This window comes from Mytilus edulis, chromosome 9 (genome assembly GCF_963676685.1).
Source record: "Mytilus edulis chromosome 9, xbMytEdul2.2, whole genome shotgun sequence".
NCBI classification, from domain to species: domain Eukaryota; kingdom Metazoa; phylum Mollusca; class Bivalvia; order Mytilida; family Mytilidae; genus Mytilus; species Mytilus edulis.
This window is the reverse complement of record NC_092352.1, coordinates 85,763,615-85,889,695: the sequence shown is the minus strand read 5'-3', so window position 1 is coordinate 85,889,695 and position 126,081 is coordinate 85,763,615. Positions and strand designations below refer to the sequence as shown.

Here is a 126,081-nt window from a genome sequence, read left to right as displayed (position 1 = left end):
TTAAACGCCACTTTCAGCACTACTGTGCTATATCGAGGGGTCAATTTTTATTTGTGGAGGAAATTGGACTGCCGGAGTGAACGACCAAACTTCGCCATGAAACCTGACAATCCTAATCGATTACGATTGAAGTCGAGCGGACAAATCACGTACTCACAAGCTAGTGATATAGTAGTGCTGCTTAGACCCCTTGGCCACCGAGTCACTGAATTATTAAGAGAGATGGAAGATACCTCAATGATTTTTAAAGTTATATATAAGTCGAAAACAAATAGACAACGCATGCCAAAGCCAAAAAAACGACATATGATTACTAGAAATTACCATGTTTATATGAGATGGATACAAAAGTGCAAGAAGGTATTTTTTCTATGTCAATGTTGGTATCATGTCGAAGTTGTATCATTTGACCTAAAACTAATTATGTGCCCATGTGTATCCCAAAAAATGCTCTTTACCTATTATAATCTTTACAAAATCTGTATTTGTAGCAACAACAATCTGACAATACTCAATTCTACCTTCTGTTTAAAGGGCCTTTCGGCATCCTTGAATTTAGTGGTAATGATAAACACCTTTTACAAAATTGGAGGCAGAAATATGATTGGCCGATATGAATAAAGACAAGAGTAGTATACCGCCGTTCAAAAGTCATAAATCAATTTAACTGAAACAATTCCGGGTCACAAACCAAAACTTAGGGAAACATCAACTTTTTAAAAGATAGAAACAAAACGGAACAACAGAAACAATGAACTGCAACAAAAACAAACGCCAATATACAGAGAAACGGACAATGTGATAAAAACTGTCATATTCCTGACTTGGTACAGGACATAATCTGGCTACATTAGTGCATGGTACCAACATTGACATAAAAAAATACCTTCTTGCACCTATGTATCCAGATTATAAAAGTTACCAGGACGTTATCAGAATAGTAGATGAAACCAAGTGTTTTCACATCCTTGTGAGCAACGCATGGAGACACAGGATCTGTATTTTGATTATATATTGGGCCCAGAGATGGGTCCGATTACTTTCAATGTAATAGATTAAATTACAGTTAATTTGTTAATTGTACGATTAAATAAAATTTATGATTACATCATTTCTCAAAGTAGCTGATTAAATTAATATTTACATTGGCAAAAATGCAAGTAATTATGATTACATATGAATACAATGAATTTCAAAATCAATTTGAATGGTGTTAATAAATATAGATTATAAATGTAGCATGTTTTAAGAAAGGATTTTATTCGATAATTAAAAATATTCTACATAAGAAAATGCCTGTACTAAGTCAGGAACATGACAGTTGTTATTCATTCATTGATGTGTTTAGGCTTTAGACTCTCAATTTGGAATTTCCAATTGAAAACAGTATTTTGTAATTTCAAAATTCACCAATTTAATATACCATAACGATTCATAACATATTTAAATGTCCATATTATCACTGGTTATGGTCATTTACACTTTCCATTATATAGTTATTAATCTTTGAAATATTTTGACTTCGATTGAATATTAGGTTACACGCCATTATCCCGACGGCCCATTAGTCTGACAGCCCATTGGTACGACAGCCCATTAGTCCGACAACGCAATAGTCCGACAACGCATTGCCCCGACAGCCCAATACTCCGACAACCCGTAAGTCCGGCACTTATCAAGTTATGTACCAGGGTATCAGAGTAAAATAAAATGTGTCTGTCTGTATTGTTACGATTAGATATGTAATAAAATATTTTAAGAAATAACCCCGTATATATAACATAAGGCTAAGGTAGTTCAAATACTTTCTATATACTCAATTCGAAATCTGTATATAGAATATAACAGAAAAGAATATTTCATTTTCAAAATTCAAGAATCTTTAAAGAGCATATAAATCAAGAACAACCATTGATGGTACGAGCTACTGATGATACCCCCGCCCAAACATTTTGGTAGACAAGAAGTTTTGGAGTTGGGAATCTGAAAATGCATCACACAGTATAACTGACTTTTATAAACCTTGAAACCAATTTTCAGAAATCATTGTATTGTCGTTCCTGAGAAAAATGTGACGACAATTTTCAATTTGGCTGTCATGTAATGAGTAATGAATTTGAAAACGCATCGCATGATATAGCCGACTTTAATAAACCTTTCAGAAATCCTTGGAATGTAGTTCATGAAAAAAATGCAACGAAATTATTTTTGGGACGGACGGACGAACTGACGGTTGGACGGTTGGACGGACGGACAGACAGAGGTAAAACAGTATACCTCCACTTTTTCGAAGTGGCATTCTAATGATTGGGTCAACATTAAGGCATTACAATACTAATATAATATAATTATCTTTATAGCACTATAAGCCTCAGTCACAATCGGAGCCAAGACAAAATAGATAAAAAAACAACTAACACATTGATATCAAATAACAGTCAGTATATCAAGACATGTACTACATAATTCAAAAGAACTAACAATGTAATCATCATTTCCTTCCATGATAGTAAAGTTTTATTGTGTTAACATCGAAAATTTATCATATTTATTCATTCATTCATTCATTCATTTATAACTTTTTAAAGTTCTTACATGTGCTAGAAATATGGTGAAAGAGTTCCTCCCTCAAATTATTATGAAGTGAGCATTGGATTGAAAAATGACGCTCATCCACAACTTTATCAGCTGTACAATACAATTTTTTTAGTATCTAGCATTTTCAATTCTTAATGTAATGGTAGAGCACCGATTCTGAATTAACATATGAACTACCTTTCTTAAAATCAATAATATCTAAATATTTCTTTCTTCTTGAAAACAATCTTTAAATGTTTAAATGAAAAACAAGTGTCAAGTTTCCAACAAAACACATAATGTACTAAGTTTTTAAAATTAGACTATTTGTCAAAGACACAAGAGGGACAAGAATGTCACACATTATCTTAGTTTTTTTTACTAGTTTGCTATTGGCTTTTATACTGCACTCATTCGATTTGAGCAGTCAAAATGCGTTGACTGTATAGTTCAATGACATATACATTCACTAACCCGATATCACTTTTCCTTATAAATATTTAGATAGAAGTTGCCGAAATATTCATGTCTGTCATATTTGTTTTTCGTAATAAGTTTTGTTGTTAATCATCATTCCTGCCTCTCCACCAATCATAATAAAAGAGACATATTTTTCTAGATTTAAAAAAATCTCAGGGTATAAAATAGGTATCCCTACAAATATATTGAGTTTCATCTCTCAGACTATGTCTTGACGATAGCTATTGGAAGTGCTGTGCACTATCTCCGTACTTCGTGGATTCACATTCCCGAACATGTTACCATATTCATAATTGGAATTGCTCATCTTTTCTGAGCACATATTTTGTCCTGTTTGTCTTCTTATTTTTACGGATTTGGGTATGTATTTGTCTCTTTGTTTTTCTCATTTTGACTGACGTTACAATAGTCAATTATTTCTGCGACAAAATTAATTTAAATAAAACTCAGATGCGTGATACAAGGAGAGAAAGTGTTGCGACCAAAGAGGGGGGATAGTGTTATCCAACTCCGATATATTTATGTATGTAGTTAATAGTGGGAGAAACCTCACTCCCCTGATACGCGAAAAGGGGAAACCAAAGATCTAGTTAAAGAAGGTAGACCAAGACACACATGCAAAAAATAGCGAACTAGAAGAGCACAGACGGACAGTGGACACACAAACAACGAAATATAAAGACAAATAAAGTACCTAGACATGTAAACGAAAGTGGGACGAGGATAAGGACTGTGCATGCAGTTGCTATAAGCATGTGTATCAATTCCAATATACTGAGACAAATATCCCGGATGGATAGAATAATTGTAATCAAGACGGACAACCACACATATCATAGAGAACGGAGTTGGTCTTTTTAGAGAAAATTTACCCATACACATAAGAAAAACGCATTGTCGAAATAATGGGCTGTAGGAGTAATGGATTGTCGGAATAATGGGCTGTCGGAGTAATGGGCTGTCGGAATAGTAGGCTGTCAGAGTAAAGGGCTGTCGGAATAATGGCTGTCGGACTAATGGGATGTCACCGAATATTAAAAGGTTTGTAAAGAGGCTTGGTTATTGTTTTGATGACATCTTACAGATTTGACATGTATTTCATCTATCAGTCAAAAACATTTGCATTTTACGTGTAATTATATATACCAAAATTCGTTTATTTTTTAAACAACATATTTGTCACAATTTTTGTATGTGCTTATTTGATTTTATCTTGTATTATATTGCCCTTAGTACACGGATATGGACCTTTATGCACGAACAACACGTTCCCCTTGTAGCTCAAACAAAAATGCGAATATCTGCAACTCCCAATTCTTGTCATCTTCATTTCACTTCGATCAATTAATCACATGAATAGGCATCGTCATTCGAACAATAACTACGTGAACATGAAATATGAGTTTCTTTATATAAATAAACTGTCAATCAAACAACTGAACCACGTGACCTATATGTGATAATTTCTGTGTCATTTTGGTCTCTCGTGGAGAGTTGTCTCATTGGCAATCATACCACATCTTCATTTTTTATAAATCAATCAATTGATGATTGTTAAATTAATCAATAATAACATTAACGGTACCAATTTTCCTGTACCAGATGCGCATTTGTCTCTTCAGTGATGCTCGTGCCCAAAATATTTGAAATCCAAAGCTTATATAAAAGATGAAGAGCTATAATCCAAAAGGTCCAAAAAGTATAGCCAAATCCGTGAAAGGAATCAGAGATTTGCATGAGGGAGATACATTCCTCAATTTATAATAATTTCTAACATTTTGTAACAGCAAATTTTAATAACACAAAAAAATCGGTATTTTCATGCCAGTACCGAAGTACTGGCTACTTGGCTGGTGATACCCTCGGGGACTAAAACTACCTACAAACCAATATATATGTATATGTCGTGTACAAGTTGCAATTTTGTACAGGTTATAACATGTACAAAAATATTGTACATGTTATAATTTGTACAATGCATTATTACAAGTTATAACATGTACAAAATGACCCCGTACATGTTACAACACGTACAAAATATAGCTTAAAAATGGTTTTAATCTGTACAAAATTTTAACCAGCTAATAAGGATGTTATGAAAGGACTTTCATTCACAAGGTATTTATAATTAATGTTAGTAAAAAATAAACTCACAAAAATACTTAACTGCGAGGAAAATTCAAAACGGAAAGTCCCTATTTAAATGGAAAAATCAACATCCTCAAACACATCAAACGAATGGATAACAACGGTCATATGCGACTTGGTACAGGCATTTTTCTTACATATAAAAATGGTGGATTGAACCTGCGGTATACTACTGTTGCCTTTATTTAAAGCTAGCTAAAGCTCTCACTTGTATGATCATTTTTTGAAATATCTAAACTGTAGACTGTAGACTTTTAATTATCTTTTGTAACTATATTTATCTAACATGTCTATCAAATGATTATATTTAACTACAATCTTGTGTATTTATTAAGAAAAAATACCTTTTTTTTTAATAAAAAAGATAAAACTCGTTATAAGGGATTTTGCATAATTTCTAGCATTAGAAAAGTTCCTTACAGTTTTAGTAACTTTTCCGAATTCCTGAAATTTTAGCAATTTAAAAGCTATTCTGAGGTAGAAATGTCAGTATACGTTCCAGGGCACAGTTCAATTGTCAAAATCAATTCTAGTATATTTTTTTTAGAACGTGAACAGACAGAAAATTTGTTCTTGGGTAGAACCGAGAATATGTTGCTGTTCTGTAAAATTAACGTTGAATAATTTAAATGATTTTTTAAACATTTTGAATAAATCAGAGGGAAATAAATAAATTACCTTACAATTAATGATTGTCTCTACTGTTTGATTTCTTCATCGTCTGTAATTGGTCATTATCTGCGAAATCATTTCGTTTAACTTTAATATAATGAGTAAGTGTGGTAAAATTCAATACCAAATGATTTATTATTTCAGTTTTGCAAATTATATAATGATTTTTTTTGTACTTTACCGGCAAATTAACGATGTAAACCAATATGCGACAAAGGTTTCTGTATCCTCGTGTCACACCTGATCAATCTCTTAATACTAGATTATTTTGAAATTGTTGTAATATATAAAATGTATAATGTATGATTATCTTTTTCAGTCTTGAACATACCAGTGGCGTAGCTGGATCATTTTTACGTGTACGCCCGAATCTTGGCGAGGGATATGAGGGTGCCAACCGCTCAATGTCAAAGCACCTGTTGGTAGTGTGTTCGAAAGGGACGAAGTCCCCGAAAGCTATCGAGATGAGATCATACCATAATGATTCCTGTCAGTAAAAAATCATTGATAACAACATACTTTTGAATCTAAATGGTTTATTTTTTTGTTTGTTAAATTTCGTAATATGTTAACTTATTCATCGTGTTAAACTGGAAGGCCGATGCTAACCTAATGGTCATTGGTTTTAGAGAAAACTTCCAAACCAATATTACTTTTAAATAAGTTTAAAGGGTGCCATGAGTGAACATACAATCAACAAAAGCACCTTTTAATGAACAAAAGGTTCAATATAAAAAAAATTCTGGAACACCTAGGATTTCTTCCCACAAAAAAGAGAATCAATTTATCATTCCTTTAAAGGAATTTAAAAAAAATATATAAAATTTTCTTTTGATATTTTTTTTCTTGATCTGGAATATTTCACGACAATCTATGAAGGTTTATAAATTGAGCATGTAAAACAATTAAGTTGCGTAAAGAAGAGTCCGGCTATCTGTCTATCAGAAAAGAAACGAAAAATGAACGTAAACAAATGCTTTTAAAATTTTAGCTTTAGACAATAGTCATAGAAAAGGCTTCTTCGGCATTTTCATAAATTTCGATGACAGTTCGACAAGTAGTTAGTGTAATTGAGAAATAACAAAATGTAAGCCCAAACTGCGACCACTTATTAATTTATTAGAAATTAAAGATGTAATTGCATTATATATTGCTCTGAATACTCTTTTGATCATAAAGATCATGTACGCCCGGGCGTTTTGACGTAAACGTAGCTACGCGCATGCCTATCAGTACAGTATAAATATTTTACTAAAGAGTTATCCCCCCTTAAATGGCTTTGTTGAAAATTTTTTTCTCTCAAACATAAATGTTTGTTATTTATTTAAATATTTTTGATAATGCAATAAATCAGCAAGTCTTCTTCAAATGAGTAATCAGAATAACCAATAAAATTGCACATCTGTCTACAAATTTGCAGATTTGGGCAAAAAAACTAGACTGATTGTGTGCTGAAATAGTACAATCCAAGATGGTGGTATACCATGACTCTATAGCTAGCTATAAAATAGGTTTAAACTACCATTTTATACACGAGAATATGCCTGTACCATATAAGCAATATGGCACTTGATATACGATCGTTTGATGTGTGTGAACTTTAAATTTGCAATTTGCTTAGGGACTTTCTATTTGGAGTTTTCCTCGGAGTTCGGTAAATGTAATTTTACCTTTTTGATAGTACAGAACAGCATGTTATATCATGCTTGGCTAAGTACAGAACAGCATGTTATATCATGCTTGGCTAAGTACAGAACAGCATGTTATATCATGCTTGGCTAAGTGCTGAACAGCATGTTATATCATGCTTGGCTAAGTGCTGAACAGCATGTTATATCATGCTTGGCTAAGTACAGAACAGCATGTTATATCATGCTTGGCTAAGTGCTGAACAGCATGTTATATCATGCTTGGCTAAGTGCTGAACAGCATGTTATATCATGCTTGGCTAAGTGCTGAACAGCATGTTATATCATGCTTGGCTAAGTGCTGAACAGCATGTTATATCATGCTTGGCTAAGTACAGAACAGCATGTTATATCATGCTTGGCTAAGTGCTAAACAGCATGTTATATCATGCTTGGCTAAGTGCTGAACAGCATGTTATATCATGCTTTGCTAACGTAACAAAGGTTTGCGACTTGGATTCAGACTTATTACGTTTGTACTTCATTTTCAATCGGTACATTATAGTACATTTCGGTACATTGTATGCATGCGCGTAGCTACGTTTACGTCAAAACTCCCGGGCGTAGACTTAAATTTTGAAAATAAAACAAATGACCGACATAGAATAAGAAAAACTGGTCAAAAGAACATCAGCCTTGTGCTTCTTTTTTAAATGGATTGTAATTTTGAATAAAAAGACACTAAATTTACTGAAATAGATCATTTAATATATTTTTTCGAATCATTTTGTAAAAGTCTGAATCCACTATGAATTCTACGTACTTTTCTTTTTTCTGATAGGGAATTTTTAATTTTTACTTGAAGCAAGAAAACAAGTTCGGTGACACCATTTTTTTTCTATATTTTCTTAAAACATATTATTAAACACATCTTTTTACAATTCATTTCAAAATTCTATCACATAGATTTCTTTTTCTGCTTAAAAATGTGTTTTTTTTCATGATCATTCTAAGCAAATTTAGGCAATTTACTAAGACTCATAGCATGAAAAATAGCACGGTAACCAATCCTAATGAACGTTCCTGTAGTTTTGTTTTTTCATCTGTTAAAACAGTTCAATTTCTGCGTAAATATAAAAAAAGAAGATGGTTTATAACAGCCAATGAGACAACTCTCCACAAGAAACCGAATGACACAGAAATTAACAAACGAACGACAACCACGGAATTACAGGCTCATGAAGTTTTCCTGACGTTTTCGTCTTACCAAAATTTATAAAGTTCTATACATATAATTATCAAATGGATTACTTATTTCAACATTGCGAGTTTTATAAAGATATTTTTTGGTTCTTTATCGGCCATTGGCATTTTTTTCTACGTAAATCAATATGTGATAGACGAGTTTGTACTACGTGTCACACCTTAACAATATCTTAACATTAGATCATTTTAAAATTGATGTAATATGATATGTGATAATCGTCTTGGGTCTTAAACACACATTAACATGGTAAAGAAGCTTAAAACATTCTTTTAAAAGTGTGAAATCCATGAAAAGGGAAGCCTCGATGATAAACGTATATTTTGTATTACACAAGCACGACAGTCCTATTTAACTAACGCAGATGATTTTGGAAACTCTCGTGTCAATTTTCTTGCTAGAAATAAACTCATCATAGATACTAGGATGAGATTTTGTATTTACACCAGACGCGGGTTTCGTCTACTAAAGACCCATTAGTGACGCTCGAATCCAAAAAGGTTTAAAAGGCCAAGTAAAGTACGTAACAAACTGTCTTTCACTTAATTTTTTGTTTTTCTGCATGAAATTGAAATATCACAGGTGTTATTTTGTATATTGAGAAAGTGATCCTGAAAGAATAACTAACGGTGGTCGTGAAAGATCTGGTATCGAATATTGCATGCAATTAAGTGTTATTCTACTTCAAAATCTGCGAAAAATCTGCTGTATTTTCAAAAGATAGCAAAAAACAGAAAAAATATCTCTGTAATAATCTTTGGACTTCCTTAATTATACTACAAGTAAGGAACCAAAAAAAGGCGACACACAATCCTTTGAGAATCATTACGAAAACAATACGTTTTGTATTAACAATGATCGCATTCCTTTTAAAACCTAATCTTAAAGATAGTGAATTAAAATTAAATTATATAAGTTATTACAAGTTCATATTAGTTCTGAAAAAGTATAATTTGCTGATTTTTAATATTAATTGGTCATAAAAGATCAATCAGCGCACTATTGTAATTCGTTGAAGCGTGTAATAGTTACTAAGAATGTAAATTAATAATTTAATTGTTTGTGATATTATATGTCATTCAGTTCTCAGACATGGTATATACTGTAATATTCCCGATTTTTTAAAGTTTATAATCCCAGCGCCGAAGGCGAAGGGGATATTGCTCTAAGCTAGGAATGTTACAGTATATACATTGTGTACCCTGTCTGAGAACTGAATTACACAAATATTACAGTCTTAATGTTTTTTCCAGAGCATGTATTTGTTAAACATTCACAATACAGCATGTAAATTAGTTACATGTTTATATTTTCTTAATATTTTGAGTAACCCATTTAAAAGCACATTTTTTTTTGCATTAAGAATTTTTTTCAAAAAAGTTTTATATTTCTTGTTTTGTGTTTGTATGATCCAGTGGCTTCGCTTTTTTTACAACACATATATTGAAAAATCCAACCTTATGTAAATGTTCCGAATATCTGAAGGATTTTATAATTTTCCGTAAAAATAGTTTTATCGTTTAATATGTAGTTATTTGTAATAACACTTCATAACATTACATTTTAGTAATTAAAATGTAAATTACGTGACTTTGTATTAAAAAAGTATTCTTGACGGATGCTCGTCATTATTTTCCCTCTCTGAGCCTTTGACATTCCTTAGTGTTTAGCATAGCTTTTGACCACGTCACATAGTGAAAAGTAAAACCACAATAAAAATGAACTCTGGGGAAAATTCAAAATGGAAAGTCCATAATCAAATGGCAAAATCAAAAGCTCAAACAAATCAAACGAATGGATAACAACTTTCATATTCCTGACTTAGTACAGGCATTTTTTATGTAAATAATGGTGGATTGAACCTGGTTTTATAGCTAGCTAATTTAGTAAACCTCTCACTTGACAGTTGCATCAAGTAACAGGTGATATGATGACGATTTAGAAGTTTCAATTGGGCATAAAAACGTCATATTTTCGACTTCATGGACACAATATTTTTAGTGAGATTATGGTAATTAGAATTACCCTTTACCATACAACTATTCCCCTTCATTGTCATTTCATTGTTTTAAAATACAATACGCAATCCTTGGATGATTGAAATGGTTTACCTATGATTGAATTTACAAATGTCTAACAAACAACACATTTATTCTAAAAACAGTTGTTGGCATGACACGGGTTATGTTCTTCTCATATATGTTATGATGGTATGATACTAAACCCCTAACGGGAACGATTGTGCCTGATGTTCATATGATGAAATCATAATCTTTCAGTCAGTTTAATTGAAGTCTGGAGCTGGCATGTCAGTTAACTGTTAGTAGTCTGTTGTTATTTATGTATTATTGTCATTTTGTTTATTTTCTTTGGTTACATCTTCTGACATCAGACTCGGACTTCTGTTGAACTGAATTTTAATGTACGTATTGTTATACGTTTACTTTTCTACATTGGTTAGAGGTATAGGGGGAGGGTTGAGATCTCACAAACATGTTTAACCCCGCCGCATTTTTGCGCCTGTCCCAAGTCAGGAGCCTCTGGCCTTTGTTAGTCTTGTATTATTTTAATTTTAGTTTCTTGTGTACAATTTGGAAATTAGTATGGCGTTCATTATCACTGGACTAGTATATATTTGTTTATGGGCCAGCTGAAGGACGCCTCCGGCTGCGGGAATTTCTCGCTACATTGAAGACCTGTTGGTGACCCTCTGCTGTTGTTTTTTATTTGGTCGGGTTGTTGTCTCTTTGACACATTCCCCATTTCCATTCTCAATTTTATAACCTCTACAGGCTAATTACGGGAGGCTAAGATCTTTACGTCAAAGTCTCTCTTTTTTTTGTTCAAATGTCCTTCATGGAATATTTATAAACTTTAATGCCACGAGCATCACTGAAGAGACATGTATTGTCGAAATGCGCATCTGGTGCAGAAAAAATGGTACCGTTAATGTTATTATTATAAGAGTCTATTAGTCCAATTTGATGAATTATTCTGCTTAACAAAAACGTATAACTTAAACTTAACACTGAACATCATTTTAAAAGTATAAAACTGCAATTAATTTAATAGAAATGGTGATGCATTTAAGTGGTCCACTGATATTGGTCCCCTACCGACGACGTCTGCCTATCCCTCGATCCGTCGGTCCAGAAAATCAGTTTTCCACATTTTTGCTTGAAGATATTGACTTGATTTTTTTTATGTGTATTGTTTTATCGTGACAAGTTACAGATCAAGTTGTTTCGGTCTGATGATTTTATGCAGAGTTAAGGTCCTTTGACTTAGAATACTCACTTAAATAATCAGTTTTCAACACTGTTTTTTTGTCATGCTTGAAGTGATTGTTTTGTACCAATACAATAAAATTTAGCCGGTAGTGGACTAGCTATGTATTTCCATACAATACTCACAGAACTTTTGTTTACTCACATTTATCTACTGAAAGAAATTCTATTTCTTCCAAAGAATGCAACAAATGCAACTGTCTACAGTAGTGCTGTCTCAATGAATTGTACACGTCATATTCAAGACTATTATGCTACGTACTAATTGAGATTTGAAGTTCGGTATTTGTGTGATGACACTTTAATACAGTAACGGTTGCATATGGACATATGGTATTGTAGAAATATTGTCATGTTTGTAAATGATTGAAAGCAATTCACGAATAACATTTTAATACCAATCTTTTGTTTGACGGATTCCAGTTTAATTTTAGAAAACATTACACCAGATTTAAATAAATAGAAATGTATGTATAATAAGGTATGTAAAACCAAATAAGCATAAGTATGACAGGGAAGAGTAGTATACAGCTGTTCGAAATTCATGAATCGATCGAGAAAAAAACAAATCCGGGTTACAAATTCAAACTGGAGGGAAACACGTCAAATATAAGAGAACTACGACACAATAGAAACACAACACTTAAATGTAATACACACATAACGAACTATAATATAACAATATAAAAAAGAAGATGTGGTATGATTTCCAACGAGACAACTGTCCACAAGAGACCAAAATGACACAGACATTAACAACTATAGGTCACCGTGCGGTTTTCAACAACGAAAAAAGCCCAAACCGCATAGTGAGCTATAACAGGCCCCGATAAGACAATGTAAAACAATTTAAACGAGAAAACTAACGGCCTTATTTATATAAAAAATGAACGAAAAACAAATCTGTAACACATAAACAAACGACAACCACTGAATTACAGGCTCCTGACTTGGGACAGGCACATACATAAATGTGGCGGGGTTAAACATGTTAGCGGGATCCCAACCCTCCCCCTAACATGGGACAGTGGTATAACAGTACAACATAAGAACGAACTATAAAAATAAGTTGAAATAGGCTTAACTCATCAGATGGACAAAAATACAAGTAGACGTGGCCGGGTACTTTTACATCCCGACAACAAAAAGACAGTAGGAACAGATCTGAGAGTACTCGCAGTTATCTGACAGCTAGTTCAAAGCCACTAACAACTAATAAAAAAATCAGCAGTATATTGAGAAAATTCTTGATTATTTAACGAAAAAATATCATCAAGATAACGGTAATTGTTGTTGAATTTATCAATTAAATGCGATTTCGACAGGTCTTTATTGAGTTTAGTCATAAACTGTGATTAGTAACAGTACAAAAACAAGTCTGCTTTTAAAGGGGCACAATTAGTACCCATGGGGATACCTACAACCTGTCGATAAACTTTTTTCCTGACTTGGTACAGGACATTCTAAGAAAAGAAATGGTGGGTGTAACCTGGTTTGGTGGCTAGCCAAATCTCCCGCTTTTATGGCAATATTAAATGTAACATTAAAATGACAACATTGCATGACAGGACTACAATACAAACAAATGGGAGAACATATAGGACAGAGAAACACACAAATAATAGCTAACAAAAGGTACCAGGTTTATATTTTAATATTTTACAAGACGCGCTCCTCGTCTACAAAAGACTAACCAGTGACGCTCAGATCAAAAAAGTTCGAAAGCCAAAACAAGTACAAAAGTTTTGCTCAACATGGTCAAGGTTTTCTGCCTGGGATAAGAACATCCTTAGTATCTAAAATAATTCATACTTTTGTAAACAGTTAGTTAATAAAAGTGACAATGTATATAAGAGAGATACATGATAACATCAACTGGAAGTGGTGACTAACTACAGAATAAAAACAAATACATAAAACAACCTAAACCAGCACATAAAAAGTCACAGCCGAGTTAGCCGAAGAGATCGACGCACAAAGTGACGTCACATTTGAATTTCTAAAAAATAAAAGGGATAGAATTAGGATAGAATTCAAAAAGTAAAATCACAAAAATACTGAACCTAGAGGAAAATTAATTTGGAAAGTCCATAATCACATGGCAATTTCAAATAACAAAACGCATAAAAAACGAATGGACAAGAACTGTCATATACCTGACTTGGTACAGGCATTTTCAAATGTAGAAAATTGTGGATTATAGTGCTAACCCTTTCACTTTGATGACAGTCTCATCAAATTTCGTTATATTTACATTGATGCGCTAACTATTAAACAGACACAATAAATAAATAGTTAAAATATGGGTACATCAGTCATCATCGTATAACAATTTTAAAATGGACAATTTAACAGAACACAAAAACTTCTATCTACAAACACATTCATTGATTTGTGTGTCTGACGTCAGAAAATTTTATACGTCACATAAATTTGTCGTTCAATGTGCATGCAAACAATTTTCAAACAAAATTTTAAAATTTACATAGGCAATGTTAGCATATAGGGTTAAAAAACAAAAGTTTTTAAGAATAAATATCAGAAATAGACCGAGATTGAAAATAGTCCAAAAGTTATGTATAGAATTTATAAAAATCCACAAATAGTTAATTCCACTATCAGTCATCATCGTATAACAATTTTAAAGGAACTATTTAACAGAAAACTGTAGCAGGAACAATTCTGCTGAAGATTCGGGGATGCGGACCACAGCTTGGTCTGGTTTGTGAATTTAATTGTACGGAAACGACTGATGCCAAATGTAATGCGCTAAAGTATATCTGAGTAAATAAAAACCAAAAACAGTGAAAACAATATATAATTTAATCAACAAAGTACAACTTTTATTATGTAGAGCCAAATGTATGAAGAAATGGAGCATTCAATTATTTCATATTACCCGGGCTGTGGAGGTATGTAGCTAACGCACTAACCTTAACGGTAGTTGGAAAGTTTAGCTTTCCTTGGTTGGACTGACAATCAGTCCTCAGAATATTCGACACAATAATCAAATACCAGTTATATAAAATATATTTATATATAAATTTCTCACAGAAGGTAACCAAAGATTTTGCAACGATGCAAATATCAAACTTTACAATACAAATAAATATCTTTAACCAATGAATTCAAATAGCAAAAGCTATGCGATTTAACAAATATGTACTGAATAAGCTTCATGTAAATCCTTAAATAAAGAAATATGAAATTTATAGTTTTAAAAAAGGGAAATAATAATAACATAATAATCCCAACTGCCACAAAACAAAAACAGCTATCTACAAACACATTCATTGATTTGAGTGTCTGACGTCAGAAAATTTTATACGTCACATAAATATTTCGTTCAATGTGCATGCAAATAATTTTAAGATTTACATAGGCAATGTTAGCATATAGGGTTAAAAAATCAAAAGTATGTAAGATATGGTGTGTAATACTGCTATAGCATTTATTATTTACAATGAAAATTACAATGCTTATAAATATAAAATTGTAACAAAGCATATTTTCAAGGGCTTTAAATTAAAGCAACAGTTACGGTAGTTTATCGATGTTTAAATATCCTAAATCGATCAAGAAGAGGCAAATTAAGGTAAAACACAAAAAGGGGGAATCCGATATACTAAGAATATAACTGATCAAGACCGTGTCAGTGAACAGGGTAAACACCTCCTGCTATGCATGCATCGCCCACCATGCACGTATGTATACACTGTCAAAATGTCATAACCGGAAAATTACAAAACGACTATATACTGGTATCTAGTTTCTAAAACTCACAAAATCTGAATTCCTCAATTTACATCTAAAATTTCTCGTGAACATCCAAGGTCTAAAAGCGCAGGAAAAGGAATGAAGAAATGGGACATTTAAAACAAACAAGTCGAAAAACATTAAAAAGAAAACTTGCGCCTGAGCAGCACGAATCCTTACCAAAAACCGAGGGTGATTATCCGGCATCAGATTATTAGGACCGGTCCACATGTGGAACCCATCGTGTTGCTCGTGTAGTAAGTCAGCAAAATATATAAATGTCACAATCGAAATAAAAGAGGACATAGCTGTATTTTCGACTATTGGAACAATAAGTTGTCATGTTACCAAATTGTCAACCAGCTGATGGTGTCCACAAAATTCTATGTTATTTAATTGGTTATCAAAGGTACCAGGATTATAATTTAGTACGCCAGACGCGCGTTTCGTCTACATAAGACTCATCAGTGACGCTCATATCAAAATATTTATAAAGCCAAACAAGTACAAAGTTGAAGAGCATTGAGGATCAAAAATTCCAAAAAGTTGTGCCAAATACGGCTAAAGTGATCTGTAACTGGGATTAGCACTCTTCTATAAAGACAGTCACTACCATCGTTCCATTTGTTATGAGGCCTGAATTTACAAAATTTTTGTATTGAAGAACACCATGAAATCGAAATGTAGAGGTCTTGAAATATTTGAAGTCAAATTATCATGGTAGTTTTACTGAGTCAGGAATATGACAATTGTTGACAATCGTTTGATGGGTTTGAGCTTTTGATTTTGCTATTTGATTATTAAAGGACTTTGCGTTTTGAATTTTCCTCTGAACGCAGTATTTTGGTGATTTTAATTTTTCCCACTTCCCACACACCTGAGACTACTATTATAGATTATAGTAGTCTCAGCACATCCCTTGCAATTCTATGTCTCATTGTTCTATTTATCTAACCTACTGATTATTCACTCACCCAATTCATCAATTGCAACTATTCATAATAGCTCTACTGCAAGGCCAGATTATCTCATACACCGACATTCTGCCTCTCTCACTCTCCCATTAACACTGTCTCTCACTCATTCACGAACACATTCGGCAAAACACTTGCACAGGCATTTTTTTTATTTGCAACCACCCACATATTCAATTGTCAATCTTTCATTATTCCACTTTCCCAGTTAATCTCTTGCCCAACTTTCTAACAATTAAAATGGCTATAAAAATACAAAAGTTCTACTCCCTCAGGACAGTCCATCGGATAGGACACAACATTCTAACATTTTCTAAGAACGGTTGGTATCCATCCATTCCGTTTTACTGTACTTGAACTGAATGAATTTATGAATGCCCATGCTACATCGATCTTTAAAGACCGATTACATGTGTGCCAATCAGCTGTCCTATACTTCCAGGATAAATACGTGGTTGTCCCCGCATATAAAACCGTAAAGAGTTAAAGTAAATAAAATGACAATTCACATGGAAATCAATATATTCCCGTGACACTCGACTAGTTGGAAATTCTGATTAATCATAGATCTTTCTATAGAAATTTCAATCAAAGACTAATAATTAACTGGATCTTCTTTTACTGTATTGAATACGTTAAGAATATACGGTGAGGTTTTGGAATTTGTGTCAAATGTTCGGACTCCTTGGGTTTTTTTCTTTACAATACAATGGAAAATATTTTGCCCCATAACACTCACTTATTTTTTCATATAAGACTAAATAGCTGATGAAAGGTCATTTAGCAAAATTTTAAAAGATTCTTGATTTTCTTTCTTTTGTTTGAGACCCAAATAATACCAATGCAAATATAAGGTAAAAGTCTGAGTCAGCCTTTTCCCGACATATTCTAAATCTCAAATCAGTGGCGGATCCAGAACTTTTCATAAGGGGGGCCCGCTGACTGACCTAAGAGGGGGGGGCTCCAGTCATGCTTCAGTGATTCCCTATATAATCAACCAAATTTTTCCCACAAGGGGGGGGGGGGGGGGGGCGGGGGGGCATGATCCGCCTATGCAAATATCTCGAAAAGGAGGTCCATGACCTATCCAGGTTCCAGATAATGTATGATATTCAACAAACTTATCATATAATTTGTCTTGTCTTGATAATATCAAATAATTTAATTTTGGATGTAACGCGTCTTCTGATTGGCTGACGTTATTTTTTTATCAGCCCATAGACATAATTTAGTCATGTAACCGTGAAGTCATCAACGTTTTTTCATGGTTTTCGAAATAACATAAAATAAAATGTAGAGCACACTGTTAAATAACCCGCTACGCGCGTTATTCACCAAATTTTTTATGTTATTTCTTCATAGACAGAAAAAGTATTACAGTCATTCCTTAAATAATTTCAGTACTGAAATATCCATCTTTACTAGTCACTCATTACATAGTACATAAAGTAACTGTCGATGTTTTCAGGGGCGGATGCAGGAATTTTCGAAAGGGGGGGGGTGCTAACCCAGGGCACCCAGGGCAAAGGGGGGTGCAAAACATATGTCCCGATACAAATGCATTGATCGGCAAAAATAAAGGGGGGTGCGCACCCCCGGAACCCCCCCCCCCCCCCCCACCCCTGGATCCGCCACTGGTTTTGAAGTGATCCATGGTTACTTACGAGTGCTCCTTTTAGGAGGAACGTATATGGAACAATAACAATGACCGTTGATACACGGGTGTCTTTCCCCGTTAGTGTGTTGTCCGTTAAAAAATAAAAATAAGACGAATTACGATGGACGATAAAAACCAACAATATGATAACCTTTTGATTGGAATTCTTCAAAATGAAGGCAATATTTCTGGATTTCTTGACGCGGTATTTGGTTTTTTGTTTAGAAGGTTTGCATAAATATTTTTTTTTATCTTTTTGGCAACATCATATAACACAGGCACTTGTTTCCTTGCTTCTATCCATAGGAAGGTCGATTATGGATAGTGGACCTTCCTATGGGTAGAAACAAGTGCCTGTGCATCATAGCCTGCATAAGTATAGCAATCACTTTTCAGTTCATTTGCAGATCTGATCAGGAGCTCTTGTGGTTTGTTTTTGACAATTTGCAGTCCATACATGTAGTTCTTAAATAACTAGTTAAAATACTCAAATTGTCAAAAAAAAAATATAATAAATTTTGGGCAAAGAGCTACAGAAGGAAGAAACACTTAAAAAAAATGCATATGATTCAATATGATTTTGTGGTTATTCAACATTAAATTGATTAATAATATTTTTTTTCAATCTGTTCAAAATAAATACTAATCTACAATGTACATGATCTAATCATAAAAAGTTTGATTTAAAAAAAAAAAAGTATTGTTCCTGTCAAAATTTGCAATTTTTAGTTTTTGTTTAGTTATAGAATACTTAAATGACTTATAAGAAGGCATACATATATAAACATGGTGACATCCCATTAGTCCGACAGCCATTATTACGACAGCCCTTTACTCCGACAGCCCACTATTCCGACAGCCCATTACTCCGACAGCCTATTATTCCGACAACCCATTACCCTGAAAGCCCATTATTTCGACAATGCATTTTTCTTATGTGTATGGGTAAATTTTCTCTAAAAAGACCAACTCCGTTCTCTATGATATGTGTGGTTGTCCGTCTTGATTACAATTATTCTTTTCATGCGGGATATTTGTCTCAGTATATTGGAGTTGATACACATGCTTATAGCAACTGCTCAGTCCTTACCCTCGTCCCACTTTCGTTTTACATGTCTAGGTACTTTATTTATATTTATATTTCGTTGTTTGTGTGTCACAACCGTCTGTGCTGTTCTAGTTCGCTATTTTTTGCATGTTCGTCTTGGTCTACCTTCTTTAACTAGATCTTCGGTTTCTGCTTTTCATGTATCAGGGGAGTGAGGTTTCCCCCACTATTAACAGTCAGGGGACTTACTGAAATAAGTGATTTTTAAATCACTTGTTTGAGTAGCAAATTCGAAGTTTTGTCACAAATTGTGATTTTGTAGTTTTACCAAAATTTTAAACACATAGGTTTAAAAAATATCTTTTCATTAGTAAAATTGAAAAAAAATATGTATTTTTTCCTTCTTTTAAGTATCAAGGTTTATGCCTTTGATGCTTTCATTTAGCTGCAAATTCTATTTTAGTTGAAAAAATACTATAATAATGGCTTTACATAATGAACTGATACTTTCTTAACAGATTTTTCCCAGGAGTGGGAGTATTTTTCCTGTAAAGTTCAAGGTTTTATCTTTCAGATTATGTAATAAAATTCTACTGTTCCCAATAAAAATTTCACTGTTCAGGGGTGTTGAAATTAGTGGGGGTTGTATAAAACAATGATACTTAAAAAAGTGATTTTTGGGAAGGAAATTGAGGTATGATACTTAAACAAGTGATTTTTATGTCATTATGTAGATTCAGTACAAGGTCATCACCTGAAATGACCTGGTCATCCTAGACAACACAGATGTTGGTTCTGATAAGTTTAGAAACATAATTAGTCCCTGGATCATTAGTATTCTATATTTAAAGCTACAGTAAAATTAAATCACTTCTTCTAGTGATTATTTTGTACTACTTAATTAGGTGATTATTAAAGAAAGACAACTCTTACTTTCAACCTTTATGGAAATAATGTTACTTGAATCAGTGATTTAGAAAATCACTCATTTAAGTAAGTCCCCTGACTGATTAACTACATAAATGAATATATCGGAGTTGGATAACACTATCCGCCCTCTTTGGTTGCAACACTTTCTCTCCTTGTATAACGCATCTGAGTTTTATTTAAATTAATTTTGTAGCAGAAATAACGGACTAATGTAGCGTCAGTCAGTCTGTCAGTCAAAATGGGAAAAACAAAGAGACAAATACATAACCAGATCTGTAAAAATAAGAATACAAACAGGACAAAATATGTGCTCAGAAAAGATGAGCAATTCCAATTAAATGTATGAATACGGTAACATGTTCGGGAATGTGAATCCACGATATACGGAGATACAATGTAGTGCACAGCACTTCCAATAGCGATTGATCAGACATAGTCTGGGAGATGAAACTCAATATATTTGTAGGGATACCGATTTTATACCCTGAGCTTATTTTGAAATCTAGAAAAATATGTCTCTTTTATTATGGTTGGTGGAGATGCAGGAATGATGATTTACAACAAAACTTATTACGAAAAACAAATATGACGGACATGAATATTTCGGCAACTTCTATCTAAATATTTATAAGGAAAAGTGATATCGGGTCAGTGAAATTCAATGTACATGTATATGTCATAGAAATATACAGTCAACGCATTTTGACTGCTCAAATCGAATGAGTACAGTATAAAAGCCAAAAACAAACTAGTAAAAAATCTAAGATAATGTGTGACATTCTTGTACCTCTTGTCTTTGACAAATTGTCTAATTTTAAAAACTTAGTACATTATGTGTTTTGTTGGAAACTTGACACTTGTTTTTCTTTTGAAGATTGTTTTCAAGAAGAAAGAAATGTTTAGATATTATTGATTTTAAGAAAGGTAGTTCATATCTTAATTCAGAATCGGTGCTCTTCCATTACATTAAGAATTGAAAATGCTAGATACTAAAAAAATTGTATTGTACAGCTGATAAAGTTGAGGATGAGCGTCATTTTTCAATCCAATGCTCACTTCATAATAATTTGAGGGAGGAACTCTTTCACCATATTTCTAGCACATGTAAGAACTTTAAAAAGTAGATATAAGTATGATGAATTTTCGATGTTAACACAAGAAAAGTTTACTATTATGGGGGAAATGATGATTACATTGTTAATTCTTTTAAATTATATAGTGTCTTGATACTGACTGTTATTTGATATCAGTGTGTTAGTTGTTTTTTATCTATTTTGTCTTGGCTCCGATTGTGACTGAGGCTTATAGTGCTATAAAGATAATTATATCATATTAGTATTGTAATGTCTTAATGTTGACCCAATCATTAGACTGCCGCTTCGAAAAAGTGGAGGTGCACTGTTTTACCTCTGTCTGTCCGTCCATCCAACCGTCAGTTCGTCCGTCTGTCCCATAAATATTTTCGTTGCATGTTTTTCATGAACTACATGTACATTACAAGGATTTCTGAAAGGTTTATTGAAATCGGCTATATCCTGTGATGCGTTTTCAAATTCATTACTCATTACATGACAGCCAAGTTGAAAATTGTCGTCACATTTTTGTCAGGAACGACAATACAATGATTTTTGAAATTTGGTTTCAAAGTTTATAAAAGTCAGTTATCATGGTTATACTGTGTGATGCATTTTCAGATTCACAACTCAAAAACTTCCTGTCTACCGAAATGTTTGGGCGGGGGTATCATCAGTAGCTTGTACCATCAATGGTTGTTCTTGATTTATATGCTCTTTAAAGATTCTTGAATGTGAAAATGAAATATTCTTTTCTGTTATATTCTATATACAGATTTTGAATTGAGTATCTAGAAAGTATTCGAACTACCTTAGCCTTATGTTATACATATGGGGTTATTTCTTAAAATATGTTATTACATATTTAAACGTAATAATACAGAAAGACAAATTTTGTTTTTCCCTGATACCCTGGTACTTAACTAGATAAGTGCCGGACTTATAGGTTGTCAGAGTATTGGGCTGTCAGAGCAATGCGTTGTGGGACTATTAGGTTGTCGGACTAATGGGTTGTTGGACCAATGGGCTGTCGGGACTAATGGGCCTTCGGAATAATGGCGTGTAACCAAACATGGTACACAACACAGTCAACAATAAAAAAAAGAAAGGAAGAAACAGAATCGTCTAAATATTTCTTTCAAATGATCAATTAAAAAGAAAGGCTAATAGCATTTATAAGGCTACTTGATCAAATTACAATCAAATGGAAAATTGAAGAAAAAACACTTTGACATGAAAACTTGTGACCCTATACATGTTTATTGTCTGTAATGTATTGTGATTACTGTAAATTCAGAAATTATTGGGTGCATTTAATAAATTTAGACTAAAATGCAATTTTTATCTTTGTGATATTGAGAAAAATCCTGTTTGATTCATTTGAACTTTTTTAAAATGGGAGTTTAAATTATTGTGATAAAAACCCTTACATTTTTCACAATAACAAAAACATCGCAATAATTTGTGAATCTACAGTATTGTCTCATTATTGTCCAACACTTGTTTCTATTACAGAACTGACTACTTCAGAATAATGAAATCTAAGACAGACAAGTTAGGATTTCTACCGGGAACAGCTTCAAATTTAATGGTTTCTGTAGGTACACTGTATTATTGTCAAAATTCATAAATGTTTAAGAGCAAGTCTGAAGAAGATGGTAAAACTTGGGGCCCTAGGAAGAATAATGTATTCATGGTACAAATGTCTTATATTTATTATAACTATATTGGTAAAATTAGATATTGTATGTACAACATGTACCATCTAAACATGATTTATGTACATGTATCTCAATAAAACTTTTTATTCTAGTTTAACACATTTTCTCTCTGTTATCTAGTAACACAGATTTAGAAGTACATCACTATTGGTTAACATTTGCCAAAAATATGAACCCTTTAATTAACTTACATATGCTGAGAAATAAGAGAAATCTAAGAGTACAATCATCAAGTTTTTTGTCACTCCAAAAAATTATTATCGTGGACAATTTTTCATCAAAGACACAAACATTCCATCATGTGGATAACATTAAATCAAATTAAATTAATATTTTTCATCATTTTATATATCATATAAATAAAACCAAGAGGGAGTTTAAACTAATTTGAATTTTTCCCTGGTCAAGTGAGGCTGTTAGAATAAAGTGTTCCCTAAGTATGCAACATGGGATAATTACATGTATACACAATTGTATATTTCTGACAGAAAGTGTTTGACACCTTTAAATATTTTTTTTTAAAAGATGAGAGATGTATATCATCATACCCATGTATACAGATATTTTTTTAAAATTTTAAACAATAAGTAATATGTAATGTTATTTTTAGATACCACAGACTTTCATATCAATCATGTCATTTACATTTTCTTTAGTTTAAATTTTTACTGATCTTGGCATCAAATAATAAATACATTCATGACATTGGTGCCCTTGAAAGTAGGCTCACAAAATGTATAGACATGAATAATGATAGGCTTATACTTATACTCCTACAAAGTGTTGTCTTTTTATAAATTTTATTAAATAATTGTTAATCTTTATAATAGGCATTTAAGAAGTATGAAAAGATTGCCACTGGGGATGAACAGAAGAAAGATAAAGGACACAAGACCGAGAGGGATAAAGAAAAAGCTTCAACAGTTACTCAACAAACTAAAGGTATATATATTATAATTATTTTACTTCATCATGTTCAATAGATATCAATTAAATTTTGATAAAAAGAGGAGGTCAATCATGTCAATGTTGAGCTCATGAAATTGCAAAAAGTATAGAATTCTTCATTTCTTAAAATGATAAACTGATAAATGAATAGGGGGTATGATCTGGACAATCCAGTTCAGAAAATTTAGTTTTAATGCCATGATGACATCATAAACATGTTGAAATTAATTGATTTATTGTCTCTTTAGTTTACATATGGTAAAATTAGTTATGCATTATGAGCCATGTATTTATTCACAAAAATACTTGACACATATACAAATGTATACTTGGTATGAGACATCTCAGACCTTTATTGAAAAAATGAAATAACCTGCTACATGTATATGTTATTATTAATAGTCCTTTTCACTTTAAATTTTGTTCTCTTATGTTTGTATAACACAGATGTTTCAGATACTACCTCTAAACACATGGAAGTTTCTAATGAGAAAAAAACCAGTAACCGTCCCAATCAAGACACAGAAAAACCTCTGAATACATCATCGAAGCAATCCAACACAGAGGTCAAAGTTCAGTCTAAACTACAACAAGATATGAAAGATGATTCTGTTCCTCAAAAATCAAATAGTGAAAACATTGAACAAGATGCCAATCCTGAACTTGCAAGGTTTGTAGATGTGTATTTCTAGCAATCTTTCATTTCGCCAAAAGGATGATGTTGTATATGGTAGGTGTTTTACATCTTGTTCAATTTAAGAATTTCAAAAAAATAAAGAAGGATGGGCAATAGCTTTAAATTAAGGACAATTCTTATCAGACAACTTTTAGGATGCACTCACTCATGAGGTGCTCCTTAAAACATTCTCTCACTAAAACTAAATGTGCTTATTGTTTTTGTCGAGCCTGGGACTTTTGTTGCAGAAAGCTCAACATAGGGATAGTGATCCAGCAGGGGCGGATACGGCATTGGCGTTATCTAACTACAGTAAAACCTGTATAAACCGGCCGGCTACGGGACTATGAAAAAGGGCCGGTTTGGACGGTGATAGGATAACTATATTTGGTATGTGCTTACCTTGCAAGGTCCTCATGCCCATCAGACAGTTTTCACTTGACCTCAACCTCATTTCATGGATCAGTGAACAAGGTTAAGTTTTGGTGGTCAAGTCCATATCTCAGATACTATAAGCAATAGGTCTTGTATATTCAGTGTATGGAAAGACTGTAAGGTGTACATGTCTATTTGGCTGGTGTCATCTGACCCTGACCTCATTTTCATGGTTCAATGGTCAAAGTTTAAGTTTTTGAGTTTTTTGTTTTTTTTCTCTAATACTTTATACAATAGGTCAACTATATTTGGTGTATGGAAATATTTTATGATCTATATGTCAGTCGCGCAGGTTTTATTTGACCTTGACCTCATTTTCACGGTTCATTGCTCAGTTTTAAGTTTTTGTGTTTTGGTCTGTTTTTCTTAAACTATAAGCTCTGTTGTATGGAAGAATTGTCAGCTGTACATGTCTGCCTGGCATGGTTCATCTGACCTTTACCTGATTTTCATAGTTCATTGGTCAATGTTTAGTTTTCTTGGTTAATGTAAAGTTTATGTGACAGTTGTAATAAAGCTTTATGTTGAGGACTATCTACATAATATCAATGATTAGTAAAGAAGGCGAGACATTTCAGCGTGTGCACTCTTGTTATCTTAAAGTTGTAAAAATAATTATATATAAAAAAATGTAGAAATTAAAATATTGTAAATTTTATAAATAAATAAAAGAAAAAATTGAAATTAACCCAAAAGGACCTCATACAGGCATGCACTTTAAAGCAATCCTCAAAAAGTTGATGGTATTCTGTAAATAAAGATGAGAAGAAGTAACTATTAACAACTACATTTGTACACAAAATATTACACGGATAAGGCTTGCATTAAAAGCAACGGAGTCTGCTAACCTTCTACTTCTTAGAATAGCTCTGAGTTTCAAGACAAGTGCTGACAGTAGAAATTATTTACATGATTAACAATGATTAAATAACATTTGTCCATGTACTAGCAAAACAACTTTCTGAAAAATGCAGTGGCAGATCCAGAACTTTTTATCTTCACACTTTGTTTCTGGGGCAGTACAACCTATAATTAACAGTGTGTCATCCTAACACAGAGGCGATGATTACTAGTATATCACATGAATGGCTGAAAACCAAAAATCTCAAATGTTATTTTTCAATGCTAAATGTCACATCAGCAATTACAATTTGTTACAGGGTTATTAGCACCTATATGTGTCTAGTGTATATAAACTTTTTATTCCTGTCCTCATACTGCTATTGTTGTCTGAGCAATTGTTATGCCTCCACTGTATTAAGTTTAAGCCTTGTTCCTCTGTAAGTATGTACGTCCCTTACTTGAACGCGCATTAGTAGATCCCAAAATTGGTTTCTGTTATGATCTTACTTTAGTTTGCCTGAACCAAATTGTATGAAACTTATACACAATGATATTACCACAAAACACAGGTCTAGTTTGAATTTTGTTTGCGTCACTTTAACCATTCTATAGTAAGGCTCCTGTACAATTTTTTAGCAAAGTTGCTGGAATTTTTAGTTTCTGTTCTTTAACTTTAGTTTGTCTTAAAGAAATGTTATGAAACTTATACTCAATGCTCATGACCCCAAAACACTAATCAAAATTGAATTTTGGTGGCGTCATTTATACCGTTCTAGGGTTGTACCCTTCACAAATGTAAAAATTTCTGATTTCTTTTCATTTCCTTCATCTTACTTTAGTTTGCTCAACCAAATGTTATGAAACTTATACACAATACTTTTAAGCATAAAACTAAGATCAAATTTGGTGGAGTTATTTATTATACTGCTCTAGGGTTATACCCCATTACAAATGGAAGAAATGCTAATTTTTTTGTTTCTGTTTAACTTAAGTTTGTATCAACTCACTGTGTAGGAATGTATACACAATGCTTTTTACTCCAAAACTCAGATCAAGTACAAATTTTGGTAGATTCACTTTTACAGTTGTGACCTTTTATAACGTTAAATGCTAGCAGGGGCATTATTTGTGTCCCATAAAGACATTCCCTATTTATATTGATCAAAGCCTTGAATATAAATTCACTTTCATAACAGTTTCACTAATTTAACTTAACTGTCTTATTTGAAAAAAAAAAAGATTTGGTGTTTTTTGCAAATGAACTAATGCTATCCAAAAGAGTTCAAAGGAGGAATATATATGAACAACTATAGGCCACCATGCATATGGCCGTCAACAATGGGAAAACTCATACCATATACAATGTAGTAAGCTATAAAAAGGCCCTGATATGATACATATGAAACAAATTCAAACAAGAAAACTAATGTGTTAATCAGTAACAAAACAATTTACTAAAAACAAATTTGAAAGACCTAAATCAATAAAAAAATACTAAAATCACATGGCATAGGCACAAAAAGAAATTAACAGTGCTTTCTGTGTATTTAATTTTTTTAAGATCTACAGTTTAAGGTAGCAATAGAAAATAACAAAATATTATATTACAAACATATGAAAAAAGTGATTTTTGAAAATTGCTGAAGAGACAATGGTTTAGTTAAAGACATCAAAACTGTAATATTTGAAATAATGCATGTCCATTACCTATTTGAAATAATACACATCTTCAGTTGCAAACTTCCCTGAGGTGCTATCCAGCACTTTGATTAATAGCACCAATTGCAAATTTCTTTTTGGTTATGATAGATATATAGGAAGATGTGGTGTGAGTGCCAATGAGACAACTCTCTATCCAAATAACAATTTATAAAAGTAAACCATCATAGGTCAATGTATGGCCTTCAACACTGAGCCTTGGCTCACACCGAACAAAAAGCTTTAAAGGGCCCCAAAATTACTAGTGTAAAATCATTCAAACGGGAAAACCAACGGTCCAATAAAAAGCTATAAAGATCCCCAAAATTACTAGTGTAAAATCATTCAAACGGGAAAACCAACGGTCCAATAAAAAGCTATAAAGGGCCCCAAAATTACTAGTGTAAAATCATTCAAACGGGAAAACCAACGGTCTAATCTATAAAAAACGATGATGCTCACTCATTTTCATTTAAATTCCTACAGAATGAATTAAAGTGGTTCAGCTTCCTTGAATGTTGAAATTGTTTTTAAAAATACAAATATTAAAAAAAAAAGAAAAAAAAGATGAAAGCATTTGGACCTTTGACATTGTAATATAATACATCTATATCTACCTTTATGTACATTGTAAATATGCATTTGTTTCTTTTATGAATTCTTTTTTCTCCAGACAACAAGCCATATACCAAGCCAGTTCTGAAAGTTATAATGGTGCAATCCGTGATAATTATTCCTGGTCTCAGAGCATTACAGATCTTGATATATGCCTAAAGGTATGCACATCAACACATAAAAATAAAGGTCAGAAAAAAAATCAAATCTGATATACATAAATTAAAGGAATTTGTCTTTTGGACCAAAAATTGTAATTACTTAACTCCCATATTCAGCATTTTTACGAGGTTGAAGGGTTGAACAAAATTCCTTACAGTGAATGATGGCCATTCCAAGTTTTACTTGTATACACTGAATATAAAATTGAGAATGGAAATGGGGAATGTGTCAAAGAGACAACAACCCGACCAAATAAAAAACAACAGCAGAGGGTCACCAACAGGTCTTCAATGTAGCGAGAAATTCCCGCACCCGGAGTCGTCCTTCAGCTGGCCCCTAAACAAATATATACTAGTCCAGTGATAATGAACGCCATACTAATTTCCAAATTGTACACAAGAAACTAAAATTGAATGCAATAGATCATCAAATGGATTTTATCATGTATTCACCCTTTCTTCAAAGCAGATATTTATTAGGAATTTATACATTTTTCTTTGATCTCACTGCCTAATTTTTGTGACATCATAGACAGGACCCGATGCTCTAAGATATTAGGCAGTAGTGTCATATATCAGTGTAGCATCTCATATCCCCCATCATGACCCATGTCAATTGATCAATGCAATCATTCATACTACATAGTAACTACCAAAGCCTTATATACTAGTTTTATTTTATCCTGTATTCTCAGCAAGAAAATCATTGTGAGACAAATAGCCAATAAAAAACAATGGTATTTTATTTTTGATACTGACTTGAATATCAGATCACATTCTGAGCTTGCTTGGTATTCTTGCTGATAAAGTTATTATTAAAAACAATAATGCCATTATTCTATATATATCTCAGTATTTACAATTTAAATTAAAGGAAAAATTATTATTGTGAATAAACCTCACCTGAATTTTTTCTTTACAGATTCCAAATTATATTAAAAAGGGTAAAGACATCAAAGTTTGTATTGAAAAGAAACATATCAAAGTATCCCATAAAGATGAATCAGGACAGATGGTTGAGTTAATGAATGGAGAATTATGCTGGGAAGTTAATAAAGAGGAATCAATATGGAATCTTGTTCCAGCAGAACATATTTTGGTTTGTATAATTAAATAATATTTTGGTCTACAAATGATGGGAACTTTTTAGTATAAGAAACAAATTCCTGAAGATCACACATTTTCATTCTCAATTTGTATGCTTGATGTTCTCATTCTCAATATGTATGATTGATGTTCTCATGGAGACAGACTATGAAACACATCAGGATGGTATCATCACACTTATAAAATTGAGAATGGAAATGGGGAATGTGCCAAAGAGACAACAACCCGACCATAGAAAAAACAACAGCAGAAGGTCACCAACAGGTCTTAGAGTCACTCTCAATATTTTGAACACAAAGAAAGGAGAGATAACTATATTTTGTCACTTTTTGTATATCTTTGATTTTATTCTGTTTGTACCCTGTGGCAAAAGTAACATAGAGTTAACTGAAATTATATGACTTTTTTGTTTAAAAAGAGGTGTAATTTGTAATTCAGCTATGTTTACATAGTGCATCCTGTATATTTTGTAGATAAATTTGGATAAAAAGCAAGAAAGATGGTGGGAGGCTATTTTAACAACAGAACCAAAAATTAATGTACAGAAGATTGATGCTAGCAGACCTATGACAGATTTAGATGACGAAGCTCAAACTAAGATAGAGGAAATGATGTTTAATGAGAGACAGAAGAAACTAGGTTTACCACAATCACATGAAAAGGTATTGTGTTCTTACATGTAGACTCTGTGTATAAATCATGATATGTAAATTGTTTGATATAAGATATACAATGAGAGACTTATAGTGTCTAAAGTATAGTTTTTGTATAGCCTGCAATGAATGTGAGACATAATGATGTTGTTTTTTTGTCACTCAAATTTCTCTTTTTAAAATTATGAGTACTGTCAATTCAGAAATTATTGCATGCATTTATTATTGCGATTTTGTCATTTTCGACTTAAATGGGATTTTAATTTTTACGATTTTAAGAAAAATCCTGTTCAATTCATATAAAATATTTTAAAATGCGAGTTTAAATTATTGCGTTTACAGCTCTGTGGCATTTTTGGCAATAATAAAAACCTCGCAATAATTTCTGAATTTACAGTACTCAAACATTTATATTATGTACAATAAGTCCTTGAAATGTCTACATGTACATTAGACAGTGTTCACCTGACCCTGACCTCATTTCATAGATCCGTAATCTAGTAAAAGCATTGTGGTTAAATTAATATCAGATACTTTAATTAATGAATCAAATATATCTGTAGACTGCAATCAAGTGTCTGGCAGGGTCCATCTGACAATGGCCTCATTTGCAGGGATAATTTTATGGTTCATTGGTCAATATATAGATATTTTGTGGTTTGTCTGGCTGGGTTGATCTGACCTTGATTTCATTTACATGGACCATTAATTGATAGTGTTAGGATACTTGTTTAGACATTTTCAATTTCTATTCAATTCAGTTCAGGAAATCAGATTGCCTTTCAGTGTGTACAATCTTAAATCATAATGGGATGGAGTAATTGTCATATACTCCTGATATCAGTTAAAAGAAGATTTTTTTTTACCAGTTTATTTTTTTTTTGCCTATTATCTTAAAAATATAATAAATAGGCAGAAACAATATGCAGGAAAGAGATAAACAATGCCAATATCTAAATAAGAATTGTGATATTACATCATTTATTGACTATTTATGGTAGATATTGTCCTATATAATCTGAAGAGATAATAAACATTAGCAATATGAACACACTACTTGTACTGTTAGATAAACATGTATTCAGATACAAGTTATAAAGAAAATGTTACAGCTCTTTAAGTGCATAGAAAATATCCAAGGTATAGTCTATTAGCAGTTATTTTAACCATGAGCATATTTCATATTAACATTGTATAGATATTGTATCTATATTCTTGTAAATTTTTGTAATAACTTTAAGAGATACATTATTAAATGGATATCTATCATGTCCTTCCTTCAGTGTGGGTAATAATACAAAAATGGGAAATTACCAAAAATATTACAAGGTACTAAAAACTCACAACAAACACCTAATAATGACTTTGGGAAATAATAAAACAAACAAGCATAGACAAAAGACAATCAACAATACAAGGTCCAGAAGACCAAAATGCAAATAAAAAAACGAAAAATCCTGAATGTTATTACTATATTCCTATTTTCAGCTTATTTACCAATTTAAAAAAAGAAAAATACATAAATATTTTATCATGGCTCAATATGCAGCTGCATACAATTTTTATTGTTTCCTTTTCAGAAAGTCCATGATGTTTTAGCACAAGCTTGGAATGCTGAGGGTTCTCCCTTTAAAGGACAGCCGTTTGATCCGTCAAAGTTAAATGTAGGTCAAGGAGGAATGATAACAATAAATGATAGTGAGGCTAATAAAAATAGTTCCTGAGGAATAATAGCAATAATTTGCAGTGAGGCTAATAAAAATAGTTCTTAAAACAATGTTGACAGATGAGTTTGTTGACTTATTAGTGAAATTTAAGTAAGACCAAATATTCCTCTGAACATTCACATAAGCTTCAACTAGTTATCGTATTTGAACTATTATCCAGAAATATTCTGTGAAAAACAGTGTAAACCTTGTCTACTCAATGGAACGAGGAGACCAGGACCCACAATCATCATTAGTTACTAGAAACAATCACCTTGCATTTAATGCAATGAGGGAAATAGTGGTGTTATTTTATTTCATTTTATTAATTGTGTTTTGATGGATCTGATTAAAGATAGTTAAACTCAGAGTTTTATGTTATTTTATTATGCCCCACCTACGATAGTAGAGGGGCATTATGTTTTCTGGTCTGTGCCTCTGTTCGTTCGTCCGTTCGTTCGTCCCACTTCACGTTAAAGTTTTTGGTCAAGGTAGTTTTTGATGAAGTTGAAGCCCAATCCACTTGAAACTTAGTACACATGTTCCCCATGATATGATCTTTCTAATTTGAATGCCAAATTATAGTTTTGACCCCAATTTCATGGTCAACTGAACATAGAAAATGAAAGTGCGAGTGGGGCATCCATGTACTATGGACACATTCTTGTTCTATTTATTTGGCTTCTTTCTTGTCAACATGAAGAAATATGCAACACTGTGGCATTTAGGATGTACACTACAGGGAGATAACTCTGTAAAAATCAGCAGAACGTTTTAATCACATTCTATTGCTATTTTCGTATGTCTATTTGTAATCAATGTATGTAACATACCCTTTATTTGCCTAATTATTGGTTTAATAAAGTATTGGTTTTCATACTTTTGATGTCCTGATTTTTAAAATTTTGCTGTTTTTCGGACAAATCAATATCTTGTCTTGCTTTAGAATACAAAATTCTTTCTGAAGAGTTTAAAAAGGTTTAAAAACTTCACTTTGATCCGCAAGTTACCATGGTAACTGTTTCTATATAAACAGGATGCAAACATTCATCCACAATTCTGCCTCTGTTAAAGGTCCCTTTTCGACCAAAACGGGTCAGGTTATATATAATTATGAAACATCACCAGACGCTTTAGAGAAGTAAAATTGAGAATGGAAATGGGGAATATGTCAAAGAGACAACAACCTGACCAAAGAGCAGACAACAGCCAAAGCCTACCAATTGAAAGGGTCTTTAATGCAGTGAGAAACTCCAGCACAGGGAGGCGTACTTTAGCTGTCACCTACACAAAAATGTATACTAGTTCAGTGATAATCGACGTCATACTAAACTCTGAAATATACACAAGAAACTGAAATTAAAAATCATACAAGACAAACAAAGGCAAGAGGCTCCTATAAACTTGTGACAGGCGCAAAAATGTTAAACATGTTTTCTGAGATCTCAACCCTCCCCCTTTACCTCTAACCAATGTAGAAAAAACAAACACACAACAATAAACACAGTAAAACTCAGTTCAAAAGAAGTCTGAGTTCCATATAAGAAAAGGTAACAAAATGAACTAAACAAAATGACAATGGTACATAAATTAACAAAGGACTACTAGCTGTCAATTAAAGTGATTGAAAGATTATGTCTTCATCATAGGAATATCAAGTACAATCCCTCCTGTTAGGGGTTTAGTATTATACCATCATAAAATATATGAGAAGAACATAACCCGTATCATTTCAACACCATGTTTTAGAATAAATGTGTTTAGATGCAAAGACTCTATAAGTGAATCAATATTAAAGCCAAAAAATGCAATCTTTTATGACCTGACAACAGTATCGTAACTATATCCCTTCTTAAAACAAGTCTGTTTAAAGGTTTTGTTAGCTTTGAGGTGAATGCCGACATTTGTGTGTTTTGTGAAAAATATTACCATAAAAAATGGATATGAAATACCAGAACGTATAAGATGTCTGCATGTTGAATTTTACGTCGCCATAACGAGTTGGTTGACCGTTATGGAATAACCGTTTCACAAATGATATCGGATACGTTCCTTATGTTGTAACTACAATACCCTTTCCCTTTTCACGAATGTGACCTACCAAATTAGACTAATTTACGGATTTGTAATACCATAAGCAACACGATGGGTGCCACATTTGGAGCAGGATATGTTTACCCTTCCGGAGCACCTGAGATCACCCCAAGTTTTTGGTGGGGTTCGTGTTGCTTAGTCTTTAGTTTTCTTTGTTGTGTCTTCTGTACTATTACTTGTATGTTTGTCTTTTTATTTTTTAGCCATGGTCGGCGTTGTCAGTTTATTTTCTATATGAGTTTGACTCTCCCTCTGGTATCTTTTGTCCCTCTTTTGAATTATGTTTTCGTATGATGTCCTTGTACCGATGATAAAATTTAGTAAATGTTTTGACTAGTTTGTGATATTGAAAACCCTGGTGTAATATTTTTTTCAGTAATACACGAATTTCTCTCGCTAAAATCTTAAACGATGTTACACACACGAGCGAATCTTACTAAGTTGAGATATAAGATAGTGACAAGGGAACGTCACAATCTAAAAATAGATAATTAAGGATAGAAAATGAAAAATCATCTCTTTTATCATAAATTTTGTTATTGAGTTTCCCGTTAATAGTATTGATATCAAGATTTAGGAAAGGGATGTGTCATTATTGGTATTATTATTATTGATATTAATTAGCTTTATTTAAAGTTAGTTCAACAGGATAAATTTCTTTAATAAACATACCGAAGTCCTCATTATTGATAGCCAATATATCATCCAAATATCTAAAAGTATTTTTATTTTTTTTATCATATTCTTAGCATTGATATGATAGCTTTTGCATATGTGTAATGAACGGAAGTACACAAGCCATAATTTCCCACCCGGGCTGATAACCCATATCAGGGGCATCTCGTGCACAAAACCCATAATAGTGCCTCTCGTGCAAGTTAATTCCGGTATTTCCGGTATCAGTTGCTTACTTTATGTGAACTTTTGTGGGAATAGTTTAGTACTTGCTAACAAATGCCATTGACAATTATGAATCATTTTATAGTACAACAAATATGGAGTAATAACGATCGTAAAACTCTTCCAAATTTTCATCGTTTCAAAATGACTCTATAGGAAAAATAGTAACATAACTAAATATGGAGGTAGTGATGTTATTGTTGGGCAATTATAAATAATTTGTTGGATTCATAATTTAACTTTTTTATAAAGTTTTTGACTGCTTTAGTTATTTTATTTGTTTTTTTGCCATACATAAAACAGTTGTCGGAAGTATATGATAAAGAGATTAATACATTGCCTTTTCCATATCGGCCCGGGTATCATTCCTCGACCCATATCAGCACCTCGGCTACGTCTCGGGCTGATATTGCGGTCTCGCGATGATACCCGGGCCGATATGGAAAAGGCCATGTAATAATCTATGTATCATATGCTGATTCGATGGGTCTTTGCTGATTTTAGTCATAAATTGTAACTCATAACAATACAGAAACAGGCGAGTCCCCATTGTAATTCTGATAACTTGACGATATGCGGAATCTCCAAAACGAACAAAAAAATGTTATCTAAAAAAAATTCAATGGCAGTTACAGTATCAAAGCATTGTGAAAGCAAACTTTTAGAAATTTTGGTCATCAATGCTCTTCAACTTCGAACTTTATTTTGCCTTTTTAATTTTTTTTTTGGATTAGATCGTACTTGATGAGTCTTTTGAAGACGTAACGCACGTCTGGCGTAAATACAAAATTTAATCCTGGTATCCATGATGATTGTATATCCAAATGACATAGTTCTTTTGTTTGTTGTTACTAAAAGAGTTTGAACATATGTATTCGCATTCTGACTTTTGAAAAGCACATTTAATTAGGTGTTTGATTTTTTTCTTAATAAGAATATGAGGCAAAGTGGTATATAGGGTACAAAACTGTTTTTTTTGTACACCTGCGATTGATTGATTGTTTTTGCTTTACGCCGCATTAGCACAAAAAGGCTAAATCGCGGCGATTTACACCTGAGATGAACAATTTATTATTAGGATTTTGATTGTACCAAGTGTACAAGTAAGTAGAATAGACAATTAAGTAGTGTGACAATTCTATGAAGACTTCTAGATTTAGTACATGGGACGGCTTTCAAAAGAAAAAAATTGAAGAACACAGAAACGGGCACAAAAAAGAAAAAAAGGAAAAGAAGAAAACCTGAAATCATGGTAGGTTTTTTTTTTTTTTTAGTATACTTCTGTTTGAAGTGGCAGGAGCATATAGTGCTACCTATCTTTTGTGACTTCACCATTCCCAAACAAAACAATTGTCTTGACTTTGTTTTGCATTATCAAACATAAATGAACGTATAAAGAGTCATGCTTATATACAAGCTGAAGACAGATACTATTTTTGTGTGTTGCAGTACAAATTATCAGAGTTTACCTTTAATTTAAAATCCACATTTTAACCAGAGCAGTACATGTGAGCTTAAGGGTCCTCATATTTCCATGAGAAGAGAAACCCCCATTGAAAATACAAACTTAGTTTTATTGATAGAGTCATGCCCAAAAAAGTAATGTGTATTTTGGCCCCCAAAACGGTAAATGCGTCAGAAATGGGTCAGTTGATGATAAATCGCAAAATGTTTCAAGTATACCCATTTGCTGCGATTTAATAACACTGTTTAAAGCCTCTAAGCCTTAGAGAAAAACAGAGAAGTAATTTTGTTTTCAAGGATAAAAAACCCTTCCAAGTCAAACTGTCTACTTTGACAGGAAATGAAAAGTCTAGAAAAGAGATCGCAATCACTTTTCATGTTCTTCAGCTTTGGCTTTTGACATAGACATTTCCAGTTTCATTTTACGGCTACAATAGGAAATTGTTTTTTTTATCTGGTTATAAAAAGCAGATTTTCCTTCGTGTTGCATTTACTTTTAAAGATCTTCGAATTGTTCGGACCTAACATCTTGGAGTTGATATACATATCTCACCTGCCTCCGAGTCAATAATTTCTTTAAAACAATCATTTTTGTACAAATCTTACGACTGTTCTAGAAAGAAGTAAAATCAGAAGATGGATTTTAAATTTCGGTCATCACTTTAGAAAGCCTTTGACTCTTTTCAGAAAAATCCTTTTGTGTTTTCGTAGAGTCTTCATGATGTCGCCCATATGTTTTAGAATTACTAAAACCACTATTTCGTTCAAATTCATCTACCAGTCTACTGACATCCATCCATCCATCCATCCATCGTCTCAAGGGGATCTTCGGTGGCACCAACATCGCCCTTCACAATTGCATTATTCTGTGTTTGTGCCTGATCAATTGTGATATTAGAAAAACATACTTGCTGGTCTTACTTGCAGTGAAATTACCATTGGAACATTGTTGGTGATGCTCGTTAAGGGAAGTCATATCTCGGAGATGGATCCTTTACCGTCGAACATAATTTTCATGATCTAGCCAAAAAAAAATACGGTATCATGCTTGATATGGACTGTTTGTGATGTACGATATCTGACTCATAAAATCGGGGTACGCCGAAAGAACAAAATTTCTTAATTCATAATTGAACAATAGATATTTAACTGTGGTCGAGATGACTCTCTTTCCTTGCACCAGTCTATCAAATAATCGAACTACACAGAGTCATGAGATATATTTTCTTCGTTTAGACATTAATGGTTCAAGCAAAACTCACGCAGTTATCTGATTCGCATGTCTAGACCTAGGTTCATTTGAATATATATGAAAATAATATGACGTTCTATGTGTTTCAATGTCGGCTTCAGTGAGGGCACAAGTCCATCCACTTTCAGGCAATATCTCTCCGTGAATTTTAAAACAAGCCACTTTAATGTACTTTCCACCAAACAACGATAAACTTGTCTTCTCCGTACAAATCTGGCCATTCATACTGAACTTACTTACCCAATACAAAAAGTGGTTGATCTGCAGCTATAATTGATGTTTGGCCGGGATTTTGAAAGTTTAACCACTTTTTTCACCTATCCATCGTATAGTTGATCAATTCAACTGAATGGGCGTGTTTTCAAACAGTGGCATCATAAAGTTACAGTTATTTGAATAGAAGAGTATATTTTTTAGAGGAATGAAATGACGACCAAGACATGTTTACGAAATTCAAATCCTCCCCTGTTACATAAACTATGATTTACATCAGTGTGCCCTGGTAGTGGGTGCAAATCGCTTTGTATCTCTATGAATAGTTTGCGCATGTGTAAAATTGATAAACGCATTTGTTTCATAACCTTAAATAATTTTATCAAGCCAATTCATAATTTCATTCAAAATCCAAAAGCACCAAGTAAATAGTAAATAGTTCAAATGTTTATGTGTGAGTTTTGTCACATTTTCGCGCATACGCAAAGCATGAAGAGTCAAATATTTATTTCTATTAAATACGTCAAATCCAAAGAATGTCGTCACCAAACCATTTAATATTTTTTCACTAAAAGAAGGTCAAGGAACAAGTTTTTGTAGAAAAAATAGTATTATTGAACTTGAAAAATCAGCTAATTTTTGAAAAAGGCCGTGGCCATCTTGAAAAAAATGCTTTTTTTTCATGGCCAGCAGGTTTTTTAAAAAAAAGTATATAATAATGATGCTTCGTGCTAATTTTCATGCTTTTATCATCATTTGCACAATTCCCTCGATTTTGCTTGCTAATATCTTCCACTACAATTCATTAACAAAAATAAGAACGGAAAATAGTTCTGATATTATTTATTTACGACACACTCTCAATATCATCGCTTTGGTTTTGAAGATGTTATGATTCAAGTCATGACATATGATGTATAAGAAGAAATTGAGGTTTGTAATATGATATTCGGTACTGTTTGCTCATTGTACCAGGTCGTATTTCAAATTTGTAACCATGTAACGTTGAATTGTTTCAAAATGTTAACTAGTTAAGTCTCTTCATTCTCATAAATAGACAGACATGCAATGTTGAATAGTAATTGTCAAGTTTTGACGTGTACCCTCGATCATAGTTTGACCTTTGTTGTCAATACAAATTATTCATAAAAGATGCATCATTATTTGGCAGGTCGCTGCAATTATATAAGTCAGTTATCTATTTATATTTATTTTGTTCATATATATAAAAGAAAGATAAACGTAAGTTTCTTTTTGAGACAATCCCTTTCATGAAAAAAATAGCAAGATGAGCTGGAATAGATCAATGTTAAAGTTTTTTGAAACGAGTTTCTTGGATGTATAATGGTATGGAAATTAAGGAACCTAGGCCTGTAATATACTAAACTAAGTCTTCTATGCACGTCTTTTCACAATTATTACGAATCCGTAACATATAATCGTTTTTTATTCAGTGTAAACTTTTGGGTTTAATTGCCGAGATTTACAGAATGTGACATCAATAGACAATCAATACTGACTCGTGAAGCACGTACACAATACGTAAGATGATAGACATGCAATAGCGATGTTGTCTCTTAAAGATATTTTGCATGCGTATTTATTTGTTTACTAACACTTGTCTTGACAGTTAACTGTTTTGGTGTATTAAATTGTTTCTTTTCACAAACATTAAACACTAATTACATTCAAGTGCACGTGTGTTGACATTCTTTTAACATGTTTAATTAGGGTTTTTCCTATAGATGCATTTGATCTATCAAGAGGTACCGTGGTTAAAATCACTACACACGGAACAACTATCGACGATTAAGGGTATAGGTAGACTATAAAAACAGCACATGTTAAAAGATTTTAATAAAACGAAGGAATTTTTACAAGAACGTTCTTGAACGTTGTTGAAATACTCAACTTTTTAAAAATGAATATGTGTAAAAATTGGTGCAATATTCTTTATCAGAAACGCTCAATACCAAAAGTTTGTTATTTCAAATTATAAGAAAGATGACAGTATATAACAAACGCAAAAAAGGAACATCTGAACCTTCTGCGGACAGCCTTGTTTAAATAAGTTGCAACCCTTGATCTAGGTCAATAACATAAAGAATGAATAGTATTCGCAACTTATAAAAATAATTCTGTCGAAGCCTTTTATAAAAACTACTGCGGACGGAAGGCACTGGCAAATACCATTTTATTAGCTGAATTATCAGCTCAACGGTTGTAAATCAATGTCAACCAATCCAGTTAACTGTATGAACAGTTTTTGTTTGGTCTGCAATTACTTTCAAGAAGGCTTAACAATAGAAACCTAAGTAGCATTTTTAGCGGAATTCGTACGGACTATTTTTCTGTTTTGTGAAAGTTGTTAAATGATTAAAACAACTCTTTACATTTATATAAGCTGGTATGATTTCATACGTATAAATATTTACGCACAAACACATGTGACCTCCTACACTGGGAGAGTTTATTTCCGATACAAATATCTACACAAACGCTAGTTACAATAATATACATACATCTAATTTCATGATGAGACGATTCATCTTACTTTATGTTTGTTTGTTTATGGGAAGAAACTGCTTAACATTTGCATTATCTGGTAAGGATGTTTTCATTACTATCTTCAGGAACATGATTGAAACGCAGAATAATTTTTGAAAGTATGATGTTTATTTAATTGCTTCGAAATATTTTAGAATATTGCTATTCCGGAAAATCTGTGTTCACTTCGCGTTTTTTATGGATTAGTGTTAAGAATTTTAAATGCAAAAAAAAAAAAAATTCATTTGCTATTGTTTATTACCCATCTTATGGTGTTTGTATATCTCAACTTGTACGATTCGCTCGTGTATGTAACAGGTTATTAGATTTTAGCGAAAATAAATCTATGTATTACTGAAAATTTCACATTCATCTCAAAAGACCTATAAACAGAAGCTGGAAGAGTATTAGATAAGGACTAAAATAAACTAAAAATATTGATAGGTCATGGTCAAAGATATTTGATTTATAAAATATGGCGGGAAAAGGCTGACTCGGACTTTTACCTTATATGTGCATTGCTATTATGTGGGTCTCAAATCAAAAGAAAGACAATCAAGAATCTGCTTAAATTTTGTCAAATGACTTTTTATGACTTATTAAGTCTTACAATGTATGTTAAAAGATAAATAGGTGTTATGGGGCAAACTGTTTTACCTTGTATCGTATTGGAAAACACTGGGAAGTCCGAACATTTGACAATTATTTTAAAACCCCACCTTATAAAGAAGGGATAAAGTTACGATATTGTTGTCAGGTAATCAAAGACTGCATATCTTGGCTTTAGTGTTTATTCACTTATGGGTCTTGCATTGGAAATAAATAGTCTTCAAAGGTAACATGATTATAATTCAGTACGTCAGACGCGCGTTTCGTCTACATGAGACTCATCAGTGACGCTCATATCAAAATATTTATAAAGCTAAACAATTACAAAGTTGAAGAGCTTTGAGGATCTGAATTCCAAAAAGTTGTGCCAAAAATGGATAAGAAACATTTGTTCTAACAACAGTTGTTGGCCTGATACGGGTTATTTTCCTCTCATATATTTTTTGATGGTATGATACTAAACCTCTAACGGTATTGATTGTGCTTGATATTCATATGGTGAAGACATTATCTGTAAATCAGTTTGATTGAGGTCTGAAGCTGGCATGTCAGTAACTGCTAGTATTCCTTTGTTAAATTATGTTCATTGTCATTTTGTTTAGTTTCTTTTGTTACTTCTTCTGATATCAGACTCGGACTTCTTTTAAACATAATTACTGTGCGTATTGCTGTGTATTTTTTTTTTCTACATTACTAGAAATGTATTTGACAACAAACCAATTTTTAACCCCGACGCATTTTTGCGCCTGTCCAATGTCGGGAGTCCTTGGCCTTTGTTTGTCTTATATGTTTTTAATTTTAGTTTCTTTTATATATTTCGGAGTTGAGTATGACGTCCATCCATTATCACTGAACTGGTGCACATTTTTGTTTGGAGCCTGTTGAAGAACGCCTCTGGGTTCAGGATTTTCCAGCTGTATTGAAGACCTATTGGTGGTTTTTTCCGCTCTTTGGTCGGGTTGTTGTCTCTTTGACACGTTCCCTATTTCCATTCTCAATTTTAGTGTTTCGTTAACTGTTATTTGTCTATTTGTTGTGCCTTCCTTTCACCTGAGTGATGGCATTTTGGCTGCATAATACTTATATTAAAACGAAATTCATACAGGACAGAAGAGTAAATAAAGGCAACAGTAGTATACCGATGTTCAAAATTCATAAATCGATAGAGAAAAAACAAATCTGGGTTACAAACTAAAACTGAGGGAAACTTATCAAATATAAGAGAACTACGACACAACAGAGACACAACACCGAAATGTAACACACGCAGATACGAACTATAATGTAACAATGGCCATTTTCCTGACTTGGTACAGGGCATTTTATGAAAAAATTGTGTGTTGAACCTGGCTTTGTGGCATGCCAAACCTCCCGCTTTAATGACAGTGTTAATTATAAAATTAAAATGACAACATTACACGACAGGGTTACAATAAGCAGGCAATGATACTACCTAGTTCTCTCTATTTTCACTTTCAGATATACTTATGATGTTATGTACCTCTATAAACCACTTTTTATTGTGCGATTTCATCTCATGCATTGTAGTGAACTCAATTAAAGCTTCTACTGAAACAAGAAGATGTATTTCACATTTTTAGCTTTTTCCTAATTTTTCCGATATAAATATACCATCTCATTAACAGTGATATTCTCCATAAACAGAAACCACTGAAGTTGGGTTATGGTGAAGTGTGAGTGAGATCGGAACTGCAAGGTTTCGTTTTACGGAACACCCGCAAATAGTTTGACCGATATGATTTGTCTTTGTTTAAAAATACAGGTGACATATTTTTGCAGTTTGTAGATACCAGAGTAGTCGTCTGATTTGTGTTTTAAAGTGCAAAATGTATTTACTATCAACTTTCTGGTATCTTTTATCCGGAATAACCAATCACCTCATATTTAGTTGTACTGAAAGCTAAGGTAATATTATCATACTTATAAATCATATAAGGAATTTTCGTCCATAGCAAAGTTTATCTTACGAGAGTTTTATCTTACATGAACCAAAAGATATAAAAATTCTTTAAATGAATTTAGATATTGATACAAAATCAGTCACTTCTACGGCAGAAATATGTTCAAGATATTCGACAATCCAAAGTAATACAAATACAATAAGTACCAACATGGCATCAACGACAAACATATCAGGTACTATGTATACAACCAAAAGAAGAGACCGATTTAATGAGCAGCAACTCCTCTGAAACCGTACAAATTCGGGAATATTTTGGATATGAAGTAAAAGTAAAGTGTTTTGTACGTCCTACAATTGAAACAATCTTTTTTTCACAGTAAAGTAATATATTTGAGAAAATATCCAAACTCGGAGACCGTAATCGATCTATGTCTTATAAGTTTTCGCGTATACTCTGTCGACGTACTGTCTGTAAAGGTAAACCTTATATATGAATAATTTCAGACAATGGTGTAGATTAAAAATAACACCATTACATGCCCTTTTGTTGTCTACATAATTAATATCACCAATAATTAACAAGTTCCTGGTCGAATACGATACCGATTCCAATAGTGTTACAAAATTACATGATCCCTGTTGCATTACCTGTACATTCGGCCTCTGTCCGACCAAACGATGTAGTCAGGATTTGCTATAAACAAGGGTAATAAACACACTTGAAATTCTTCATTATACTGGTAATAACTGTGCACCTAAACACAATCAGCAAAACTTTACCAAATGACAATACGAATTCTAAAAATTCAGGCTAAAAATAAGGCGTAGCTACTTTTAATTCAGTCTAGTGAAAAAAAATTAAATGATTGGATTAAACATTTTCACATAAATTGGGTAAATCCCACACTAAGGATTACTACTTTGTAAACATAAAAAAATAAGGAATTATTATTCAACATACATGTAATTTGGATGATAAGCATATAGAAGAGGGACGAAATATAGTTGTAGAGCTAAACAAAGCATATAGTTGTGGAGCTCCACAAAGCATATAATTGTAGAGCTCCAAAAAGAATATAATTGAAGAGCTCCACAAAGCATATAATTGTAGAGCTCAACAAAGCATATAGTTGTAGAGCTCCACGCAGGATGTTTATATACTCTTATTTAAACAGTTTTAATTTTTGAATACTAGAAATTACATTAATGTTGCTGTCTCTAAAATGCTGAGTAAAATAGAAGCAAATCATAACATGTTATTTAAAAAAGACGAATGATATCCGCCATGTTTTTCTTTATTCATTGGAGGAATTTGCATCATAATTCAAAATTCACATGTGGCAGACATTGTTTTCACTTATGTCAGTCCTTAAAGGGGGTAGACCTTGGTTCAGGGAGATAACTCTTTAAATCAGTTATGCGTTTGTAAAAGTCAAGTATCATCAATGTTTTTTTAAGCATTTACCTGAAACAGATTGGAAATAATCTATGTAACCTAGAAGCTTAGAATATATTTATGAAAATGGTTGACACAAACGTACTGATGATTTAAAGAGTTATTTACCTTAACCTAGGTCTACCTCCTTAACGTCTCTGATAAATTCGATCATGTCTAAAACTTATCACACTGAGTACTAAGTAATAACACAATAATGTAGTTTATAACATTGATATAAGGAATGTGTCAAAAAGATCACAACCCAACCAAATAGTAGAAAACAGCTCCAGTCCACCAATGGGTCTCCAACACAGCAAATCATACCTCTAAACAATGTAAAATAAGTAAACACACAGTTGTATACGCAGTTAAACTTCGTTTAAAAGTAGTTCGAGACCGATGTCAAAACAGGTAACAGAAGAAACTAAGTAAAATGAATATGACACATACATTAACAACAAAAATGTCGAAATTAAAACTGAGAATGGAAATATGTGTCAATGAGAAAACAACCCGACAAAAGAGAAAAATACAGCCAATCGGACTATAATTACCAGATACTGACATGCCAGCCCCTACCCTCGATTAAACTGAAAGATTATATCACACTAAATGCCTTTGTAGAATATAGTTAAAATATTGTAGATGCCATTACAAAATCTACCAGCACTATGCCAGATGAAAATGAAAATAAAGTAAACAAATGTATGTATATTATTTACTAATAAATATAAGCCTCAATACGAATAAACCACCACATCAGTAAATATTGCACGATATTATGCATTCTGTGAATAATTCAAAAGATCAGTCTCAGATTTTTAAAGAAATATCATCAATATTTTATAACCAAGCAAACATGAAACCATCCACCGCCAAATTGAAATTGCACCTACACTTATTTCAAGTCGAAAAAATACCCATGATGGAAAATTGAACAGCAATGATGAATATACACATGAAATACGAACACACAAATTCTTCATATTTAACAAAAATATGCTCTTTATTCAAACCTTTAATAAAATCGAGTATTCTATTGTAATTGAATATCATAAATAATTTATGACTAATTTCAGATCTTTGTCAAGGAGAAACACTGAATATAACCTGTCCGAACAACTTTGTTATATCGTTTGATGATGCAAACTTTGGTCGTGGACATTTAGACAGTGAACGATGTCCACAGTTCTGGGGCATAGAAATTACTCATTGTGACCACCATAAACATACTCTCAAAGTCTTAAATGATGAATGTCATGAACAACAAAAATGCTTTCTTCCAGTGGACAAAGCTATATTTGGAAATTCATGTCTCGGTGTTACAAAGTACCTTAATGTATCATATCACTGTAAAAGAAAAGTTTATCATGGTAAGACAAGATTTAAAAATATTTGTTTTCACATCAATTTTGCCATTATGTGAATGAGTAGTAATAACCTATAAGTACCTATATGTGAAATATCACTGTAAAGGAAATGTTAATCATGGTATGTAATGATTTATTTCAAAACATTTTTGATTTCGAAGTGAAAATTAGTGCTCTTCGGTGTTATTGTCTTTGTTGCTGATACAATTTTTTTGTAAATATTGTATTGTTTTTACAGCATCGTTGGTTTGAATATAATTACGTTACTGATCGTGACATACTAGTAATCATAATATTTCTCGATGGTGCTAATTTTTCATGCAAATACTATGCCCGATCATAAGATATCATATTTGGTCTAAATCAAACAGGTTCTGTTATCAAAATTTATTATAATTAATTTCATTATTTCCCGGTTGAATATAAAGTATATTTCCTTGTCTTCAATTGTTTTTAGCGATTTTAAATGAAGGAAGTCCTTGTGCAAAGCACATACTTACTCTTAACGTCCTTAATGTTAAATGTCATGAACGACACCATTGTATTCGTCCCATGGACAAATACACATTAGGAAATACATCACAAAGTACCATTTGATTGGGGACTTTCCTTTTTGAATTTTGCTTGGAGTTCAGTATTTTTGTGATTTTACTTTTTTTTTTTTTTTTATACTATCGAAAGCTATTCGTAACGCAAAAATGTTGTTAAATATTGATTGTTTAATTTATGTGCATTTTATCATATTCTGTCCAGACTACAAACTACAGCTTAGGCTAAACAACTCATTTGAAAATGAAGTTTATTGCAGGTGGCATTTTCAGCCCAGTCATAGCTTTTAGGCTTATTCAAATGTCAAAATGTCATCATTTAAGAGAGGAAGTAATCTTTTCTGGATTTTAGCAATTTAACTTCTGGTCCGTTTTTGGTTTTCATTCTTTATGCTTTCGAGGCATAGACTACATAAAAATTACAAAACAAAGTTCATAACCTGTAACATTTTGAAATTTAGCCAAAACTAGTAGTTTTTTTAAAGGTGTTTTACGTTTCCCCTTGCAATCCGCTTTGACTCTATACCTATTAATAACTGGCAAAGCACAATCTGAAAGGTAAACGCTCTGCTAGCAAATAACAAAGAGAAAGGTAAACGCTATACTAACAATAACATTCTGAAGGGAGTTCGGAAATGCAGCGAATCTCTTTTTGTTCTTGTAGGTTTAGAGAATTCCGATAATAGTGCAAACATTGAGCAAACTACATACGATGGAAAAGAAATTGACATAAGGGATGACAGAAAAAGCAAATTGGACAGAAAAGACAAAATCAACGACAGAAAAAAACGTAATATAAAGAAATTAAGTGTATATGAATAAATAAATATAGCCTTTTTCATATTTTACTGATTTTTAACTTATGTTTGAATGACTACAGAATTTCTTTTTTTTTACGAAAATCTACAAGATCTTTTTTTGATAAATCCACCGAACTTGATGACTTCATATTCAGGGTTAATCCCCAATATTTTTGAATTATTCGTCAGATATAGATTTACATTATCTAGATTTTTAGTTATAGCATCAATTCTTTCTCGATTGTAATTAGCTACAGGTTCGAAAATAATATAGTTGCACGGAACATATAACTGAAAGATGTTTGTTGCTCTAGATCTGTTTGACAATAACAACAGCTGTTATTCATTTTCCGAAACGATCATGTTGGTACGAACAGCTCTTAAAAGATTAAAAAAAAAAAAAGCTATTTTGAGTCTTTAAATAATGTCCAGTCTTGTCTTCTGGTGTACATTCAGTAATGATTAAACAATTGATTAAGATTTGTTCAGATGTTCAGATTGTTAAAAGTAAAAACACAAAAATACTGAACTCCGAGGAAAATTCAAAAAGGAAAATCAAAAATCAAAAGGCAAAATCAAAAGTCCAAACACATCAAACGAATGGATAACAACTGTCATATTCCTGACCTGGCACAGGCATTTTCTAATGTAGAAAATGGTGGATTGAACCTGGTTTTATAGCTAGCTAAACCTCTCACTTGTATGACAGTCGCATCAAATTCCATTACATTGTCAACGATGCATGAACAAAACAAACATACTCAAAGAGTAAAAATGTCAAAAATAGGGGTACAACAGTCAATATTGTGTAATCATCTTAATATCACTACATAAACAACAAATGTAACAAAGTAGCACAAAAAGGCATACATCAAATTTAACATTCTCATTTTGCTTTTAACATTAAGTAGATGTTATTAACATGTACACATAATATTTGTTTTACACCTATTTTGCCATTATGTGAATGGGTTGTAATAACGTCTGTTTTGCTTTGTTAAAATATCTTATATGGTGACAATTATACCAGTTATTTCATCTTTACAATGTTTTTACAATAAAACTAAAATTTTCATATCAATAATGTGGTCATTTCTATAAATTTCCTGTTTACAAAACTATGAATTTTTCGAAAAATTAAGGGTTTTCTTATCCCAGGCATAGATTACCTTAGCCGTATTTGGCACAACGTTTTGGAATTTTGGATCCTCAATGCTCTTCAACTTTGTATTTGTTTGGTTTATAACTATTTTGATATGAGCGTCACTGATGAGTCTTATGTAGACGAAACGCTCGTCTGGCGTACTAAATTATAATCCTGGTACCTTTGATATATCTGCTCTGAAACCTCTGACGCATAAATTGGTAATTTGATGGAAATATTGCAATATAAAGTTTTTGGTGATCATCTTAAATATCATAATAGATAAAGATAACTGTAGACAGCAAAATTGTTCAGGAAAGTTAGATCTTCAAATAAGGCAACATGACAAAAATTGTCAATTGACCCAATAAAGAGTAATCGCACTTTAAAGACAATTTTCACAATTTTTCGTTAATGTTTTTAAGATTTTTACAAAAATTGTCTCCTCTGAAACTACTGGGCCAAATTGAACTAAACTAGGTCTTAATCACCTTTAAAATATATCTTGTTTAAAAAATGTATACGATAACCCCGTTCATCAACAAATATGGCCACCATGACTAATAATAGAGCATGGGAGTAAAATGCTGTTTTTGGCTCGTAGCTCTTAAACCAATTCATTTACAGAAGACAGTTTTGTTCAATAAACTGAATGTGACTTTTTTCTTTTGTAATACTAGTTATTTCAAGCATTTCTGTTAAGTTTTGTCAAAATCATTTCAAAAGTTTGAGAAAAATCTAGTATAATGAAAGACGACATTTACAGCGATTCGAGCAAATTTCTTCGACAAATCCAAACCAAGCACAATCAAGATAGAATAGAGTGTGGACCAATAGTAATGATCAAATATCTATCTTATCTGCCTACAAACAGTTGAATATGATACACAAGATGATTTTTGGAAGATAAATACCATTAATGGACCTCTGTGTTTTCTTTATAAGGTCTCTTTTGGTCAATTTATACCTCTCATTTCCTCAAAATTTCAAATTTTCAGGCCAAAAAATAAAAATAATGGGGTACCTTTCACTCAGTTATGGAAGAAATGTTATGAGAAATGAGTAATTGAAGCATTTTAGCAGAATGAACAATCCATATTAAAGTTTACTGTCTCCAAGGAGGTTTCAATAAGTCCTTAAGTAAAAATTAAATTTACGCCGCGTTCCAAAGAGGGACATAAAAGGCTTCTATTTTAGTAAATAATTTTTCGTTATGGCAATAAAAATAATTTCATCTACTTATAACTATATATTTATTTAAGTATTTCCTAGGAAAATGTTCTATCATAGCAGAATATAAGAAATAAGGAGAAAAAGCCCCCCCCCCCTTTTAGTATGGCTTGTTCTGTCAACTAAATATTCATGGTAGAGTCCTATTTCAAGACAATTTTATTATAAAATGTGTTTTGGAGACTTAATTCACTCAGAATATTTCATTTTTTGAATTATTTCACTTAAATAGCAAGAAATTTTAACACATGAGATTACTCACAAGGTCAAAGGTGCATGTACAGCTTCCCATATAATATAGGTGTAATACCACCATTGATTTTTCCCTATTTAGTCTTTGTTAAATTTGCACTTTTCAAAAAAATGTGCAGAATTTATCTTTGTTTCAAATAAAGAAATACTTGGCATGAGTAAAGTTTTATCCTGTCCAGTTCTATAGAAAAAAAATCACATAACATTTCTTTGCATATAAGAAAAAAAACCAATTGGAAGTTAACCAATCAAATTTCTTCCCTTATTTCATCTGTGTACAAGGTTTAGTCACCATGTAACCTCAAGATTACCAAATTTTCTATAGAAATCCCAAATAAAAAATAATGGTGTTTTGAAATACCCAAGACATATGTTTATGACACAGAAATGGTGTTACTGCAATAAAATGTAGCAACTGTCAAATTCAAGGGAATATTTTTTTCGACCTACTTTCGTATACAACCGGATGTGACGTACCATGATTTGGTGGTATTACACCTACAGCAAATCTGACGACAGGTAAACATATCTATCAGTTAAGATCTATTTTCCCCGAATATTTCAGACGCATCAGACAACCTGTTGCTGGGTTGCTGTCCCAGTATTGGTAACTTTAAGGAAATTTTGCAGGTTTGGGTTATTATCTTGAATATAAAAAAAAGAGATAAACTGTAAACCGCAAAAATGTTCAGCAATGTAAGATCTACAAATAAGTCAAACATGATCAAAATAGTTTTTGCCCTTCATAGTAAATTTTCAACATTTTTTTGTAAATTATTGTATTCTTTTACAAAAATCTTCTCCTCTAAAACTACGTATACTGAGACAAATTTAACCAAACTTGTCCGCAATCATCATCAAGGTGTTTATTTTAATAAAATAAAGTGTCAGGTGACCCAGCCAACTAACTAGTATGACTGGCTTGGCAAAAACTAGAATATAGTGGTAGAAAGCAAGTTTTTCTATTATTTTTTTAACTGTTATAAATAGAGAAAAGCAGATCTAGAAAGGATCAAATATGTTCATAATAATGAGCTCTACCAATTGCCCATATATTTCGAAACTGTTAGACAAATTCTTATAGGAGATATGGGCCATAGGTTTACAAATATTTTTGTTTAATTTTTGCCTCGATTATAATGAAAACTTTGATGTTTTGAGACAAGCATGTTTTCTGTTATACCTCATATGATTTAACTCATAATGGATATAAATAAACACTCTAAATTACAAAAAATCGTCAGAAAAGAACGATAAGAGAAACAAACTAAACAGACTAAAAGTCAGTAATGCAAGATCAACAAAATAGAGTTTTTTGTCATGAAGTCTATTCTCGTCTACAATGTTGGAGAGTGTGCTTAATATGTGATATGCCCAAAGACTAAGGTGAGTAACACAGGCTCTTTGGAACCTCTAATTATTTTTACAGACTACTTAGCTATGTCTATATTTATTGTATCTGTCTCTATAATTATTTTTTCTCAGATTCAATAACAACGTCCATTTTAACTACACATTACGATAAGCAGCCAACAACCAATCCATCCATTTTGACTACTGAAGACTTTCATCATTATTCAACAAAGGAATATGTTAAAAAGGAAACAAAAGAAATAAAAGGTAGTGGCATGTTTCGTACAATCAATAGCTAGTTTTCTATCAAATTAATGAGAGAAAAAACACGGGGTATTTAAAACAAGAATAGTCCGGAGACAGCATCGTGGTCAAAAAACAAACAATAGTACAAGTCTATGGGATACCATGCACCAATTGTAGTATTTTCTTTTTATGTCTATTGATTATTGAAATCTTGGTAAAATTTAAATTAAAACAAACAAAAAAAAAACTTTTAAGGAAAATTCAAAAATTAATTAATTGAAAAGTCAAACAATCAGACGAATTGGATATTGCTGTAATGGTATTGTTCAGCAGTGTAAGATCTACAAATAAGTCAAACATGATCAAAATAGTTATTGCCTTTCATTGTAATTTTTTTTGTAAATTATTGTAATCTTTTACAAAAATGTTCTCCTCTGAAACTACGTATACTGATACAAACTTAATAAAACTTGTCCGCAATCACCATTATTGTGTTTATGTGGCCAAATAACAAACAATAGTACATGTTTATAGGATACCATACACCAGTTGTAATGTTATCTTTAATTGTCTATTGAATATTGAAATCGTGGTCAAAATTGAAATAACAAACAAAAAATTCCAAGGACAATTCAAAACTTTAAAAACATTATTTAATTGAAAAGTCAAACAATCAGACGAATGGGACATAACTCTAATCTTCCAAATTTTGCATGAAATTTTTAAGTTTTTCTTACATTGACAGATGTACTTATATTCCAGTTGATCTGACAACTTCAAGATAAAAATACTTTAACGACCCAACCCTACTATGTAGTTATTTCACATTTCCCATTTCGTTGTTCATCGAACCATTAAATGGTGTTTATAATGATAAATGTGCTGAAAAGTCCACATCAAGATGAACATGTGTTTCATACTAGAACTGGCTTTTTTATTTTGTAGTTAGTATGAACATGATTATTGTCGTATCTGTGCTGGTTTCCATATCCATAGCTGCTTCAGTTGCTATCACAGTTCTTTGTTACCAAAGACACCGATCGAAGCATTCGCGAACCCGCCCAGTTCGCCCAGATCAAATTATAACAGAAAGGGTTGATTCGTCGGACTATACCGAGATAAACTACAATGAAATGACTGATATGTATTTACCCGAGACAAATGAGAACTACTATGAAAATAATACAACTCCTCGTGTGCCACAAGCCATTACTAATATAATTGAAAAGACAGGAGACACATTAACTGAATACGAATCATTATCAAACAGTCGAACCTCAGTTGAACATGTCTATGAATTAGAATCTACTCAAAATAATCAATATCAGTTATAAACAACCCAACGTAATTTTAGTGAACATACTTATGAATCTACTAACCTGCATTACCTGCAACGACGGAATCGGATTTACATCAATATTAAATAGTTATTTCATGAGGGCGCGATGTGTAAGTGTAAGATCATCTCGATGGCCGGAGGCCAGAGGGGGTTCTTACACTGACGCACCAAGTCCGAATGGGATTACTATGTTACATACCAGCTGTTCTAGATCAGATAAAAACCCGTTTACACTTCATAAATCTAGTTTAGATCGCTACAAAATCCTTAAAAAAATACTTTATATATCATTATATAGTATATATCTATATATATATTTTGTGAGCCCCAGACACACTGCTTGAATATGTTAAATTAACAGTGAGTTTGTATCCAGTCGTCCTGGTGTAGAGTTTTGAATTGTGGTAAGATATGCTACAGGTCTTGAGTTCGAATCCCAGGAAAAACAATGGATTTTTCTACATAAAGTTTGATAGTTACTCTTTTCCGTTGAAATATTTCAAAGTTTCATTGTGGAGTAGACATTCCCGCTAAAGTGTTACTAATCAAAGGAAAGCAGGTAAAACAAATAAATTCAAACAGGGTGATCTGGTAGGGGTGATCTGGCTCAGATCACCTTCTGGTTGAATAAAGGAGGTGGGATGAAACAATCGCTTACTATCCCTTCTAAATCTGATAACCATACTTATTCGACAACAGTTCTTTACACTGATGTATTATGAGTGACAAGGTCTAATATCTGAACGTGTCATACATTATTATATCTAATTCTTGTTATTGAAGCTTTAAATGTTAATGTTTTGCACATGTAAATAGGTTTTCCTGAGTTCGGTGGAATGATGGATCATTCAACTTGTAATAATGATTATAGTTATAATGATGAAGTTTTCATTATATTAAGACTCTTTTCTCCTAAAAGTCAATGCATTTTTTTTCTTTCTGAATATGAACAAACGATTTTCCAAGGAACGAGAGTCTCTACCTCTTTCCAAAGTTTATGTATGAAAATTGATGTTTGTAATCAACCCCTGAATGGTTGTAGTGATTAGTTTAAGGTAGATAACCCAAACATTATTTACAAGTTATTTTCGGGTACTCGGTCAATATCTAAATTATGTTAAGTGCGAATTTCTTTGCAATGCAATTGGTAATTTACCTGTCCAACATATTTCAATTATGAATTTATCTTAATTCTAAAAAAAAAAGACTTATATTGAGGCATTTAAAATAAAAAACTACTTATAAAATAGCATATTTTTTACCAAAAGAAAAATAATTTGACAATTTTATACAATGCGAACATTCTTTTAGTACATTTTCCAAGATAATCTTTTTTTATGAAAAACAACCAATCCTCAACTATAAAAAGTACAAAAATCCAATGGCAGTCAGTTTTTATAAAAATGAAGAAATCCTTGAATTCTTGTTCAACAAAAACAAAAGTTTACGCATATTTATCCTTCAAATATTCACATTTAATACAAAATAACTTATAAAAAGGCATTTTTAATGACTGATTGCAATTGATGTTGCATTATTTCAAATATGAAAAGAAATATTTGCATTTTAGGCAACGCGTACAAAAATTTAGTATCTTTTCCCTAAAATCTTCCATATTTTGTGATAAACAACCGATCTTGATGTACAAAAAGTTCTGAAATCTTATGGCGGTTTATAATTTGTATTGTAATAAGTCAATTATTGCATTCTTATTCCACAAAACAAAAGTTTGACTATTATAATTATGGAGTTATCTCAGTACCAAAAAAGACTTATTTTGAGGAATTTAAAGAAATAAATTACAAATAAAATTATGGTATAATTTTTACCTAGAGAAGAATAATTTTGACAATTTTATAAAATGCGAACATTATTTTAGTAGATTTTCGAAAATAATTTCTTATTTTTATGAAGAACAAACAAATCTTAAACCATTAAAAGTACAAAAATCCAAAGGTAAGCAATGTTTTCAAATAAAATGAGGAAATAATTGCATTTTTGTTCAACAAAAACAAAAGTTAATGAATATGTATCCTTCAAATATTCACATTTGATACAAAATAAAAAAAAATATACAAAAATTTTGTATCTTTTCCCCAAAATCTAGCAGATTTTGTGAATAACAAACAATCCTGATGTACAAAAAGGACTGAAATCTTATGGCGGTCTCTATTTTCTATTGAAATAAGGCAAAAACTGCATTCTTATTCCACAAAAACAAAGGTTTGAGTATTTTAATTCTGAAATTATCAAAATTCTCTAAAAAAAAACCTTATTTTGAGGTCTTTAAAACAATAAATTAAAAATAAAATGGCATAATTTTTTACCAAAGGAAGAATAATTTTGACAATTTAATACAATGCAAACATTATTTTATGTTAATTTTAAGATAATCTTTTATTTTTATGAAAAACAACCAATCCTAAACTATAAAAAGTAAAAAAATCCAATGACGGTCAATAATTCCCATTCAAATAAGGAAAAAATATTTTCTCATTTAACAGAATTTTTTTTTTGCATATTCATCCCTGAATTATTCAAATTTTATTAAAAATAACTTATCTAAAGGCATTTATAATGACTGATTGCAACTGATGTAGCATTATTTCATATATGAAAAGAAATATTTGCATTTAAGCAAGGCATTAAAGATTTTTGTATCTTTTTCCTAAAATCTAGCATATTTTGTGAATAACAACCAATCCTGATGTACAAGAAGGACTAAATTCTATGGCGGTTTATAATTTTTATTGAAATAAGGCAATTACTGCATTCTTATTCCACAAAACCAAAGTTTGAGTATTTTAATTATGAAACTATCTAAATTCTCTAAAAAGACTTATGTTGAGGTCTTTAAAATAATGAATTAAAAATAAAATAGCATATTTTTTACCAAAAGAAGAATAATTTTGACAATTGTATACAATAGTTATCAAAGGTACGAGGATTATAATTTAGTACGCCAGACGCGCGTTTCGTCTGCATAAGACTCATCAGTGACGCTCATATCAAAATAGTTATAAACCAAACAAATACAAAGTTGAATAGCATTGAGGATCCAAAATTCCAAAAACTGGTGCCAAATACGACTAAGGTAATCTATGCCTTGGGTAAGAAAATGCTTGGTTTTTCGAAAAATTCAAAGTTTTGTAAACAGGAAATTTATAAAAATGACCACATAATTGATATTCATGTCAACACCGAAGTGCTGACTACTGAGCAGGTGATACCCTCAGGGACGTAACGTCCACCAGCAGAGGCATCGACCCAGTGGTGTAAATAGTTATCAAAGGTACCAGGATTATAATTTAGTACGCCAGACGCGCGTTTCGTCTACATAAGACTCATCAGTGACGCTCATATCAAAATAGTTATAAACCAAACAAATACAAAGTTGAAGAGCATTGAGGATCCAAAATTCCAAAAAGTTGTGCCAAATACGACTAAGGTAATCTATGCCTGGGGTAAGAAAATGCTTAGTTTTTCAAAAAATTCAAAGTTTTGTAAACAGGAAATTTATAAAAATGACACATAATTGATATTCATGTCAACACCGAAGTGCTGACTACTGGGCAGGTGATACCCTCGGGGACAATGCGAACATTGTTTTAGTATATTTTCTAAGAAAATTTTTTGCCTTAATGAAAAGTATTTAAGCCTGAACTATAAAAAGTACAAAAATCCAATGGTGGTCTAAGATTTCCATTCAAATAAAGAAATTATTGCATTTTTATTCAACAAAAATAAAAGTTTATGCATATTTATCCTTCAAATATTCACATTTGATACAAAATAACTTATCAAAAAGCATTTTAAATTACTGATTGCAATTGATATGGCATTATGTCAAATATGAGAAGCAATATTTGCATTTTAGGCAACGCATACAAACATTTTTTTTAATTTCCCCTTATCTAGCATGTTTTGTGAATAACAACCAATCCTGAAGTACAAAAAGGACTGAAATCTTATGGGGGTTTATATTTTCTATTGAAACAAGGCAATAACTGCTTTCTTATTCCACAAAAACAAAAGTTTGAGTATTTTAATTCTGAAATTATCTAAATTCTCTTAAAAGACTTACATGACTTATCTTGAGGTCTTTAAAATCATAAATCAAAAATAAAATAGCACATTTTTTACCAAAAGAGGAATAGCTTTGACAATTGGATACAATGCGAACATTGTTATAGTACATTTTGTAAGATAATCTTTTGCCTTAATGAAAAAAAAATTAATCCTGAACTATAAAAAGTACAAAAATCTAATGGCGGTCAATGATTTCCACTCAAACGAAGAAATATTTGCATTCTTGTTCAACAAAAGAAAAGTTTATGCATATCTATCATTCAAATATTCACATTTGATACAAAATAACTTATCAACAGGCATTGTAAAAGAGGGACGAAAGATACCAAAGGGACAGTCAAACTCATAAATTCAAAACAAACTGACAACGCCATGGGTAAAAATGAAAAAGACAAACAGAAAAACAATAGTACACACGACACAACATATAAAACTAAAGAATAAACAACACGAACCCCACCAAAAACTAGGGGTGATCTCAGGTGCTCCAGAAGGGTAAGCAGATCCTGCTCCAGCTGCACGCGTCGTGTTGCTTATGTGATTACAAATCCGGTAAATAGTCTAATTCGGTAGGTCATATTCATGAAAGGGAAGGGGATTGAAGTTACGACGTAAGGAACATATCCGATATCATTTGTGAAACGGTTATTCCATAAAGGTCAACCAACTCGTGATGGCGTCCGTAAAATTTACGAAGGGATGATTTCAACTTCACCATTTGGAACTCTTGGTTTAATAGCTTCCTTGTGAGCAGCAAACCTCTATCAAGAAAATCATGATAGGAAATGCAAGCACGGGAATATCGTATCAATTGGGAGATATATACCCCGTATGCAGGTGCTGCTGGAATGTTGCTACTTAGAAATGGAAAGTTCACAATTGGAAAGCTGAAATCATCTCTTTTGTCGTAAAGTTTTGTTTTCAACCGACCCTCATTGTCAATTTCTAGATGTAAGTCAAGATATGAAGCCGACTTAACTGTATCTGTAGTATCCTTTATCTTTAGTTCGATTGGATAGATGCGTTCCACATAGTCACCAAATTTTGAATTGTTTAGTGAAAGAACACCATCTATATAGCGGAAAGTAGAGTTAAAGGATATTGCTAACTTCTTATCTTTGTAAATGACTGATTGCAATTGATATTGCATTATGTCAAAATATGGGAAGAAATATTTGCATTTTAGTCAATGCGTACAAAAACTTTGTATCCTTTTCCTAAAATCTAGCATGTTTTGTAAATAACAACCAATCCTGATGTACAAAAAGGACTGATATCTTATGGGGGTTTATAATTTGTATTAAAATAAGGCAATAACTGCATTCTTATTCCACAAAACAAAGGTTTGATTATCTTAATTCTGAAATTATCTAAAATCTCTAAGAAGATTTATCTTCAGGTCTTTAAAATAATAAATTAAAAATTAGATAGCATATGTTTTACCAAAAGAAAAATAATTTTGACAATTTTATACAATGCGAACATTGTTTTAGTACATTTTCTAAAATAATCTTTTGCCTTAATGAAAAACAACCAATCCTGAACTATAAAAAGTACAAAAATCCAATGGTGGTCTAAAATTTCCATTCAAATAAAGAAATTATTGCATTTTTATTCAACAAAAACAAAAGTTTATGCATATTTATCCTTCAAATATTCACATTTGATACAAAATAACTTATCAAAAAGCATTTTAAATCACTGATTGCAATTGATATGGCATTATGTCAAAATATGAGAAGAAATATTTGCATTTTAGGCAATGCGTACAAAATGTTTGTATCTTTTCCCTAAAATCTAGCATGTTTTGTGAATAACAATCAATCCTAATGTACAAAAAGGACTGAAATCTTATGGGGGTTTATAATTTGTATTGAAATAAGGCAATAACTGCATTCTTATTCCATAAAAAAAAAGATTTGAGTATTTTAATTCTGAAATTTTCTAAAATCTCTAAAAAGACTTATCTTTAAAATAATAAATTAAAATAAAATTAGCATATTTTTTACCTAAAGAAGAATACTTTTGACAATTTTATACAATGCGAACATTGATATAGTACATTTTCTAAGATAATCTTTTGCCTTAATGAAAAATAACCAATCGTGAACTATAAAAAGGACAAAAATCAAATGGCGGTCTAAGATTTCCATTCAAATGAAGAAATAAATGCATTCTTATTCAGCTTAAAAGTTTATGCATATTTATCCTTCAAATATTCACATTTGATACAAAATAACTGATCAAAAAGCATTTTTAATTACTGATTGCAATTGATATTGCATTATGTCAAATATGAGAAGAAAAATTTGCATTTAAGGCAACGCATACACAAATTTTGTTTTGTTTCTTCTTATCTAGCATGTTTTGTGAATAACAACCAATCCTGATGTACAAAAAGGACTGAAATCTTATGGCGGTTTATAATTTCTATTTAAATAAGCAATAACTGCATTCTGATTCCACAAAAACAAAAGTTTAGGTATTTTAATTCTGAAATTATCTAAATTCTCTAAAAATACTTATCTTGAGGGGTTTAAAATAACAAATTGCAAATAAAATGTTATTACTTTTAATCAAAAGAAGAAATTGAGGTAATCTAAAACAATAATTAAAACAACATGGTTAATCATCACAAATAAAGCTCGAAGCATCTTTTCTGTTATACTGTTTTTTTTTTATTTTTTATCATCTAGTGACTCGACATGAAATTGCTAAATAGAGTACTAATTTTAAACGACAACATTTTACCTCTTATAAGCGGAACATTAATATTCTGAGCATATCGTTATTCTGCAACTATGTAATTTATTTAGCTAAAATTTAAATAAAAGAATATGAAATAATACATAAGATAAGTGAAAAGTTATTTATATTTTTTATATGTTATTGCAACTAAGTTGAAAAATAAAGGTGTATTCGTATACGTAGAGGTCCGCGTTCATGGAATGTACACACTGTGGAGTTCGGTTTGCATAAGAATTTTAAATATATACGTATACGTCCGATTCGTGCATAAAATTAATGTACTGACCGATCGCTGACCGTTGGTTACTCTCACATAGCTTGTTTGACTTATCTGACGGATTATATTGGTCACCGATCACTCATCGATCAGTCAAACATCCGTTACCGATCATTCACCGATCAGTCAAGTTCACGTCAAAAAGTAACGCCTAAGGTGTTCCTTGCACGTTCGTATAAAATTATTACAGTTCTCAAAGTTTATTTCTTGATTACTGACCACTAATACAAGTTCTAATTAAATAGCTTTGTCAGCAGAGTGTTGCTAGTTTAGGTAAAAAAAATATGTTTTTTTTATTTACAAAATTCATAGTTCAACAGACTACAGACAAAATTTTTTTTCCTAAAAAAAATCCCGGAAAAAAAGATTTATCGAAATATACGCAACTACACGTGCTCGTCTGTCTAGTAAAAAATATATAGTCATTATATGATGTGCTTTCATCGTCGTTATGGTCAATGAACATGATAACGATTAGAATTATAACTGTCTACGTCATAACTGATTCCGATCTGCTTCTGAAAATTATCAACCCGGCTAAAATATGTGTCTTTCACCAGCGAAAGTGCAATTTATAGTGAAAATAAGACAATGCAATTTAACAAAATCAACGTTTCAAACATTTCGGTGGAAGATTAAGATCAGTTAATACAGGAGGTACATTTTGTAGTTGAAGAAATTACCGGCTGTGGTGAAAATGATAAAACAAATGTTGGAGCTCTTTATAGCTTGCTATTCGGTTTAAGCATAGGCTCCGTGTTGAAGGTCGTACTTTGACCTATAATTGTTTCCTCTTACAAATTATAACTTGAATGGAAAGTTGTCTCAGTGGCTCTCATACCACATCTTCTTATTTCTATTCATTGCAAAAGATACCATTAAAATCTCAGTCAGTTTCAAAAATATTTCATAACAATAGCTATAAAATTATCTACTCATGCATAATATGGCGAGATGGTTTGTTTTATAAAATAATATTGAATAATATTAATCTGTAAATGGTAAGATTTATAATGTAGTATTGAATATGTACAATGATATTAAATCTAGTATATCATATAATTTATGCTACTAAAGGAAAAGACCGCAACTGCTCTAAAACCATACAAAGTCGGAAATATTTGTGATATGACGTATAAATGTAGTGTTTTTTACTTCTTTAATTTGTCTTTGAACCAATATTTTTTTCCACAGAAAAAGCCAATTATGTGATAAAATACCCAGTTTCGGAGACCGCAAGCTTAGTCGACGTAGTGCCTGCGAAATGCGAAATGGCTATGTTTGGTAATTATAAAAAGAAAAGATGTGGTATGAATGTTGAAGAGACATCTCTCCACAACAGACCAAATGACAACTATAGGTCACCGTATGGTCTTCAACAATGAGCACATATTTGCATATACAGATTGTTTATTTTCAACTTATTTTAATGGAAAATTCTGCAACTTGAGTAGCGTCAACGATTTATGAGATACAAGTGGTTGATTCCTGATGAAGTGTTTTAGATTTAATTTTTTCGTCCAATTAGATAGGATTTTCCCTTTTCGGTAATGTCAACGGATTTTACGTAGATGATACAGTTATTGAGTTAAAAGGGAAAAAACACTGAAAATCACACTTTGCCACACTTTTTCAAATTTAGGGTATTTAATATTTTTATTTTTCAACCGAGATGAATGGGGTATGCCCATCTTTTGCATTTTGGTTCTCTTTTCCGTCTCTTTAAACAAATAGAATTAAACGCATTAACCTTGTCATTACTGTGTCCACCTTATTACTGTGTCATCACTCTTTCTTTCAACACTTGCCCACTCGCTGGCATTTGCGTGTATCGTCGGTACAGCGGATATAGGTACTATAACCAAGCGGTCGTGATCGATTTTTCTTCTGACAAGGTACGAAAATCTTTGTATTGTTAACATAATATCAATGTGTACTTCAATCTTAACATAATTGTTGTTTTAAGAAATGATTTGGTCGTAGGCTGGTGATTAGAGAAGTCTCACTATTTCCCCAAAACAAGAACGCTAACTAAAAACATGTTCAAATACTTGTCAAATAAGTTGGCGCTCGTCTCATCCGATATGATTCTATATTCATTGCAACTGTTTTTCTGATAGAAGGTCACTATGTGTGCGTAATAAGTATAGCTGTTTCAATAATTGGCATTGAAATCTTTTAAACATATGTTATTTTTCGATATTTTATTCCGACAAGAAGCGTTGTGTACGGTGTATAGCTGACCAAATAAATCCTTCTGTACGGTGCATAGTTAAATGAATGTACAGTATATAGTTTTTCACGCTTCGGAGTACCTATAGAAGTTATATCTGCTGTACCGATGATACACGGTGGTAATTATAATTCGGAATACTTTGCTTGCTTGGGACAATGGTGTTCGACAAGGAGAAAACTTATCACCTTTTCTATTTTATTTACTTTTGATTGACTAAAATAATTTATTCGTGACTAAACATATTACAGGACTTAACAGAACTATACCAGAAGATCTGGAAAGAGAATTAGAAATATATCTTAAGTGTTTTGTTATATTGTTTGCAGATGACACGGCTTTGTTGACTGAAACAGCACATGACTCAACTCAATACTGTCCATGATTATTGTAATTGGGCTTGGAACTTGAAAGTAAAGTTGATAAAATTAAAGTCTTAGTGGATTTTTTACAATGATACAAACATTGAGATGATAAAACAATACAACTATTTGTTACCTGTATAGAGCTGAATTAATTGGTTCAAGAATTGGAATAACATTATTTTTCACCGGTCACTCGTTTATTATGCCTTTAAGATAAAACCATGCTTGCCATCATTGTAACAATCGACAATTGGGAGACGTATATCACTATAAAAAACGTAAAGAGTATCTATTCTCTAATTTTATACAACGACATGATGCAATACAGTTAAATTCTTTGAACTTATGTCGAGTACTCGAAACCCAGTCCTGAGGAAGCTTTGTTCATTGACAAAAATATAAACACGTGCGTTTGTCCTCCAGCTGGCTTAGTAATTTTGAAACCTCTCTCTCTTGTTTTGTATATATTGTAAATAGTTATTATTGTTATCTCTGTATACTGATGTCATACATTGACTTTGTGAGAATGAATATATAGATTTAAAGGCCATAAGTATACCGGTATGGATGATTGATTGACTGTTATTTAACGCCACTTTCAACACTATCATGCTATTTCGTGGCGGTGAGTTTATATTGGTGTAAAAAGCCGAAGTGCCCGGAGAGACCCCGATTTTCGTTTGGAAAACAGACAATTCTGGTCAATTAAGATTGGACTCGAGCTTACCTGCTAAGTGCGGGATTCGAACTGCACACATTAGTGTTGACATGCTAGTGATACAGCAGTTTGACTACTTATGAAAAAGAAGATGTGGTATGACTGCCAATGAGACAACTCTCCACATGAGGTCAAAATGACACAGAAATTAACAACTATAGGTCATCGTACGGCCTTCAACAATGAGCAAAGCCCATACCGCATAGTCAGCCATTTAAAATAAGGGGAAAATAAAACAATGATGAAATTTAATGAAATACACGTGCTCCTTCCCACACTAGAGTCGGTGTCTAACACATTTATTTATTAATATATAATCTACAGATCATCAGTTTAAGCTTTTGATACAAGGATCTGACACTGAACACTTCATTTTACTTTACACTTCATTTTACTTTCTGTCCTTGTATATATTACATCAGCCAATGAAATTTCAGTCTTCAAATTTTTGAAGTTGTGTATCAATCCGACAAAACCAGAGAATCCCAATTGTCTTGAATTGAGCGTTTTTAGATCGGCGTAAGCATAGCTTAAACACACAATATCTAATCCGATTGGTTTGGTAAAAGAACTTAAAACACTGCATTTATTTATTGTTTACTGAGACCTGTTGTTGTCTTATAGATAGAGAGTTGTGTTTTGAATTTTTCAAAGTGAAGATTTACGGGAGCGGCTTCTAATATTTTGCGTTAATCCTGATAACATAATAGATTTAAAAAAAAAACAAATAGTGCAATGTGACTGATTTATACTCTGTAGTAAAGTCCTTTAGGGGCAATTTTGGCTTTTCAGAGTTTTGTTGTTTTATTGGCTATTATTTTGATAACTAATAATAGAGAAACTTTTTCTTGCAAGGTATAGACAAGAACATAAATAATCAAAGTACTGAAGTATGAAAGTTGTTTGCGACTTCAGGGAACTTTGTTTGGATTTGCCGTTTGTGGTTTCATTAATATTGATCACACCTTCATTCAATATTAGCTTCAGATGAAAAATTATCTGCTAGAAGAAATTGTTGAAACTAAATATTCAGGTTTAAACAATTCAGGTGAGCGGAACGAGGTGTAAAGATTTATTCCTACAGATGCCGAAGAATTCGCCATAACATTATACCGCGGCAAATTTATAACTATATAAAATTGAATGCCACCTTTTAATCCAAAAATTGATAAAATGAAAGGCCACCTTTGTTTCTTCCTATCCCCTCTTTTTTTTTGGTTACAAATGACCAGTCCTTTATATGAGCCATTACCCTATCAAAGTTCGATTTTTTCCAATCTATTGTGTCTATCTTGAGAATATATAAAGAGAAACTCAAACAGCTAAAATGATCAGCAAGGCAATATTTACATAAATTAACATACTAGTATTCGTGTATTAACTTCTTATAGAAAAATGCTAACGTTAGGTATACCGAAATTGACAAATATTATTCCTTCCCGCTTTAAAATGGTTATAGAGCATGACATAAAAGAATCATTAAATTTAATAACCTTAATCGTATTGCAGACTCCGTATGTTCATTATTGAAGACCCGTCGATTTAAACAAAACTTTGCAATTCATATACCGGTATATTTTGACAATTTTCCAACAATGTCAGATGTGATTTTTTGCATCTTAAAACGAGGTACTAACATGCCAAGGTTTATCGCAAGTCTCAACCATTTTCCAAACGGTAGCTACAGATTTGAGCTTAATTAGAAGTTACTCCGCAAAAGCAGATCGGAATCAGTTATGACGTAGACAGCAATCATTCTAATCGTAATCATGTTCATTGACCATAACGATGATGAAAGCACATCATAAAATGACGTTTTGACATCATATAATGAAGTAAATAAAACCACATCATATAAGATTACAAGCACATAATATAATGACAAACAAATCATATAAAGATGTTTGCACATAATATAAAGGAAACTGCACATCATATAATGATACATGTATGTACACATCATATAATGATATGTACACATAATATAAATATATTTGCTATTTGCACAGCATATAAGTATATTTGTACATCATATAAGGATCTTTCAACATAATATAAGTATATTTGCACATCATATAAGAATGTTTGCACATCATATAAGTACATTTGCACATCAAATAGTATATATGCACATCATATAAGTATGTGTGCACATCATATAAGTATATATGCACATCATATAAGTATATTTGCACATCATATAAGTATATATGTACATCATATAAGTATGTTTGCACATCATATAATGATGTTTGCACATCACATAAGGATATTTGCAAATTATATAAGAATATTTGCACATCATATAAAGGTGTTTGCACATCATATAAAGGTGTTTGCACATCATATGATGACAAGTGCACATCATATAAAGATAAATGCACATCATATAATGAAAAATGGGCAGAACAAGACAGTGTTGGCGTTCCATAAATACTGTTAAATCAACAATATGCCAAGTAGCAGCTTTTAAAATCAATGATGATGCAGTCCTGATTCCAATAAAGTGCAAAGAAAGTTTGAAGTATTTGTGTTGATAAAAAAGTATGCATCCTCCTTCTTTTGATTACAAACTGTTTACTCCTTAGTCGACAACCATGCTATTTGTTTATTGAAAGGAGTGAAATCTAGTTTAAAACTTATTCACATTAAAAGAGAGAAATATGTATATACAAGTATGTAAAAGGTTTTCATACGGAAGTATACATGATAACATAAAAACGTATGTGACCTTCTAGGCATGCCAAACCTAGCACTTTAATGGCAATGTTAAATATAACATTAAAATGACAACATAATATTACAGGACTACAATACAAATAAATAGGAGAACGTATTAGGCAAAGAAACACATGAATAATAGATAACAAAAGGCATCAGGTTTAAAATTCAATACGCCAAGGACGCGCCTCGTCCACACAAAACTTACCAGTGACGCCAAGATATAAAATTTTGAAAGTAAAAAAAAGTACAAAATTGTACAGCACTGAGGATCAAAAGTTGGAAAAGGTTGTGCCAAATACGGTTAGGGTTTTCTGCTTGTGATAAGAACATCCTTATTATTTAGAACAATTTATGCTATTACAAACAGTAAATTTTATTAAATGAATATAAAAGATATACATGATAAAACTGACGTCTTCAAAACTAATTACAGAAAACAAAACCCGAATACATAATACAAAGACCAAAAAATACAGAAAATAGACACACCCAGTTAGTAAATACCGTGTTATTGAACGCAGAGGTCCAATTTATTTTGTGAAAAACGATGACTAAAGTGGGCACTTGATTTAAAAGATGAGAATTAAGTAATAAAATGTGTGCAAAGGCATTCAAAATATTAAGCAGACCAGTCAATAGAAAAACAAAGCTTAAAGTTTAAAGTTCAATAACAAGTTTCGGGTTACATGCATGCATAATTTATATTCTTTTAATATTCAGATTTTAGTATCAATAGTTAAAATATATGTGATATGGCTTTTTATACGTTTCAAAATCTAATCAAACAATTATTTCAAGTAAAAAATACAGTCGAAAGCTACCTGACTGAAAAAGTACCACGATCTACACAAGAGACAAAATTAGGTATGCAACACAATGAAGACAGCTACCTTGAAGGTAAAGTTATTTCAAGATATTACCATTGAAAATAAATTGATAGTGTACATGTTTCTTTCGTTTAGAAATATGTTTTATATCAAATCAAATATTTTGTTGTCATAATTTGTCTGTATGTTACATAGTTTCAAAACCCGATACAAGGACTAAACAAATAGGTCATGTCTTGTATTAAATTCCTAGGTAAAACGGCGTGTTCTTATCTTGTATACAATAGATGCCTCGTGTAGAGAGAGAGTGTCATGACATTCTAACAATCAAAAGAAAAACAAAGGATATGGAGTATCCATCCATGACAAAATTAAACTCATGCAAAACAAAATCGAAACACATTTTTATTACTGTTCTTAATCTCATATCAAAAGTGAGACCTTCAACATGGGGTCAAAAAGTGTCCATCTCACTGCAAATTAAAGACATCTCCTAGACGTCTAGTTCTAGTGAAAGTCTTTGCAAAACGATTCGGTTAGACTTTGTTAGATGTAACACCACCAAATCGAGCACGGTCAAAAAAGAACACACTGGAATGTACATACAAATAGTCAATACGAACAGGTGTAAATAGCCATAACTATATAGAATTTACTATAGTTATTGAGGTTACAGATAAAAGGTGAAGGACTGGTGATTCTTATAAATACGTAAGTTGTTATCCGTTTGTTTGATGTGTTTGAGCTTTTGATTTTGACATTTTATTAGTGATTTACCGTTTTGATTTTCCTCGGTGTTCAGTATTTTTGTGATTTTACTTTTTAGTTGCATATTTGATAGATTTTTCATACTTTAGCTTGAATTTGAGCATTTTTAATGATCATATCTGTCCAATATTTATATGTACTTGAAATTTTATACCGAAATTGGCCCTTTCCAGACCTACGCCATTACCAAGGCTTGCTGGTTATGTACAAGGACGTAATGTTTGCTTTGATTAATAAGTCCTACATGATCACTTTGTCTTTACAATTGCCACACAAGACATGTGATACTGTATGGTGATTGCTAAACATATACAGTAAAATCAGGAAATAACTTTTAGATTCACTTATACAACAGTACATAGAAAACATATGTAGCTTTAAGTTAATATTCTCCTTCATTATTGATAAAAAAAATTATATACAACTTAGTAATTGACTATAATGTAGATGGTTCACATAAAACAATAAATAAGTTTTTCTCACTCTTATGTCATTCTTGAAGACAGACAAAGAGCACTTTCTATTTTAGATTTTGCCATCATTGGAATCGTACTCGGTGTTGTACTACCCTTGACTTTCCTTGTCATAGGAACTTTACTTTTTAAAAGGTAAGTCAATTGCAATATTATATTTATATTATCTCAATGATCTATACACTAGAATTTCAATGATACATGTCAAATGTAAAGGTTTACCTCCTCTCTTTTTAACATTTCAACATAATTTTTCAAAGACTGAATGATTTAATCTTGTTTGCTGTTTCAGGGTAAAAATAAGGGCTCTTGTCTTACCTCCACACTTAAAATTAAGGTTCTGTTGCACCTAGGTTTAATGGTACTCGACTAAATCGATTAATAAGATTTGAGCATCGGTAATCTTCTGTCATTTTAATCTATAAGTCCCTTTATATCTTCACGCGTTATTTGTAAACGCGCTAATACTTTAAACTCTATATTTGACACTAAAGGCCTTCAATGGTTAAAAGATTTATATTATGCAAAAATTGAAACATTAAAGACAACACTCTATAAAAGAGGGACGAAAGATACCAAAGGGACAGTCAAACTCATAAATCTAAAACAAACTGACAACGCCATGGCTAAAAATGAAAATGACAAACAGAAAAACAATAGTACACATGACACAACATAGAAAACTAAAGAATAAACAACACGAACCCCACCAAAAACTAGGGGTGATCTCAGGTGCTCCGGAAGGGTAAGCAGATCCTGCTCCACATGTGGCACCCGTCGTGTTGCTTATGTGATTACAAATCCGGTAAATAGTCTAATTCGGTAGGTCACATCCATGAAAGGGAAGGGGATTGTAGTTACGACGTAAGGAACATATCCGATATCATTTGTGAAACGGTTATTCCATAACGGTCAACCAACTCGTGATGGCGTCCGTAAAATTTACGAAGGGATGATTTCAACTTCACCATTTGGAACTCTTGGTTTAATAGCTTCGTAGTGAGCAGTAACCCTCTATCAAGAAAATCATGATAGGAAACGCAAGCACGGGAATATCGTATCAATTGGGAGATATATACCCCGTATGCAGGTGCTGCTGGAATGTTGCTACTTAGAAATGGAAAGTTCACAATTGGAAAGCTGAAATCATCTCTTTTGTCGTAAAGTTTTGTTTTCAACCGACCCTCATTGTCAATTTCTAGATGTAAGTCAAGATATGAAGCCGACTTAACTGTATCTGTAGTATCCTTTATCTCCAATTCGATGGGATAGATGCGTTCCACATAGTCACCAAATTTTGAATTGTTTAGTGAAAGAACGTCATCTATATAGCGGAAAGTAGAGTTAAAGGATATTGCTAACTTCTTATCTTTCTTCCTAAGAAGTTCCTGCATGAAGTCAGCCTCATAGTAATAAAGAAACAAGTCGGCAAGTAGAGGGGCACAGTTTGTTCCCATTGGGATGCCGACAGTCTGTTGAAAAACACGTCCTCATATAAATGTCATGAGTCTGAAGTGCTTTTCTAGGTTCACCTTCACCAGGAACACACAAAGCTGAATATACAAAGGTCAAGGATGTATGAGAAAAGAAACAACTGAAACGCTCTATGACCAATTAATGACCTTAAACTATAGCCACATCTATCTTAAAGTCAACTTTGTCTAATAAGTTAAAAGTTTAGCTTCTTTATTTAAAATCGAACCATTGTAGAAGGGTATGTTATGAATCAAGTCATTACCGAAGTACTGACTACTGTGCTGATAAAATGGACTTAATTGGTGGCCTTCTGCTGTTGTCTGTTATATGTTCGGGTTGTTGTCTCTTTAACACATTCCCTATTTCCATTCTCAATTTTATTAAAGCTCAATCACTAGCTCTATATATACTGAATCGGAATATTCTTCTACATTTGTTTCTGTGCTTATCCGAAAAAAAAATCATTTTGATGATTTTTTGAAAGATTTATTCAAGGCTTTCTAAGAGCTTAATATGTAAAAGTAAAGAATTTGAAATCAATTATTAAAAGCATGTTTGTAATGCATTTATTATTTTACATGTTGCCAATGCACGGATCACATTTTCTGATATAGGTGGCAATGGTGAACATTGCTACAAAATAAGTTGAACTGTCACATATCTAAGGCAGACGTGGTTTGCAATGCACGGATCACATTTTCTGATGTGATATAGGTGGCAATGGTGAACATTGCTATAAAATAAGTTGAACTGTCACATATCTAAGGCAGACGTGGTTTAGACGAACTGATTTCGGAGATTGACACGACTGTATCATTACCATATCAAAGGAGTAAAACAGTAGAAAAATTATAAAAAAAACACTTACATAATCTAAAATTAACAAACATACATTCATTTTTATTCATAATACAAACATGGATTGATTTTTCAGATATAAGAAATCAAAGCAACAAAAGGGGTCAGAACGTACTCTAGAAATTGAAATGTATATAGAATCAGAGATTAGGAATCAGTATAATTATTCTGAAGTCAATGCACAATCAATGGGCAACAATGCAAACCAGACGGTTGACGATGGTGTTGCAAACAGACAGAACGAGATAGAAAATGACTACGATTCATATTTACCTGTAAGAACAGAGAATGAACCGTTAACATATGACGTCCATGTGTCCGACAATACATACAACGTAACAGAAACTTCCGGTAATGAACCAAAAGATGACGTTAACAATATTTACGATCATTTTTTCGGAGAACAAACCGAAGATCAGTATGATACAGCTGATAGCAAAGTTATGAATGTTAGCCAATGTAAAACAAATGAGGATTTATATTATTAATGACGTTCAATAAATCGAATGCCTGTACCAAGTGTAAAGTATTGGATATGACTTTTGGTAGTTTATATTGAATAACAGTGTTTGTCATATTTTATGGCCTTCCCTTTAAGAATTTGCCTTTGCAATCTATATTTTGTATTTATCTTTTTGCAATATGCTAGCAAATAGTTATCAAAAGTACTAGCAAATAAGGTAGATTTGTGCCAAATTATACACACATTATTCAAACACAGAGCAAACTATTTTTTCTTACGTTAAAATTATAAAAAGACCCGTATGAAAAGGTTTCAATATGGATGAAAATATCTTATTAATCAAAATGGTTAAATTGCAATTTTCATTTAGAATTATTCTAATAAATTTATGTATAGATTACAATTCGTTACATATGTTTAAATACAAAAACAAATATATCATTAACTTCATATCTTTAGTTTCCTCTGTTGTCTCTTGTTAACTATTGTTTTTATGTTTGTCTTTTTCTTTTTTAGCGATGGCATTGTCAGTTTATTTTTCATCTATGAGTTTGACTCTCCCTCTCTGGTGTCTTTTGTCCCCTCTTTGTTAGAACAAAATAAGGTCATATATTGATATCAGCTGCCAATAATAGAGCGTCAAAAGAGACAAGCTAGACCCTTTTGTGCTCAACCTTGCTTAAGTCAGATACAACCTTTGACCTTGGCCAACATCAAAATGAATGAATAGTATAATAATAAAAAAAAGATATCGAAGCCCTTTGCCAAATGGACTGTGGAAAAGGTACTATTTAGCACTTGTATTGCATTATCTGAAATATTACATCAAAGGTTGTCAATCAAAGCAAACCAATCCATTTCACTGTATCATTAGGTTTTTTTGTCTGGACAGAAAGCTTTGAAAGAAGATGGCAATGTTATAATAGCAATACCTATGTAGCTGTTCTAACAAAGAGGGGTCGACAGACAACATAGTGGGAGAGTCAAACTAATAGATGAAAAATAACCTGACAATGCCATCGCTAAAAAAGATAAAGACAGACAGAAAAACAATAGTTAACAATATACAACATAGAAAACTAAAGACTAAGCAACACGAACCCCACCAAAAACTGGGGTACAAAGTTTGCATGGATTTTTTATGCATTATATTTTATTTTGTTTTTATAAAATCCTGTATTGAAGCAGGTGCAGAAAAATAAACTACTGCACAAAAAGATGACAACATTTTTTAACTTTCTTTTACAAATGGTTTAATTGTATTATATGTGCTATATTTCACGAAGAAATTATACGATGATCTTTTTTTTATTTATCTTTACCTATAAAGCAATTCTGCAAATTTTAAACGTCTGTTTTCTTTTTGTATTTTGTGATCAGTATAGAGTTTTTTTAATAATTGTAAACTAAAATACATTCGTTACATTCATATACATGTATGTTAAAATGAATTCATACTAATAAATTTACGTAATAACTCATGTGACCTCCTACACTGTGAGAGGTTATTTCCTGAATAAATATTATCACAAACGGTCATTTCAGTAATATACACATAATTTCATGATGAGAAGATTTTTCTTACTTCTTGTTTGCTTTATTATGAGGAAGAAATGTTTAACATTGGCTTTATCTGGTAAGAATGTCTTCATTACTATCTTTATGAATTTTAGTGAGAGTGTTGCATAAGGGGCTTGAGAAATATAATCCTCAATTAAATTTTATTTAAATATATCAAAATATCTTATTTTAAATTATTTCAATGTCCTTTCATTCCGGTTTTTGTTATATATAGTGGCAATTCCTCATTGTCACTATTTAATGCATCGTAAATGTTACACATTATTGTTACCATCAAAACGGTTTGTAAAATAACTTATCAAAGACTAAGGCCGTGTTCACACCAAACGGCATGTACAGTAAACTTGTTTACAATTCGTTTAATGTACTGGACATTGGTTTCACATTAAATTTGTTCACAATTATACACCTTGTTTAATTACCTGTACATAAGATTTGTTCACACTTGTAAACTCTATGATATTTAAATGTTTATTACGTAGAACCAAATGCAAAGTTTGTGGACAACTTTTCTAGCAGTAAGTGAACGACCATTTGACTTCAAATCGGCGGGGGATGGGTATCGATGGAAATATTCCGAACCCCTATTGGATAAAAAAGGTCCTACAGATGATACAAAAATATTCTAAATCGAGAGTTTCTCCGTACATTATAGATAGTGTAAAATGTTGAAAAAAAATTGATTACCAGCATCGAAAAAAAACGGAATAAAATGTTTGCGCGGACAAATTTCTGGCTCAGATAAATTAACAAGATACCCCCCCCCCCTTTTCTTTTTTAAAAGTTAAGTGGTTGCCCCTTTTTGAAAGCCATTTTGATGATTTGCAGTAGTTTAAAAATAATAAAGATGTCTCGATTTAGCATTAGAAAACGTAGGCTGCAGCAGCGTGCTTACAGGCGAAGAATATATATTTTTATTCTCATAAAGCCAATGCATTACATCGGCACAGAGATTGAAGGAGAAGAAGGAATGATATATTAGGGATCACTATATTCCTATCTTTTCTGTTTATTTCAAATGGTATTTCTTCTCCAAGGAGAGGTATTTGGCAAAGGGAGGGGGTATTTTTTTTTTAGTTTTAAGGGTAATTTAAGTGATCCGAGATACATGTACTAGACAAACAATACATTTGCCTCACACTTTTTAAGTAATGCATTTATCAGTGAATCGTTGTTTGAGTAAAGACCAGTGGCAAACATTTCTGTGCAAGTCAAGTCGATTCGGAAAGACCTTAATTTTCAAATGAATTATGTGTTCGACAATGATGAAAACAAAACAAATAAATATATCAAGTTTAGACAAATATTTCTGTAAAGAACTTTATTAATAATTGTTATAGATATCAATTTTATTCAAAAATTGTTTCTTTCTTCAATATACACGGTGAAACTAATGTTTTAAATGCCTAGTTTTGTGTACACTTAATCTACACAAGGCTTGCATCGAGTATCGACTGCATGTAGACAAAACATGTTTTACACTACATGTAAACATTGACTTTTATCAATGGGAACGTAATTTTGTTTAGTTTACGTGTTAGTCACACTTACACAACATCGAGTTTAGGTCAATGTGAACACGACCTAAGCTTATAATTTCTTCGCTCGACGCTCGTCTCGCCTAAGAAACACTATGGTATGTTATATATGTTTTTAAACTATATTTCTATAAAAAAAAAAAAACATAGAAAAATCAATTTAGATGAAATACGCAGCTGCAAGTGTGAGGGGAAATAGTTTAAGAGATATCAAAATGTTATGATGAACTCTGAATCACTGTCAAAACTTAAAATTGAATCATTTCGAAACGTTAAATGTTGAATTAATACGGTAAATGAATATATTTGAATAATTGATAAATTTATAACGAGAAAATGTTGTCCCATTCGTATAATGCTTTTATATCTAAATATCAAATAGGTCAGTATTGAAAGATGCCATTTGAAACCAATGTTCTGTTGGTTTATTTAATTGATATTTCATCGTAAGAATGTAATTACATTTTTCGGATTTATCATGCTATTCAATGTTTTCAGTTCTAATTTCCGAGAGACTTCCTCCAGTTATCCCTTCCTGAATAATTCAAAATCTTTCATTGTACACCCATCATAAGATGATGAAACACTCAATTTGGTTAACGCCCTCGTGAACATCTTTGTATACATATAAAAATCAAAGTTGAAAATAAGTTGAATCTAATGAGCTTTTCAATGACAGGAAGAGGATGTAAATATGTATGCTTTCATAAGATATATTTGTTTATAGAAAAATAAATGTAACATTGTATGCACGGTTGTTATTTATTGGAAGTTGTATTTTTCAATAGCAATCTAAATTCAGTTTTGATCTTTAGCATCGTTCATTATTGAAGAAATCAACTGAACAAAACAATTATTTTGAAACATAAGTAGAATGCCAGCGAAAAACTTATAACCACATATCATATGACGCGTCTGTGTTTGAACTTACAATTGGCATTCCCATGAGACTCGTTTCTTGTCAAAATTGTTCCTTTCCTTTATTCACATGAGACTGACTTCATACAGGAACTTCTTAGAAAGCAAGACAAGAAGTTATCAGTATCCACAACTAAACAATTTAAAATGTGATAACGATATTACATACATATATTCCATCGAACTTGAGATAAAGGATATAACAGATACAGTTTAAGTCTGTCTCATATCTTGACTAACATCTAGAAATTGTCAACGAGGGTCAGTTTGAAAAAAAATATTACGACAGTAAGGTTACTGCAGCTTTCCAATTAAATTTAATCAACTGTTCTAACCGGTGAACTTGACACCATAACTTTTTGAAATTTAACGGACGTCATCACGAGTTTTTTTTTACCTTATGGACTATTCGATTCACAGATGATAGCGGAGAATTTCATCTTAACAACGTGTTATATTGTTCTTTCATTTGTCTTTGTAATATTATTAATACTATATTTACTGTTGGATTGTTTTACGTGATATCCGTTTAACGGGGCTCGGTGCTTAAACATGCGGTCAATGTGTTTGTTTTATCTTTTATTTTTTGCTGGTGTGTTTTGTATATGTTCAGGTCTTAATAATTTTGAAGTATACTGATATTTCTTTATGAAGATAACTTCAAAAGCAAAATATTCTTAGCTTGAAAACGTGTGCGTTTGAAAAAAAATCATCTGAAAAGTTAGATTAAAGGGTGCTTGAAATTTCCTGCTGTTTTGTCAAAGGGGGGACACATATTCGCCGTATTTACACATCTATTTAAAATCGAATAACTGCAGCTTTAAACAATATTTATCAAATCAATTTCATTATAAATAAATAGTAGACATTTCAAAGGTGTAAAGAACTGACAGTTAGGGCAATCAGTCAAAAGAATTACTAAGAAATACTTCTTTGAAATCGTGTTTTTCATTCGGAGATTGGCCGAAAATCGTAGTCCGTTTTTCGGTCTTTTGCAGTAAGTGCCGACATTTTGTCTCAGTTTAAAAAATAATCATATTTGTTATGAAAATATATTTTACCGGAATATTTCTTCCATTTCAGCCATGCTTTGAAGTTTTTTCACCTCAAAATCATAAAACGGCGAAATTGTGTCCCCGGCGAATATGAGCGCCCCACTCTAGTGGAATAAACTGTTTGTTGATTCTTATAAATTCCATATAACTTTTGGTCTATTTAAAATCTCGGTCTATTTCTTAAATTAATTCTTACATACTTTGATTTTTCAACCCTGTATGCTTACATTGCCCATGTGAAATTTTAAAATTGTTTGTATATATATTGAACGACAAATTTATGTGACGTATAAAATTTTCTGACGTCAGACACGCGAATTTTGTAGATGTTTTTTTGTGTTCTGTTAAATTGTTCCTTTTAAAATTGTAACACGATGATGACTGCTGTACCTATATATTGACTATTTTATTTATAATGTCTGTTTAGTTCACGCATCATTGTAAATTTAACGGAATTTGAAGTGACTGTCTTACAAAGTGAGAGGTTTAGCGCTTTAAAACTAGGTTTAATCCATCATTTTCTACATTTGAAAATGCCTGTACCAAGTCAGGAAAAGGCCAGTTCTTGTCCATTCGTTTTTGATGTGTTTTGTCATTTGATTTGGCCATGTGATTATGGACTTTCCGATTGGATTTTCCGCTGAGTTCAGTATTTTTGAGATTTAACTTTTTCTTATGTCGTTACTACATTTTCGCCCCCTTTTCCTGAATGTGACCTTCCGAATAAGACTTAGTATCAGGTTTGAAATAACATGAGCAACACAACGGATGCCACATATGGTGCAGAATCTGCATACCCTTCCGGATCACCACATAATTGTTGGTAGGCTCTTTTTGCTCAGTCTTTAGTTTTCTTTTCTTTTTTGTGAACTATTGTTTGTTTGTATTGTTTCTTTTAACAGCCTTGAAGTATATTTTTGACTTATGAGTTTGAATATCCTTTTGGTATCTTTTGCCTCTCTTTAATGTCAATTTCTAAAAGAACTTTTTTGATAGGCGCGTGCTTAATGTATTTATCATCTTTTATCTACTATTTGTTATCCAGAATACCAATCAGCAAATATTTTTGTAACACTTCAAACGAAATTGTACTGAAAGACTAAGATAGTATTATCATATGTATAAGGCATATAAATATTAAATTTGCACCTGTTCTAAGTCAAGAATCTGATGTTCAGTAGTTGACGTCTGTGTATTGTCGAAATGCGCATATGGTGCAAGAAAATTGGTACCGTTAATTGTATTGATGTCGTTCATAAGTATTTCTCGTTTCTCTTTTTTTTATATAGATTAGCTTTCCCGTTTGAAAAGTTTTGCAAAAGTCATTTTTGGGGCCCTTTAAATCTTACTTTTCGGTGTGAACCAATGCTTCATGTTGAAAACTGTGCTTTGGCCTATAATGGTTACATTTATAAATTGTGACTAGGATGGAGAGTTATACAGATACAATACGGTATCAATGATTAACAGGGATACTTTAAATTGTATGAATCAATTAAATAAAATATCATAAATGGTGTAAAATTCTACTTTAAGCATTGATACTGTGTAAACAGAATCATATTAAATGATAATTTCAAATATATTTATTTTGGTTGATAAGCATATTGGGGAAGAGCTCTTAGAAACGAGATTTGATTTGATATTTTGTGTGTTTTAACGCCATTTTTAAGCACCTCATTTACGCTATTTCGTAATGACCAGTTTGTATTGGTGGAAGCAGCCGGAGTTCCCGGCGAAAACCACCAACCTTCGATAGGAAAACTGACAATCCTAGTCAATTAAGATTTGAGTCGAGTGCACCCTTACGAGCGGGGTTCGAACTCACAACCTCAGTGTTGACAGGCTAGTGATTACAGTGAAAAATACTTAGACCACTTGGCAACAGAGGCCACTTTGATAAGGAGATGCAACACTCTTATCAAAAGCGTTTAAAACATAACTATTTGAAATTAAGCATTATCGTTGATTGAACTAAAATACTGACCAAAACTAAGACAAATTTACACCTGTACATGTAACAGAATAAAAAAGGGAAAAATCACCTTTATGGTTGACTTTATTAACACGAGGATTGTGTTTACTTTGTCAATCATGAATACAAATACTCCTGGTTTCGCTAATAGTCATTATCAAGCATCACCATACCTACGATTCATCACACTAAGACATAATACAATATTGTAATTTGCCTACATCAATAAAAAGTAAAATCACATAAAAACTTAACTCAGGGGAAAATCAAATCGGAGAGTCTATAATCACATGGCAAAATCAAATGACAAAACATATCAAAAACGAATGGACAAGAACTGTCAAATTCCTGACTTGGTACAGGCATTTTCAAATGTAGAAAATGGTGGAATAAACCTGGTGTTATAGCGCTAAACCTCTCACTTTGTAAGACAGTGTCATCAAATTCCGTTATATTTACAATGATGCGTGAACTAAACAGACATAATGAATGAAATAGCCAAAATATGGGTACAACAGTCATCATCGTTTAACAATTTTAAAAGAAGCAATTTCGCGTGTCTGACGTCAGAAAATGTATACGTCACATATTTTTGTCGTTCAATGTTTATACAAACAACTCTAAAATGTTACATGAGCAATATTAGCATACAGGGTTAAACAATCAAAAGTATGAAAGAATTAGTTTTAGAAATTGACCGAAATTTAAAATAGTCCAAAAGTTTTATAGAATTTATAAGAATCTATAAATGGTTCACCCCACTACGTATTAAATAATTTTGACGTTTTTGGTTCCTCGTATTTTCTAATTTACTATAGAAATATTACATAATTACATATAATAGAACAATTACATACTGACAGGATATTTTAGAGTACAGATTCATGTTATAAGAACCAACGAAACACAAAAGGTCGCATATATTAAAGAGTAGCATAATGCTCATCAGTGAAACTAGTTTTCTCGTCCCGTCTCGTGTCCTAAAATTTTTCTATTTCACGACAGTTAGTTGATAATATGTTTAAATATTGAAAACTACAGGCAGTTTGTGTTATGATATAGATAAATTGGCTGGGTTTTTTTTAAAGCAGAACTTTTGAATAACACTATATGTTTTTGTAGAATATATAAAACTATTGATAAAATATTTTCCTCTATTTATTTTTCAATATTTGTAGATAATTTTACAAAATCTACCAGTATGCCAGATGATTCTGAAAATGAAATAATCAAATGTATGTATATCATTTACTTATTTAACAAAGTAGGTACTTGTCAGGTAACAAAAACAACACAATTGTTTTGAAAAACCATAAATATGGAAAAACCGATATCGATAAGGTCTAAAATAAACAATTTACAGGACATAGGTTCGATAATATGTACCTTCGTTTAGGGTGTATTTTAGTCTTGACACCTTCTATTAACTATCGAGAGATCTTTTTATCATGTACTACAGTAAATGCAATACATGCAAGAACTATGCGAATGTTTCTTTCTTTGACAATTGTAATGTATAGACGACCACATACACCTTTTTAATTGTTTTTATTAATATTACAAGCATTGACAATTTTGCATCTCATTTATCCCTGAAGTTTTTGGGATTGGAACTTGTCTAGAGTTGGATTCATAATGTGAAATGCCTTTCAAACCATAAAAAAGTTCAGCTTCTAGGAAACCGGACAAAAGTTCGGCATTATCAACTGAGGGTATATCATTAGTGTTGTTCACTTCTAAAGACCTGCGGGTTTTTATCAAAAGTTATATCCCCTGTACCAATTTAACTTAAATACTGGAAATTTTCTTCGAGATTCCGTTGTACAAATGGTTTTATGTCATGTTTACAAACACATTTCTGGAAATGTATGAATTTGCATGTGAAAAACCCAATAGATAAATAACGGAAAGGCATGTGATAAAGTTCCAGAGGCAGTCAATAACTGTTCGTTCTTCGGCCCGCCGAGATCATTCTTAGGAATATGGTGAATAAACATAGCCTTCGTAATATATTTTTAAAAGTTATTGAATTGTAAACCTTTAGAAATTACAGTCAAACATGCTGGAGAGACATCCTGTATTAAGGGAAAATCTGTATTATAAGACAAGAAATTTTAGATCCCTCTGTAGTACGTTTCATAGAGTTTAAACTTCAAGTCCATCTGTTTTAAGTGACAACTTTTTTTCTCCCTTAAGAGGTCACATAAAACAGGTTTCACTGTTTATGACCAGTTTATTTCTTCTATTTTCCACTCGGATTGTGTTTAATCAAATAATCCGCGACTCGTTGAGCTTGTCCTTCACACATACCAGCATAGTATTATGTGTCTTGTTCTGGCTCCAAAAATGAGAACATTACACATTTCAAATTTTGTGTACGCTTTAGAATGTTACAACTTTATCAATAAGAAAACTACCAGAACTGATGTAAAGTGTGCGTGTTTTGTAAATTATTAAAGAAATCACATTTTTGGCTGCTGTCCTATTGACTCATGTGCAATATCATAAATCATTTAAATTCTCCATACCATAGTCAAAATTAAATACGAAAGTAACCCATTTCGATTAAAATAAGGAAAAGTAAAATTCTTGTATCAAATAAATGAAAGGAATTTCTTAGGAATGATTTTTATTAAGATTTGCAAATATCTGAGTTCGTTTAAAGAAGATGAACTTTTCAAAGGCGAAAACAAAAGGAAAATACTGTTTTCTGCTCTATGGTCGGGTTGTTGTCGCTTTGACAAATTCTTCATTTCCTTTCACAATTTCAGCTTATTGCAACGATTGAAGAAAAAAAGTTAAATGATTCATTACATTCAGAACAAAGTGAACACTTTTAGATTGAATGAAAATCCAAATTGCCAAAATATCATTTCTTATAAATTTTGTTTACATTGTCAGACAAGAATTGAGAAATGTCTTGAAGTGTTTCGATTAATAAGATAGTTGAATGTAATGAACCTGTCAAATCATAAATATAACAATATTACACAGAATTCTTTAGTACATATATCTTTTCATGTTTATGGAAAACCAATCTTTCTGATAGGTGTTTGCGTTTGTTTATTTGAAAAAAATGTTATAAATAGTTATACATACCCCTCCACGATTTAATGTTGTTTTTTTCAATCATAAAAAAGGCACAATATCATTACATCAATTATGTGAATATCTGGGACATTTAAGTGACCAAAACTGATATTTGCCACACTCTTGTTATTCCTTTTTTTTTTAACGAAACCACTGAAAATTCTAGGATCCCTTTTTGTTAACTGTCTGAATGAAAGTTCATCGTACGTATGGTTAATTGTTTTTTTCACTGTTTTCGTTGCTGTCTTGTGGAAAAATTATTTAAAAAAATTAACCCATCAATGATATAAATGGATATATTTTGGGTAATTCAAACACTTGTTTCTTTGCATAGAAACAGCTATTCATTATTCTTAGCATGGAAATGAACGAATACTTTAAATCACGAACGTTGATCATAAACACTTAGTAGTCCATGATGCATTCTTACTTTTCTAACAGATTAATGAAAAGAAATGAGTCATAAGTAAAGAAACAGTTATAAGTGTAAGGAATTTGTTATGTTTATTTAGGCAGTTCTATCTACAGTAGTGTTCCCGACTTGTTTAAACATTCCATCGTATGCCATGATTAATTGTGATTTAAAGTAATGAATGATTTATGACTTATTGCAGATCTGTGTCAAGGAAAAAACCTTATTATAAGATGCCAAAGCAACTTTGTAATTTCGTTTGATGATGCAAACTTTGGTCGTGAACGGTCAGACAGTCAACGATGTAGCGAATATTTAGGCATCGAAAGTATTTATTGTGACAACCACGAACAGACCCTTGAAGTCTTAAATGTTAAATGTCCTGAACAACAGCAATGTATTATTCCCGTGAAGAAAGATATATTTGGAAATCCATGTACCGGTGTTACAAAGTACTTGTATGTAAAATATCACTGTAAAAGAAAAGTTAATCATGGTATGTAAAATATAAATTTAAAGCATTGTTTAATCTTAATCGTATTTCATTATATTTTGTCAATATCAATTCATAAATGTATGACTTTCTTTTTTTATATAACGGATCGTTAATTGATAATCAGTTGTTCTTGGTTTTGAACAAGCTTTCGGTAAATAGTTATCAAAGGTACCAGGATTATAATTTAGTATGCCAGATACGCGTTTCGTCTACATAAGACTCATCAGTGACGCTCATATCAAAATATCTATAAAGCCAAACAAGTACAAAGTTGAAGAGCATTGAGGATCCAAAATTCCAAAAAGTTCAAAATTCAGTAAAACAGAGGTGAAAGATACCAAAGTAACATTCAAACCAAAGAGTCGAAAATAAACTGACAACGCCATTGCTAAATAAAGAAAAAAAACCCAGGCAAACAATAGTACAAACACAAAAGAAATAAACTTAAGACTGAGTAATACGAATCTCAACCACGAATAATTGTGAGTACTCTTAAGAAAGTACTTTGAGACGTTTGTATATATAAACATGGGTTTTTGTGCCTTGCATTAACCATTCAAAACAGATTTTATCATTTTTATATAAGTTATAATGTTACATGTCTTCCGATATCTATGGAGGATTTAAGGAGTAACAATATGTTAGACCCAGCAGCATTATATATATACATGGTCATAATAAGGTCATAAATTCCGTGGTTGTCTTTCGGGCAGGACCTTTTTCGGTACGTCGAGATCTGGTGTTTTTAAACTCGGGATTTCGGGATTGACGCTTTCGGAATCCGGGATTTTTTTTTTCGAATTTTGGGATGTCGGGAGTTATACATTTTTTAAATACGGGAGCTCGGGATTTCATGTTTTTAAGCCCGCGGTTTCGGGTTCAGGACCAATCCGAGCCCCCCTCCCTACCCCCACCCCACCCCTTCGTCTTTGGTCACTGACTGACATATTTGTTTGTCGTTTACGGTTTGTCAGATATCAGACTGGTTGCCTTTTCTACTTTTGACATTTCAGAGTATTTTATAGATGACTATACACTATGGATCTTACTTATTGTTGAAAGCCTTGTCTTTCTTAGCAACCCTTTCATATTTTCTGATTTCTGTAAATTTATTCTATACAACAACAAATAACGAACAAACTTAATTATTTCTTAATGTTAAAATTTCAATTGCATACAACATTTTCATCACACTAAAAACGAAAAATATTACCATTTTTTTTTAATGAACTCATATGTATCTTTTCAACCGCCAACCAAAGATATACAACTTAATATATAGTTGATCATAAAGTAAAATAACAAAAATACAAATCTCCGAGGAAAATTATACACAGAAAGTCCCTCGGCAAATTGCAAATGCAAAAGCCTTAAGTTTGATTTTCAATGACCAATTTTTAAGACTATTTTGTTTTGTGTTATATTTTAAATCATAAAGTGTTGCCATTGGAACAAACTTGTCACTTAAAATATATTAAGTTTTAATTTGTTTTGTACCCCCATTTTTAACATTTACCTATTATGTCTGTTTGTTTTTGTTCAAATGTTGTCAATATAATAGAATTTAATGCAACCAACTATCATACAATTGAGAGGTTTAGCTGGTATAACACCAGGTTTAATCAACCATTTTCTACATATGAGCCTGTACCAAGTCAGTTATATGACAGTTGTTATCCATTCGTTTGATGTGTTTGAGCTATGTATTTTACTATTTGAGTAACTTTCCGTTTTGAATTTTCCTAGGATTACAGTATTTTTGTGATTTTACTTTTTTAGTATTGAAATCATGAATATACTTGATATATATATATATTCCCATTTTATAAAATGAATATGGGTTGTGACATTACACGAGAAGTAAAGGAAAAACATTTTATTTCAAAATTTAAATCACGATTGAATGCAAACTATGCATTTTCTATTGTGTAATAATGACGCTCCATACTTCTATATATAGACTAAGTGTAATACGATTTATCTCCCTTTATATACTCAACGACAACTATGACGTTACATACCTACCGTTACATAGTTACGTTAATCATGTATAGTTTCACCTGAAGATTGTTATTTAAACATGAAAGTACTAGTGAATTAAAACTATTCATACCGGAAATGTTGGATTTTTTAGTAATCTATCTATATATATATATATATATATATATATGTATATATTTTAATAAAAAGGAGTGCATTATTTGTGTTGTTTAACATAGTCAAAACATACATAAGTTAAAACTTTATTTCAAATTGGATTGTCAAGAAAGGAGATAAATTGTCATATTTGAACACTTTTGTGTATTGTAACATGAATATTCTATAAAGTACATTATTCAGTCCTACCTATACTGTTTTAGAGGAAACTGGAACCACCGAGAATCCAAGTATTACAGATCATAAAAATATAACGACTAATTTTATCAATATTACCCAGACTACAGGTATAAGCAACTACTCTATTTAAACTACGTAACAATCACATATGTCATGTCGTGGTTGTTTATATATATATAATTTCTGTTTTCAGATCTTTGGTCGTATTGTTAGTTTAAACATATTTATTTCTAGTGGATTGGGAAACAAGTTATTGCAACTTATATTAATCCCTTTCCACGCTGCTGGTGTGAGTGTTATATCTGGCACATTCCCCATTTCCATTTTTAAATTTATTTCATGCTACATTTTAAATGCATTTCTATACGTTTTCATGTATTATTATGTATATTTGAAATCAGTTTTAAAAAAACTAAAAAAAAACCACCAGTATAAAATATTTGTTCAAAATGGCGTGTCTATTGATATCCTTTCACTAAACAAAGCGGATCAAAGACAAGACTTTCGGAAACATGTAACATATTAAAATTCTCTAATATCGTCGAAGGTCTTTGATTTTTGGCGTTCCCTTTTCAGTATGGTGATTTTTTTTTAAGTCTTTACTTAATATACAACCGCTTAAACATTTAGTTTTGAATCTCAAATTTCAGTGTATAATATAAGTGATTACATTTGTTGTCAAAAAGGCGATTTAAAAACATATGAAGATGTTGACCTGATTATTACCACTAGAGAACTTATGTTCACGACCCATTTCCGCATAAATGTTAATCTGCTTTAACTTTCCTGCATCTTATATTTTCCAGCCTATTATATCATATATATACACATAAACATATGCAAATGCCTACACGTTTATCTATACCTTTAATCATTTTTTTTTATTTTTCAAGTATATGAACTTATATTGATTTGAAGATACTTTGAGATGCATAAGTAATATTTTTTTCAAATCAGGAATTATTGCAACAAACGAAGAAACCTGATCTTAACTACTTTTTTCAAAATTTTACACCACCATAGTTTATTTCTTTTAATAAATGCGTAGGCGTATCAATTAAGTTAAGTAGACATTAGTTTATTGATGTTCAAATATCTGAATTGGTTATGGCGAGATACTTCAAGGTTACAAACAAAAATTAAAGTAATTGCACGAACTCAAAAGAAGCAAGACAGAGTGTGTCAGATAAATACGTCTACAATGCGCGTATTTCCCGCATTGCAATTAAAAATTCAGTCTGAATGTAACAATTGGGGGAAAGCACAAGCAAAAACACTATACAAAGACATAACGAATGCTCTGGCATCTGAAGTTTTTTGTTTTTGTTTTTGTGAAGGTTGTTTGTGATTCTGCTTCAAATAAAATCGTCAAGTAGAGGTTCAAAAAAGAGGGACGAAAGATACCAAAGGGACAGTCAAACTCAGAAACCTTAAACAAACTGATAACGCCATGGCTAAAAATGAAAAAGACAAACAAACAAGCACACATGACACAACATAGAAAACTAAAGAATAAACAACACGAACAACACCAAAAACTAGGGGTGATCTCAGGTGCTCCGGAATGGTAAGCAGATCCTGCTCCACACGTGGCACCCGTCGTGTTGCTAATGTGATAACAAATCCGGTAAATAGTCTAATTCGGTAGGTCACATTCATGAAGGGAAGGGGATTGTAGTTACGACATATCCGATATCATTTGTGAAAAGGTTATTCCATAACGGTCAACCAACTCGTGATGGCGTCCGTAAAATTTACGAAGGGATGATTTCAACTTCACCATTTGGAACTCTTGATTATAATCCTTGTACCTTTAATAACTATTGCAACCAAATTTAAACGATATTTTACTGACTTTTAGAATCAGTGCTTATCTGTTCCTAATCATGTAGTAACTTAAAAACAAATCACGACACACTGTCACCATTGTATCCATTGATAAATACATGAACTACTTTAGAGAGCGATCATTTAATTTCAAAGGGAAAAGGGATGCATATGTATTTTTCTAAAAAATATATTGATCCTCACTCTGATGAAAATAATACTCTGGTCAGGCAGATGACACATACAATTTTGTGATTGCGAATTCCCCCAATACATTATAGTGTTAAATTAAAATAAAATAATATGATTCATCATGTCGGAAAAAATAAATAAATTTTCTGACTATAAAACAAATACCCCATCCTTCCCCTCTCTCTTCTGAAGTTAAATTGTCGCCCCCTTACAACTTGAGTACATGTTATTTGAAAAAAAGTAAGAATACAATAAATGAAAATGTGTTAGTCAATGGACATGTTATAAATAAGTATAATCTTAAATGTGGGGGCTAGATTATATCCGAATATTACAATAATACTATTGTAAACAGATATGACATACTAAAAAAAAGTTATTACACAATAATCTGACTAAACGGTTTTATGCATAACATTTTGAACTAACTATTTACACTTGTTTTTTATTCATATATAATTTATATGTTTCATTTCCTTTTTGTATCACTAGTCATATTCAAATATATGTGTTGTGCATTTTTTATCTTTAAAATATATGATCTGATTGATGTTTTTAGTCACAAATACAACCGTTAGCTTCCAGAGTGTTAATAATGACAAATTAGGACAATCATCTACAAACAAGCCTGAACAAGGTAGGCAACATGATGAAGACAGTTACCATTAGGGTAAACTTATTTAAAGATAAAAAACTGGAAAAAAGTATAATAGAGAATATGTTGTCTATAAAAGATTAATCAACTGGTCAGAGGACATTATATCAATATAAAATTAATACCGATCCATGCATCCCGATTCAATGCATATGTAAGTCTGGATATTTTTCTTCATTTAGTACTCCCTATATAATATCTTTTCATTGAATTGCGTGTGGTCAAACCTCAATCATTCAAGTTTATCAATAAACAAAAACGATATGAAATTCAGTTTATAATCTTACGCCTGCGGATGAATTATGGAGCCAGTCCATTTTCACGATTGACATAAGATCACTTCGATAATATAAAGTCACAGTATGTTGTACATATAAAAGTAATTTATCGGTCTATATATGTTCCTTATGCTGTTATTTCTACTATATGTTTCATCTTTGAGAGAGAGGCGAAAGAAACCAAAGGGACATGCAAACAAAAATGAATTTGCTAAGTTTGGAAATTAAGTTTTCTGTTCTTTTTTTTCTGTTCTTAACTTGCAGCGAGTAAAATGCATTCCTTTATTAAGAGTTTAAGAGTTCAACATTTATTTATTTATATGATAGAAATGCATTTTAATATTAGATATTTCGTTTATGTCATATATAAGTTAACAAGAAAAAAGATCGGACTGTGATAGAGAAATATGCTATATTGACTTTTCCTGTTAGGTAGTAAATCCCTTCAAAAAAAAGTAAAATCACAAAAATACTGAACTTAGAGGAAGATCAATTGGGAATGTCTATAATCACATTGCAAAATCAAATAACAAAACGCATAAAAAACGAATGGACAAAAACTGTCATATTCCTGACTTGGTACAGGACACTTTTTTTTCTTTTTTCTTTCTTTATACACCATATGTTCCGTCAAGGGACAACATCATGCCATCTGAACATTTAAGATTCATTGCAACACCTCTGTAAGGCGTCCTTAAGTGTCTATGCAAAATGCTTGTCTCTAGAAAACGTTTTCGATTAAAAGTAAAAACTTACCCTCCATCCCATTACATCTTTTAGTGTAACATATCAAATGTTATTATAGTAAAATTCCTCACTTCATAAATTCTTATTTGTTTGAATAATTTGCAATTGAACGGTCAACCAACCATAATAAAACAATGAAATTTTGACTTAAAAATTTATAGTATGGTGTATGCTATGTATAAGAACAGTTGTTAATGTTTTGCACATATTTGTAATTCAAATAAACTAAGCTGATAACTTGTTACGACAGACGCACGTTTTTCCTTTGTCAAATTTAGGAAGGGACGATCGAAAACATAGTGTGTAGCCTTTTAAAACACAAAGAGCGTTGTAAGCCCAAAATTCTCCAATAATTTTGCCAACTATGACTGAGGCCATTTATGCCTAAAGATATTGAAACTTGTAACGTTTAGGTAGTAAAGTTAGACTTTGTTCCCCCTTGTAACCTTTGATTAACAAACGAAGGTAAAGTATTAAGATTTCTATGTAATGTAATAGACTTAATCTTTTACCTTGAGTTATGATTCATATAAGATTCTAACTAATTACAAAGCTCACTGTCTGTTTTAGAATTAACCATCGTTGGAATTGTGCTCGGTGTTGTATTAGCTTTGATTTTTCTTCTAATAGGAGCTTTGTTGTTTAAGAGGTAAGTTATATTGAATATCCATTTTAAATCTTATCATTAATATTAAGACATGGACAACAATTTTTCACAAATATATATGTACGATATAATACGTCTGATCTAAAGATGTTACGTTTAGTCTAATAGATTTTTGAGTGAGGATTTGCTCATATAAAATGCACTAACAAATAAAAAAAGCATTGGCCATCAAAACAAATGAAAAAAATAAATGCAATAAATTAAGTAGATATAACAGTATCAAAGGACACTTCTTACAATAAAAACATTTACATAAAATATATGTAGTTAACATTAACGCCAGACTAATTTATCATAAAAATATGGCTTGATTTTTACAGATTTAGGCAATCAAAACAACAAAAGGGGATAGCGCATACTGAAGAAATCGAAATGAATGTAGAATCAGAAAACCAGAATCAGTATGATTATTCTGAAGTAACTGCACAATCATTGGGGAATAATGCTAACCAGACGTCTGATGTTCCAAACAGACTGCACCAGGCAGAGAACGAATATGAAGTTTCTACACATGTACCTTCAAGATCAGAAAGTGAACCGTTTACATATGACGTCCATGTGTCAGACAATACATATAATGTAACAGAAACTTCCGGTAATGAATCCAAAGATGACGTAAACAATACTTACGATCACTTTCTCGGAGAACAAACCGAAGATCAGTATGACATTGCTGATAACAAAGTAATGGCTACTACCAAATGTAAAACAAATAAGGATTTGTATTCTTAAAGTCATATGAAACCTAAATTTAAAATAGTTGATTGTGTTTTATTTACTTGAATGGCAGAGTATTACTATAACAAAGTGTACAAGAACTTTCTTCCAAAAGCAAATGCTTTATCTTGAATAGATGAAGTGATAATAAATTATTGTCTTCCTATAAATTTATTCGCCGATATTTTCCCATATGCTTTGACCTTAACTACGAGACCTCACGTAAAAATTTCGAGATGAAACCTTTGGTTAAAGAATGTAAACAAACGTGCACTGAAAACTAAATAGTAATTAGCGATTCTAAAAATACAAATTTAAATACACCAAATCCGTTATCGACTTTAAATAAAAACTTATTTTACTGATAAAAACGCATGGGGGGGGGGGGGGGGGAATAAAAAAAACTAGAGTATGGCTCTATCAATCAAAAATATATTCAATGTGATCCACGTACTCTTTGTTGATCTGGTTTGTTTCCTTTTAGTCAAACCCTATTTATTTCTCTTTTTCAAGAACAAGAGTTAAAAGAAATACTAAACCTCTATATCATTGAACATGCTAAAAACATTGCCGTATTTATAAAGTAGTCATAAGATTCGAGGGCAGACGTCTTGTACATTTTTTCCATGTGTTCATTTTTAATAGAATTGTTATTTCTTTGCTATTTTGTGGGGTTTTTTTTGTCTCCAACTAAATATGTATATATATACAATAAAGCTTTTATTTCATAGACAGGTATATTAATTAGTCAAGTTTTTTTTTGTAGAATAAGATTAAATATTTCTCTAAGTCGATAACCATCATTGGAATCAATATGAAGTTGACAATTAAAAAAATATATATAAATATTCAATTCTATCATTTTGAAGATTTTTCGTTCTTTTTGGCTATTAGACTGCTAAGTATTTTCATTGTTCTTATTTCACCATGGACTTGAATTTTTTTACTTATACCGATAAACATTCAGCCCTCAGCATTATTATCCCCATCCAATTCGTACGAGAACTTCTTGGAACAATGTACTGAGTCCCTTGATATGTATTTTTTATAATTGTTTATCCTACACTGGGGTTTGATTTATATATTTCAACATATTATAAAGCTGAGTGTTTTTCGCCACATCGCATTTTGTTCAAATCAACTTATTTCGACTTATCATGCTTATACTATCTTGCACTCACATATCAATACATACTATTTTCGTCTCTTCTTCGGATTAAGGAAAAATTCAAATATGATCGGTTTTAAACATGATGAATAGAAAATATCCTCATCATTTATAACTGCGATTCTCATCATCAGTTTATATTTTACTTTTTCTATTTATTTGTTTTTGTATGTGTTCTTGTTTTTGTGTAATTTAAGAATCATGTTTGACCCATTCATCCTATATGAAAAAGACATATATCAATTTTTAATGTTTATTGTTTAAATTAATAATACGAGAATTACAATTATGTCTTTGCTGTGTTGAAGACGAATATCAGTTTGTTTTCGTTTGTCCTGTATACAGACATGTAAAGTCACATTTACCTAAATACTATTGTTCTTGGACAAATAATTTGAAACTAGATCAATTGTTAAAAACTGTCAATTAACCTTGACGACCTTAAAACTATGTGATTATCTAAAGGCAGCATGGAAATGAGATGTCATATTATTGCTTTACATCATATCGTTGTGTGGTGTTTTCTACTTTTTATCATTGTGCGTCATCTTTTTAGTATATGTTTTGATTGCTATAACATGTATATGTTTTTTGCAAATAAACTTATTCATTAAATTAGTAATCTTCGGAAGCATAGACATTTAGATATTAGATGTTCGGATGTTGTGGTGTAATAATACAATCTGTGCTGATAAGTATTTGCTTTTACTTTATTCATTGTACCTGAAAAGATTGGAAGTGCGATACATAATTCATCAAAAGTTTAGGTTGCAAATTTCTCAAACAAAGGTTACGTTCGACGGGAATCGAAACAAAAAGAAAATATGTTTTACCAGGTTAATGTCCGATGATACATTAATGACACTGGAACAAACCTGATGTCATTGTGAAAAATCTCGTCTGTACGTCCCAAAGCCGTGATATTGTAACCTTTGTATGGGTCGATACGAGGATATATTGGCCTTTAGAAGTATATCGACCTCAGACTTTCTCCTCAGTCCATATTTTTCTTTCAGATCGATATGTCCTCGAATCGACCTGACAAAAAAGCTATAATTGTACAGTAGAACATGTCTTTAGCGATTGCATCTTCCAATTAATTCATTTCTGATTTTTTATTACCCCAATTCAATAAGTAAATTAGTTCATATATGTCAGTTAGTGATTTAAAAGTTCGAAATTGAAAAAAAATGAAATAGATATATCAAAGAGTCAATAAAAAAAACCATTATAACTTGATTACAGTCATATCTAGAACACGCTTTACAAAAAAAAATGACAAAATTTGATTGTATCTTCAACGTGAAGAAAGGGCATGGTTTTTTTCAATATACACACATAAATATGTGGCTTTCAAATAATTATGTTGGTTCATTCTGCTTAAGGATTTCCACTTTTTTGTTCATTTATGTACTTGTAATAAAAGGCGCATTAAACTAAAAGGTGTATATTTTGTTGGTTTTTCCAATCGCTATATCGAAGCCTCTTCTGGTAGACGTTTCAAATAGGACGTAACTTGGCGTAGAGGTTTAAACGTATTCGGATGTGTCTACTTTTGTGTTTCAAATGTCTGGTTATGTAAATGTATTTCAGTTGTTTCCTGTAATTAGTTAATACTTCAGCTTTATCATGTACATCTTTTGAATATTCATTTTATTAAATTTACTGTTTGCAAAAGTATAAATTACTCTAAATTATAGGGATTTTCTGGTAACTTAACAGAAAACCCTTGCCGTTTTTGGCACAATCCTTTTTGATCTTTTGGTCCTCGATGCTGTTCAACTTTGTACTCGTTTCGGCTTTCAAACTTTTGTATCTGTGCGTCACACATAGGTCTTGTGTGGACAAAATACACTTCTGGCGTATTAAATTTTTGAACTTGTTGCCTTTTGTTGGCTGTTGTTCGTGTGATTCTTTGTCAATTGTGTTCTCCAATTTATTTATATTGTAGTCCTGTGTTGTCATTTTGATGTTATATTTCACATGGCCATAAAAGTGCGAGGTTTGGCATGCCACAAAACCAGGTTCAACCCACCATTTTTTCCTTTAAAAATGCCCTGTACCAAGTCAGGAATATGGTCATTGTTATATTATAGTTCGTTTCTGTGTGTATTACATTATAACGTTGTGTCGTTTGTTTTCTCTTATTTTTGAGTGTAAATTCACATTGCGTTAAGACGTGTCACGGTACTTGTCTATCCCAAATTCATGTATTTGGTTTTGATGTTATATATATATGTTATATTTGTTATTCTCGTGGGATTTTGTCTATATGTGTTACATTTTAGTGTTATGTCGTTGTTCTCCTCTTATATTTAATGCGTTTCCCTCGGTTTTAGTTTGTTATCCCGATTTTGTTTTTTGTCCATGGATTTATGAGTTTTGAACAGCGGTATACTACTGTTGCCTTTATTGTGCAAGAGTATCTCCAGTCCAGTAGTCAGCACTCCTGAGCAGACATGAAATACCATCAAATAATTTAGCAAAACTTTTAGGAATTTTGGTTCTCAATGCTCTTCAACTTCGTACTTCATTTGGCCTTTTTAACTTGTTTAGATTCGAGCGTCACTGGTGAGTCTTTTGTAGACGAAACGCGCGTCTGGCGTATACTTAATTTAGTCCTGGTATCTATGATGAGGTTATTTATGCACAAAGGAAACATTTAATAGTCCAAGAAATTCACTGATTATAACCGCTACGTTTCGTTAAATTCATTCAACAAAATAAACAACAGCAAAAATATTTATTCACATTTACCATCACATTAATGGTACCAGACTTACTAGTGATGGTTCACTTTTACCATCACATTAATGGTGCCAGACTAACTATAATGGTTTACTTTTTTACTAGTGATGGTTCACTTTTACCATCACATTAATGTCTGTGTCATTTTGGTCTTTTGTGGATAGTTGTCTCATTGGCAATCATACCACATCTTCTTTTTTTATATTTACTACACCAGATGCACAAATGAGTTTGACTGTCTCTCTGGTATCTGCCGCCACTCTTCTATAATTTTATCTCACCAGTAATGCTCGACGAAAAATTTGTATTTGAAAACAACAAATAAAACAACAACAAAAAAAGACAAAAAGATAAAGCCGAAACTAGAAAAATATTCACAGCTTTGCATGATACAGATGATGTACATTTGAACATGAACTCCAAATTTCACAAAAAGAAAATTTGATATCCGTAACTATACCCGAATTGTGATTGATTCAAATTTATAATCGTTCATTTTTCCCATTGTATTTAACTCACATCTATAAGCCATGTTTTCCTTCCGATTTTTCGTTCATGTTTTATACTAAAATTGTATTGTTCATAATTGATTCACGTCCTGTTTACTCATTACTTTACACTTCAAGTTGAATACATAGTTTCAATTGTTTAATATAGTCATTGTCCTTTAAAAATTAAAATCACAAAAATACTGAACTTAGAGGAAATTAATTCGGAAAGTCCATAATCACATGGCAAAATCAAATAACAAAACGCATCAAAAACGAATGGACAAGAACTGTCATATTCCTGACTTGGTACAGGCATTTTCAAATGTAAAAAATGGTGGATTAAACCTGGTTTTATAGCGCTAAACCTCTCACTTTGATGACAGTCTCATCAAATTCCGTTATATTTACATTGATGCGTTAACTAAACAGACACAATAAATAAAATAGTCAAAATATGGGTACATCAGTCATCATCGTATAACAATTTTAAAAGGAACAATTAAACAGAACACACAAACATCTATCTACAAACACATTTATTGATTCGTGTGTCTGAGGTCAGAAAACCCTATACGTCACACAGATTTGTCGTTCAATGTGCACACAAACAATTAAGTGAAAGCATTCGTTTTGCAGCAGTTGAATAACTGCAATCATAATCACAAATAATGAAAGAGGGCAAGTATGGTGCACACCAACCACTCATCTAAACTCGGCAGATTTCGTTCATTCATCCAGGAGAAGAGTTACAAATTCAACCGAGGGTGGTCGATTGATGCACCAATAACTCATCATTTGTTGAAAGTATGTTTATTCATTAGGACAACCATACTTTCCCAACTTAAATAAAACCAACCTGTCTTTTTCAATTAAATACATGTACCAGATTTTTTTAAAACTTAATATCGAATTTATTGGGGATCTTTTTTGTATGCTTAGTTTCAATGAAGGCCAATTTATTTATTTTATCTTTTATTTCCATCACTTCCAATGATGGTTAATCCCTTACTTAGACTGTAGTTTTAAATTGACCCCTTTTTATAACAAAGGAATACAGATACACAAGTACTCGTCTGATAGTCCTACTTATTACCAGATAAACCAGTTAATCAACCCGACGATAAAGTTTTATCTCCTAATCATATATTGATAACATTTGTAAACATTTCACAGTCTACATTTGATCTTTGTTTATATGTATAATAATGGTAAGTAAAATTATGAACTACCACATATAGAATTATAAGACAATTCAAATAATTTTGAACTTGTTGCCTTTTGTTGGCTGTTGTTCGTGTGTTTCTTTGTCAATTGTGTTCTCCAATTTATTTATATTGTAGTCCTGTGGTGTTGAGCTGTCATTTTAATGTTATATTTCACATGGCTATTAAAGAGGGAGTTTTGGCAGGCCACAAAACCAGTTTCAACCCACCATTTTTTTCCTTTTAAAATGTCCTGTACAAAGCCAGGAATATGGCCATGGTTATATATAGTTCGTTTCTGTGTGTGTTACATTTTAACGTTGCGTCGTTTGTTTTCTCTTATTTTTTAGTGTAAATTCACATTGCGATAAGACGTGTCACGGTACTTGTCTATCCCAAATTCATGTATTTGGTTTTGATGTTATATTTGTTATTCTCGTGGGATTTTGTTTGATGCTTGGTCCGTTTCTCTGTGTGTTACATTGTAGTGTTGTGTCGTTGTTCTCCTCTTATATTTAATATGCGTTTCCCTCAGTTTTAGTTTGTTACCCCGATTTTGTTTTTTGTCCATGGATTTATGAGTTTGAACAGCGGTATATAAAGGCAACAGTAGTATACCGCTATACTACTGTTGCCTTTATTTATTACGTAGAATTTTAAAACAGGCTGAAATGATACGTGTTTGTGTGACATAACTTTTCCATTTGAGCGTCATTGGCGTGTCTTTTGTTGACAAAACGCGCGTCTGACATGCAAACTTTTAAGCCTGGTATCTATGATGAGTTTATAACTTTAACTGCAATAGTACAAGTTAAGAATTAGTTATGTTGTATTTGATGGAAGAAAATGCAGGTTTATTGAATACATAATTGTATAGGTCAGACAAAACAGAGGCTAAGTGATTAAACATTTCCGAGTGCTCTAAATAGCGAATAGAAAAAAAATATACTTTGAATTTTGTGCGTCCGAAGCGCTTTTATGGATCCGCCTAAAAACCAAAAATGGTATATGAATTACTACTAAAAACTCATTAATTTTAATTAATTTAGTCTAAGTGTCTTTTTGTTGTTGGGATGTACAAGTACCCGGCCACGTCCACTGGTAATTTTTGTCCATCTGATGAGTTAAGCCTTTTTCAACTGATTTTTATAGTTCGTTCTACTGTTATACCACTGTCCAAGGTAAGGGGGGTTCGGGTCCCGTTAACATGTTTAACCCCGCCAAATTATGTATGTATGTGCCTGTCCCAAGTCAGGAGCCTGTAATTCAGTGGTTGTTGATTGTTTATGTGTTACATATTTGTTTTTCGTTAATTTTTTTATATAAATAAGGCCGTTAATTTTCTCGTTTGAATTTTTTTTACATTGTCATTTCGGGGCCTTTTATAGCTGACTTTACGGTATGGGCTTTGTTCATTTTTGAAGGCCGTACGGTGACCAATAATTGTTAATTTTTGTGTCATTTTGGTCTCTTGTGCATTGGCAATCATATCACATCTTCTTTTTTTATAGTCAATCAATTTACATGTTGAATAAGTAAGTGAGTTATAGAAAATCGTCCTGAGAATAATAATAAGAAATACAGTTTGTATTACAAGTGTTCAACTTAGAGTTATGCACTAGTTCTCAAGGAACCGAATGGAAAAATGAGTAAAACCTTTTCACAAATTTGCATCTTTGAGTAGTTTTTCGCTCGTTTTGTTCTTATCCGTTCATCGATTTGTGTCTGTCATATTTATGTTATCTGTTCACTTGCAAATGCTATAATATGATTCTAAATATACTTATCTAATATGAGAGATTAATAAATACAGATGCTTACTTAAACATATCACTTGACATAAAGAATTCTATCTTACATCAAAACATATTTTCATCAACTTGTTTTGCCTTACACTATTCCAATGACTCTCATTTTTGTAGGCAAAAACTACAAAAAAAAAAATGTAAACAACACTTTCTAAATTTCATGCGTCCAAGCCACCTTTCTGGATTAACCTTCATCAGCAATGTTCAAAGCCAAATATTCGAAAGCCAAGATTGTATAAGTATCAAAACATTATAACAATATTTATGAAGAAAAATTGAATTGTCCGTTATTCACCAATTATGAGGACTTATTTCAATGAAAATTCGTCTTTTAAAATAAGTGGTAAACCTCTACGTATCGTTTAATTTAAAATAAAACAAAATAAACAACAACAAAACATATAACTTTAACAATTACCTTCACATTCATGGAACCAGTCGTCCTTCACCAGCCGCACATATCTACAATTTTATCTCATCAGTGATGCTCCCAAAACATTTGCAAATTTGGAAAAGAACAAACAAAAACCGACAAAATCGACAAATAAAATAAATTCGAACATGGAAAAAGAATCACATCTATAGATATCAGAAAATCTGGTATAAATGCCAGTGAGAAAAATACAGATACAAGATTTTACTATCGAATTTATTGGGTAATTTTCTTGTATTAAATTTCAATGAGGTGAATTAGTTTTTTTTATCTTCCATTTCCATAACTTTGAATAAAGGTTGATGCATTACTTCGACTGTAGTCTAAAATGTGCCACTTTTTATCACAAAAGAATACGGATACACATGTTCTCGTCTGATAGTCCTACTTATTGAACAGACAAACCAGTTAATTAACCCGGCGATAAAGTTTTATCTCCTAATAATATGTACAACTATACAATTGATAACATTTGTAAACATTTCACAGACTACATTTGATCTTTGTTTATATGTATAATAATGGTAAGTAAAATTATGAACTACCACATATAGAATTATAAGACAATTCAAATAATTAATTACGTCAAATGTTAACACTGGCTCTTATATGAGTTTGTGTGACATAACTTTTTTGTTGTTGACAAAACGTGCAAACTTTTAAGCCAGGTACATATGATGAGTTTATGAGAATAATAATAAGAAATACATTTTGTTTAACATTGTGTTCTAATTACTGCTATGCAATAGTTCTAAAGAAACCGGACCGAAAATGAGTAAAATCTTTTGAAACATTTGCATCTTTGAGTAAGTTTTCGCTCGTTTCTTTCTTAGACGTTCATTTTATTATTTCCGCCTTTTTATGTTATCTCTAAATCTTCACTTGCAAATGCCATAATATGATTCTAAATATACTGATCCAATATGATGAATTGATAAAAATAAATGTTTATTAGTACTTAATCATATCATTTGAGGTAGACAAAATCTTTCTTACCTCAAAACAAATAATTTCATCAACTTGTTTTGCCATACACTATTCCAAACACTCTGCGTTTATGTTCGCCTTCCAAAATCAAATACTTCAAAGAAAAGAAAAAAACACTTTCGTAATTTCAAGCTTCAGAGGTTTTTTGGATTAATCTTCATTAGCGATTCTCAAAGCCAAATATTCGTAAGCCGAGGATGTATAAGATCCAAAACATAATAAAAACATTTACGATGCCAATTTTGATTCATTTATTTGCATGATATGTTTTTCTTTAAAGGCCAGACAATTGCTGGGTTTAGCTTGTCTGATATATTTCTACTCCGTCGAGATTTCCTGTGTACCAGTTACAATTAAAACAAGACTTGGTTATATAAATGGCACAAAAGAACCGACACCTGATTATACAACATCTGTATACAAATTTTATAATATACCGTATGCCAAACCACCTGTTGGAAAACTAAGATTTGCCAAATCTGAGCCGTATGGTCAATGGAATGGAACTCTAAATGCTACTAGCCTTGGCCTAGCTTGCATGCAAGCACCAGAACCTAATCCTATGTTTAGGTATAATGGATACTCGGAGGACTGCTTGCAGTTGAACATATATGTTCCAAATACTATATCATCTAATACTAAACGTTCTGTAATGGTATGGATACACGGCGGTGCATACCAATTTGGATCCGGAACATTATATAACGGTACAATGTTAGCTGCTAGAGGAGACGTTGTTGTAGTAACAATAAACTACCGACTTGGAATATTTGGTTTTCTTTCATACAATGATACTGCTGCTCGAGGAAATTTTGGTTTATGGGATCAAATCTTAGCTCTACAGTGGATTCAAGAAAATATTGCCGATTACACCGGTGATCCGTCTTCTGTAACAATATTTGGAGAATCAGCTGGAGGTTTCAGTGTGTCTCTATTGTCAGTTATACCGAGCATCAAGGGATTGTTTAAACGAGTCATTGCCGAGAGCGGTGTGGCGGATTCTTTCTTTGCTCTGACTGATGACGCAAAGTTAGTATCTGTTGCTTTAAGCGATGCTGTTGGTTGTATTTATGATCCAATAACTAAAAATTATAATGCCATGTTGGATTGTATGAGATCTAAAACTGCTATGGATATAATGAAAACCCTCGATACACTAGCTACGGACATAGAAACATCAATACGAGTGTCGATTCCTCTAGCACCGGTTATTGATGGTCAACTGTTTAATAGCTTGCCCTCAAAAGTTCTGTCAGACAAGAATTCACTAGAGTATGGTATGTTTCGGTCTCTCGATATGATAGTTGGAAACTGCAATATGGAAGGCTCTCTTTATCTCTTAACAACAGTAAAAGAACAAGAAAAGTACAAATTCAACATTACAAATGGAATTCCAACTTCGTTTTTATGTAAACATTTTGCGCCTTCGTTATCTGGATTATATTATCATCATAGCGTAAAAGTTTCTGATGCCATTTGTAATGAATATAGCGTCAAGGACAACATAGATGAACAAAGTCGACAAGTTTTAGAAATGTATACAGATTTATTCTTCATCGCGCCTTCATTTTCTATATTAGAGTCGCACTCGAATAATAACACATATTCAAAAACATATCAGTATGTGTTTACGGAAAAAAGCCCTCTTCCGTTTGGCCCACCCAGACCAAGATGGTACAGAGGATCTGGACATGCATCGGAAGTTGTCTTCCTATTTGGAATTGAGGATTTACACTATGCTCACCTACCAGTTACTCCCGATCAGTTTGATTTAGCCCTACGTATGAAAGATTATTGGACAAATTTTGCCAAAACCGGGTAAGTTGTTTATTTAAAATATTTCAATTTTGGTTATTGCACAATCAATTCCGTTAAATAATAACCACTTTATAGAAATGCGGGTATAAGGTTATTATTGATGACAATCAAAAACTGTAAATACAAAAGGAAGCACGCATATGGGTCCACGTTGTCCTACGATCAGCTACGAAGAGGCCATAGCTATGATAAATGTAAACTAGTAAATATCACAGGTATACCAAAACGGAAGAAAAATCGAGACAACTGCATCCAAAACCTAATTCACTTTACATGAAAGGTTAAACAGACACTTGCATAAAAAAAACACGGACTTCTTGAACCATTCGACAATAGTCTCCTGTCAAAAAACACAGATTTATGGGGATCTATATTTATACGTGTTATCGGTTAGTTTTTACTTCAGTCTAAAATAGAACAGTGCTGCAATAACAAAACAAACAGTAAAAATGAATCACAAAAAAAAAAAACTATCTAAACCATGGGTACTCGCATACAGTATACTCTTTTTTTGTGTGTGCAGATATATAAGAAGAAAAATTACACTTGTTAATGCGTCTGACGCGCTTTTCCGGATCTATTTAAAATACAATTAAAAAAAAAGTATTTTATACCCGAGTACATAACTTCTTCAGAAGCCATATGACCATAAGGGACCTTTTAATTCTTTACTAAAGATTACACTCTAACAACGAGAATAAACATCAGGTGCTAAAGGAACATCTAATGTTCCTGCTTCGTCTGTGAAAGCTTGAATAATATGAAAAAATATCACATTCTTTCATTTAAATTGTCTATAAAAGAACATTTAAAGCATCTGTCGACCAGACAGTAACATGTGACACAATAAAAAAAGCCAGAGTTGACTTTGTTTCTTCGTGAATTGTTTTTTCCTGATTATAAGTTTAAATAATTTTCTATGTTCTTTCATATTTCAGAAATCCAAATTCTGAAGAAACCGATGTACTTTGGCCGGCATTCAATACAAAAACTAAATCGTATATGCAGCTGAATGATCAAAACTTAACCCGCAATACTTATTATAATTCGGACAGGGTTAAGTTTTGGTTAGTAACAATCCCAAGCATGCTTTAGCATGATAGCTCAATCAAAAAGGATTTAGACCGGACAAAAGCTAACCCAAAACACTATTGATGCGGAACATTTTTCGTTACTCTTTGTTCTATTCCTTTACAGTGATAAACAGTACCAGTGATAGAAAATTCGTATACTCGCCAGTATAGACCGAATAATATGTCTCTTCGTGTTTGTTTTTGACATTTCATGTTTCCTATTTATCGTTTGGATTTTACGGGCTTTTCCAACACGTGTCCAAAAACAGAAGTGGTCAATATGAGGAAAATAAAATATGGGAAGGGTGAAATATGGACACAGGAGACAGAAAAAAATCGGTCTATCGCCAGTTACGCTCAAACTTCGACAGTGGAGCCTCGCCAACTCTTCATCAGTCGAGCGTAACATTTGTACGTGTTTCTTCATACCTGTATTTTTCATATGTTTCAATATATTCGTATGTTATTCATTAATACTGCTTATGGAAAATTTAAAGAAAAATGTATATGCAAATGTTAGCACCTGTCCTAAGTCGGGAATCTGATGTACAGTAGTTGTCGTTTGTTTATGTAATTTATACGTGTTTTTCGTTTCTCGTTTTTTATATAGATTAGACCGTTGGTTTTCCCATTTGAATGGTTTTACACAAGTAATTTTGGAGCCCTTTAATGTTTGTTGTTCGGTGTGAGCCAATGCTCCGTGTTGAGGGCCGTGCATTGACCTATAATGGTTTACTTTTATACATTGTTATTGGATGGAGAGTTGTCTCATTTAAAACACTCACATCACATCTTCCTACATGTATATCTATATATTGATCTATTCTGATTAAATTTAGAACTGTTTTTGCAGTGATTTGTTATCAAGTTACAACTCATCTTAAACGGTCGTACTATTAAACAAAGATAACAATATTTGCTGGACAGACTTCGAACAATCTTTCATTTCCCCCTTTTGATATTTACCTAAAACAATGTCTCAAAAAATATTTGAATAACTTAAATGAGTCATCTTAAAGATTAATCTCAAACAGTTGGAATTCGATAAACCCATAAGTATCAGACAAGAAAAAAGGAATATGATATACCGGTAGTTGCCAGTGAAAACGGCAATGGGGAATGTGTCAAAGAGACAGCAACCCGACCAAAGAGCAGATGACAGCTGAAGGCCACCAATGGGTTTTCAATGCAGCGATAAAATCCCGCACCATAAGGCGTACTTCAGCTGGACCCTAAACAAAAGTGTCTACTAGTTCAGTGAGAATGGATGTCATACTAAACTCCGAAAGATATAAAAGAAACAAAAGTTAAAATCCATACAAGACTTACAATAGCCAGGGCTGCTGACTTGGGACAGGCGCAAAAATGCATCGGGTTAAACATGTTTTTTTATATATCTATACCCTCCTCCTATACCTCTAGCCAATGTTAAAAAACAAACACACAACAATATGCACAGTAAAACTCAGTTTAAAAGAAGTCCGAGTCCGATGTCAGAATAGGTAACAAAAGAAACTAAACAAAATGACAATATTACATAAATTAACAAAGACTACTAGTAGTTACTGACACGCCAGCTCTAGACCCCAATTAAACTGATTGAAAGATTATATGTATCCATCAAAGTCAGGCCGGAGTCCAAATGTCGAGAATAAAATGACTATAGGTCAATGTACGGCCTTCAACAATGAGCAAAACACATACCGCATAGTCAGCTTTGATAAACAAAAAGTGTGGGCAAGCAGAGGACAAACATGTGTTCTGAAAGTAGATTTTTTCCTCATACCTTAAAGTGTTACTTTTTGAAAAAGAACAAAGATTGACATAGCGTCTAAAAACTAAGACAAAAATGCGCAAAAAATACGAACTCAGAGAGAAACAATTAACCCTTGAAGTTAAGTGGTTGTTCCTTTCCTTTCTGTATCTTCAATCACAGGTACGAGGCGAGATTACAAAATGAAAGTGAATATATGCTTTTTACACTAACACTATGAGTATATTTACATTTCTTAATTTCATACCTGTATTTATAATAATCATATAGAATTTAGAAAAATTGGACCTGAAAGCATAATATTTAAAAACTATAAGTATTCGGCTCACAAGAAATTTTTATTTTTTATATTCTGAGCAGTCTTTTTTAAAAGAGTTCCAGCCATTTAAAGTACCATTACCAGATAAAAAAACATATCGGTACCCTCGTCTACGCAACAACAACTGCATTATATAACTAAGATATATGACTTTTAAGATATGATTATACGTAAAGTTTATTATTGTGCACATGCGCACCTACACATTATTCCAGATAACAAATCTATATCAATATTCAAAATAAACGTGTACAAATTTACAATAGTACTTGAAAGGGTAATAAACTTGTGTATCCATCTAAGGACCAATACAATACAGCTTATTAAGTATCTAATAATGCAGGTATTAAAAGTAAAAGTTCCTCTTATACATGGTTATGACACTCTTCGCTTAATCCGAATACATTTGAAAGGTGTTCGTTTTTGACTGATGAATAGAATACGTTAAATTGAAATACATCAAACCTGTAAAATATCTTTTCAATAATTTTGAGGATGATTTTGTATGTATGTGTTCACCGAAAGGTCGTTAGTACAGTTTATTAACATTATACACTTATTTGCTCAAGAGAAGTTGTATGTAGTTTCGGACAAACGTTTTGTAATCTTCCGGATGTATTATCACGTCGAAGCTGTCAAACTAAATAAACACTTGGAGAAGGTAGGATCTAGATAGCTCCGTTACTAGGATTGTAAAGCAGTTTAATTTTTATCAAAACATTTAAGTTACTAAACAATCGGATAATAACGTGTAGTGTTTGTAACTAATATTGTGTTTGGTTGTACCTCTCTATGATTTAGGAAATAATTAAAGGTATGTAATAAATTATCAAAAAAATCTAAAGGCACGTTGACACTGTCAAAGTTTTCTTCTTCACGTTTCTTCTTTATTTCTTTATGATTCTTTTAAATGATGCTACCGTCGAAAGAAAGCTTTTATCAAAAGTTTGACGGACTTGGATGAAATAGAATATAATGCTATTCGTCTTAAAACTTATATGGACTTTTCAGAATCTACCAATAAAAGTGAAGTTTTTCTTTAACCAAGTTTTTGATTCTGGTCAAAGAAAACTTGCGACAAATGAGCTTTACGAAGAAATTAAGATGTTTAATAAAAAAAACATAGAATTTCAGTTTTTGAATTATTTAATTCCACGTTTCTGACTTAGCTATTGTGTACGTATTGTAGTCTATATCGTCATAGTTATATTTGAAGAGTCCAATTAAAACAGGCAACACCACCGCAAAAAATAAAGAAGAGGACAAGAGAAAAAACATCAACAATTTATATTAATCTAGATATTGAACACTAAGTGCGCCACCGAAATTAGGGATAACCTCATTTTCTCCGGAAGGGTAAACAGATCCTGCTCGACTATTTTCACCTGTCTGTTGCCAACAAAATATTAGAATATAAGTATGGAGAGATGTCATACTTCTTAATTTGACAGGGATCCTGTCGACGCCATTTGACGGATAAGTTGGGTTAGTTCGTTGACAAGTATTTGTACATATTAGTTCGGTCAATAACCGTCAAATGTACAATAAGGGTTAGAAATTGCCTTCGGATAGCTACAAACCATGTCATAACTGTACAATGATTCCGTACTAATACTTCATTTGTGTCGTTTGTTCATCCGAGGCATTTTTAGTTTTAATTGTCAAATAATTTGAAAATGACGTAAAGCTTTATCAACCAAACGAATAAATGAGGCGCGAAAACACAAGACGTATGATCAGTAATCGTAATGCTTCTCTCAATTAAGTTCGCAAAGATCCACGGAGTTGCAGTACAATCTCAAAAACTAGCAAAATATAACAAAGTATACAGTGGTAGCCTTTGGCTGTCTTCTGCTCTATAGTCGGGGTTGTCTCTTTGGCACATTCCCATTTCCATACTCATTTTTATGTAAAACTATAAACGACTGGTACATTGTATAAATAAATATTTTTAGTTGGTGGAGCTTTATCTTTGATACTAACAAGGTACATTTGGGTATACGTGACAAACCTTGAATAATTATTACCTCATTAATTTCACCTAGTCATTGGAGGCACGCCCGACCATTGACCATATTTATCAAATAACGTAATAAAACTTTTAACAAGCAGAATTATACTTAATTCAGTAGACAAGCGACGTGCATGATTTCTTTCTGCCTGCCAGTACCAAGTCAGGAATGTGGCAGGTGTTATCCATACGTTTGATGTTTTTGAGCATTTGATTTTCCATTTGATTAGGGACTTTCCTTTTTGAATTTTCCTAGGAGTTCAGTATTTTTGCAATTTTACTTTTTTCTTTTGGTTCTTTTTGACACATTATTGGGGAAGCGGTACTTTTTTTTTTTTACATCTACCGATAACCACTTCCCTTTTCTTTTAAATTAATATATCAAATATGAATTTACACATATGAGAAACAACATATCACGGGAAGTCCAACGGCATAATCCATGGGAGAAATAAGAAAAACCACGAGCATAGGAAAAATAACAAAAAGACAAACAACTTCCACTAAGCTTCACACAATAATTTAAGATTGAGCATCGCAAACACCATCTTTAACTAGTTGTATATACTCAGGTGTTCCGGAATGGTAAAAAGACTCTTGAGTTCCTGGTTTCCTTATCGCTTTATTTGAAAATGTGTTAGTCTTCTGTTTTATAAATTATTTTTTATCGAAGTGCCATGCAGATGACCATACGGTATTGGATTTTCTCATTGTTGAAGGCCGTACATTTTTTTGGTGGATATTGGTCTCACTGGCAATCTATACCACATCTCCATATTTTTATAAGTAGTAGAGACACAAAATAAAACACAACGCAACAAAGCGGATTTATAAAAATGCTCAACTAGTATAAATATTTGTTTAGCTAAAGAATGGCTCCGGGTGCGAGAGTTTCTCGCTGCATTGAAGACCCATTGGTGGCCTTTGGCTGGTGTCTGCTCTATGGTCTGGTTGTTGTCTCTTTGACACATTCCCCATTTCCATTCTCAATTTTATTAGAAAGCGCATTTTTTATCAGGAAGCTGTTTACAAAAGAGGTCTGAATGACAAAGATTTAGGTTTTCCTACGGTTTAGTAACACGCAAGTGTTTCGTTAAACATTTCCTAAAACACCACATACCTGTACTCTCGGGAAACCTTTTATTAAACCGATGAAAAAAGGCATTAAAGGGTCCTTTATTACGAAATCGATACTTTTGTATATTGTCTAGAGCATTGTATACAATGCAGACGGTGTTGTGTCAACAGCTTAACACTACAATTCCAAACAATCCCTTCTACACAGACATTTACTCACATGAATTTCACATGAATCTCACATGAAATTTACATGAAAAATTTCACGTGAAATTCACCTTAAACGAGCTTATATATGAATATCACGTGAAAACTTTCATGTGAATTTCACGTGAATTGAGATTTACGTGAATCTCACCTGAAATTTTTCACATGAATTTCAAGTGACCTTTTGAAGAAAAAAAAATGGTACTCTTCATGATTTTAATCAAAATTTAAAATTTAGATGTTATTTGAATTAAGTTATTTTAAAAATTCATGTGAATTTCACGTGATAAAATTTCATGTGATTTTCATGTGAGATTCACACGAGGTTGACATAAAACTCACATGAACTGATTTCACGTCAGTTTCACGTATAAGCTCGTTTGAGGTGAAATTCACATGAACTTAAATTCACGTGAAATTGATGTGAATAAAATTTGCCTGTGTAACATGTGGTCTAAGATGTATATTTTGATATACTAGATGTTATCAGATTCACTTTAATTCAATACTGAATTGGTCAAAATTTGTTAATATTAAAAAATATTGCAGTCCGCTCGGTGAATTTTCTATTGTGGCGTCACTAATAAAGGTGAAATACCTGATGACGACTCACACTACCGACCGTTCAAGGGCAGTATAGCCAGTCAAGGACGTTAAAAACTTCCATCGTTTGGTTTTAATTTTCCTATAGTTATATGTAATCATTGTATGAAATTTAAAACCCGCAAGGGTCCATAATTGGATTAATAAAGTATTCTTATTCTTATTCTTATTCTTATTCTTATAGTCAACTTTCAATTTCTGTGTAGCAACATCCCAGCGGCACCAGCATGTGGAGTATATGTGTCTCAATTGATACGTTACTCTAGAGCTAGCTCAAAGTACGTTGATTTTGTTGAACGAGGAATACTACTTTCTCAAAAGTTGCTAAGACAGGGCTATGAATCAATCAAATTAAGGTCATCACTCGAGAAATTTTACGGTCGCAATCATGAGCCGATTGGCCATTATGACATAAGTGTGTCAGAAATCATATCTGATATTTTTCCTGGGTCATAATTACCTGCCATCATTACCGAACTGAACAAAGAAATAACACGACGGGTGCCGTATACGGTGCAAGAAATGCTTACCCTTCCGGAGCACCTAATTTCACTCCCGGTTTTTAGTGGAGTTCGTGTTGTTTCTTATTATTATTTATAACTGTTGATGTAAATGTCCTTTGGTTTTGTGAGTCTTTGTTTACTCCTTGGTTTTGATTAGTATTGTCTTTGACGACTCACACAAAAAGCACACGTTTGAAAGGTCGTTGATATAGAACGTTTCATTTGTATATGAACACTGTACTTGCTTTTATTTATTTGTTCATTCCCAAAAGTTATCTATTACTGTTGATAGTTAAAAGAGGCAATTTCTTTTAATAGAACGTTCCCACGAGGTCAACAACTTGATAAAACGATATAAATGTACAGTACATTACACCGACATGTAATAATAACAAACGATTACACCTGAGGATTACACTGTACACCATATCACCGGATTTTTCAAAAAATGTCTTAATCTAAATCAAATGAATAAATGACAAATCAATACACGGTCTCCTAGTCCCCGGATCAATACATTACTGAACTATTTTCATAGTTTGTACTGATAAGGATAATAGTATAAAAGCTTAAACAGGAAGTGTGATATGACTAAAACAATGCATGATATTTGTCTTATTTGTTCTTGAGACATGGGAATTATTTTGACATTTTTTTTTTACAGATTTCCAGTTTCCGATTTTGACTATGAATAAGCTTCCAGTCTAGGAGATCGGAATGTTTCGTGAGTTTCTATTGGTATATTATGTACTAACAGGAGTTTCAAATGGTAAGTACTAACCTGTTTATTCAGTAGTTAGATTTTTTTTAGCTAAAAACAAATCAACAGAAAAGTCTTTATTTGAGCAAGGAAACTATATGATTCACAATTCTATAAACGTGAATAAGAATTACATACGTAGAGAGGCTGGACCTGTTTCGTACAATTTATTTGATACAAAAACCATTTACCGAAATCCATAGCTCCATTTGTGACATTTGTCAATTTTTTTGCGTATTTTTGAACATTTGGCACAATTATAAAGTGTGTAAGACTGCAATTTTATTTTTATAGATTCGGCGAGATTTGAGTAATGATCTAGGATTGTTTGAGAAGGCTTGTCTTAACCAAGTCCCAATTTTACTTCTTTTTTTTTGCAATAAAAATAAAATATGGCATCGATTCATTTGGCTATTTCTCCTTGCGAAATTGCGTACTAACTTGTTGAAATAAACGGTGACTGTTTTATAAAGCTGACTCATAAGGCTTATCATAAAATTATTATTTTCTAGTTTTCATATATCATGAGTATGCATAAGCATATATATATATATATATATATATATATATATTAATCAGAGTCGTAGGAACAAATAAATACATATCACATGATTATACTTAATTTTTTTTTAAATTTCAAACTATTTATAAAAATTAAAAGGTAAATATTCAGACTTTTAATAATGAATTTTTTATTTACTAATTATCAAACTTTCATTTCTATTTTCAAATTATTTATGATTAAATTTGTTTTTAATATCTTTTACATGATAAGCATAGAGACCTTTGAAATATGTATTTTTTCGTAAAACCGAACCTCATGTACAAATGTTAGGTAATTGAATATGTAAAAATGTTTGTTTTCCTTCTCTCTCTTTTAAAAATATCGGAATGCGTTTTTAATAACCGTTTTACATGAAACGTTTTGTCATTTTTTTCAGTTCCAGGAGGCCTAACATTACAGAACACAAACCAAACAAAAACATTCATATTGTTTGTGTATTACGGTTTAATCGAACCAACAAATATTTGTTATATAATAAATCATACATTGTATGCAATTGCAGAATGATGTTACTCCGGATAACATAGATTGTCATGGCATGTCAAGTGATCTGAAAAACAATAAAAAGATATAAATTTACAATTTAGATTTATGACAATGCAACAATAAAATCGATTGAGCTATTTATGGCGAAAGAATTTAATATCAAAACACTTACTATGAGAGTGTTTGCTCTAAACTTTTGGCTGCCTGTTATTTGTTTATCGTCTAGAGGCATATATATCATACAAATTCAGAAAAAAAAATATTGGTTATGTAAAATTGATTTTTTGTTCAATTTATAACCATAAAATTATGACATGGATTTCTTCATATCCATATACGTCGTTCCTTGAATTAAATTCGTCAGACCAAAAGTTTTGAAGATCAGATGTTTCAAACAATTTAGAATTGTATTACCAATAAGAACATTATCATAAACTGGAAACCCAGCGCCATCTATTTTACCGTTGACTAAGTGAGTTGCAACCACTTTTTAAAACAGTGAGAACAGCATTCATCCAATAGTTCACCAGGGCTGAAGTGGGATCGAAAGTTATTTCCGATAAAAGAGTGTTCAATATTTGTCTTGACAGTATAGTACTGATTGATGACAAAAAATTAATAAAAACAACAACTTTGTAAATCATCAAACCAATATTCAAACAGTAAATAAAAAAGAAGTGTTTGGTATACATTGCAAGAGGTGACTTATATGTCAATGAGACAGCAACCTAAACAGACTAACAATAAAACTAAAAATTAACATACACCATGTTCTTTTTAATAACGTTATTCTTTATTTTAGTTTTTTGTAACTGTGGAACATACATAAGTAACATTCCTGAAGTAAAAGCTGTGAACGAGACTCATACAGGTAAAAACGGCTTTATTTGGGGGTTAGGGTTGGAGGAGAGAAGTCGTTTTTAAACAATATATTTTTGGTCATGTAGGTCTTATACGGAACATCGATTCTCTTTTGAAAGATTTCACATATATTTTAATTTTATAAAAGAGTTCTTTTTATTTTTGTCCAAATTTTATATTTAAAACTTACCCACGTTGATAACAATTCTAGTTTATGACAACTATGTTAAAATTTACTAAATCAATATGGAACAAATAGTAACATGTCGTGAGTGTCTATGTATATTGACAAAAAAACTTTTATTTTTTATGTTACGATCATTCAATGTTAATCGCGCTCTAGGTGTTATTTGTAAAAAAAAAATTTTACCGTTTCCGAAACGGCTCGTTTCTTTTTCAATACATTTTTTCTTTCTTCCACAAAATCGTCTATCTGACTTAATCTCCTTTTTTGATAGTTTTTTCTCTCTCAAAGAGTTTCAAACAGAATGTGTGTCCAAGTAATGCATGCAATATTTACCACAAGACGCTAAGCAAACAACAATCAATTAATCTAACATACTTTTGTCTATTGCAGGTGTCATATGGAATGTCACTGTTGATCCATCGACAAATTGGACATTTCATGCGACTAAAGTGAACAATTATGACATTACTACTAATTTGGATTTACAACTGAAAGTTGAAAATTATTTCAATTTCACTCTTACTTCAGACACTAGTGCTTTCCTTTCATTTAACATTGTAAATAATTCTCTAGACAAGGAAGATACATTTTGGAGGAATACAGTAAGTCGAAATTATAGGTTTAGTGCTTTAAGGAATCACATCACAACAAAAGCTTCATTTGTTTTATATCTTTTGAAAAAAATGGCGATCCGATATTCCGTATTTAGCTATAGATTTGCTCAATTAATATTCCAGCCCTCTCTTGAATGTTCTTTCCGGAAGATTGAGTTTGAATACTTTTTCTGTTAAAAAAAAATGACAGTTCGCTACCATGAAGAGCAGATATAAAGTTTTTTTACAGTGTTTTATGATATTTAAACTTGTTTATACTATCTATTTGTTGGGTGACAATACAAAGTTAATATCTATGACAAATAAAGAAAGAAATGAGGTATTATACTTCAATAAGGCAGAAACCAACGACAAATACATCAAAAAGAAGAAATATATGTGGCAGATCCCGATTTCAACAACAACTGAAAAAACATATAATATAATTAAATGTACCAACCCCTTAATTAGGTCTTTCCACTTTTCTGTGGAAAGACCTATTGTTTTTCTTCTGATTTTTTCTTCTTCCGCCAAATTTTGTTCTGGCGATAAACATTTGTTTCGCAATATGTCGCTTAGATATTTGGTATATGATATAAAACAGTTTATGCGCTTTTGAAATTTACCCTGTGTAACCGAATACTTTTCTTTGTAGGAGTTATCTCCCCAAACACTGTTTTCCTTGTGATCACAACTCCTTCGCAACCGTGAAAGATTACGACAAATTTATTTTATAAAATTGCTCGTTATATCCTCCGCATGATTTGTCCAATTTTGACCGAAGCAATATGAACGCTCCATATGAGAGTTATTTCCCTTTTTGTATTTGAAATTTTGAAATGTATATTAAACTGGAACACCATAAGTGATAGAGACCTAGGATCTTTTGATTTGAGGTCCTTGGTCCAAAAATATGAAAATTAGGTCAAGGTCAAAGGTCAAGGTCATATTCTAATTTTTGAATTTGTCTTATTTTCACTAATTTTCATTAACCTTATAAGATATCGACAAATTATTTTGTATAAATTGTTAGTTGCGACATGTGGTAACTAAATAATTTTAGTTGAAAGGGTGCGTAAACAATGAATGGGAGTTTTAGCCCCTATCATATCTTAAATTATGTTTAAAGTGATATAACTTATTAACCATACATATTAGAGACTAGGGTCTTTTGATTTGAAATCCTCAGTTTGTGACCTTGAAATTGAGGTCAAGGTCATAGGTTAATTTGACGTTTTAGATTTTGACCTTTGCTTTAAATTCATATCTATACATCATAAAGCCATATGAACTGACATTTTAGACTGATTTTTTATATTTTAATATCAAAATAGAATATTAACTGGTGGAAAGACCTTCAATTGTTCTCTGAACAATTGGTTTTTAATTGTAAAAGTTATTATTATCATAAAAGTTGAGAACAATTTTAACCGATAGATTTGTCTTCAGCGCATTGGGCATTTTTTGCGACAAGAGTTTTGACATAACTACTAAGTTGGATCTATTCAGAAACTATACAGTCATATTCAAAACCTGTCAGTGTAGAGTATCGTGGAGATTAGAGTTGGAATTGCCAGGCATATTGGTAAGACATATCTAAGTGAGACATAGATATTAAAGTTCAGTGTTAAGATTTAACAGGTTTCTGCTGAAGCATATTGCAGTGTTTTTTTCTCTTTTCAGAGTAAAGGGGAGCTTAAAGAAATCCATTTTAAAGTTAACTGTTTTGGTTCGGACAACGTCCCTAAGGTACAGATTATTTCATAAGGGAAGATTACAAGTAAAACATTGTAATATCAGAGGTTATGTGTTAATATATGTAACTTTAGATATTGGTTTCTTTCCTCAAAAATGACAAGTGAAAACTAATAAAACAACGGTTTAAGTTGAAGAAAAACTGCCATGGAGTGCATTTATATTTGAGATTGATGATTGAATAACTTTCAGGGATCATGACCGTTTATAATATAAAGCTGCATAATAGTATATATACGCGAACTACTGTAAATCAACTTATTTTCGCGGATACTTTATTTCGCGTTTCGCCCTTTCAAGTCTATTTCGCGGCAATTTAAATTCGCGATTCTCCAGTAAACTTGATGTAGTTAAGTAAGAAATAAGACATAGTTTCACATATTCGCGACGATTTATATTCGCGATATTTTTCTACTCGCGAAAGTCGCGAAAATAAATCGCTCGCGAAAATAAGTTGGTTTACAGTATATAAAATCACATAAATACAAGTATATGCATTGCAGAAAAAAAGTTCGAATCAAATTCATCAGAATTTCTTTCACAATAAAATTATTTTTCAGAAGACCTTTATTCTAAGTCAAATGAGCATGTTAGCTTCATGAATTTGACGACATAATTTTGTATTTCTGCAAATAAGACAGAATAATTCATATGTATGGACGATTCAAAACTTACTTGATGAATTAAGCTATTGTGATGAATAAAAAGGACATTTCATGCATAAAAACGTTATTTAAGATGCGCCAGCTGAGCAATGCATAGCACGGAATAACTATTTCATTGTGCGTAAAAATATATTAAAAATCTGTTAAAAAATTCAAAACAAAATCTAATTACTTTCAACTTGAAATTGGTTTCACTAATTTAAGGGTAAAACAGAGCACATGAAGATAGCCATATTTTTTCAATATGACAATATAATAATGACATGTTCTCTTTTTCAGGATATCAGAGTTATTATTGAATCTGTAAATGAATTTCCTCAGCATTTCAACAATTCGTTTCCCAAAATAATTAAAGTTAACGAGGTAATATTACCATATAGATGCAAATACTAAAATTCTCGCAATTTCAACGCAAGCATATTTCCATTCCTTTGGAATTTAAGGTATAGCTTGTTTAATCTTCTGAAATGGCATTCACCTAAAAAGATGGAATAATAAAAACGCAAGATGTTGACCCTCCAAAAGAAAATTCAAATGAATAATGATAAAAAAAATATGTTGCCTTTTAGAAAAAATATGTTACATGCTTTCTGGAGAAAATAAATTAAACCGTTCATTACATCTTTGATGAAAGGTTATAGGTTGATCTTTTATCAAACACAAGTCTGCAGTACATAGTTTTGCTAAGTCTTTCTGTTGATTTCTAGACCCATGTTACTTGTAGAGTAATGCATCTGCCCGTTTGCCGCATTTTTCACAGTAACAAGTAATTTAGCTTGTTGGAATATATGCTACAAAGTTGTTTTCAGACTTAACAAATAGCATGATTTCCTTCTGTATGGTTTAAAGCTTCTAACAACTTAAATTGTAAAACTCATACAATGTCCATGATTTTTTTCAGGCAAGTGTAAGTTAAAACTTCTTTGTATTTTGCGAGGCAGAAAGAGAAAGGAACTTTTTTTGTAAATCTATCATTAAAATAGTAAAGCTTAAAATACTACATGAAATCTGGTTGATTCTTTTTAATACTAAGAAGCAAACTGTTATTGATATAATACTTAATTTAACTTCGTTCAACTATTTGATCATCTGTGTTGTGTTGTTGTTGTTTTTAAATATATATTTTTAATTTTTAGAATACGAACAATTATACATCAGTATTAAGTATATTCCCATACCTTATTGACAGCGATATTCCTACACCTCAGTTAAAAGACTTCACATATACAGTAAAAACAAGCAACTTTCAGGTACTAACTTTTATACTTTTTATTATTCACAAATTTCAATTTAAAGGGGGAAAAACTCGTATATAAGTTTTACATATTAGTCCTTTAATTTACGGAGGATTAGAAGAAGGTTGAAATAGTTGGCAAACAGTTTTGATGAATTAGTTAAGGGGACAGTAGTTTATTGATATTAAAATCTTGTTAATCTATTGAAAAAGAGTGACGAAAGATACCAGAGGGACTTTCCATTACATAGATAAAAACAAAAATTGACAACGCCATGTCTACAAAAGAAAAAGACAAACAGACAAACAATAGTACACAAGACACAACACTGAAAACTAAAGACCAAGCAACACAAACCCGACGAACGAAAAGAGACAACTCAAATTAATGTAACAAACAAACCTGACTGAGTGAATTGAATGAACTCTAAAGTGAGCGAGACAGTTGTGTCGACAATATATATGTCTTCTGATATGAATGCATATTCAAACTCAGTCAATTGTAATGCTACAAACGAGAATATGATACAATCGGGGAAAGTACAGATCAGACAACTGATATCTAATGACCAAAACATGTCGGAAGTTAGTTGACACTGACACGTTGTTTCGGTTTAGTCAATTATTTAGTTATGGTGTTCGTTTAAACGGATGTTGTGTGGATTTCGGTCGTACTTCTTCATACCTTTCCTGGGGCAGTTTTTTGTGTAAAGTGCACTTTTGTGTAAGGAATGCACCGGTGTTGATGAAGTCCGTATATTATAAACATGCACGATCGTAACGTATTAGCTTAAAAATGCATGCTACTGCTACGAAATGGGAGGTGGACTATTGAAAAGTTGAAAGCATCACGTTTGTCTTATATTCTAGTTTAAAGTCGCCCATCTCTGATCAAAATGTGAAACAGACCGTCTACTTTTGGTGTTTTCTTTAATCTCAAATTCGCTGGGATATATGAGTTGTAATCACTCTTTAAAATAAGGGTCAATGAGTGATAGATTAACTCATCAAAGATACCAGGATTGAAAATTTGAATTAAACCCAAACGCACGTTTCGTCTACAAAATACTGACGCTAGAATAAAAAAAAAGAAATAAAAGCCAAACACAGAACCAAATCGATATATTTGAAAGAGAAATTATAAAACCTTGAAATAACATAAACGGTACAAATTTTCCTACACCAGATGCGCATTTCGACAATACATGTCCCTTCAGTGATGCTCGTGGCCAAAATATTTGAAACCCAAAGCTTATATAAAAGATGAAGAGTTATAATCCAAAATGTCTAAAAAAAAAAGTATAGCAAAATCCGTGAAAGGAATCAGAGCTTTGCATGCGGGAGATACATTCCTTAATTTATAATAATTTCTAAAATTTTGTAACAGAAAATTTTAATAACCCAAAAAATCCGTATTTTCATGAAAGATGCTTTTTGTTCTTGTAAATGTTCTGTATGAATTCTGCTTTGTATGAGTAAAAAAGCACGTCGACCAGAAGTGGTGCACAATTAGTGCTTATTGGAATACTGAATGTTTGCTAAAATGTCAATACACCAAACTCAACAAATATTTTGTCACGCAAGACAGTTAAGCATTTTCGTGATATCAATTTTCGGCGAAAAACGAGGCGTTTCAAAAGTTTTTATCATTTATACAATAATACTGCAATTGATAAATGAATACCTAGTACGGTCAATCGTTGTTCGTACTGATAGGTTTTTACATTAATCTATTGCACAGTAAATAGTGTATATCGGTTTTGATCGATTTTGGAAAGAAAAAAATGTAAAAGAAATCATCTTTTTTTTTCTAACAGGATATTTTTCTGTTATGGAAATGTAGTTCTATTTTACAAACTATTCTTTTTAAAAGGTAAATAGTACGTAAAACCACAATGACGCAATTTTGGAACCTGTTGAAAATTTGGGTTATAATGTCAAAATTGTCATATAGGAAATACAAAGTTTCATCCTTTTCAACAACAAATCAATTTGAAATTCAAAACAGTGATTTGGTTTTAATTATACGGTCTTAAACAATAGGGTTGTGCTCATGATACAAAACCCACATCAGCATAGTCTCGGGGAAGAATGACTTAAATCGCACTACAGGGACCTATACAATATGTCTGTCTCAACTCTAAAGAAACATGTTTTGCTGTCTTTGATCTTGAGATACTGTAATGATCGTCTGATCTGCAGTTGTACTGATTGCGGATTATGATTGATTGACTAAGTGAGGTGACGCATTACTGGTTATACCTGCCGGTCTAACAGCGTTTTGAGTTCATGTGATCCCCAAACTAAATGCAACAGTAGTATGCCGCTGTTCGAAAGTCAAACAACGAGAAAGAAAATCCGGGTTACAAACTAAAACCGAGGCAAACACTTCAACTGTAAGAGGAAAACAACGAAACAACAAAAACACAGAGTTTTTTTTTAACTTTTAATATACTGTTATTTGAATAGTCGACCAGACAGCAGTTTGTCTTGCAATTGATTATTATGAAGAGTTTGACTGTTACAACCAGAAATAAGGATTTGAACAGAATATTAAACAATAATTGTCTAAAGATCAAGTGGATACATTCTCCAATTCAGCCTCTTTTCCCAAAGGATCGCTGCAAAGAGTGATTAGATAGTCAAACTCAAAACCAACCAAAATCTTATTTTAATTAATTGCATTATTAGAATGTCTTCAGTAAATAAACAATTTTAACTTGTAAATTAATATTCATTTTGTGAAATTAACAAAACATTATACAAAATAAAATAGGTTGTCACAGCTATCTTTGGCGATATTTTTCTCGTTTTATTCAATGACACATCATACATTCTCACACGTGCAATTCATGTAGCCGAACTTAAACCAGGTTTGTAGTTTCCATATTAATGAAACCAACCAAACAATTTAGGATTAAGTGAAAGAAATGATACTTTCATTGGTTAATAATGATGTTGATCAAGTAACATGAGTTCTGGAATGTTTATTTATGTATATGCTATTGCATTTCTTTTTCAGAATGATGGTACACCATGGTTCTACATACCCATTGCATCCTCAGATAACCTTCGAGTCAAGGCATCTCCGGACTTTGATCAGCTTCATAAAAATAACATCAGCATTTTAACTTTAATAGTTGTAGTTAAGGTATGATAAGCTATGTACATATAAATGTTTTATGAATAACTTTGAAGGTAACGTTTTTTAATAAATATTTTAGTGTTATTGTACCCAATAAATTATGTGCATGGACTTGAAACTTTATTCGTTATAGCATTAACAAATTGTATAATACATATATGCAACGTTTGTTTATTTTTTTTGTAACGGTTTTTCAAGGTTTATATTATCTACTTGAAAGAATTTGCAATGCCATCTAGAATTTTGAAAACAATCTTGCAAGGTTAAGTTGCTTTCGCATTGGCGTGTACATAATCTGTCTCTATAAGCATTATTAGAATTGCCAAATCTTCAAATTTGTCGTTTATATTTTATTTTACACGCGTCATCAAACTCGTTTAAGAGAAAGGAGGTCACTGCTGATTTAATAACATTGTCTGTTTTCTGCATGCATTCCAGGCAATCGATGAATCTGGTTTTGAAATTAACACTACTCTACAAATAGAAATAGTTGACGTCGATGATTTGCCACCATCTTTCCAGTATCCTGGATGCCAGAACAATTGTTCAGTTACTCCATATGAAGCATACACTGGACCTTCTTGGCGGGTATGTTTTTTTGGAATTAAAAACCATTACCAATGTCCATAAATGGTGTATAACCGATTCAAACTTTCATAAGCAACACTTCCCTTAGTTGTCGCATAGATTAAATTTGAAGGGGGAAATAAATTTCTTATCATATATAATATGATGTATTGTCAGATAAGTATATTTACTTTAACAGAATTTTCTGTTTTTATTCCATACAGAAATATAAATATATAAAAAAGAAGATGTGGTATGATTGCCAATGAGACAACTATCCACAAAAGACCGAAATGACACAGACATTAGCAACTATAGGTCACCGTACGGCCTTCAACAATGAGCAAAGCCAATACCGCATAGTCAGCTATAATAGGCCCCGATAAGACAATGTAAAACAATTCAAACGAGAAAACTAACGGCCTTATTTATGTAAAAAATTTAACGAAAGACAAATATGTAACACATAAACAAACGACAACCACTTAATTACAGGCTCCTGACTTGGGACAGGCACATACATAAATAATGTGGCGGGGTTAAGCATGTTAGCGGGATCCCGACCCTCCCCCTAATAGTTATTTGTTACGCGTTTTAAATACAATTTTTTAAACATCGTAATCGACACAGTATTCTAACCTCCATCTACAATTTATGTAATTAAACAAACAACGCAAGTTACAATTGTTAAGGACCTTTAAGTACGTTTTCGTGTTGCTATCAACACTTGTTTGTCATATTTGTTATTAGATTCAATGAAGATGTAAAACGTCATAAACACTTCAAACAGTTTAACGATTGTGAGGTAGCAGCAAACATTTTTCATGAAGATTACAGAATCATTTAAAAAAGTATCATTGTAAATACCATTACATTGCGTTATTGACGCCAATAAGAATTAGTTTATATTAAAAAAAACATGGCAAAGAAACCACTTACCAATATATATTCTCTTATTAATTATGTTTGATTCAGGGACCTATAAAAGTACAACCAACAGATATAATAGCAAAAGACCAAGATTCCCTTGGCTCTAGTATAAAGTATAGCATAAAGAAATGTAAGTTAAAAAGAGGCATTTTTATTTCATTTATAGTTTCCTTCATTGTTTATCTGGGTCGAACAAAATCCAAAACCACATTAAAGAATAAGGATGTTAGGTTGTCGAGTGGGCGGACGAACGGATAGAAAACTAGGTACATGATTGAATAATTAGTACCGCATTGAGGTTTAGCATCTTTCATATTGTTGATTTGTTTAATGATTTTTTTCTCTCCATTTTTTCATTTAATGTTTTAATATATCTGAATGTTCAGTATGGACAATTTTTCATTCCTTTTGTGTGTTTTAGCTTTTGATTTTGCCATTTGATTAGGTACCTTTTGTTTTGAATTTTCATCGGAGTTCAGTATTTTTGTGTTTGACCTTTTTTCAAATAATTAAAAGTAAAATTGCGCAACCAAGATTTCTACGACTTTTGTCCATTGTTCAATACTTTTCCCAATGCTCTGATGTAAATTTCCAGCAGCATAATTATAAATTGAATATGTCACTTTAATTAAACAAATGATTAATGCCTCTACATACATATCTTGTAATTGTGAGCAGAACCAAATAAGATAAGTCAACAAAAAGTGGTAGAGATAATAACAGGAGACCATCAAGACATGCCGAAGAAATGTAAACAATAGAATAGCAAAACGAAAAAGAACAAGCCAGTAACAGTTCAAAAACACAACACACAAAGCTACAGATAGAATTACACGATTCCAAATAAAGACAGGGGTAATCCAGGTGCTTTAGAACGGTATGCAATTCCTGTCCCGACAAGACGTTCGTCGTAATAACGACAACATCGGGATCAAGGAAAGGATGATGTTGATTATGGATACGGCGAGTGCAGCATATGAATGGTTATATATTTGTAATATATAGTTGCCTACGTTAACAAACAAAAAGGTTTACCCATGAATGGCCTATGATTAGGTTTTTGTCATTAAATGTGAAAGCGGATTCTAACAATATGGTTACTAATAAGCTATCATTGCAATGTCATTCTCGACCATTCTTTATTCCCCGACATATTTTGTTTGACTTCGTCACTGTTTCCGAATTTTATTTTTACAAAGGTCACTTTTGAAACCTATGAAACCGACAGGAAATATTTGGTATTTTACTAAAATTATATGTTATGAATTTGTTTAAAAAATCCAACATGTGACAAAAATTGATTTAATTTCTAGCTCCAAACAACTACCATTCTAGTTTTGAAATCGACCAGAGTACCGGCGCCATAACACAGATTGGCGACGTGCTGACAGTCAATGTTTTGACAATTGTGGTAAGTTAGACTTCTGTTCCTTTCCTCCTAGGCTACTTGACACCAGTAATCAGAACATTTTGAAATATCTAAAAACAATCATTAAACCATGTTAGTAATTTATACAGTACCTATTGTATACACCGGATTTCATTGATTGTGCTTTTCATTTGGGATTTGCTTAGGGACTTTTCGTTTAGAATTTTCCTCTGAATTCGGTATTTTTGTTATTTAACTTTTTGGCAAATAATGCTTTGATCTTCGTCGACGTTTAAGGTAAACTCATTAAAAATTCAATCGAAAAGAACAAGTTTAAAGTAAAACAAGGATATTCATCCGAGCAATGCGTGAAGTAACTGTTCATAAGTCTTTACATGAATTTCACGATTGCGAGCATGCAAATGTTTTTTTTTTAAAGCAGTTCGAATAAATCAAGTCTTACTTTTAATACATCTGATATCATAGGAGCCTAGTAGTTCTCAGAAGCAGATATTTCAATTTATGTTGCTTATGTATTGCAGTATCGTCGGTTAACAATGTTTACAAATTTATATATATATGATAAACTACTGACATAATCGCTATATAAGCAGGAGGTTTGGCTAGCCACTAAACCAGATTAAACCCACCGTTTGTTCTTGAAATGTCCTGTACGAATACAGAAATATGTCAGTTGTTATTAAATACTTAGTTTCTATGTAACTATGTTGCCGTTTGTTTTTGTTGCATTTCAGTTTTTCTATTGCGATAAGACGTGTCACGGTACTTGTCTATCCCAAATTCTTGTATTTGGTTTTGATGTTATATTTGTTATTCTCGTGGGATTTTGTCTGATGCTTGGTCCGTTTCTGTGTGTGTTACATTGTAGTGTTGTGTCGTTGTTCTCCTCTTATATTTATGCGTTTCCCTCAGTTTTAGTTTGTTACCCCGATTTTGTTTTTTGTCCATGGATTTATGAGTTTGAACAGCTGTATACTACTGTTGCCTTTATTTCTATTGTTCATTTGTTTCCTCTTATGGTTGATATGTTTACTTCGGTTTTAGTTCGTTACGCGGATTTGTTTTCTCCTAAGAATTTATGTCTTTTGAACAGCAGTACACTACTGTCATATTCCTGACTTGGCATTTTCTTATGTAGAAAATGGTAAAATGAACCTGGTTTATTAGCTAGCTAAACCTCTCACTTGTGAACAAAACAAACAGACATAATAGGTAAAAATGTCTAAAATACAGCAGGCAACATTGTGGTATAATCTTAATCACTAATAAATATACCATTTGTCATGTGATTACAGGCAACAGAAGATACTGCTAATGGATTTTCGCAGTCTGCAACATTATTGATAAGACTTAGTAATGACTCTTCGTACCTTCCCGAAACTTCGAAGGTGAAGGATGATTCAAGCAAGTTAAGATTGATAGTAATAGTTGTTGGTGCCATTTCCTTAGTTATTATAGGAATTCTCATATTCCTTGTGATATTCGTGTATAAACGAACAAAAAAGAAAATGACTGTTGTTCCAAAGGAACAGTCACCAAATACCACCGTTGAAGACCTAGTATCAGATAGACCTTCAACGGTTGATGAGAAAGTAAATAATTGGAAACAGACTATAGATCCAATGCAATGGCCGACAGTCACTAGCAGACGACAGCAACTAGATCCACTTCATTTGAGGGATGAATCTACGGAAACTGAAGAAAGTAGTATAAAGAAGAAAAGACCTAGGAAAAAGAAGAAGAAACTAATGGAAATATTTGATGGAACAAAACAATATGATGGTAAAGCTGATATTGAATTTTATATGGAACAAAATAAGAAAAAAATAAAGCGATCAACAAAAAGTAAAAACAAGAGGCCTGAAACTGGGCCTTTATTTGTCAAAAGTGACTAAGTAATGATATTGATCATATATATTTTTAACGCATAATATATATTTTATAAGCTTCTGAATTGTCCAAGTTATAGTATAATTTCAACCATAGAAAAAAATAATTTGATAAATGTGTTTTATTCAATTGGTTCAAAAGTCAACGATCATTCGGTTTGTTTATATATTGTTTTAGTGTTTGGGCAGGTTTTTTTCCCGGAGACAAAGTTTTTTTTCAAACTCAACATAAAACAAATTATTTTTACGATGACATTTAGGCACACATTTCATGATCCCACTTGTTTGAGCTGTGTACTCACTATTGTGCATCTGTTAAGGGTCATCAATATTTCTAATGAGAAAATCTGAGGTAAATGAATCCTGGTTCATACATTACATGCTTCATACAAGGCGTACCCCCCGAAAATAGATAGAAGGGTGTTATTTCTATCTAAACTTCACATTATGTTATATGCAGATGATGATCTCCCTGAATAATGGTCTTTTATGCTGGTTGTTAATCTACCAAATTGAAATCCTATGTGTATACAGTCATACAATTTTCCTCCGAAATCGCCAGTGTGGCATATTTAAGTTATATTAGTAAGAAACATTGACTGGACAAATTAATTCTAAATCTTATAGTATGTCTCCTCGTTGAAATAGCCTACGAATTTCATTTCATAATTAATTCCAAAAAGGAGTGTTGATTCCATTGCTTAAATTATATATAAATTGTTTCCGGATTTTGTGTTTTAAGCATCTGCTGTCTCGTTTATGTATACTCGACATCACTTTTCATTTACATTGAGCTTAAATCACTTTTATATATCATCAAATTATATGAGATATTAGCTAGTAACAGATGATTTTTACAGTATTAAGATGTATTTATATAGACACTTCAAGTCTTTAACTAGATATATATACTATATTATGCCAAGCAATGCATAGTCCATCTGGTGACTGAAAAATAACTAATGACACAATTATTTCCTATCATATATTTGATAATGATTAACAGTTTGGTGCATATTAGGACAAATGATTTCTGTACGAGTTGAAAATAATCATGGATTGAATTATTTATCTAAATTGGTGCAATTTTCATGTCAAAATTAAATCTACTGTACAGACTCTTTAACATGTATTTGCCCATAAATATTAATTTTGAAATACTTCACAGAACAAATCATATATCTTAACACCATTTGCATTTTTTCTTTTGAATAATATGAATTTAATGAACCGATTTTTTATTCAATGTTGCATATTAAGCACAAGTATTAAACAGACAACAATTGGATCGAAAACAATAGAAATGGCACGAAAACCAACATTTGGCGCTAATATGCATCAAACTTCAGAGGATATTGGAAAAGAGCAAATAAAATCCAAATTATTCACATGACTTTAATTGACTAATTTCCCTATTTTCAGAGTCATCAAATGGACTATACCAGTTGTGATTGCCAGTATTATGAATGATAATTTCAGTGCATGTTATTGGGAGTGGAAAATTAAGATCTGTTAACCCATAAATGACATTTTAGATAAGACAAATAATTTAAGGTTTATTTTTCATTGCATTTATTGTATTTTTAATTTATTGATGTCTGTAAATAAAACGTATTTTTGTATCTTTTTTGTTTTTGTTTGAATTGTTTGTTTTACAGATTAATTTAGAATAGTTTATGTAAATATGTAATGCTCCACTAAATAAAAGTTTGTCTTAGTTGGTATACAAAACCTGCAAGCACGCGAGAACACTTCACATATGGCAGGTAACTTCAATTAATGGCTATGACACCCTTGCCAGACATTATTTAATACAGATTCTCCTTGCATCATTTTTCCTACGGGATTTAAACATAAAAAATGAAAACAACCAAAGCATTTTTCTTGATTAACCTTCATCAGGAACGCTCAAAGCCGAATATTTGAACGTCAATGATGAATAAGGACCGACTACGTTGCAGAGCTATAAACCCATAAAAGGACCTTAAAATATCCACCTGAGGACAAATTTGACCGATGGAATTTCAGTATAATTTCATAAGAATCTCAACCACGTGAGTAGCTCGTTAAACGAGCAAAAACGTACTATACGTTTTGGACACATTATCTTGAATTATATTTTTATAATGTTTAGTTGAGTAAACGGTCACAATTGTTTGGTGCTGAGTTTACCAAATAAAGAGGTTGAAAGGGTCCCATTAAAAATTCCGTCTATACATTATGCAAATTTTATGATTTCTCCTTCTATGATTGTATACGTCAATCTAACAGCAACCGAACAACAAAAATAAAAATACTATCAAATAACTACCGTCGACGTCAAATCATAAACACAAACTAATAAATATGACACTAGACAACCATTGACAAAGTTCCAGGTTAAAAGTACTCACAAAAGAAACAAATGTAGCATATAATAAAATGCATGACGAGAGTACACATAACAGTACAATATATAGTAAGAACTCAAGCACAATATCTTTTCAATTATTCTCACACGTACGAAATGTAACAAGCACTACTGTTGTCGGTGACGGAAACATTTATAATAGACTGTGTTTTGGTGTCGATCTTCTTGCAACTGTGGCTTCCAACGAGAAATACTCAAACTGACTGAAACTAATTATTTTACATGTAGTTGAAAATTATGCTTACATTTGAACTTGCTGGGGGCTTGCAAAGCACGGGACATTCGCATGAACAACTGACCTCGAAATTCATTCTTTTGTGGTGCTCAAACGATGTGCTTCTATGTTAATTTTCAGGTTTCTTTATCTTACAGGATGGGAAGAATTAGTTCAAACTATTTTGCAAACAAACTTTAAAATTGCAAAACTGAGTTGCATTCAAGTGTTCTATAAATCATCGATCATTTAGGAGGGAGTTGGGTTTTCAATGACTTGTTTGATTCTATCTTTCTTGGAAAAAGAATAGTTTCGGAAGAGTGAGAAAATAATCTGTTCAAGACGTTAAATGTATGGCTAGTAGATATTCTTGATAAAACAGAATTGAATGTCCACAGATGAACAATTGAAAAGAAATAATGGCTCAATCATTTCAATAAAAAGGGGGACAGATACCAATGGTCTATCAAAAAGAGGTGATAATAATATTGCCAAAACGAGGCCAACAGAAAAAAAACGAAAGTCCACAAAAACTACACGAAAAAAACTAGATATTGAAAAATAAGAATTTCATTAAAAACTGGAACGAATTTATGTGCTCTGGAAGGGTCGGTATTAATGGTTTTCTATAGTAGCAATTGTCAAGCTAAATTTAAACTCCTGGTTAAATACATAAGTGTTGTTGAGTCAATTTTGAAATTCGCTATTATGTGTTTATATTATAGCGAGCATCAAAAATAGTCTCAAACGGCAATTTATAAGTTATATGATATTGATTTTATTAATAATAAAGAATAATACTTAAAACGGGTAAAAGTAATTAGTAAAAATATTGAACAGGACAACTGACGACGCCAATCACTAACATCCAACTTTTCAATAAAAATTTTAAAACAAAAGAAAACAACAACGACCACCACATGG

The 126,081-nt window shown here is 31.9% G+C and overlaps 4 protein-coding genes across 11 annotated transcripts; all 4 read left to right on the top strand.

The window, feature by feature from the left end:
* Positions 1-18,471: 18,471 nt before the first annotated feature.
* LOC139489261 (nudC domain-containing protein 3-like) lies at positions 18,472-32,425 on the top strand. Its single transcript, XM_071275517.1, has 8 exons — positions 18,472-18,671; positions 23,010-23,091; positions 24,046-24,157; positions 24,611-24,833; positions 28,489-28,591; positions 29,514-29,690; positions 30,172-30,360; positions 31,932-32,425. Exons 1-8 carry the CDS (start codon positions 18,565-18,567, stop codon positions 32,073-32,075), a joined length of 1,137 nt encoding a protein of 378 aa, XP_071131618.1. The 5' UTR covers positions 18,472-18,564; the 3' UTR covers positions 32,076-32,425.
* Positions 32,426-40,447: 8,022 nt separating this feature from the next.
* LOC139489254 (uncharacterized) lies at positions 40,448-91,894 on the top strand. Of its 6 annotated transcripts, none has more exons than XM_071275491.1 (7): positions 40,448-40,585; positions 79,045-79,101; positions 81,571-81,864; positions 84,225-84,308; positions 86,780-86,857; positions 88,471-88,549; positions 88,888-91,894. In XM_071275491.1, exons 1-7 carry the CDS (start codon positions 40,513-40,515, stop codon positions 89,297-89,299), a joined length of 1,077 nt encoding a protein of 358 aa, XP_071131592.1. In that variant the 5' UTR covers positions 40,448-40,512; the 3' UTR covers positions 89,300-91,894. The 6 variants fall into 6 exon arrangements, with proteins under 6 accessions (XP_071131592.1, XP_071131594.1, XP_071131595.1 ...); XM_071275492.1 differs by lacking the exon at positions 40,448-40,585 and adding an exon at positions 72,276-72,435; XM_071275494.1 differs by lacking the exon at positions 84,225-84,308 and having other exon boundaries at positions 40,474-40,585.
* A 5,700-nt stretch (positions 91,895-97,594) lies between these two features.
* LOC139489253 (para-nitrobenzyl esterase-like) lies at positions 97,595-101,531 on the top strand. The gene is made up of 3 exons (XM_071275490.1): positions 97,595-97,658; positions 98,402-99,939; positions 100,878-101,531. The coding sequence occupies exons 1-3, from the start codon at positions 97,656-97,658 to the stop codon at positions 101,032-101,034; spliced, it is 1,698 nt and encodes a 565-aa protein (XP_071131591.1). The 5' UTR covers positions 97,595-97,655; the 3' UTR covers positions 101,035-101,531.
* A 2,250-nt stretch (positions 101,532-103,781) lies between these two features.
* Positions 103,782-124,159, top strand: LOC139489252 (uncharacterized). 3 transcript variants are annotated; one of them, XM_071275489.1, is made up of 13 exons: positions 103,782-103,919; positions 108,171-108,275; positions 110,120-110,188; positions 110,756-110,967; positions 112,642-112,707; positions 113,658-113,741; positions 114,515-114,628; positions 117,635-117,763; positions 118,196-118,345; positions 119,300-119,384; positions 120,568-120,665; positions 121,940-122,426; positions 123,956-124,159. In XM_071275489.1, exons 2-13 carry the CDS (start codon positions 108,224-108,226, stop codon positions 123,982-123,984), a joined length of 1,575 nt encoding a protein of 524 aa, XP_071131590.1. In that variant the 5' UTR covers positions 103,782-103,919; positions 108,171-108,223; the 3' UTR covers positions 123,985-124,159. The 3 variants fall into 3 exon arrangements, with proteins under 3 accessions (XP_071131590.1, XP_071131588.1, XP_071131589.1); XM_071275487.1 differs by lacking the exon at positions 123,956-124,159 and having other exon boundaries at positions 121,940-122,645; XM_071275488.1 differs by lacking the exons at positions 103,782-103,919; positions 123,956-124,159 and having other exon boundaries at positions 107,992-108,275; positions 121,940-122,645.
* The last annotated feature ends 1,922 nt before the right edge of the window (positions 124,160-126,081 follow it).

Bases quoted from the DNA above. Each gene is read 5' to 3' on its own strand.
- LOC139489253 (XM_071275490.1), top strand. The intron at 99,940-100,877 runs GTAAGTTGTTTA...TTCATATTTCAG, and splicing joins ACAAATTTTGCCAAAACCGG to AAATCCAAATTCTGAAGAAA.
- LOC139489261 (XM_071275517.1), top strand. From the start codon at position 18,565: ATGGACGATAAAAACCAACAATATGATAACCTTTTGATTGGAATTCTT. The intron at 18,672-23,009 runs GTTTGCATAAAT...TTTCTATTACAG, and splicing joins TTTGGTTTTTTGTTTAGAAG to AACTGACTACTTCAGAATAA. The intron at 28,592-29,513 runs GTATGCACATCA...TTTTCTTTACAG, and splicing joins ATCTTGATATATGCCTAAAG to ATTCCAAATTATATTAAAAA.
- LOC139489254 (XM_071275491.1), top strand. From the start codon at position 40,513: ATGATGAGACGATTCATCTTACTTTATGTTTGTTTGTTTATGGGAAGA. The intron at 81,865-84,224 runs GTATGTAAAATA...ATACTGTTTTAG, and splicing joins TAAAAGAAAAGTTAATCATG to AGGAAACTGGAACCACCGAG. The intron at 86,858-88,470 runs GTAGGCAACATG...TGTCTGTTTTAG, and splicing joins TACAAACAAGCCTGAACAAG to AATTAACCATCGTTGGAATT.
- LOC139489252 (XM_071275487.1), top strand. From the start codon at position 108,224: ATGTTTCGTGAGTTTCTATTGGTATATTATGTACTAACAGGAGTTTCA. The intron at 110,189-110,755 runs GTAAAAACGGCT...TGTCTATTGCAG, and splicing joins TGTGAACGAGACTCATACAG to GTGTCATATGGAATGTCACT. The intron at 112,708-113,657 runs GTACAGATTATT...TCTCTTTTTCAG, and splicing joins GTTCGGACAACGTCCCTAAG to GATATCAGAGTTATTATTGA.